At 41.9% G+C, this 121,896-nt stretch overlaps 1 protein-coding gene and 1 pseudogene across 2 annotated transcripts; both read right to left on the reverse strand.

Annotated features, from left to right (window-relative positions):
• Nucleotides 1-17,090: 17,090 nt before the first annotated feature.
• On the reverse strand, nucleotides 17,091-17,365 carry LOC125113127 (U6 snRNA-associated Sm-like protein LSm5; annotated as a pseudogene).
• Nucleotides 17,366-29,858: 12,493 nt separating this feature from the next.
• CASR (calcium sensing receptor) lies at nucleotides 29,859-113,681 on the reverse strand. 2 transcript variants are annotated; one of them, XM_047791018.1, is made up of 7 exons: nucleotides 113,503-113,681; nucleotides 57,613-58,025; nucleotides 54,803-55,109; nucleotides 50,210-51,094; nucleotides 38,462-38,692; nucleotides 33,319-33,442; nucleotides 29,859-31,567 (listed from the first exon to the last, which is right to left on the reverse strand). In XM_047791018.1, exons 2-7 carry the CDS (start codon nucleotides 57,795-57,797, stop codon nucleotides 30,054-30,056), a joined length of 3,246 nt encoding a protein of 1,081 aa, XP_047646974.1. In that variant the 5' UTR covers nucleotides 57,798-58,025; nucleotides 113,503-113,681; the 3' UTR covers nucleotides 29,859-30,053. The 2 variants fall into 2 exon arrangements, with proteins under 2 accessions (XP_047646974.1, XP_047646982.1); XM_047791026.1 differs by lacking the exon at nucleotides 38,462-38,692.
• Nucleotides 113,682-121,896: the final 8,215 nt, after the last annotated feature.

Here is a 121,896-nt window from a genome sequence, read left to right on the forward strand (position 1 = left end):
CTTGACATGACCTAACGGATCATCTAAACCTTTGCTCAGTAGCTTGGTTTCTATGAGTCTGGTTTTTTGTTTTATTTTTGCATTGTGTGCCCTTTGAGGGGACAGGGAAGAGGATTGCAGGGGTTTACACACCCTGGATACTCACCAAGTGACCTGGCAGGATTGGAGTTGGCTCAGTCAATTTTGATGACTAATAATAAATACCAGGGCGGAGTAGTATTATGCAATGGATGTTACTGCACCTCTCCCTAGGGAGAAAATGCTGTCCCCAGCATGATTTCTTATCAGCTTATATTCTGGAAAAATGGACTTAGGCATAAACATAAGGCTGTGCCCGCGAAGATTTCTTGATACATGTTAATTTGTGAGTTTGGCTTGACTTGTGTTGCCAGTTCAACTTGGTAGTGCTTCCGAGCATATGACCTAGGATCATCTACACCAGAATCCCCTGGGTTCCTTGTTCAATGCAGATTCTGAGTCCTATCCTGCATTTATTAAATTATAATCTATAAGTTGAGCCTTAGAATCTATGTTTTATTTATTTATTTATTTATTTATTTATTTATTTATTTATTGTCTTTTTAGGGCCACACCTGCATGGCATATGGAGGTTCCCAGGCTAGGGGTCAGTCGGGAGCTGCAACTGCCAGCCTATACCACAGCCACAGCCACGTGGGATCTGAGCCATGTCTGCAACCTATACCACAGCTCACCGCAATTCAGGATCCTTAACCTGCTGAGCGAGGCCAGGGATTAAACTCGAAACCTCATCGTTACTAGTTGGGTTCGTTAACCACTGAGCCATGACAGGAACTCCCCTAATCTGCATTTCAAAAAGACCCCTCATAGAGTTCCTGTCATGGCTTAGCAGTAATGAACCCAACTAGTATCCACGAGGATGCAGGTTCAATCCCTGGCCTCGCTCAGTGAGTTAAGGATCCAGCATTGCCGTGAGCTGTGGTGTAGGTCGCAGACATGGCTCAGATCCCACGTGGCTGTAGCTGTGGCTGTGGTGTAGGCTGGCAGCTACAGCTCTAATTTGACCCCCTAGCCTGGGCACTTCCATATACAGCAGGTGTGGGCCTAAAAAAAAAAAAAAAAAAAAAAAAAGCTTCCTGGGTGAGTCTTATGAGCATTAAATGCAGAGACCTATTGAATAAGTGTTGGTGTCCTAAGCTTACAGATGCAGTAGGGAAGTGAAAAGTTGGAAATCTGGAAGAAAAGTCTATTGCTACGTGGAAGACATTTTTACAAAGAGAAAACAAAGGGAGTTCCCATCGTGGTGCAGTGGTTAACGAATCCAACTAGGAACCATGAGGTGAGGTTGCGGGTTCAATCCCTGCCCTTGCTCAGTGGGTTAACGATCCGGTGAGTTGTGGTGTAGGTTGCAGACGCGGCCCGGATCCCATGTTGCTGTGGCTCTGGCGTAGGCCGGAGGCTACAGCTCCGATTGGACCCCTAGCCTGGGAACCTCCATATTCCGCAGGAGCAGCCCAAAGAAATAGCAAAAAGACAAAAAAACAAAAACAAAACAAACAAACAAACAAAGAGAAAACAAAGGGTAACAGCCTGAGGAAAGAGAGAAAGTATTGAGTTAGATGCCAAGTTGATTCCGGGTTCAATGCTGTAGAACGTTCTGCTGGAGACATGTAACAGGCTGGTCCTTAACAATATTTGTCCTAGCTCAATAGCCATGGTCCCAGTCCTCTAGCTGAGGAGGTGAGGATTCTGCTCCTGAACAGGGTGGAGCTCTTTAATCAACAGGTGACAGCAGATGGTCATAACCCCGCCACATGATTAATCAAAACCCAAACGGATTACTATTTCTCTACAATCTGTGGAGTCCCTTTGCCTACAGTGTCCTTTCCATTTTAACCTTTCTGGTATTCTTAACCCCAGCACTGCTCCAGCCACCCTGGGAAAAAGGTAAGGCAGAGTTAAACGTGAACTCTTCTCTTCTTTTACATCTATTGATGTTTAGAAATACTGTGTTCTTATAGAGGGTCTTCTAAAGACTGAAACAGCATTAGCAACCTAAACCTACCATTAAACTGGATGAATGAGGTTTGTCATTATATTACTGAGATCCCAGAAACCTCCAACTTAACGGCTCATTGCACGAAGAACCGGGGGCAGTATTGCGAGAATCTACTCAAATACACTGGCAGTTATGGTTTCACAAGGTCTCTCAAATCACCCTTCCTTGCTGACTTCACAGGTACTACTCCATCAAAGCTGTCTTTAGCTCCTTAGTGTGTTATTGCTGACGCTTCCTGGCTGGATCTCGCCCTTCTAGTTCCTGCTGAAAATCAAACTCTTCTCATTCCCCTTAAAAAATGTTGCTTCATAACTTGGGAATTTCCTGTCATCTATCAAATCAGTTCTATTTACTTATTTGTCCACACCTGTGGCATGTGGAAATTTCTTAAGAATAACCCTCAAGTACTCAAGAGCCTTCTGGAGCCAGCCTCTGCTTGCAGAACTGCTCCAGGTGAGGCTTGGTATCTCTCACGTATCTTCCTCATCTCATTTTGGCCCCATGCTCTTGTTCACAGAATTTGCCTTAACAACAATGCTATTCCTCTTTGTCTCCACCAATTTACATTCAGTACTGCTTTCAAAACTTACATCACCTAGAGCCTTCTGGAACCTCTTAGTTTTTGGCTTGCATTATATATTCCTGTTATCGTGATTATTACACTTATATTTTATTTTCTTTGCAATCTGATTGTAATCTCTTCCATGGCAGAGACTGTTGTCCTGGCTGCTAAAGGCTGTATTTCCTAAGTTATCAATCACAGCATCTGCCCAGCAAATGTGTGAGCAAATTCAAAGTTCTCCCCACTTTCTTTTGGGGAGGAGGATCGACTATTCAGTTTAAACTTCTAGATGTCTTGGTCAAGTTCTCTGTTTTCCAGGTGAGGAAACGGAGGATCAGTTGGGGTTCACAGTGCTTGTTAATCATAGGACTTGGGACCAGATTGAACTACCAGTTTATTTTTTATTCTTTTTTTTTTTTTTTTTTGGTCTTTTTAGGGCCACACCTGAGGCATTCCGAGGCTCCCAGGCTAGGGCTCTAATCAGAGCTGTAGCCGCCAGCCTACACCACAGCCACAGCAAAGCAGGACTTCGACCTACACCACAGTTCACGGCAATGCCGGATCCTTAACCCACTGAGCAAGACCAGGGATCGAACCTGCAACCTCATGGTTCCTCGTTCCACGATGGAAACTCCTGAACTACCAGTTTAAATGGCCTTTTCTTAAAAACTCCCAAGAAAGAGAAATTCAGTCAATCACTTTGCCAGCAGGCTGTGACACCTTCTGGTGTCTGTCTACCTATTTGTGTCTCTCTAAAGACAAAACATAGTTTCACACTGCAAGAATGATAAGGGTCACATTCTTTTTCTTTTCTTTCTTTTATTCATCCAGATAAGCTGGAAACCTGTGTTTTCATACAGAAAATGGTTGGGCTCTAGAGAGACCAACAACTTCATGGCAAGAAAAGCAGGATACTCTGGCAACAGTGGGTAGTCAGAGCCTTGGCAAGCTCTGTCTCCGGCAACAACTGAGGATGAGCCAAGAAACAGGTAAGAATTGAGAAACCTGTGGAACAGCTGAAGCAGGTTTTGAGATTGCAAATGGACTCTTGTTTGGCCTTGGTTTTCATGTCTTAATAGCTGGGTGTAAATATAACTCATCTAACCCTAACCACAGCCTTCAATTTTCCACCTTGAATTGATTATCTATTTCACTCTGCAATATTCTAAAGAGGATTTGGATCTGCATGCCTAGGTGCTTAAAACCAGCAACAAGGTAAACATGTACCAGCTGTACCTGAGGACATTGGGAATGGAGGAGGGAAGGAAAATAAGAATAAGAGGAAAAAAACCTGAAGCCGAGGTGAGGTTCTTACACTCATTGCTGGTGTCTCTAAAGTAGGGTTAGCCAAGCTACAGATTTGGCTCTTAAGCTCCTCGGAGCCAGAGCAAAGAAGGAAACAAGATCCTTTTACATGAGTTCATGGAAAGAGAAAATAAGAACAAACTAGTTTTTATGATAAGCACAGCTGTTTCCTGAGAGCAAGGTCTGGTGGACTTTGCTGCCTTGGTCCTAGAAGGAGGAGTTACATAAAGCAGTGAGGGCTTTCAACACATCCCTATGGTAAGTGCAAGTTACATAAGGCATACAAATTCTGTTTCTTTTATACAGACTAAATTCTGTTTATTTTATGCAGAAAAAGTAGCTTTGAGTGGCAAAATAATCAGTGGGAAAAATCCCTTGGGGATGTTCCCATTGTGGCTCAGTGGTTAAAGAATCCAACGTATCCATGAGGATGTGATTTCGATCCCTGGCCTTGATCAGTGGATGAAGGATCCAACTTTGCTGTGAGCTGTGGTGTAGGTCACAGATGCAGCTCGGATCCTGGGTTGCTGCAGTGTAGGCTGACAGCTGAAGCTCCGATTGGACCCCTAGCCTGGGAACCTCCATATACTGGGGGTGTGGCCCCCATACACCTCTCCTCCCAAATCCCTTGAGTTAGCTTAATTCAAAGATAAAATCTAAAGTATCTAGAAAGCTAGTTCCCTTGGGTTTCCCCTGAATAACAGCTATAGCACTGCAACGCCTTCAACCATGCTCCTCTTCAATCCATTCTTCACACGAGAAGCAAGTATTACAAAGCAAACCTGATCACAGTGTGTTAATTAAAACCCTTCAGCGGTGGTCCATTGTCCCTAGGATATGGTTCTCCCTCGTTATTTTATTTTATTTTTATTTATTTAATTTTGTCTTTTTGCCATTTTCTTGGGCCGCTCCCGAGGCATATGGAGGTTCCCAGGCTAGGGGTCTAATTGGAGCTGTAGCCGCCAGCCTACGCCAGAGCCACAGCAATGTGGGATCCGAGCCGCGTCTGCAACCTACACCACAGCTCACGGCAATGCCGGATCCTTAACCCACTGAGCAAGGCCAGGGATCGAACCCGCAGCCTCATGGTTCCTAGTCGGATTCGTTAACCACTGAGCCACGACGGGAACTCCTGGTTCTCCCTCCTTAACATGATTCACAAGCCCTTTCTGATTTGGTTCCTGCTGAATGAGTGCCTTTCTCTCTGTCTCTTTGCTTGTGCTGGAAACCTTTCCCTGTGCTTCCATTTGGCTGGCTGATCCCTCTTCATCCTTCAGGCCTGTTATGGGCTGACCTGTGTCCTCTCCCACCTTCACATGGTGAATTCCTAACCCCCAGTAGTTGTGCATGACTGTATTTGGAGACAGGGTCTTCACAGAGGTAATTAAGAAAAATGTATTTGAAAAACTAACTTAAAAAAAAATCACTGAGCTTATGATTTGTGCACCATGTATATGATATACCTCAATAAAAAGATTTTTGAAAATAGGAGTTCCCGTCATGGTGCAGCGGAAATAAATATGACTAGGAACCATGAGGATTCGAGTTCAATTCCTGGCCTCACTCAGTGGGTTGGGGATCCAGCATTGCCCGTGACCTGTGGTGTAGGTCAAAGATTCGGCTCAGATTCTGTGTTGCTGTGGCTGTGGTATAGGCCGGCAGCTGCAGCTCGGATGTGACCCCAGCCTGCCTGGGAACTTCCATATGCTGCAGGTGTGGCTCTAACAAAGAAAAAGGAAAAGAAAAAGAAAAATGAAGGGCTTATAGGTGAAGTCAGGCCCAGATTCAGTAATGGCAGGTGGGTCGTTGATCCTGCACATTCATAATTCGTCATTAGACACGCCTCAGCCAAGCACCAGCCCACCTTCTGAACAGAGCTGTTTAGCCTCATCTGGTCTGTAAGCTTATGCAAGAGGATGGGGCTGTCACACAGCCAGAGTTGGGGCTCTAAGGGTGGAGCCAGGGGCTAGAACAAGGGTCTTGTCCAGGACAAGTAGTCAGACCAGATTTTCACCCTATAGGATCACAGTGCCTCACTTAACCTTGAACCAGGACATGTACACCCTGTATGACATATTCTGATTACTTCCCAGTTCTACAGTCACCTGTAGGGAGACACTGCAATTGTGGTACAATCTCCTCCTTGGATCAGCCATTAGTGTAAGTAGGATTTGGAAAGCACTTTTATTAAACACGTTAATATATGAGAATTAAAAAAATAAGCACATTTTCCATGTGTCCCAAGAAATGTAATTAGTACCAAAGATTTCTTTGGTGAGCAAGGAAGCTCATTCAGGGCTGAGATCATCTCAGGTGTTTCTTTTCTTTCTTCTTGTTGTTAAAGAGCCCTGCTTTTGTTTATTTTCAATTTTTTTTTTTTTTTTTTTTTTTAGGGCCGCATTCATGGCATTGGAGGTTCTCAGGGTAGAGGTCTAATCACAGCTCTAGCTGCTGGCCTACATCACAGCCACAGCAACTCGGGATCCAAGTGCATCTGTGACCTACACCACAGCTCACTGGCAACACCAGATCCTTGGCCCACTGACCCAGGCCGGGGATCAAACCCGAAGCCTCATGGTTCCTAGTCATATTCGTTTCTGCTGCACGGTGGGAACTCCTATTTTCAAAAATCTTTGTATTGAGGTATATCACATACATGGTGTACAAATCATAAGCTCGGTGATTTTTTTAAGTTAGTTTTTCAAATAACATTTTTCTCTAATTATGAAAATAATCTATGTGCATTTTAGAAACATTTAAAAATGAGAGAAAATAATTATCATTAATTATCCCATTTATAATCCCACCACACAGAGATCCCTTTTAACTTTCCAGCCTTTTGCTATAGGCTCTACTCAAGTACATATTTTATAAAATTGTGATCATACAGTTCATACTGCCTTTATTATTTTTATTGTGACTATTTCCCTGTATTATCACAGAGTCTTCTACAACTTGGTATATAACAGCTGAATAGAATTTTATCATGAGATGTTACTCTATGACACAATTATCCATTATTGAACATTTATGTTTCCATTTTTTTGCAGATATAAATAATGCTGCACATTGTTCAATACAAACTCCTGTGCACATATGTTTATTGATTTGAAGATGTTAATATTTAAATTTCCTTGGTAAAGATGATCAGATACCCTGATTTTTTGTCTCAGATTTATATTTTCAAGGCCCAGAATCCTTGGTCTTATGGGAATACAGAGCTAAACTAGAGAGAATACTCAACTGAGGAAAATGGGGTTGGAAGGAGAAAGTAAACTTTTCAGCTTATTTCAGTAAATGGGATGATGGTGAATACAAAGTTATGCAAGCAAGACGTATAAGAGCCCATGTAAATACTGAGAAATACAAGAATGGCCAGATGGTGTTTTGGATATTTATCTATATTTTTGCTTCCTTATACATCTCCCCTGCCCATTCAAGTTGGTGCTCACCCTATCCTCATCTTAAGAGAGGGATGTTGCATGTGAGAAAGGAAAAGTCTGCTGGACCTTCTGGCTTCTGTGTCTAAGGGGTTACATTCCAGGATAGGGAGAGGTAGGCAAGGTGTTATCTGAAACCAAAGTGATGCTTGAAATTATTGTCCTGGCTAAGGGGAAGGGAAGTAATAAATGCACAGAGATCTTTGGAGCCTGGAGCAAAGGAGAGTGGTAGCAAAACCCTAAAGAGGAAGCAGCTTTATCCAGCAATGGGATGCTAGACAGCCTTGCAAAGATTCCTGGGTCTGAATGGGTGAGGGGCAGAGGGGCAGGTCGACTGGAATGGTGGACATCTCCATTCGAAACTCGGAACCAGACTGTCACCCCACTGCCCCCATCTTTGGCGTCATGTAAGGTTCTGAGCACAACCCAAAGATGTAAGGAGAACTGCCAAAGCATGAAAGCTTTTTCTCTATGAGATGAGAACTCAAACTAGAAATAGAAATTCAGAAAGTCAATTTATATTTCTTTGATATTTGGGCTATGATTTGAAATTTATATCCACTCATTTGTTTTTTTGCTTTCTGTAGAAATCAATAAAAATTTCCAAAATCCTAACAAAAGTACTAATGAGAAGTTGTCATCCTCAGCTACATTGCTTCAAATCCAGGCGTATTTTTTTGTTTGTTTTTGCCATGTCAGGCAGTGGCTTGATGTGGGATCTCAGTTCTCAGATCAGGGATCAAACCCCCGCCACAGTGGTGAAAGTACTAAGTCCTAACACTAGACCACCAGGGAATTCCCAGGCACATAATTTTGTTTCTGTTTTACTTAATTTTTTTTTAAATTTCATAGTAATAACAATTTATTGGGGATTACAGCATATGGAAAAGTGAATGACAAAAAAGAATTAGGAGGAGTTGAGAATATTCAGTTACAAGGCATTATTTCTTTCTTTTCTTTTTAGATTTTAAAACTTTATTTTATTTTTGTGCTTTTTAGGGCTGCACTCTTGGCATATGGAAGTTCCCCGGCTAGGGGTCAAATTGGAACTGGCCGTCGGCCTACACCACAGCCGTGGCAGTGCAGGATCTGAGCCGTGTCTTCAACCTACACCGCAGCTCACAGCAATGCCAGATCCTTAACCCACTGAGCGAGGCCAGTGATTGAACCTGCATCCTCATGGATGCTAGTCAAATTTGTGAACCACTGAGCCACAATGGGAACTCTTAAACCTTTAAAATTAAGGTTTTCAAAGATTTTAGAACTAAAGAAAACATTGTTTATTAAAATTCTGTCATTGTCCAGACCAGGAATTTGAGGCCCAAGGAAGTTAAACAATTTTTCCAAAATTAAAAAGCTCATGAGTGCTGCTGTCAGAATCAGAAACTTGATCTTAGGCACATGTTTTTATGAGGCATAAAGCTTTATGGGGCAGAGTTGTACGACATAATTTATCATGGAGTTATTTAAAAATATCTGACATTCTTTCACACTATTTCAAAGGAGTAGCAATGATTTGGGTATTTTAAGAATTAATTAATCAATTAATTTTTTTTTTGTCTTTTTAGGGCCACACCCATCCTCAGTGGGTTAAGGGTCTGGAGGGTCCCAGGCTAGGAGTCAAATTGGAGCTGTATCTGCTGGCCTAAGCCACAGCCATAGCAAGGCAGGATCCAAGCCAAGTCTGCAGCCTACATCTCAGCTCATGGCAACACCAGATCCTTAACCCACTGAGCGAGGCATCTTCCTGGATACTAGTCAGATTTATTTCTGCTGCACCACAATGGAAACTCCGAGAATTAATTTATAATTAGAAGCTTCAGAATTTGCTTTAGAAGTTTCAAGTATACTTTAGATTTTTATATTACCTTTCAGTGCAGGTTAATGGTATTGCATGCTTTATAATTCAGTAAAGTTGAATAGTGGCTTATGAGGGTCTCTAATGTTCTGACTTGACCTAAGAGTCAAACTTGGAGTATTAAGAGCCTGAGCTCTGCTCTCTCTGGCCTCCTGGAAAATATTTTTATTTTTATTTTTTGTATTTTTGCCTTTTCTAGGGCTGCTCCTGCAGCATATAGAGGTTCCCAGGCTAGGGGTCTAAACGGAGCTGTAGCCACTGGCCTATGCCACAGCCACAGCAACACAGGATCCAAGCCATGTCTTCAACTTACACCACAGCTCATGGCAACGCTGCATCCTTAACCCACTGAGCGAGGCCAGGGATCGAACCTGCCACCTCATGGTTCCTAGTTGGATTCGTTAACCACTGAGCCACGACGGGAACTCCCCTCCCAGCAAATAGAACATTTCCCACAACCAGGTTTGTGATAAGGGTTGGATAGAGAACATTGCAGGTAATATTGTCTGGTAAGTTCCCAGTGGGTAACTTCTCTTTGAAGCCTTTTTAACTGGCTTGATTGGTCAAATTACTCCCAGGGGACTTTAATTATTCAAAATAAATAACCTAATAATTTCCAGGGAGAAGATGTCGAGATGAGATTGATAGGTACATAGATGGACAGATGGATAGATAGATATGATGGAGAGACAGACAAATAGAAGGAATAGATAACTTCTTTTCTAGGCAGGTCTGAATTAGAGTCTTAACTCATCCTTGGTATATATGTGACGGGGGCTATGTAGGTTAAACCTGATTCCTCCTGTGCCCCAAGGGTGCTAATTGTCTGCGTGGACTTCACATGGCGGACAGGCTCATAAGAAAGATGATGTGACCCAAAGCTGCTGGCTCACCATGGACATTCAATGTTCATGCCCCCAGAGCATCTTTTCTGATGAGGTTCCTTAACAGAGAAGGACTTACGGAGACAGGATGTCTTCTAATCCGTACATCATTCCAAGAGAAATTTTAAAGCTGCTTGTCACCAGGTAGGGGTTTAAAAGAAGCTAATTTATTTCTCTCCTTTTCTGCAATTTAAAGACAATTTTTACAATTGATTAATTAATTATTTTTATTTTATACTGGTGTATAGTTGATTTATAATATTGTGTTTCAGTTGTACAGCAAAGTGATATACATTATAAAGATATATATATATATATATATATATAAATACACACACACACACACACATACATATAGCCATTCTTTTTCAGATTCTATTTCCATATAGGTTATTATAGAATATTGAGTAGAGGAGTTTTTGCTGTGGCACAACAGAATCAGTGGCATCTTGGAAGTGCTGGGACACAGGTTTGATCCCCAGTCTAGCACAGTGGGTTAAGGATCCAGCACTGCCAAAGCTGAGGCTTAGGTCAAGACTGCTGCTTGGATCTGATCCATGGCCCAGGAACTCCACATGTCTCAGGGTGACCAAAAAAAAAAAAAAAAAAAGAGAGAGAATATTGAGTAGAGTTCCCTATGCTATACAGTAGGTCCTTGTTATCTATTTCATATATAGTATGAAATAGATAATATTTAAATTTCCTTGGTAAAGATGATCAGATACCCTGATTTTTTGTCTCAGATTTATATTTTCAACTCCTAATTCATCCCTCCCCCACTAAAGACATTTTATACAGTTGGACCATAACTGTAGATTCCCTGTTTTATTCTTATAGCAATTGTAGCCAGCTATGTGGTCATCAGCTGATCAGATCTTGTCTCATGCTCTTAGGCGAACAGGGCAGAAAGGCAGGGACCCTTGTTCCCTCTCACATTGTGGACTCTGACCATGTGGAAGAAAGAAAGGGCTGAGAGGAAGTCAAGTCCAGATCTTACCTGGAACTCGCAGGTCCATGCGGTAAGCTTAAGGGCACCATCCTCATTTATATCTCAGTTCATGGAACAATTGATATTTTCCAGCAGAAAGAAGAAGTGAGGCTTTTGGAGGGCTTTCCCACTGGAAGTTTTCAAGTCTAAGCAACTGTAAGGTGGTGATTATCAAATGCAGGAGGATAAGCTTGGGAACCTCTTTGCAGTGAAGGACGAAGAAGGCCAGGTTAAGTTTGAAAACCCGTATTTGTATATATGCTTGGAGGACCAAAGATAACTACTTTCAAAATTTTGTGAGCTACATATGATGTAGCATCTTTCTAATTCTTATCTAATGGAATATGAGTAAATAAAGCTTGAGAAACTGCTGTAGGCTGTAAAAAAAAAAAAAAAAAGTATAACCCGGAGTTCCTGTTGTGGCAAAGCGTAAACAAATATGACTAGTAACCATAAGGTTGCAGGTTTGATCCCTGGCCTTGCTCAGTGGGTTAAGGATCCAGTGTCGCTGTGAGCTGTGGTGTAGGTCACAGATATGGCTTGTATCCTGCTTTGCCGTGGCTGTGGCTGTGGCTGTGGCTGTGGCTGGCAGCTGTAGCTCTGATTAGACCTCTAGCCTGAGAACCTCCATATACTGAAGGTGCAGCCCTAAAAAGCAAATATATATATATATATATATATATATATATATATATATATATAAATAACCCTAGTGTTAAGTGAATCCATGGCAGTTGAATCAACAGGGACTCAGGGCTGGAAGGGAGCTCAGAGCTCAGAGGCCATCCAGCCCAGGGTCAGCAAACTAGAGTTGAAAAAAACATCAGAAGAAGAATCATATTTCATGACATGAAAATGATGTAAAGTTCAAATTTCAGTGTCCATAAATTTTATCAGAACACAGCCATGCTTATTTTTCAATGTAATGTCTATTGCTGCTTTTGTGCTCATTGAGAGAGTTGAGTGATTGTGACAATGTGTGGCCTTAAACAAAGCTTAAAACATTAATTATCTTACACTTTACAGGAAATGTGTTGACCCCTGATCTAGTCAGGGTTCAGGCAAAGAAACTGAGGCCCTGAGAGGGTAACTGACTCACTCAAGCTCTCATGGTTCAACAGTGAGTAGGCTCTGGATATTATTCATGATGTTGCTTTTCAGTCTATATCTTCTTAGTTTTCGTTACTATGTCAGCAATTCTCTTCTCCTTTTGGAACCTTTTCTAGCTCCAAAGATCTTTCCTAATGGAATTGTCAAGAGTGTATTCCCAACTATTTTTAATAAAGACAGGCTATGTCTTGCTTTGCTTCGAACACCCTTTTAAAGGCTATTCAGGATTTTGCTAACCTTTCCAACTAAAGCATCTTGTGACCTGCATGAAATGTCTTTATAAATTAGTTTCCAAATCCTTTAGTGGGCTGTTCATTGCCCTTTAAGAACTCGACAGACAATTAGGAACTATTGCCACCAAGTGGCCAATGGCTGACTTTAAATTCCAACCTTTTAACAACAATTCATTGGTTAATGAGCTCACAATGCTGTCTAGGCAACTGTTAAAAATTACGTTTTGCTTTGTTTTTAAAAATGTGTATAGTCATCAGTCCTTCCTTAGTCCCTTTATAACCAGATGTAAAGAAATGCAAAAGCACAGATACAATCTGGTGCTATTTTCAAGGCTTCAATTGTCATAAATCATTGATAAAACTGACCCTGTTGTTAGACTAATCACAGCTTTCTAACTAATTATGTTGTTTTTCAATTAAGTACCACTCAGAGGCGCTGAAACACCTGATTTTTTTTTATTATTCAATGAATTTATTACATTTATAGTTGTACAATGATCATCACAATCCAGTTTTATAGGATTTCCATCCCACAACCCCAGCACATCCCCCCACCCCCCAAACTGTCTTCTTTGGAGACCATAAGTTTTTCAGAGTCTGTGAGTCAGTATCTGTTCTGCAAAGAAGTTCATTGTGTCCTTTTTTTCAGATGCCACATGTCAGTGAAAGCATTTGATGTTGGTGTCTCACTGTCTGACTGACTTCACTTAGCATGATAATTTCTAGGTCCATCTATGTTGCTAAAAAAGCTGGTATTTCGTTCCTTTTAATGGCCAAGCAATATGCCATTGTATATATATGTATCACATCTTCTTTATCCACTCCTCTGTGGATGGACATTGAGGTTGCTTCCATGTCTGGGCTATTGCAAATAGTGCTGCAATGAACATCGGAGTACATGCGTCTTTGCGAGTCGTGGTTTCTCTGGATAGATTCCCAGGAGTGGGATTGCTGGCTCAAATGGTAGTTCTATGTTTAGTTTTCTGAGGCATCTCCATACTGTTTTCCACAGTGGTTGCACCAATTTACAATCCCACCCCCAGTGTACTAGGGTTCCTTTCTCTCCACACCCTCTCCAGCACTTATTGTTTGTAGATTTCTTTGATGATGGCCGTTCTGGCTGGTGTAAGGTGGTACTTCGTCATGGTTTTGATTTGCATTTCTCTAGTGATGAGTGATGATGAACATCTTTTCATGTGTTTTTTGGCCATCTGTATGTCTTCTTTGGAGACCTGTCTGTTTAGATGTTCTGCCCATTGTTTGATGGGGTTGTTTGTTTTTTTGGCATGGAGCTGCAGAAGGTGTTTGTAAGTTTTGGAGATGAATCCCTTGTCAGTTGATGCACCGGCAACGATGTTCTCCCATTCTGTGGGTTGTCTTTTAGTGTTGTTGAGGGTTTCCTTTGCTGTGCAGAAACCTTGAAGTTTGATTAGGTCCCATTTGTTTCTTTTTGGTTTTGCTGTCATTACTCTAAGAGGTGGATCTGAGAAGATGCTGCTGTCGTTTATGTCAGAGGGAGTTTGGCCTATGTGTTCCTCTAAGAGTTCTATAGTGTCTGGTCTTATATCTAGATCTTTAATCCATTTTCAGTTTATTTTTGTGTATGGTGTTAGGGAGTGTTCTAATTTCCTTCTTTTCCCTGTGGCTGTCCAGTTTTCCCAGCATCACTTATTGAACAAGCTGTCTTTTCTCCCTTGTATCTTCTTGCCTCCTTTGTCATAGATGAGTTGGCTGTAGGCGCATGGGTTTAATTCTGGGCTTTCTATCCTGTGAAACACCTGATATTTAAAAGCCCTTGCAGCTTTCTGGTTTTTATTTTATTAAAAGTTGGTGGCCTCTATAACTCTGCTTACAAACCATCAGGACAGACTTTTTCTTCTCTCACATTGGGATGCATCATGTGTTCATATCTTTTGCCTATTTTTTTTTAAAGGCTGTTCCCAAAGCATGTGAAAGTTTGAAGGCCAGGGATTGAATCTGAGCCATGGCTGTGGCAATGCTGGATCCTTTAACTCACTGTCAGGTAGAGGGTCAAACCTGTGCCTATGCAGGAATCTGAGCTGCTACTGTTGGGTTCTCCCATTGTGGGAGTTCCCTTTTGCCTATTTTTATATTGGGTTTTGGTCTTTGTTTCCTATGTGTGTTTTCTTTTTTCTTTTTTTTTTTGCCATGCCTGCCCTGCAGCATACAGAAGCTCCCGGGCCAGGGATTGAACCTGTCCAACAGCAGCGACAATGCTGGATCCTTAACTACTGGGCCACCAGAGCTCTCCTTCTATGATTTCTAAAAATAGTTTATATATTAGGATATTGTCCATTATCTGTGATATATGTTGCAAATATTTTCCTCTCAGTTAGTGATTTGTCATTTGACTTTACTTTTGGTATTCTTTTTTTCTGAGTGACAATTTTTTATTTTTATGTAGTCAACTCTATCAGTATTTTCTTTTACTGAATCTGGATTTCAAGTTGTAGATAAAAGCTTTCTCCCACATTCAGGTTATACAGGATGTCACAAAATGTATCTTCTAGTGTTTTTATGATTTTATTTTTTTACATTTAGAACATTGGAGGTTATTCCTATGTATGGTTTGAAGTATGATCCAATTGATTTTTTAAAAATAGTTGTCTTGGGAGTTCCCTGGTGGCACGGTGGGTTAAGGATCCAGTGTTGTCACTGCTGTGGTTCAGATCCCTGCTGTGGTATGGGTTTGATCCCTGGCCCAGGAACTTTCATATGCCATGGGCATGGCCAAAAAAATGGTTGTCTGGTTGTCCTCACATCATGTATTTGCCCCGGGGATTTTTAGTTGCCACCTTTATAACATTCTACATTTCCATATATATTTAGTTTAAATCTGCAGTTTGTATTCTATTATGTAGATTTGTCTATCTACTCATGTGTCAATACCCAACTTTAATGCTGGAAGTTTTATATTTTAATATCTGATATAATATACAGCTCCTTTAACCTTATAGCTCTTCATGTTTTTAAAAAAGATATTCTTGGGTGTTTACTTTTCCATGTGAAATTTAGAATCATTTAATTTACAAATTAACTTGGGAAGTACAGACATCTTTCCAATGCGAGGATATGAAATTATTTCCATTTGTTCAAGTCTATTTTGGGGTGTTTCATAAGTGTTTTAAACTTTTCCTCATGTTGATTTTGCATGTTTTTGTCAAGTTTATTCCTTGGAATTTATATTTTTTGTTGCTATTGTAAATAGGGCTTTTTCCTCTATTATATTTTCTAACTGCTTATTGTTATATACTTAGGTCTTTAAGATTGTTGATTTCTGAGTGTTAGCGTTATATCCTGCTAACTTTATGATTTATTGCATGGTTAGTTTTACCATGGGTTCTCTAAGATTTTGTGGATATATTACATTGTAAGATCCTGGCTTTAGGATTGAGGTGTATATATTTTATTACATTAAGGGACTATCCATTAATTCCTATGCTGATTCTTGAGTGCTTTTTTACATCAGGAATAGGTGTTGATTTTTGTCAAATATCCTTTCCGCCTTTATGGAGGCCACCATGTAATTTTTCTACTTGGACTACTATTGATATGGTGAACTACAGTAATTCATTTTTTAATAATAAAAAATAAAGATATTTTTTATGTATATACCACATCTTCCTAATCTATTCATCTGTTGGTGGACATTTCAGTTGTTTCCACGTCTTGGCTATTGTGAATAGTGCTGCTATGAATACAGGGTGCACGTGTCTTTTTGAATTAAAATTTTTGTCCACATAGTCACCCAGGAGTGAGATTGCTTTTTTTTTAGGGCTGCACCCATGGCATATGGAGGTTTCCAGGCTAGGGGTCGAATCAGACCTACAGCTGCCAGCCTACACCACAGCCACAGCAACGCAGGATCTGAGCCATGTCTACAACCTACACCATTGTAGGTCATGGCAGATGCTGGATTCTTAACCCACTGAGCAAGGCTGGGGATCAAACCTGCATCCTCATGGATACTAGTCAGATCTGTTAACCATTGAGCCAATGGGAACTCCCAGGAGTGAGATTGCTGATTCATATGGTAGTTCTATTTTTAGTTTTCTGAGGAACCTCTATATTGTTTTCCATAGTAGTTGTATCAATTTACATTCCCACCCACAGTGTAGGAGGGCTCCCTTTTCAGAGTCAGAATTTTGATTTTCTAATTAGTTCTTTCTTAACTGACTCACCTCAGGCTTTTCCTGTAATTCAGCTGTTGTCCACTAGGTGGTAGCAAATATCTTGGCTATACCATTCAAAACTACAATTTTCTTAAATTCATTGTAGATTTTAACTGCATATTTTCCAAATAAAATTTAACATTCATTGAGTATTTAAATAAAAACTTTAAATTATTGAGTGTTGCTTTATTAGAAATCAGTATTGACCAATCACATATTATATTTTATTATTTTATTTTAATTTTTTAAACCAAAAACACCTTTATTTTTGTATTCAAAAAACAAACTGTTCTTTTTCCAAGATAATCATGATTAATTTACAAAAACTGACATTAACAATGTCTCTTCAAAGCATTTCCCTTTAACGGGAAACTTGGCTTCACAGAATCCAAATGTTCATTAAAAGGTTTTTAAAAGGTTTTTTCCTATTTTGTTGTCATTATAAGACAAAACAGAATCTAGCATAAGTGAAGGAAATCCATTCATACTTCAGGTCCTTCTCCTCCAGGAATCAGCACTGTTATATTATTCCCATTTAGCAAAATTGGATCTTAGTAATTCTTCTTCTTTCTGGTGTGATTTCAAATTCAGTGACATCTTCTGGTACCATATTGACAAAGTCATCAAATCTGAGAAGCGTGCCAACAATCTCTTTATCACTCTTCATCACAATGTGAATTCTTGATCCTATACACTTGTCTATAAGCTCTAGAGGTAGCAGCTGCAATGGGTTAGTCATAGCGTTAGCTGCCATGGCTATGCCGGAAGTGGCCAGTCTCTGTCGACGTTGGGAAGGCCATTTTATTTTAATTTTATATGCACCTGTGGCATACAGAAACTCCCAGGCTAGGGGTCGAATCAGAGCTGCAGCTGCCGGCCTACACCATAGACACAGCAATGCTCAGCTCCGAGCTGCATCTGCAACCTACATTGCAGCTTGGGGCAATGCTGGATCCTTAAGCCACTGAGTGAGGCTGGGGATCAAACCCACATCCTCATGGATACTAGTCAGGTTCTTAACTCACTGACCACAATGGGAACTCACATACATATATTTTAAAATCTAAAAGGCAAACCACACAAAAGTGTTTTTCATTCTATCATTAGCTAATTCTCTTCTTATCTATGTACTGACTAAAATACCATTAATTCCTTCTGATGCTCTCTTACAGTAATATGTCCATAGGAAACTGTGTAACATATATTTCTTGCAATTTCCTTCTGCAACTGGTTCCAGGATGTAGGGGCTCAGGTAATAATTTTTGTGCCTGCTGCCTTTTACTTGTCCATAAGTTCCATTTCTTATTTTCAGAGTTTCACTTTTATTCCTTCTATTGCCAAAATCAAGAAATGAAAATCTCTGACCTGCTGAAATCAAAAATCCCCATTCCACTAGGTTACTTTCTTCGGTGAGAGAACAGTAACTTTCCACTGATTCATAGAATGACATCACCTTTTTCCCATCAGCTTTCTAACTGGAAACTCATTTAAACTATTTTGCATATGATGGTACTTATCTAACCACATTCTAACCACAAATCTGAGTTGCTACAAATAATTTTAGAAAGAAAGTTCTATGCATAGAGGGCATTTTCTCTAGCTAAAATGTAAATCTTCTGAACAATAGCTCAATAAATATTTTTAAGGTTAAAAAAATAAATTTCTGGAGTTCCCGTCATGGCGCAGTGGTTAACAAATCCGACTAGGAACCATGAGGTTGCAGGTTCGTTCCCTGGCCTTGCTCAGTGGGTTAATGAGCCAGCGTTGCTGTGAGCTGTGGTGTGGGTTGCAGACATGGCTCAGATCCCGCGTTGCTGTGGCTCTGGCGTAGGCCGGTGGCTACAGCTCCGATTAGACCCCTAGCCTGGGAACCTCCATATACCTCGAGAGCGGCCCAAGAAATGGCAAAAAGACAAAAAAAAAAAGAAATGGCAAAAAGTAAATTTCTAAGCTTAATTACAAAATTTCTACACATTCAGATAAATAGCGCAATAAACACCACATACCCAAATTAAATGATTATTAATATTTTGCCATATATTTCAATGTATTTCTATACTTTTGTGAACAATTTAAAAATGAATTGCATATACTGTGATCATTTACCCCTAAATAGTTCAGCCAGCATCTCCTAAAAATAAGGGCATTCTCCTACATAACTATATTACTACCTTTAAGAAAATTAACAACACTTCCTTAATTTTATCTAATAATGAGTCCATATTCTCATTTCCTGAATTTCCATCAAACTCAAGTTTCACACATTACTTTTGGTTGCTATTTAGAATTTTATAATCTAGAAAACACTCTAAATATTATATTAACTTTTTGAAGAGACTGGGACATTTGTCTGACTTTTCCTTGTACTGTCATTTAATTCTAAGAGCATATTGTCAAATTAATTTTATGACAACCAATTCCTGTTACCATGTGAAAGTGTTCAGGAGCTGCAATGGTTTGAAGTCACAAAACCTTTTGGTCTAATGGATTCCTTCATGGCTCCTGAAGACTTGCAACCATAGAATGTTGGAGGTGGAAAGCCCATCCTCCCACTGACATGTTAGAAAAGGTAGGTGTAATAGTTTCCCATTGCAACTGTAATAAGTTACTCTAAGTATAGTGGCTTCAAACAACACAAATTTGTTACTAGTTCTGGAGATCAGAAGTCCAAAAAGAGTTCAAATCAAGGGCTGCATTTCTTTCTGGAGACTCTAAGGGAAACTCCCTGTTCTTGTTTTCCCAGCTTCTAGAAGCTACCTGCATTCCTTGACTTATAATCTCCTCTTCCATCTTCAAAGCCAACAGCATAACATCTTCAAATCTCTCTAAAATATTACACATAGTTTAAAAAAATTGAAGCACAGTTGACTTACAGTATTAGTTTCAGGTGTATAGCATAGTGATTCAAAGATCATAAAGGTATTGAATCATTGAGTTATTACAAAATATTGGCTTCATTCCCTTTGCTGTACAATACATCCTTGCAGCTTATTTTATACATAGTAGTATCTTTAAATCTCTGACTCTGACCCTGACTTTCCTGCTCCCTCTTCCACTTATAAGAACTTTTATGATTACATTGCACCCACCTGAATAATCCAGAGTACTCTCCCTATATCAAGATCAGCGGATGAGCAATTTTAATTGCTCTTACAACCTAATTCTCCCTTGCCATGTAACATAACATATTCCAGGGATTAGGTCATAGACATCACTGGGGAGCATTATTCTGCCTACAACAGAAGTGGCCTGACAAAGATTTATTAGTTACATGAGTCCCACTGCAACTTAGATGTTTGTTTTGCATTGGGATTTAGTAAAAGGTGATCCTCTGCTGAACCCCATTCAAGAGAATTTAATCAAAGAGGCATTATAAGGATTTTATCACAAAATTACATTCTCATAACCAGGTGGAACCACAATTTGATGCTGGAGGGTAATGCTGGTTTGTCTATCTGCTCTATTTGAAGTCAGATAGTTTCACTTGGCTAGTTTTGTTTGATTTTTATAAGAAAGTTTTATTTTTTGGACTATAATTAAGAGAATCCAAATGGTTTAAATCTTATAGTTCACTTCAACTCAGCATCTAAAATTCTTTAAAAATTTTTATTTGTTTTTCATCTTTTTTTTAAGGGCTGCACCCGTGGCATATGGAGGTTCCCAGGCTAGGGGTCAAATCGGAGCTGTAGCTGATGGTCTACACCACAGCCACAGCAATGTGGGATCCAAGCCGTGTCTTCGACCTACACCACAGCTCATGGCAACCCTGGATCCTTAACCCACTGAGCAGGGCCAGGGATTGAACCCACATCCTCATGGATGCTAGTCGGGTTCATTAACTGCTAAGCCTTGATGGGAACAACCAAGCATCTAAATTCTACTTACCTTCTTCTATCACTTCAAGGTAGAGTAAGAGTCCCAAACTGTAAGTGGGGGGTCACGTGGGCCTCCTCCTGTGTTGTCTGTTCAAATCCTGTCTGAGGTGGATCATGTTGTTGACACTCAGACTTGTGTAGAGTCAAGACTTACACTTTACTAAAAGGTGAATTTCTGGAGTCTTGTTCAATTTGATGGTGACTGCTGTGGAAGTCCAGGACAGAGCAGTTTGGTTGCTTCATTAGCATACTGGGGGGGGGGGGAAGTCAAGAGACTTGAGAAGAGACAGTGAGGAATGCTAATAATATTTTGTGTGTTCCATATTTGGTTTAAAGTTTACTTACTACATCTGTAAGTAACAATCTGTAACAAAGTGATTTGAAAAATTATTCTTTGAATGTCTTACCTTGTTTAAGTTCCCTTAATATTGGCCAGAGTATTGGGAAATGGATTAACACTCTCCATAGCCTATCCAATCATGAATTTTGGTGGATTTGGCCAAGTGATTTCTTCTAATCTAAATGATTATGTCTTTTTTTTTTTTTTTTTTTTTGCTACACTGTAGGCATGTGGAAGTTCCCAAGCCCCGTGGCCAGATACTTAATCTGCTGAGCCACATGGGAACTCCATATCTTGGCTTTCTTAGTCCTCAAACATAGTGAAAGTACCTCATGTAAGGCTGTTTGTTCCCTTTTCTTTCCAGACCTCCCTCATTTCAAAGTTATGCAACTTTACAAAAGAAAGAAACAAACAATAAACTATTTTCCTCATCTGTGTAACCTCCTCTTCTTTTCAATGAAACTTCATTCATGTTGGTCTTTGTGGGCATACTGTGCCCTGGCCTCCTCTTTACTTTTTTTTTTTTTTTTTAGGGTTGAAGGTGCAGCATATGGAGGTTCCCAGGCTAGGGGTCGAATTAGAGCTCCAGCTGCTGGCCCACACCACAGCTATGCTAGATCTGAGCCTCGTTTTCGACCTACACCGCAGCTCACGGCAAGGCCAGATCCTTAACCCACTGAGCAAGGCCAGGGATTGAACCCACATCCTCATGGTTACTAATCAGGTTCCTTACGGTTGAGCCACAGTGGGAGTTCCCTGACCTCCCTTTTAGCCTCACTCCTAAGCTTGATTACGTGCTTTGACCTAATGCATGCGCCTGTCATCCTGTTGCATCTGAAGTTCATGGTAACCTCTCCCTCAGTGGGATTGTGGTGGAATTTCCTCAGCCATCCCCCACGTGTAGGGGATCTGGATCCTTTCCTGTCTGCATCTCACAACCTTGCTGCCATGTCTGTGCTCCCCAGCATGCAGGCCTCCCTGCACGTGGCCCTGGCGGGGGCTTGTGTACATGAAACACGCAGGTACTGATTAATTTGCTGCCTGTTGGCTTATTTTCCCTGGGAGTATATTCATAAAAGAAAAATTACTGGCACAAGAGCTAATAGACATCTGTTAACCCTATTGCCCAAGGACAATCCAGAAAACTTGAACCGCTGGTTCACTGAGGATAAGATCATAAAAGATCACTTGAAGATCTAGGAAGCTCCAAGAAGACCTGTCTGATATGCTCCAAAGGATTGGTTTTTGAGCCTTGTTGAAAAGATCTTACATTACATTTTTTTTTTTCTTTTCAACTAAAATTTTAGCTGCTTGGCAGACTTTCAGGTTCTTCTTGTTTGTGTCGTTTGATGAACTGACTTCTCCTGTGACAAATAGGTCTATTCAAATCACTGAAAGCTTTTTTGGGAATTTTTTTTTCTTTTTTTTGACTGGTGAATTCTTTTTTACCTTTGGCTGGCTTTTAACTTGTAATTTTTTTATTATGAAAATTTGGAAAAACTTACCGAAAAATAGAAGGAATAGAAAAACGAAGCCCCAGGAATTCCCGTTGTGGCTCAGCGGCAATGAATCTGACTAGTATCCATGAGGACGCAGGTTAGATCCTTGGCCTTGTCCAGTGGGTTAAGGATCCAATGTTGTTGTGAGCTGTGGTGTAGGTGGAAGATGTGTCTTGGATCTGGCGCAGGCTGGCAGCTGCAGATCCAATTTGACCCCTAGACTGAGAACCTCCATATGCCAGGGGTGCAGCCCTTAAAAAAAAAAAAGAAAAAGAAAAACAAAGCCCCATGTACCCATCACCCAGCTTCAACAAGCATTAACTTTCTGCTGTTCTTTTTTATCTTTCTCCCTATATACTTATTTCCTCCCCCATTAATGGTATTTAAAGCAAACTCCAAGCATCGTTTAATTTCACCCATAAATACTTCAGTGCACATCATGTTTTTTTAAATGACCACGGGGTTTACAACAAAACTCATGGGGTAAAATGCTACTAACAAGTGCATCTGGGTAGAAGGGGTGTACAAGTGTTCTTTGTTCTGTGTATTTTTGCACAATTTCTGTAAGTGAAATGATTGCTAAGTAAAAAGTAAAAAAAAAAAAGCTAACAGAAATATGACTGTGATATCATCAAATTTGATAATCCAAGAAACAGATTTTTCTTGTTTTACTATAAAGCATACTCACATACTCCTGGAAAAAACACAGAAAAGTATTAAAAAGAAAATAAGAATCGCTCATAATTCTAACACACAGACCTAAGCACTGTTAAATGATTAGGTATCTTTCTCTAGGCTATTACACAGACACAGACACACAAATGTTGGCATACCATTTTAAAAGTCCAATAGTGCTGGAGTTCCCATTGTGGCACAGAGGAAACAAATCCAACTAGTAACCATGAGGTTGCAGATTCGATCCCTGGGTTCACTCAGTGGGCTAAGGGTCTGGTGTTGCAGTGAGCTGTGCTGTAGGTCGCAGATACAGCGGGGATCCTGCGTGGTGTGGCTGTGGTGTAGGCCGGCAGCTGTAGCTCCGATTCAACCCCTAGCCTGGGAACCTCCATATGCTGAGGGTGCGGCCCTGAAAAGCAAAAAAAAAAAAAAAAAAAAAAAAAAAGGTCAAATAGTGCTAATGAGCTTATAATCAAATACCCATGCTCCCACCCCTCCAGTCCCACTGCTACAGTGCTTGCCCCTCCCCCTGCTTGCTCTCTTTTATCTGCCAGCAGCCTTTCTCTCCTGGTAAAATAACAGCTATGGTTCTGTCTTTAGCACAGTATCTTTTTGACTTACCACAGCTGTTAGGGTGAAAGGGAATCAGGAGTTCCTGTCCTGGCGCAGCAGAAACGAATCCAATTAGGAACCATGAAGTTTCTGGTTCGATCCCTGGCCTTGCTCAGTGGGTTAAGGATCCAGCGTTGCCATGAGCTGTGGTATAGGTTGCAGACTCGGCTAGGATCTGGTGTTGCTGTGCTGTGGTGTAGGCTGGCAGCTGTAGCTCCAATTGGACCCCTAGCCTGGGAACCTCCATATGTCACAGGTGCAGCCCTAAAAAAAAGACAAAAAAACAAAAACAAACAAAAAGATGAAAGGGAATCAAATTTTGCTTATTTTTTTCCTCAAGAGAGTGTTTTTCATTTTGTGTTTGATCGTAACAGCACAGGAAACGATCCAGTCTCTTGGGACAGAACATGATGGAAGATAACATGAGAAAAGGAATGTATACGTATGTATGACTGGGTCACTTTGCTGGACAGAAGTTGGCACAACATTGTCAATCAACTATAATGGAAAAAAAATAAAAATGTTAATTATATAAACATTCTTTTTTTAAGGGCAGTGGATACTGCAGACTGGCTCATCCATCGCCTGCCTTCCTCCACGCATCTTCCTGTCCTCCAGAGGCTGGACAGCAAAGCCTACTTTTCCAGACTCCTTTGCACATAGAGTTTTGCATGGGACTGATGGGAGACTTGGTAAGTTGATGTCAATGGGGCTACACACTGTGGCAGCGAGCTGCAATTCTCCAGCTGCGATGAAGGGTTTAGTGTCTGATTCCCCATGTCATGGGTGCTGAGTGGAAGGCATGGATGGGAGATAGTAAGGTTTTTGCCAAAACAACCCCATGGAGGAATTAGGTATTTCTTCTGGCTGTATTGTTCCTGATTATGTAGCATCTAAGCTTGGATCATTAGAAGTTTATAAACTTCCTAATACCCTATAACAAATCCCTTTCTGCTTAAACTATCCAGAGTGGATTCTATTGTCTCTAAGTAAGAACTCCATGGTACTTTTATGTTTGTTTTTTTGGCCACAGGTGGAAGTTCCCAGGCTAGGGATCAAGCCTGAGGCACAGCAGTGACAATGCTGGATCTTTAACCACTAGACCACCTGTGGTTAAGGCAGTGGTATCTCTTGAGTACCCAAAAGCAAACCTTCTAAACTTTAGTCAGTTGTGGTTTCCATATCTTTTACATGCTTCTGAAGGCGACTTTACATCTAGTGATCTCTCACCTGTTTTCATTAGACTCTCAAGCATCTGCCATCCATGTGCTGGGAACTCAGTCCTGGAGTTAATTGCTTATTTTCTTTCTAGCCTCCGACTAGATAGTTTTCCAGACAGCCAGAGTCCAAATTTCAGAGGGAGGCAGCCTGTGACGTACTTCTGTTTCTACTCTCTTCCCCCAATCCAGCTCTTGATGTAACAGGTGCCCCTACCTCCCTCCACTCTGGTGCAGGACAGGGGAGGGAGGGAGGTGGTCATTCCAGAAGAAAAGAAAGTGCCCCTTATCCCCCTTGATGCTTGGATCACAGTTGTCCCTCTAGTTCCTGGATGCACTTTCATGCTGCTTCTGCCCAGTCTCCTGCCCCTTCTTTTAGTGGTTCACTTATACCACTGGCTGAGCAGTTCCCATCAAGGCTAAAATCCTCCCTATGCTTGGAATGCACCTTTATGTCTGGGACTGGTCCTATCATGTACGAGTATTTCTGATCCCTACCTCACTTCTTGCATAGCAGAAAAGCATATTCAAAGTTTTCATCCAACCCCTAGTATTTTTTCCATGAACAGGGACAGGAAATATGGGGTCTCCTGGAGACCAGTGACCTCATTATAACAACTTCTTTTCACCTCCCCAATTCCACCCACCTTTGGGTGATGCCTTTGTCTCCAAAAGACTCCTGAAGTGGCCAGTTAGGCTCAAGCCAATGCAGGCCACCTTCTCCAGTGATTAACCAGGACCACTTGCAGATGGTTCCCATGCTGTTCCAGCTCCGATGAGTTCAGATGGAGGCAATGAGCAAAGGAAAGTTCTGGCTCTGGGCAGAGCTGGCTCATAGTTTACATGACTTTAGCCAGGCCAAGAGGAGATATAACATTGCCCTGAAGTACAACTTTTGGAGACATAGGGTAGGGCCCATTTCCCCCAAATTGAAACAAACACAATTAGACCAATTTTAATGATCAGAGGGATGTTCAGGGGTCATGCTCAGCATACAACTTTTCACCTAAGCACCAATGTAAATTATGAGAGTCTTTTAGGAAACTGTTTCATGTGAGTGAAAATACTTCATAACTATATAATTCATTTTTATTTTCAAAAAAATGAGTTTCCTATTGCCAACAGATGCTAAAGAATCTTTCCCCAAACTTCTGACTTATAAAAGAAGTTTTATAAAACAGGAGAAAACCAGACTGCTTTGTTGATGCTACTGTTTTTCAGGTTTCTGCTACTAACAGATAAGAGATTGGGAGAACACAGCTGTTAATTATTTAGAACCAAAGCTCAGACTCCGAACACAGAGTTTATACTTCCCTACACAGATTGGAGAAACAGAACTTTGTTTTGGGAGAAGAGGGAGCTAGTTCCAGGAGAAAGCACTTTAGTGAGAGCAGGTGTTGCTCCTCCGAAAGCCGGTGGCCTGTTGTCCTGATCTGCCAAAACTCAGGGAAGGAGATGGCAGATAAAATGCTGTATATGTTAGTTTCCTACTGCTGCTGTAAAAAAAAAAAAAATGCCACAAACTTAGTGGCTTAAACAACATAAATTTATCATTTTTAAAAATCTATCTATGTTTATTACAGTTTTGGAGGACAGAAGTCCAAAAAAAGTTGTTCCCAGGCTAAAATCAAGGTATTGGCAGGACTGGTTCCTTTGGAAGCTCCAGGGCAGAGTTGGTTTTCTTGCTTTTCCAGCTTCCAGAAGACACATGCATTCTTTGGCCCATGGCTCCCTTCTACATTCAAAGCAATAGTCAGTGGAATCTTTCTCACGCAGCATCACTCTTAACACTGCTTTTTCTGCTTCCCTCTTTCACTTTTAAGGAGATATAGTTACACTGGGCCCACCTGGATAATTCAGAATGCTCTCCCTGTCTCAGTGTCAGCTGATTAGCAACCTTAATTCACCTTGCCATGTAACTTAGCATAATCATAGTTTCCGGAGATTAGAATGAGGGCATCTTGGGGGGGGGGGCATTATTCAGTTTTCTACAAAGGACTACACAGGTTTGGAGAAATGAGCTCTGTCCCTTCTTGGACACCTGGAAGCTTGTTAGCCTCTGAATTCTCCATACTATTATGGGAGGCAGCCGCCAGCCAGACATGGTAGTGGAGAGGCTGGGAGGGAGGGGCTTGAGAGCTGCCTGCTAATTCCCAGGCCCCAGTGCTTCAATGCTTTCTCATGAGAGATCCAGCAGGCCTGGGAGAGGCTTCATGATTGGAACAAAGTCATGCGACTGTGAAATCCCTGTGGATCTCGTGACTGGGGATACATGGGGATGCGATGCCTCAGAGGATGCCAGCATGGAGGCATAACAATTGCTGAGGCCAGATAAGAATGTCCTGAGATGTCAACAGGAGCTACAGATGTTTGGGGGACCCTACCTCCTTAGACAACTAAAAGCTTCCTGAAAGGGGAAGGAAGACACCTCTGAACTGACCCCTAGAAGTCTAAATGGATTCAGAAACCTCTGAAGTTACTGAGAAAACCCCAGTTTGATTAAGGTAAAGTTTCTGTCATTAGGCCGAATGACATTTTTAGATAGAGGCTAGGTTGTTACAGAAAAGTAATGAAGGCTATTTGACACCCCTGATTTTGTGTTGAGAGTTGTGCCTACTATGTATAAATGGGAACAATGATGTTGAATCTCCCTTTCAGACAAGGACTCGGGAGAGAAGACTTTATTTGCAAGCACTTGGTGAAGTGAAGCTCAGTGTAAAGGGTGTGTGTTTGCCCTGATGAGCCTTTTCCTCCAGGTCAGCCATGCTTATCGAAGCATGGTGAGCTGCTTGTCGAAGTTAAACTTGGGAAGGATGAGCGTGTGGCATTTAGCACAGCAAAGTAGCTATTTCTACATAGCTATTTTGACCAATAAAATAAAAACGCAGACATGAAACTTTTAGCCTTTTTTTTTTTTTTAAAGTCCAAGCAACCTGATAAATATGTCTTGCTCAGAAGTATGATCAGCTCAGGAGCGAGAGGTGGGTGGCCTGGGTTCCACGAGCAGATGCCTCACTGGGTTTTCCTGGGTGAGACCGTCTCTGCATCACAGCCATGCTCCCACATGGCGCCCTCCAATGCCTTTGGACAAATCTAAATTGACAAATGTATATCCATAAGTCACTTTAGAAATGGTGGAAAGGTGGCCCTTTGGAGGAGCTATAAACTTGGTGGCCTCACACAGGTTTCATTGCTCTATTTGGTCTTGGATGAAGAGCAGCATTTAGAGCAATCTGAGAAACCACTGCCAGACTGGGCTGGTCTTCCCTGGGTGCTGGAGATCTGGGTGTTGGCACCACAGAGGCAGAGTGTGGGGGTCCTTAGGGGACTGATCTTCTGTCTTCTTCTCCATGAGCTGTGTTGCTCAGGACCCCTTGAACTGGGCCCCAGAGTTCCCGGGGTTATTATGGGAGAAAGTTATTGTGATTAGTGGGCTTATCAGAATCTCAATAGTAAATAAATAAGTGTTTCATATTTTAAACAAGTGAAAAAAATTACAATATCAGTAATAATATTAACTAGTATTTATTGAGTGCTTACTATGTGCTAGGCACTATGCTAAAGTACTATACATTGATGTCGTTTAATCCACATAAGAGCTCTGAGGGAAAAGAATGATTATTACTCCCATTTTAGACACAAAAAAGCTGCAGCTGAGTGACGTCAGCTTGTTAACCCAGCTTGTTAGTGACCAGCCCAGTGCTTGAGCCCAGCGCTTGAAACCAGCTCTGCTCTGGAGCCCGTAACCACCCACGGGCCGACTCTCACTGCTGGAGGGAAGGTAGGTACGGCACTTTCGGGGTGGAGGGCCAGGGTGGTACCCTGTGACAGCTTTCTCGGAGTCATATTTCTTACTCCAGCAACTGATAGGAGGTCAGAGACTGGGAGCTTATTCTCCACAAGGGCAGGCATGAATCTAGCTTCAGGGAGCATTTGGGGCAGGGAAGGGGGAAGCTTCTGGGCCCCTGGTGCCCTGAAAAGGCTCATATAGGTCTTAGCTCATGGGGTGTGAGTAAAGCAGTGGACAAAGAAAACAGAGCTCAAAAATACTGCCTTATATCAAACCAGACCGTGACACTTTTTTTTTTCCAGTTTATATTGTCCATAGACTATGCCAACAGAAGCATCTTCTTAAGGATAAAGCTATTTATCACAATATTAATTGCAGATACAGCTCATTGGAGTTATGCAGTCTCTTCCCAACAATCTGAGGTGATTCTTGTGATCCTGGAATCTAAACAGAGCATCACTGTCACATTCTGGACAAAACTGGATATATTGGTACAGGAGAAATGCTAATCTTCTAGGTGTCACATGATAGCAGCAGCGAGTAGGAAAACAAGTATTTTATGGTTTTCATAAATAGGAGAGGACACAGTCACCTTAACAGTTTTGAGCATTTCAATCTTCTCCCATTGTCAAGGTGTGGGGCAGTACTGGTGACATTCTGTCTTTTTTTTTTTTTTTTGTCTTTTTAGGGCCGAACCCACACAGCATATGGAGGTTCCCAGGACAGGGGAACTGTCCCAATGGGAGCAGAAGCTGCCAGCCTATACCACAGCCACAGCAACGTGGGATCTGAGCCACGTCTGCGACCTGCACCACAGCTCATGGCAATGCCAGATCCCCAACCCACTGAGCAAGGCTAGCGATTGAACCTGAGTCCCCATGGATACTAGTCAGGTTTGTCAACTGCCGAGCCAGGACGGGAACAGCCACATTCTGTCTTTTGGACTCTGAACTCTAGTGGTGGCCAATCTGATGTCCTGTCACTGTGCACCAGGCTGTCTGCAAAGTCTGCAAAGTTCAGGGCAGACATTTCAATATTAAAACCAAAAACCAAAACCAAAAAAAAAAAAAAAAAAGAAAAGAAAAGAAAAATGGAGGGAATAGGTAGGTAGCTTAAAGCCTCGGTTTCATCTCTGGGCTGTTGAGTGGGACAGAACAGAGCAGGAGCACAGAGGGAGGGAGATGAACAGCAAACCTGACTACAGAGATCGCAGCGATCTGACAAACCCACACAGAAGCACACGGCTCTTCTTCTCTTTAATTTTAAAGGGAATATTAAGTTCACTGTCAGTTCACAGGAGCACAACTAAGTTCCAGTTGTTTGGTGTCTATTTCCTCCTTCTTGGAGGGAAGGCGTCTGGGGCAATTCCTATCCTTGTCTAGGAACATGATTCCAGGACAGCTTTCTGGATTCTATCTGGACTGGCCTTTCCTTTTAGGAATGCAGCATGTTCTCTGTAACAGTGCTTCCTCCGCCGCTGATGACAAAGCTCCGTGAATTGGACATTACAAGTGCTGGGGACATCTCCTCGGGGTCCTCCACCTCTGGATGGTGGTCCCCACCCACAGACCCCTGCAGGCCTGTCTCCTGGGTGGTCAGTTCTGCGTCTGCCTCCCCGCACTGCAGCGGCAGTAACGCCTGGTGTCTGGTCAGGGCATCGTTGTTTTTCTGGGCCTCCAGGGAGTTCTGGTGTGTGGAATTCCTGTGAGCCGTGGCACTCTTCTGAGGCTCGTCAAAGCTCAGCGAAAAGGTGACTGTGCCACTGCCGAAGATGACCTTCTGTTTGCACCTGGGTTGCTGCTGCAATTGTGGCTGCTGCTGTGGGGTGGAGGGTGCCTGCGGCTGCGGCTGCGGCACATGTTGTGTCAGGGCCAGAGGCTGCGGCTTCTTCTGCCTCTCTGGCTGCGGGAAGGGGTCCTCGCTGTTGCTCTTGCTGCTGATGGAGGAGGAGGGGGTGGATCCGGTGGAGCCCCCCAGGCTGCTGGAGCGCTGGCGGGAGACGTTACTGCGGCGCAGCGTGGCGCGGGCCGCCACCTTGAACGCGTGGGCTGCGGTGCTGCAGCGCACCTCCTCGATGGTGTTGCGGGATGGCTTGAAGAGGATGATGTAGACCTTGTTGAAGAAGATGCAGGCCAGCAAGCCGAAGCTGGCCGCCAGGATGGCGATCACCTCCACAGCAGAGACAAACTTGCCGTAAGTGCTGGCGTAGGCTGGAATGAAAGAGATCCAGACGATAAAGAAGATGAGCATGCTGAAGGTGATGAACTTGGCTTCGTTGAAGTTCTCCGGCAGCTTCCGGGACTTGAAGGCGAAGAAGAAGCAAATGGCAGCCAGCAGGCAGGTGTAGCCGATCAGGAAGCCCAGGGCCATGAGCGAGCCCTCGTGACAGGTGATGAAGATGATCTCATCCTCCAGCTCATGGTTGCGGTAACTTGAAGGGGGCGCGGTATAGAGCCAGATGGCACAGATGACAATCTGCATGAAGGTGCAGAGGAAGACCAGCAGGAACTGCAGGTTGAGCCCCCACCACTTCCGGTGGAAGCTGGTGGGGATCTTGGCTTCGAACACCAGGAGGACACGGTTGGTTTTCACCAGGATGCACGAGATGCAGAGCACGAAGCTAATGCCAAAGGCCGGCTGGCGCAGGCGGCAGGTCCAGTCCTGGGGCTCCCCGATGAAGAACAGGGAGCTGGAGAAGCAGCAGAGCAGGGAGAAGAGGAGAAGGTAGGAGAGCTCCCGGTTGGTAGCCTTGACGATGGGCGTGTTTCGGAACTTGATGAAGACGCCCAGCACAAAGGCGGTGAGGAAAATGCCCAGCACGGCAAAGAGGGTGAGTGCAATCCCAAAGGGCTCAGTCCAGGACAGAAACTCAATCTCCTTGGCAATACAGGAAGTGTGGTTCTCATTGGACCAGAAGTCATCAGGGCATTTATCACAGGCACTCGCGTCTGTAAAAAGTCCCAGTGAAGGGTTAGACTGTGTGGCATAGACTGAAATTTGTGAGCATGAATGGGGTGGTGAGGTCACTTTATATTTTCTTTATATATGAAATAATTGTGATTTTTACATTACCAAATAAGATATTGAACCCTGATTCATGCTTATACTTAATTTCATTGATCTTTGACAGTTCTGTTATTTTTCCTCCTTGTACATAGTGGGGGCTACTTGTTTCCTTTAATACTACCTATTGATGGCTTGTAGCAGAGAATGACCAGTTTTTCTGGACAGGTGGCTACCCTGAACATTAGGGGTCTGGCACTGTGCATCAACTTTTCACAGTGATTCACACTCAGCCTGACTCCTTCTGGAAACAGGATGGGCTTTTTGGACATGCCAGAGCAGACTTCCTCTTAGATCAAGGCAAAGTATTCCACACATATGGCCTGTGCATTCCTCACTCTCCATCCATGGCTTTCTAGTGAGGTTCTCCTTTGCTCAATGGATGAGCAACTTCTTAAGGAGAGCAATTTATTAAGCGCCAGGCAGTGTGCAGTTTTGGAGAGTGAAAGGAGAAAGGGCTTTGCAGTCAGAGATCTGGACGGGAATTCTGGCCCTGCCATTTATTAGTGAGTGACTTTGTTCAGTCTCCTTAACAAATCTGAGCCTCAGTCCCCTCATCTGTGAAATGGAGGCAGTAATTGTGGTGAGGATGAAATGTGTTAATAACAATGATAAAACAATTATAGTTAATTTATAGAGTGCTTCCAATATGCCAATCGAGGTTTTTATTTAACAAATATTTATCTAGAGTTTACCATGTTCTTTACCAGTGTTAACTCATTTAATCCCCCAATCTCTGTAAGACAGGTTTATTCTTATTCTCACTTTATAGATGAAGAAACTGAGGCACAGGAAAAACATAAGACAATAAGTATGGTGCCAGGCACTCAGCAGGCAATTTATCATGACCTATTAACTCTGGACCCTGGAACAGATAGAACCTTGTCTAGTCAGGGCCACTGAGCTATAAGAAAAAGCAAGGAGGAGTTCCCGTCGTGGCGCAGTGGTTAACGAATCCGACTAGGAGCCATGAGGTTGCGGGTTCGGTCCCTGCCCTTGCTCAGTGGGTTAACGATCCGGCGTTGCCCTGAGCTGTGGTGTAGGTTGCAGACGCGGCTCGGATCCCGCGTTGCTGTGGCTCTGGCGTAGGCCGGTGGCTACAGCTCTGGTTTGACCCCTAGCCTGGGAACCTCCATATGCTGCGGGAGCGGCCCAAGAAATAGCAACAACAACAACAAAAAAAAAAAAAAAAAGAAAGAAAAAGCAAGGAGTTCCCACTGTGGTGCAGTGGGTTAAGGACCTGGTGTAGCTGCAGCTGTGGCAGAGGCTGCAGCTGTGGCAGAGGCTGCAGATGTGGCTTGGATTTGCTCCCTGGCCTGGGAGCTTCCATATTCTGAGGGTGCAGCTGAAAAGGAGGGGAGGAGAGGAAAGCAATACTGGAGACCAATATCAAAGTAAGGGGAAATGTGCAACAGATACGTTTATAAGCTTTTGTGGCTTTACAGAGACATCTAACATTCCTCTTCTACCCCCCTCCCCCAGTCCCCCGCCCAGTGTGATGCTCAGATATACCTTGCTAAATAAGAAACTGTGCCAAACACCATCTCAGCTCAGCCCTTCCAGGGACTTCACTGATCCCAGGGCCCCAAAGTGAACTGAGATCTGCATGGTGTCCATGGGGGGCTGCTCTCTTTACCTGTCTCATCGCTGTACTCCCCATCTGGACACTCCACACACTCAAAGCAGCAGGTGGGCTCCCCCTCAATGATTCCTTTCCTGGTCCCTGCCAGGCAGTCTCGGCTGCAGTTGGAGAAGGGTACCTGCAGGATGGGGAGCACAACAGTGAGGGGCTCCAGCTGTGGGATCTGTCAACACGTATAAGAGGGAGGAGCTGGGCACCGGGACCAGAGCAGCAGGCTTCAAGCCCATTCTAGTCATAGAAAGGTCCAGATGTCCTAGTTCTTGTTGTCTATGAAAGGGAGGGATACCTACAGGCAAGGGCAGGGACACACACACCCACACCCTCAGTGAGATTCTAGAAGATTAATTGTTGGGAGTTTAAATGGTAAGAAAAAATTTTTTTTTGGCTATGTTGGTGGCATGCAAAGATTCCTGGGCCAGGGTTTAAACCTGTACCGCAGTGACAATGCCAGATTCTTAACCCACTAAGCCACTAGGGAACTCCTAAATTTTTCTTAAACAGTCTCCCCTTCCATCCTCTCCAAGTCCCAGAATGAGACTGTGTTTACTTTCTATGGAGGTGAACATTTGAGATAAGTTAAAAGATACAGGGACATGGACCTACACACAGAGGGACAGTCACAAAGGGAGATGCTGAGATAAGGGGTGATTTGTTTGAAAATGAGACGTAGAACTTTGCAGTGAATTGCAACTCCTGCAATTCTATTTTAGGCTTTACAGGGTGATGTCCTAGACCTTTGCAACAGCTCAGTGAGGCAGGCAGGACAGGGATGGAGGAGTGGAAAGCAAATGGATCAGAGGAGTTCCTGTCGTGGCTCACTGGCACTGAACCTGACTAGTATCCACGAAGATGTGGGTTCTATCCCTGGCCTCGCTCAGTAGGTTGAGGATCCGGTGTGGCCATGAGCTGTGGTGTAGATTGCAGATGTGGCTTGGCTCCCACTTTGCTATGGCCGTGGCAGCTCCAATTTGACACCTATCCTGGGAACTTCCATATGCCATGGGTGCAGCCCTAAAAAAAAAACAAACAAAAAAAGAAAGTAAATGGATCAGAAAAATACATGGGGGTTATTGCTAACCAAAAGAAAGTTTCAATAGCTACATTAATTTCAGATAACATAGACTTTATTTAATTTATTTCTTTAGTGGACTTCAGGTGCACAGAATTGGATTAGTCACAATTCTTGCTTCTTTCCATCATTATTTGTTCATGTCTGAACCACTTTTGGTGAGTCATTTTTAATGACTATCACCCAAAACAAAAACAAGACAAGGACAATAGCCTACATCTAACTATACACTCCCCTCTCCACTTACTTCTTCCCCACCACACAGTCAGCTGAGACGACCACCATCCTGGGTTCACCACCGGCAAGTAATGCCCAACTCTCAAGGGACAGATCAATCTATACAAACTCTACCAGAGGTTAGGGGGAAAAAGGAGCACCTCCAACTCATTCTTGTAAGGCTAATATAATACTGACTCCAAAACGAGACAAGGACAGTATGAAAAAGAAAAAACAATTACAAGCCCATCTCACTTATGTTGTCTTCAGAAGCAGAGCTGAATGGAGGATTTGTGTCTGAGTGACTTATAAAGTTTTCCCAAGGAAACCAGGAAGAGAAGGGAGGAAGTAGGACATGGGAGGAAGTAGGACATGGGAGGAAGTAGGACATGGGAGGAAGTAGGACATAGAAGGCAGGAGGACAAGCAAAGGTGTGACTCCAGCAAAGTCCCTGAGAGAGACAATAGCTTCTGCCTGATCCCCCAGGTGAGCTCTGGACTGTAGGTTATGCCTGGAGCTGTTCCAACCTGAGGAAAAGGGCTAGGGTTTTCATACTTCCATTCCCCTCATAGGTTAAGGGAAAAGTAATCTCCTAGGCTCTTCTTTACCTCTCTGAGCCTATGGGAAAAGTGCGTTCCATTAGCCTGCAGGCAGTCTTCTAAAAAGAAAAGTACATTCTGGTTATCGGAAGTAAAAATGTACAGAAGTCCTGGAGGTACATGCTAAGGGCAGGGAATCTGAAAGGATCTGTGAAGAGTTCAACTGCTTTCATCTACCTGAAAATAGATGAAAAATACTAAAACAATTAACAAACTCAAAGGACACGAAAAAGAAAATACACCCTGATCATGCTGAGTTTATGCCAGGAATGCAAACAAGCTTAATATTATAAAATCTGTCATTCACTGCAGTACTAAATTAACACCAAAAACATAATCATCAACAGGCGGAAAAAAAGTATTTGATGAAATTCAACACAAACTAGGGATTAAAAACTTAAAGAGTAGGAAGAAATACCTTTAACTTAGAAAAAAGCCTATAAAAATCCTTAAACATCATTCTATATGACACAATAGTAAAAGCATTTCCTTTAAAACTAGGGTGCCCAGTATCACCACTATTCTTATACGTTGCTTTGGAGTTCCTAGCTAGTGGAATAAGGTAAGAAAAACAGGGCAAACTTATTGAAAAAGGCTAAACAAAACTGTTATTTTGAGTAAAATTGCAGAGGATATGATTGTCCGCGTTAGAAATAACTGGAGAGCAGCCCCAGGCTAAAATGTCACAGACTACCACTGTTCTTAACTGTTTAATTAGTTTTTCTTAAAAAAAAAAAAAAACCCTTTGTCTTTTGTTGTATGATACTGGTTGATTTCTAGGTCCTTAAATGGTTGTTTTTGATAGTTTTGCCCAATTTACCATTGCTTCACTGTTTCTGTGTCTCTCTCATTTTCTGACCATGCTATGTAACTGAGTATCAGGTATTTACTACCCAAGAGTCTATGTGTATCAGAGATAATAAGTATATCATAAGAATGATGTCTATTTTGCAAAAGCATATATTTCTTGAAGGTTGGGAGCAAGTCTTACTTTTGTAACCCCAGTTACAAAGCTTTGAATAATGCTTGATACATGGTGGGGCTCATACTATTTCCAAAATATCTCTTTAATCAAACTAACCCCCTTCCCTCTACTTGCTTGAATTGGAGACATCTTGCAAAGTTAGAAACATGGAAAGCAATAAAATAATTATTAGTGCTTCAGGAAAGAAGGAAATAACTGGCTTGACAAGGAGTTTTAAAGCACTTGAACAGAAGATTATTGGCATTATATTCTAATGAAAGAGGAATAGAAATGGCAATATCAGACTCTCAGAATCCTGGATGAAAGGAAGGGAAAGAAAAGGAAAGGAAGTAGCGAGGTATAGAAAACATTCATAATGTTCAACTACAGTAACAAGATCAGAGATTGAATTTTTCCTGACTTGCCAACCCATTTGATCATCTAATGAAAATGATGAACCCTGTTTCCCAAACACACATAAGAATGCTTCTAAATTTCTCCTATTGAAAAATGATGGTTACTGTATCCTTTATCTCAGCAAGGTAAGGAATGTTTCCCTTCTTTCCTTAGATTTATAGAGTTTTTGTTTTAGTCTAAAAAGGTGCTGGATATTACCAAGTGCTTAATTTGCATCTGTTGATATTGTAGTAGAATTTTCTTTTATTCTGTTAATGTGATAAATTGAATCTATGAATGTTGTAATGTTTGGCTATATTTTTTATATTCCTTTAAATTCACCATCAACTCTACTGGATCATAATAGATTATATATTTAAGCATTGCTGGTCCAGATTTGCTGATATTTTGTTTAGGATGTGAGCGCATCTATGTGTTTAAGTTAGATTGGCCTATAATCATCTTTGTTTGTACTGCTGTTGTCCGGTTTTGGTGTTAAGATTAGGTCAGCCTCATAAAATGAATTTAGTAGCTTTCCCTCTTGGCTTCTGTCAAGCTGTGATTGGCAAAAACCTCAAAGTAACAAAATAACAATAGATCAAGCTACACCAGTCAGAGACAATCAATTATGTACATCGAGGGAGGTAAAATATAACCTGGATGAGTCAACAGCAGGGAACAGGTGATAGCATAGCCAATCAATTTAGATTCCAATCAGTTGAAATTTGTGATAATTTAGACAAAGCTAGGGAGTTCCCTGGTTGTCTAGTGGTTAGGATTCAGCACACTTTGACCATTGCAGCCTGGGTTCAATCCCTGGTTTGGTAACTGAGATCCCATATCAAGCTGCTGCACACACCAGTCAAGAAAAAAAAAAAAAAATTAGACAAGGGTATAATTAGTGCACAGAGGGTATAACTTCTGGAACCTCAAAAGCTCTGTCTGGAAAAGGTCATAACATGTTTACACTTAAGCTAAAAAAGACTTACATTCTGTGGATGAGATTCACTGTCTATAGGGGCCCTTCTCATGGGTACCTTATGCTATATACTGGGAAACAGTGAAATGGTAGCATCAGAAACCCATCAGCCTAGGAAGCATTTGGTAAAAAGATGAAGTTGAATTTTTGGTCATGTTATAAAAAGTGGTCCAAGTAGCTCAAAGCTGATTATAGAAAGGCAAATGCAAGGAGAAATGTAGTGGGTCTCATCCAGGCTTCTTGGGAAAGTTAAAGAGGATGCCTGGTCCAGGGTCTGTTCCTACAGAGGATCTAGGTCCTCAGAAGATACTATATTCTAGGACACAACTGTCATCGAATGTTTATTATTTCAGCATATCATGTATCTTTTTCATAAGTGCATATTCATTGGGTAATGTGCTTCTGGTTATTAATCAGGCCCCTAGATTCAATGATACTTATAGAAGGGGGTCCTGATCCATGGTCACAAACATCCTATTTATTAGATATCTCCCATGGTAGGAGAATAAATTGTCCTTTTGATTTATAGGTCAGTCCCAAGCTATGTGGATGACAGGGAACTACCTCTGTGAATTGTCCATTCCCTGCCTTGAGTGATGTTTACGTTGCTTAAATATGTTGCTTTGGCTGGGGAGAGCTTCAGCCAAGGAAACTATTATTATCAAGGAATCAGATTTGTAAAGAATAAAATTGTTTTAATATAATAAGCATGGGGTTCAGGTTCTGAGCATTCTCCTCTGTACACTCAGTACCCATGGATTTCACAGGGAGCCTTGGCAATGCAGAATTAGTGAGTTGAGGGAAGTAGACTCATGACTCTGGATGTCCAGTGGTGAAGCTCAAGGCCCTCCCAAAGCCCAACACGGTTTTGGTTCTTGGTGGAGGCATCTGGTGTCCTGATGGACAGCACGTACCTCCCTGGAGAATCCACTCCACAGGATTTTCTCCTCATTGATGAAGAGCCTTTCTCCTTTCTTGGCGTAGACATTGTAATATCCAACTTCCTTAAATACTATGGAGCCATCCTCCGGGGAGAGGTGCCAATTGATGATGGAATAGTTCCCTGCCAGGTCACCATATTCATCGAAAGTGACCTGCTCCCCCATATTGCTGGTAAAGTTTAAGTGCCGTAGGTGCTTCAGGACCTAAAGGAGAACAGAGGTGAATATTCTGAACACAAGCCACAGGGCTAACATGAATGGTTTTGTAGGTCGTGCACTGCATAAGGACAGTGAACTATCTTGTTCAAACAAAGTGAAAGAAACACGACTTGAGGAAGATGGGCCTTTTTCTAAGTCACACCAAGGTACTCGCATGTATTAGGGGCAGCCCTGGTAAACCATGGACTTTATTTGGTACTTGAATTGTAACTGGGGTAGAAAACACTTTCTGGAAGTCAGGAAAGGAAAAGGAATACACCTCACCAAGGCCATTGGCCAAGGCAAGGTGTTTGCAAGTGTACCATCACCTGGTAGTGCCCAGGAGGGGGAGGCTTTGTAAGCCAGAGCCACCCCTGGTGTCTTCTGAGATGGGCTTTGGAAAGATTGGAGGCCCTAAGTACTTTTATGCTCTGCACCATCTTTCCTTATGCTACTGCTTCTGTAGAAGTGTCTTGCTGCCAAAAATCACAGAGAAAGGGATAGAAGGAAGAAAGAAACAAGGCTGTGAGATGAGACTTGGCCATCCCTGTAATAATCAGGGCCAATCCCTTATTTTTTTTTACAGGGCTTTATGGGTCACAAAGCCCTTGTTCAAAAAAAGTAACAATAATAATTATTAAACTTTACTAGTCATTTTACTACCTTTGAGGCACAATGCTAAATACATTATATATTTGTTATCTAATCTTTACCACAAATAGTACTATTACCCCCATTTTATTGATGGAGAGTAACCTGAGACATAGAAGACAGAGGTATCTAGTCCAGGGTTGCACAGCAAGCGTTGCCAAGCCTGTGCTCATATGGCTCTGCTCCACTGCAGTGTCCTTAGGCTCCTGCCTCTGTTTCTGTGTGCCCCTGGTTTGAATCAAGAGGAGGCAGTGGGAGTTCCTGTTGTGGCTCAGTGGTTAATGAACCTAACTAGTATCCATGACGATGCAGATTCGATCCCTGGCCCCATTCAGTGGGTTAAGGATCCAGGGTTGCCATGAGGTGTGGTGTAGGTTGCAGACACAGCTCAGATCCAGCGGTGGTGTGGCTGTGGTGTAGGCTGGCAGCTACAGCTCTGATTTGACCCCTAGACTGGAAATCCTCATATGCCGCAGGTAGCCCTAAAAAGACCGAAAAAAAAAAAAAAAGGGAGTGGGGAGGCAGTGGACACTCAGCAGCTTATCTTTCATGTGGGAAAGGCACCATGAGAAGGTGAAACACACAGTTCAGACTTTGAGAGTAGGGTGCTGGCTTTCACTGTACCCACGACTCACGAGTCCTTCTTACTCTCTGGCTCTGAGTGTTTCTTCACCTGTGGAATGAGAAGCTGGGCCGGAGAGGTTGCAGGGTATCTCCAAGTTCTAATACAAACTTCTCTGTTCTGTGGTTTGGTGTCCTCAGGAATACATTTAGATGTATCTCTTCCTTTGAGCATTATTATTATTATTGGCTGTGCCAGGGGCATACAGAACTTCCTGGGCCAGGGACTGAATCCCTGCCATTGTCTGGCAAGTGACAATGCCAGATCCTTAACCCACTAAGCCACTAGGGAACTCCTAGCATTTTTTTTAAGGTACCTAAAAAAATAGCATCAGGAGCTCCCGTCGTGGCTCAATGGTTAACGAATCTGACTAGGAACCATGAGGTTGCAGGTTCAATCCCTGGCCTTGCTCAGAGGGTTAAGGATCCAGTGTTGCAATGAGCTGTGGTGTAGGTCGCAGACGTGGCTTGGATCTCACATTGCTGTGGCTGTGGTGTAGGCTGGCAGCTACAGCTCTGATTAGACCCCTAGGCTGGGAACCTCCATATGCTGCAGGTGCGGCCCTAGAAAATACAAAACGATGACAAAAAAATAAAAAATAAAAAACCACAACATCTAAGCTGACACTGGGGAAAAGTTTGAGCCTAGCATCTACTATCTACATGTATGATGAAGGGAAGACACCTTTTATGTTCCACCTCATTCCAGAGATGACACTGCTTTTTAACAGTTTATACCATATTGACTTTATTTTCTTTTTAGGGCTGCACCTGTAGTGTATGGACATTACCAGCCTAGGGGCCGAATCAGAACTGCAGCTGCTGCTCTAGGCCACATCGTAATGTGGGATCCGAGCCACGTCTGTGACCTACAGCACAGCCACAGCAATGCCAGATCCAAGCCACATCTGCAACCTATACTGCAGCTCACAAAAACACTGGATCCGTAACCCACTGAACAGGGCCAGGTATTGAACCCTCATCCTCATGGATACTAGTCGGGTTCTTAACCCACTGAGCCACAATAGAAACTCCCTTGACTTTAAAATAGATGTTTATTATAACAGAAATTAAATAAAGAAAAGTCGTCCCCTGAATTTGCTCATAAACAGTCCTGAGTTTGGGGACAGAGTCTGTGGCAGCCACATGTGTGCACAGGCACAGGATGGTAATCTGCTGTGTAGTTGGGTTACTCTTTAGGTCCCTCGTCGTTGCCCTGACAGCCCCTGGTTGCCCTGACTTTTGTCCCAGGCCTATGGGGTAAGGACACCCTTCACTTCTTGCTACCTGCTTCTTCTGTTCTGCAACCAGAGCTGCTGAGCTGGCCTCAAAAAAGGTGGAGAATGAATTCTACTAAGGATTCATGCCACCTGTGACTCCTAACCTTTCCTCAGTGATCATCAATCTTACTTTTTTCCCTTCATTTTTGTTGAGCCCTTAAAACAATCCTCAGAGAGGTGGTATTACCTAAACACACTCCTTTCTTAGACTCCAACTCTCCTTCCTTTTCCCTCTTGCTCTTGGGATGATCTGATCTGCTCCTGTACAGCAGGGCACATCCTTTTGTCTCTAACACATCCCTGTCCTGACACATCTCCTTCTCTTAGAGGAATACCTACTCCTTCTGTTCTACAAGAATGACTCCTCTTGTAGCACCCAGAACTTCATTCTTCCCACCTACTCTGGAACTGTTCTAATGTGGCCAATCCACCCTTCTCCATTCCATCATCATGTCCTTCCACCGCCTACAGGGGACCTATTAGGATTCAGATGAAATAGGCTTCCGACTTCTCTGGGTAGCTTCCAAAGCCTTCCACACTTTGATCCCAGGTTATCTACCATTACTTTCAGTGAAAATGTTTTATCCTCATCAGATCCTTTCCATGTGTCATGCTGACTCTGTCTTTGGCCTGATGTAAAAGATGAAGAGAGTGGAGAGGGAGGGCACCACCTCTTATATATACTGCCTACGTGCCAGGTATTGTACTAATGCTTTACACACACTATCTCATCCAATCCTCAAAACACATCAATGGATAGGAACTATTCATATCTTCATTTTTATAGATGAAGAAACCGGGGCATGGAGAGGTCAAGAAACTTGCCAAAGTTGTAAGCTAGTAAGTTCTCCACCTGTGATTTAAACATGTGCTTTTCTGCTACACATCCCTGCCTTCAACACACATTGTTGAGAATGCCCATGGCAAGTATTTGTCAGTAATATTTGTTCATGAAATATATTTTAAAACAGCATCATTCTTGTTTGAAGTCTGCTTTCAAAAGCATATACAGCAGTAAAACCAGTCATTAGCATAAATTTTCTTCCTCCTATCCAGGTATCAATTCCTTGGTTTTTGTTACCCTGGGCAACAGGCTCTCTCTCTCCTTTTCTGAATCTACAGCTTCTCTGCAATGAAACTCTCCAGGCAACAGTGGGTGCATAGGAAGGGGAGCTGGAATAAGATCATTTCCTAATGAAACAGCCATCTTCCACAGTGGTCAGATTGGATAGAAAAGTGACTCAAAGATCATCACTGGCTATAATCTTCTGCATGGCTGTTGGCACAGGCTAGTGATTTCTGCCATATCCTACCTCGAAAGAAAAGGGGAACCAGTCAAAATCATTTTTTAAAAAAGTTTCTATTAAAAAAACCCATTGTAAATACAAGGTTAGATTTGTATACTCTTAGAATCAATCAACAAACTAATATTTATAGGATATCCACTGTGTGTTTTGAACTGGGCTCTGTAGCACGAGATGTAGTAATATAGTCCTCATGGAGTTTACATATGGATTAGAGTGATATGATGTAAGACCTATTGGATGAAATAGCAAACAGTACAAGACAAAGTATAGTTAATGCCTAACTTATAGGGTATTTACTCTAAGTACATAGAAACTCAGAAGAAATGGACATTAAAAAGGGCTGAAATGGGGGTTCTCTTGTGGCATGGTGGGTTAAGGATGCAGTGTTGTCACTGCAGCAGTCTGTGTTGCTACTGTGGTGTGGGTTTGATAGCTGGCCCAGGAAATAACACGTGCCATGGGTACGGCCAAAAAAAAACCCCACCCCAAACAAAAAAAGGGCTGAAATGGTCAATGCAGGCTTGAGGCAGGGTAGGAATTTGGAGTGGTGAAGGACAAAGGGAAGGAAGATGTTAGAAACAGTGGGTACAACAGAGGGAAAAATATCAAGCAAAGAATAACCATGGTATTATGGGGGCAGTAAAGAGACTAACTTTTAAAAATCTGTGTATGTGCTGGGAAACAAGGGGAAATAAAGTTGATAGGTAAAGAGGAGTTAAGGCAAAGAGGCCAGATTTCATATCAAAAGGGATAGGATCAGGTAATAACAGGTGTTGATAAGAATCTAAAGAAATCAGGAGTTTCCATCAAGGCTCAGGGGTTAACAAATCTGACTAGCATCCATGAGGAGGCAGGTTTGCTCCCTGGCCTTGCTCAGTGGGTTGAGGACCCGCATTGCCATGAGCTGAGGTGTAGGTTGCAGACGCAGCTCGGATCCTGTGTGGCTGTGGCAGAGGCAGGTGGCTACAGCTCCAATTTGACCCCTAGCTAGGGAACCTCCATATGCCATGGGTGTGGCCCTAAAAAGCAAAAAATAAAAAAAATAAAAATCTAAGCAAATCAGAGTCATCCATATACTGCTGGTCAGGATGTAAAATGGTGCAGCTACTTTTGAAAAAAGTCTGGCACCTCCTCAAAAAGTTAAACATACCGTTTCCTTTCAACCCAGCAATTGCATTCTTATGTGGATAGCCAAGAAAAATGAAAATGGAAGTCCACACAAAAACTACACGTAGCAGCATCATTCATAATAACCAAAAGGTAGAAACAACTTAAATGCCCATGAATTGGATGAATAGATAAATAAAATGTGTTATACAATGGTATACCATTCAATGATGTATAAAAATGAAGTAATGAGATATGCCAAAACATGGATAAACCTTGAAAACTTACTAAGTGAAAGAATCCAGTCACAAAAGACCACATATTTTGATTCCATTTATATAAAATGTCCAGAAATATCCAAATATATAGATGTAGAAAGTAGATTTGTGGTTATTCAAGAACAAGGGGTGATGAGGAGGTAGGGATCAGCTAAAAGGTATGAGGTTTCTTTTTGATATGGTGAAATGTTCTAAAATCAATTGTGGTTATGGCTGCACAACTCTGAATGTACTAAAAACCATTGAATTGTACAGTTGTTTTTTTTTTTTTTTCTGCACCCATGGCATGTGGAAGTTCCTGGGCTAAGGATTGAACCCATGCCACAGCAGTGACCATACCAGATCCTTAACTGCTAGACCACTAGGGAACATCTATACAGTTTAACAGATGAACTGTATAGTATATGAATTGTATCTCAATAAGGATGTTGCACAAAGAAAAGTATGGAAAAGGGGTTTAAAATATAGAAATGTGACTTTACTGGTGGAGTTGACATTCAGTAGCAGCTCAAGACCTTGATAACAAGATGACTCCAGGCCATAAAGCTGTTAGCTCGAAACTGGGATTTAAATCCAGTTAGTCTGGCTCTAGAGCCCAAACTCTCAACCTTTACACTATATACTCCCTACACAGGTATAGGATTCAGATTAAACAGCCTATCCATTAGGTTGTTAATCTCTAGTTATAATAGGTTGACTAGTATAGAGTGTAGATTGAGAAGATGGACATATTTTAAAAATGGGATGGTAGAGAAATGTCCACTAAAGAATTTTAAGATCAAAGTATGGCTGGAGTTCCCGTTGTGGCTCAGGGGTTAACAAATCTGACTAGGAACTATGAGGTTGTGAGTTTGATCCCTGGCCTCACTCAGTGGGTTAAGGATCCAGTGTTATCGAGTCACAGATGAGGCTCGGATCTGGCGATGCTGTGGCTGTGGTGTAGGCCAGCAGCTGTAGCTCTGATTAGACCCCTAGCCCGAGAACCTCCATATGCCATAGGTGTGGCCCTAGAAAGTAAAAAAAAAAAAAAATTTAAAAAAATTTAAAAAAAATCAAAGTATTGCTCATTATAAGCATAAATGGGAATCACCTTTTGGTACATACTCTAAGAGTCGATTAAATTAAGCCAAAGACTAGAAACCAGAATTTCCAGTGCTTACATAGGGCCTCGATTCTTAGCACAGCGGGAAAATGGGATGGAATGTACAAAGCACCCCCATTCACACAGGTAATGAGAGACAGTTCACACAGATAAAGAGCCTGTTGCTTCTTGGCCACTTCTGGTGCTAAGAATGTAGGGAAGATCCAGGATCATTTCCTTTCTCTACCCTCAGCCAGATTTTCTTATCCCCCCTCCATCTTTTCTGGCTCTCACCTCAATTCATCTCCTTCCCCCAAACCCCAACAGTATCAGCAATTTCTGGAAAGCTCAGTTCCACTGGACTTGTTATCACTATAGTTCCTTCATCACGCATGCCTATTTTTTGTCTAGTGACTGGTTGGTGTAAGGTGGGGGAAAGTAGGAAGCATGCCTTATGCATGATCATCCTGAGAGAAGGAAGCAGGTGGTTCGATGATGTTCTATTCAAATTTGATTGTTGAGCATATGTTTCAGGCTTTTCATATCCTGGGAAGAGTGACTGATTCAGGGCTGGGTTGTTGGGGTGAACAGTTCTTTGCAAAGGACTCTGGGTCATATTGTCAGGTCAAATCCACTAGATTGTTATTCATTCGTTGTACACATAACAGGTGTCAAGTATTCCGGACACCTTGCTGAACAATGCAGGCATACTTGCTGCCCTTATGAAGTTCAGGGTACAGTGGAGGAATCAGAGTGAATGGAGAGCTGAGTAGTGTGAGGAGGACTTGGGGCTCTTTGTGGCGGTCTGGAGGGAAATGTGTCATGTGCTCTTAAGTTACCTGCTAGTGTTACTTTAAGCACAATGACTTGACAAATTTTAGGGGAGAGAAAAGATCAACAACAAAAAAATTATGATTGACCTTATTTAACCATAAGTTTAGTTAATAAACTATTTTGGTCAGCTGAAGAGTTGTGGAAGCTTAAAATGGGTATGCATGGATGGCAAAAATGGGGAAGAAAGAATGGTTAGAAAGTGCGTGTGTGGGAATACGATTTGAAAAGACTTCAAAAAAAAAAAAAAAGACTTCCAGGAGAAAGTGAATTTTGAAAAAGTTAAAATTCCATAGTGAACAATGATAGAGACAAAAATTGATAACTCTTCAGGTGTGGGATATGATCTAAGCAAAGTTCTATGCCTTAAACTAACAAGTGCTTTGTGGGAAGGAGCCAAGCAGACTGGCTTATAAGAGAATTGAGAAAAGGTGGGGGTGGAATTCCAGGAAGAGATACTTGGACTAGACCCTGTAGATTGTACGAATGATAGGTCTCCACGTAGGTCTTAATAATGAGAGTGAATAATTGCTGGTCCATCTCCTGATAGACAGAGATGTGGCCAAGATCTTAGATTCCAGAATGCCCACCCAACTGCCTGGGTTTCTGAGGCTTAAAGACTTACAGCAAGTACAAGGACACTCTGGCCAATGCCCACATGTTACTTCTCCCTAGAGCTCTGACCCCCCCCCTCTTTTTTTTTTTTTTTTGCTTTTTAGGGCTGCACCCACATCATATGGAAGTTCCCAGGCTAGGGGTTGAACTGGAGCTACAGCTGCCAGGCTACGCCACAGCCACTTGGGATCCAAGTGGCATCTGCGACCTACACCACAGCTCACAGCAATGCCAGATCTTTAACCCACCAAGTGAGTCAAGGGATCAAACCTGCATCTTCATGGATGCTAGTCGGGTTCGTTAACCTGCTGAGCCACAAAGGGAACTCCCAGAACCTATTTCCTATCTGTCTTCTCTCCTGGATGAATTGTGCCAGACTGTGTGTGAGCCAGGAGGACACACATTTACCTGTACTAGAGTCAGCTGAGGTGTCTGTGTCGTGGCACCTTTCTTTTTTTTTTGTCTACACACAGCATGCGGAAGTTCCTTTGGCTAGGGATTGAACCTGAGCCACAGCAATGACAAAGCTGGATCCTTAACCCGCTAGATCACCAGGGATTTCTTATGGCTACTTTTAACTTTGGCCACTTTGCTTCTCTTTCCTCTTCCTTTTGGTGATAGCTTTCTGCTTGCCCTTTGGGAACCCACTCCACCTCTTCCTCTTAGTCTAAGTAGTTTGGGAGGACTGCATGCCTAGCTCCAGGGATGGACATGTGGTCTTAGGCTGGCCAATCAGTGTGGTTTCTGGAGCTTTTGCAAGAGATCCTGGGAAGTAAGGAGAGCCCAGCAGTCAGGATTTTATGAGCTTGAAGCTGCCGCAGAGACTAAAAAGTGCTAACCCCAAGGAATAAGGAACGAAGAGGTGAAGATGAGAGCATCTAGTTGTGCCTGGGATATTTCTGAGATTTTCAGTATTATGCACTTTTAATAATGTTATTTCTTTTGTTTAAGTCAGTTTGGTTTGAATTTTCTGTTGCACACAATTGAAAGTCCCACTTTTGACTATAGCCTAATTCTTGGCTTTTTTTTTTTTTCTTTCTTTCTTTCTTTTTTTTTCTTATATGCTCAAGCTTTGGTCTTGTTCATCTGGATCTTACTTCCTTATCCAAGAGAGGCATCACTGAAGAGCAGAACCATCAAACTACCCACTGGAAAGCCTCTTTTCCCTTCAATCCCACACTGGGCTTTTTCTTTACACTTTTCTGTAGGCTTTTACTGTGGTTAATGACTAGGAAAGATACCTATTCTTTGAGTCCTTGTTACTGAAACAGTTTAGTATAAAAACCTGAGATGTCTGCAGTTTCTTCATTTTTACTTTTTTTTTTTTTGGTCTTTTTGCCTTTTCTTGGGTTGCTCCCATGACATATGGAGGTTCCCAGGCTAGGGGTCAAACCAGAGCTGTAGCCACCGGCCTACGCCAGAGCCACAGCAACACAGGATCCAAGCCGCATCTGCAACCTACACCACAGCTCACGGCAATGCCAGATCCTTAACCCACTGAGCAAGGCCAGGGATCGAACCCGCAACCTCATGGTTCCTAGTCGGATTCGTTAACCACTGTGCCACGACAGGAACTCCTCTGTCTCCTTTTAAACCATGAGCACCTTGAAGACAACAGTCTCCACTTCCTTTCCAGAGTACCTTTTACTCCCTAGTGTCTAGTAAAGGTTCCTAGTCAGATTTGTTTCTGCTGCACCACGACAGGAACTCCTATTCATTTTTACCCTTTAAGGCTCAATAGTCAGATGTACATGGAGGCCATTGTCTAATCAACTGTATCTTTAGTGATGGTGATGTTTCATACCTAAATTTTGTAATGAGTTTTCTTTTCTACAAAGACTTGAAATACATATTAAGTTCATGCTGATCTTTTGCTTTGCATTTTAGGTTCAGCGCATGACCCATATGAAGTAAATGTGCCTATCCCTTTGTCCAAAAAAAAAAAAAAAAAGATCCTGTGAGGAGTTCCCGTCTTGGAGCAATGGAAACGAATCCAACTAGGAACCATGAGGTTGTGGGTTCGATACCTGGCCTCGCTCAGTGGGTTAAGGATTGGCGTTGCTGTCAGCTGTGGTGTAGGTCACAGACGTGACTCAGATCTGGTGATGCTGTGGCGGAGGCCAGCAGCTGTAGCTCAGATTAGACCCCTAGCCTGGGAACCTCCATATGCCACAGGTGCGCCCCTAAAAAGACAAAAGACATTAAAAAAAAGAGGGCTAGAAAGGAGAGGGAGACATGGAAGGGAAGAGAGAAAGACACTAGTATTTACTGTCCTTTTATTCCTCTTTCTTAAAACCCGACACCTTAGCATCATGGCTCCTGAAGTCTTTTTAGTCTTTGACCTTCATCGGAGCTTCTCTTTCTTTGCCAGGCAGGATGTGGGGTGCAATGCAAGGAAGGGAACTTTCAGTCCCTCATAGATATTTGAAACTTTAGCCAACAATGATGTCTGGGTGAGACTTTCCACACATAAGAAGGGAGAAGAACTTATAGGTCCTCCTGGCTCATTCTACCAGCCTAGACAAGTACTCCTCATCCCATGAGAATCTTACAATGAATGACATAGTATAAACTTTCTCTGTTTCTTGGCATCTTTTCCCAAGAGTTTGTGGAGGTTGGATTTTGTATACAAAGCTGTTTTCATTATCATTTTTTACCTGCTTGATTAATTGGAGGCATACTGAAATCTTATAATAATCACCCCCTGTTTAGAGTTTGAAAATGTACACATTGCTTTTACATATATCATCTCATTTCCTCTTCAAAAGGAAATTGAATGCAAAGTAAACTAAGGATTAGGGCCACTTTATATGAAGAGTAGTGGCTTGCCTGGGGTGATGTAGCCGGTAAATGGGGAAGCCAAGCTGAAGCTGGAGGCTGAGTCATTGAACACACATTCATGTATTCCATACCATCCCCCCTCCACTATCATGCACTCTCTGATAGGGCAGTCTGGGACTGAGGAAAATACATAAGGACTATTAAAACATGGTCTGATTTAAAAAAAACAAGGTATATAAGCAAGACATGAATGGCTCCATGGGATGTAAGTTGAGCTAGACTTTAATCTTCAGAGTTCTATGAAATAAAAAAAAAAAGATTACGATGTCTCTCCTGTGTATAATTAAAAAGTACAAGCCCAGACTAAAATTCTAAGTATAGGGATTCCACGTAAGTTTTGACTATTCTTATAACTACTTCAATGCTTCTTTTTGAAATATTCACTATCCGTTTAAGGTGTTTTCTGTGCAGTTGATTTGCTTGTGTCCTAAGCTTAGTTGACCTGTTGGGGTATCCAGCACATTATATCATGAGTAATATAATGTCAAAACTGGTGGTTAAACATAGTAACACTAATTTTATGCCCTTTAGCATACAGAATGTAAGAGGTACTTAACAAATACTTGTTACCTACGAGGGAACAGTATCTTTAAATTAAGCACTATAAAAATACTCCATGTAGTACTGAATCTGTTCCAGGATATTTAAAAACATTTAGGGGCCACACTCTAGGTATTTTGAACTATTGGGCTAAAGAATAATTGAGTTCAAGCCTTTAAAAAGACAATCAAGTTAAATTATTATCAATTTTGCAGCAGTTGCTCAGATGTTTGAAAAGGCAGTTTGGATCCAAAGTTGTATCTAGTGACCTCATTTAGATATTGCCCTTTTGAGGTAACCACTTTCTCTCTCTTTCCTGGATCAGGTCAATTCTACTTTATTACAAAGTGAACTGCTATCTAAGGATATACCTGCCAAGCCTCAACCTTCTTGATATCTGCACAGGAACCGTTGGTGAAGAGCCCTCTCCCAGGTATACAGGTGTATATATCTTGCAGGGCATGAGCAATGGAGTAGACGGCTAAGTAGACGTTGTAGGATATCCGTAAATGTGTATAATCCATGTAAGGAGTCTCGACACTGCTGATGTTCTCATCCCCTGTACAGAGAGGTCGGAAGGCAGTGGAGCTATTGCTTATCCTGCCACTACCTTCTTCGTGACCTCTCAGGAAGGTGTCTGTGGTTAAAGGTCCTTTAGCACCTTCTTGGAGGTGGCAGTTAAATGTTTCTTCCCAAAACTCCTTGGCAAAACCATTGTGGACAGACTTGCTGGGATGGACTTTCTGCAAGAATTCCCGGAAACCTGGGATCTGCCCCGCCTTCAAAGCGAATCCAATGGTGCCTCCGACCACATGGAAGTACTCAGGCATAGCAATCAAGGAAGAGCTGGCCCAGGCCTCACTGGCCAGCCAGATCTTGCCCGTGATATTGCGCCGGACGATCTCTTTGATGAGGGGTTCCAGATCTGGGCCACTGGAGAAGACGACAATGACTTTGGCTGTGGAATTCTGGATCACCTCCACCACCTGCTGGATCTCTTCCTCATCAGAGTACTGGGAGATGAGTTCGCTGAAGTCGATGCAGATGTCCCTCTCCTCAGCTTCCTCTCGGAACTTCTCAATTCCTGGCCGGCCATAGTCATCATCAGCCGCAATGGTGCCCACCCAGTTCCAGCGGAAGTACTCAATGATGTCAGCCATGGCGGTGGCCTGGTGCTCATCATTGGGGATGGTACGGAGGAAGGACTTGAACTGATTCTTGTTGCTGAGGAGTCTGCTGGAGGAGGCATAGCTGACCTGGAAAGAACACAGGATGAATGAGTGAGTGAGGTGCCAGGTGAGGCTTGAGAGTGTGTGGAGGAGGGTTTTTTTTGAGCATTCATTGATCTAATATATCAGACATGCTGGTCACTGCAGATGGGATGAAAGGGTGAGGACCGCCAGAATCTGTTCCTTTCCAGTGTTAGCACTCAGGCATCTGTTGAACCTTCTAATTTATGGCAGGCAACTCTTCACAATGCTACCTTCAAAAATAGGTGTGGCCATAAAGTCAACCCAGCAACACTAGGATCTCCCTAGCCTTTCGAGGAAAGTCTTTCTGCACTGTTCCAGTTTCTCCTAACATTCCTCTGTGCTACTTCATTGACTACAACATATCCATGTACACAGCTTCTGCCTGTGGGGTCCAGCTTCGCATTTGAACATTTTAGCTTCCCCTTTTTTCTTCTATAATGAACTTTGTCCATGACTCACTTCTGGGAGGAATCATGTTCCCCTTGAGTTATGAACCTAGGTATCTTTAGAGGAGCCCCAAGGGGTTCCCCTTTCTTATTCTGCCTAGTTTCTCCCTACCAGTCTCCAGCTATTCCTTCTCTCCCCTCCCCTATCTCCCCACCTTCACAGTATGTTAGATAAAAGTACCCTCAATTGCAATCATTTCTAAGAACTGCTTATCATTTAGGCTCAATTAGCCATTTAGGTTCATTAGGCTCAATTCCCCTTCACCACAATAACAATGATGTACATCATTAAATATGGTCAGAAAAACATCCTTTCCTCTCCTGGCTTCTCAGTGACTTCGACCACCACTAAGAGAGCCCTTTCCTTTGTGCAACTTCAGGTGGTGACTGACAGGCTTTTGATGTGGGTCTCTCAAACCTGGAGGGGCTGAAAAGGAACCCTGAGGAAGCTGCTTTGGTGTGTTTCCACTTCCTGGGACATAGCCAGTTCTATATTTGGGCATGAGTATGGGCCAAGGGGAGAAAGCCTTACCTTTGGTGGTAAAAGATTCTTGCCTGAAGAACTATTCAAATATCGTGGAAAGCATTTGTTATGGCAGAGCTTCCCAACTTCTTTTCACATTGTAGCAAACATAGAAGATGAAATGAATGGAGGAGGCTGACCAGCTCTGGTGGGTGTGCTCTGACCACTCTAGACCACAACTGACACCCCAAACCGGGAGAGGATCAGTATCTTAGCCCATGTGCAGCGCTCCTGTATGTTCTGGCTCACAAGTTAGGAAGTTCAGAGTTATTGGACCATTACTTCTGAAGGACAAAGCATTTTTACACTGAATGGGATTTCTTCTTGGTAATGAAGGAATGTTTACTACCTCTCGTCCTCCAATATTCTAGAGAGATTTAAAATTTAAAAAACTTATGTTGAAATTTAGGAAAATGCCTCTTTAATATTTTTCATTGCTTGAAACAATTAGTTTTCAGTGTTTTAAAATGAATTTTTCTACATATTTCTTCTTATCCATAAATACTTTCTACATCAAAAACATAAAAGGCATTGGTATATGAAAGACCTGGGCCAACTCTGTTAAACAAAGAGCAGGCATAATTTTTCTGACAAGAGATTTTGATTTAGGGGGGTTATAATATGAAAGTGATTTTTTTTTCCTTTTATTGAAATAAGCTCCTTCTTGCTCTACTATGAGAGTTCACTGGACAGGTAGTTAGGTTAAGTAATTGTTGAGATGTCATTGTTTTTAGAGAGCTCAATTTGCAGACCCAGGCAACAGGCTCTTAATTGGGTTTCTGCAAATGAAAAATCTCCTCAGGCCTTTGGTAAATTCTTTCATTATTGCTTACTTGATCTTCTTTTGAAAAATGGGCCAAAAAGGGTTTTAAAAATATAAAAATTGCAAACAAATCTATCCCCCATGGATATGTTTCTCTTAAAGAATGCATTTATAATATTTGTCTACTTTTTAAAAACCAAACTAGAAAAATAGGAATAAATATCACTTAATTAACCTCTCCCCCCTAAAAAAAAAAAAAAAGCCCCTTAAAAACACAAAACTTTTTTATTGTAAGAGGGGAGAGTTTCATGAATGATTTAAAAACTTGTAACCACAACTTGCTCTAGCTGGTCTGGCTTGTTCCTCCACTTGGTGGCGTGAGTGGCACAAGAAATACAACTGGGGCCTCTGCTGCCATCCTGCAGGGGAGCGATTCCCAATTCTGCTTCTCATAGGAATCAGCTCAGGAACTTTCAGGACTCCTGACGCATATCAATTCAACCAGAATTTCTAGGGGGTAAGACCCAGGCATTAGTATTTTTAAAGCTCCCCACGTGATTCCAACATGCAGCTATGACAGAGACCCACTGCTATTGTTGATACATGAACACTGGTTTGACTGAAAATCACTATAGTCCTCTCAGCACTTGTTATAATTCAAGTTCAATGTAACATAATCTTTCATCCAAGTCACAACGAATTAAACTCTCCCTTTCATGTTCTCTCTTTACTTGATGGCAATCACATCTTATGTCCGTTGGCCATGACAACTTACTTTGTGTATTTAAAATAATACTGTGCCATATGCCAAATTTAAAAGATGCATATTTGCATCTTGCCCAACACATTTGCTGTTGTGGGCTTTGTCAGATCACTTTGGCACAAAGATTACAGAGTCAGGGCTTCCCCATGGGAAATACCTTTCATTCCCTGAAGTAAGGATTTGGGAAATGATGACAAGACTTTCTCAGTCGCCACGTGTATAAAAAGGAATAATGGCTAACACCAAGAAATAGAGACCTCCCGACATAGCAATGTGAATTTATCAAAGATACTCTCACAAATTTTAAATACTAGATGTTGAAAAAAATAATTTAAAGCATGATTTATAATTTAAAAATCAACACAAGAGATGCAACACAGCTGAGCTGATTCTCCCTTTCATGGACATTTAGGTTGTTTCCAATTTTTCACTATTATAAAATGATGTCATATCTATAAATATTAACATGAAAAAAGGTTTGCTCTATAGTGTTAATGGGGGAAAAAATCAGGTTATAAAATAGCATTTAGAGTTTGCGGTCTTTTTTTTGGTGAAAAATATGCAAATTTTATCAAATGTTTATTAAAGCACTTCCTTCAGTGAATTGTTATTATCTGAAAATGCAGATGTCTATCTCCCTGCCCAGGCTGAGTTCTTGAAGAATGGACACATTCTGCAAGTATGTGTTGAATGAAACTGAGTATTTTCAATTTCTAGACTGTGCAAGATAATGATTAAGTTCCAGTTTTGTGAGAAAATATGCTCTGCTTTCCTCTGAGCTAAACTTTCAACCAGAGTGGAGAGAGGCAAAGACTTTTAAGAGAATAGAATTAGGGGCAGATATTTTGGGTTCAAAGGGTGAGATTTACATCATTTGGTATCCTTCCTTTCAGTAAGAGCAGAAGAATAGCAATTTATTGAAGGAATGGAGTGTAAAATAACTGAACTCTTTGGGGAAAAAAGGACAAAGTTTTATACAAGGTTGTGTTTAAAAGAATTTTGGAAGAATTGTGAAGGACTAGTTGACGTTGTTGACTCTGGGATCTCAGAAGTCCCAAATGGTCATAATACAGACAATTAAAAGAGCTTTGTGCCAAAGTAAAGCCAGAGAAGGGAAAGTAGCAAAGTCCACTGTATGGACACTGGGTGTGGTGGTTCTCTGTGTCTGCCTCTCCTGACCCCTGCCCTGGGACCCCACCTAAGCCGGCTCGGGTACCTGGGGGATGTAGAAGAGCCCCAGCAGGTTTGCCACTGCCGTGGAGATGCCTGAGCCAGTTGCTCCCACCACGGCGATGGTAGAGGGGATGTGCTCTGAGCAGTTGCAGAACTCATCAAGGTTCAAAGAATCAATTTTGTTCTGGGCCACAAAACTTAGGGTGGCTTCCAAGGCTTTAGAAACGGTGTTGCAAGTGTCGAATATCCTGTATCCCAGCGTCATGTTGGGAAGAAGGGCTGGGCTGCTGTTTATTTCCTCTATGGCAAATATCATAGCTTGTAACCAGCGAAATCCACGGAAATTATACCTGGAAGAGAGAAGAAATGGGAGAAAGCAAGAGGCTTTCTGGTCAACTGCTTTAGAGTACAGACTGGGCAGAGCTGGGTTTGTACCTGGCTCTGTTACTCTGGTTTCATGACATTGTTTTTTTGAGACTTCAAGTCCTCTGTGTGAAATGGGGATAATGCTTACCTCAGGGAGTGGGCAAGAACATGAGATCATTATGCAGAAGTCTCAGTATGGTGCCTGACACACAGTCAGGGATCAATAATAACGAGGATTGTGGTTAGTAATAGAATGAGTAATTTGTATCTGCCTCATCTAGCAAAGAATTTGAAGTAGCTGATATGAGGTACTTTAATAATAAAGTAATAGAGTTTTAAAAAGCAAAAAGGACTAGGGAAAATATAAATAGACTAGGATTTTACTATGTAGGAACCTAAGAATAACTTGAGATTTGCAGTCACCAATTTAAACCATGACATTCCTGGAGTTTGAAGGGGAAAGGGAAACAAACAAGCAAACAAACAAACATTCACGAAGGCTGTTCACACGCAGTCGTTACTTCTGGGTGGTAGGATGATGAGTTTTCAGACTGTGTGTTTCGATCTTGTTTATACTTTAAAAAAATGAGCATGCACTGCTTTTCAAAGAACACAATTTTAAATAAAAATCAAGCTGATTAACAAAGAGAAATAGGGTCAGTGACATAGTTTTTACTCTCCCAGGACATAACATGTAGTGAGAGTTTGATTAATGTTCTGAATCAGTGTATCAGTGCCCAGAGAAGATACCTAACCACTCTGCAAATTCTCTCTTTGCATCCTGGGTTTCAGGACTTTCAATGACAGGAGGAGAGAAATACAAGCTGTTATACTTCACTGTATCAGTTAGGTTCCTAAAGGTGCCATTTTCTCTTTGTCATTTTCTTCATGTTTCCTTTATTTATTTATTTGTTTTAAACCCGCAAAGTGGAGTTCCCACTGTGGCACAGCGGAAACGAATCCAACTAGGAACCATGAGGTTGCGTGTTCCATCCCTGGTCTCGCTCAGTGGGTTAAGGATCCGGCGTTGCTCTGAGCTGCGGTGTAGGTCGCAGATGCAGCTTGGATCTGGCCTGCCTCTGGCATAGGCCGGCGGCTACAGCTCTGATTAGACCCCTAGCCTGGGAACTTCCATATGCTGTAGATGCGGCCCTAAAAAATAGACAAAAATAAAAATAATCCCGCAAAGTCTTGAAGACAAATGACAGAATTTTTCATTACATAAAACATCTATACAGCTAAACTGATTTCCCTATCTTTCTTTAATATTACGAAGATAAATATATTATTTCACAGCAAGGCCTTGCTTGATCTCCAGGTATGTACGTGGCACTTGCACAACTCTGTGCAGCAGGGTATCACAGAGGGTATTTGTCCACCTTGGTTATGTGGAGGCTATACACAGCATCAGTGAAGTTCTACCCTTAGCTTTTGCACATTCGTGAAAATGTTATCTGATTTGTGAGCCCTCGTTAGAACCTGAGCAGAAATCTAGTTTTGTCGGAACGATCCTACTTTTCGTTTTCTTTTTCTAGCTATCAGGAGAAGTATTGGCTCCCTTCTGGAAGTTGCAAATCTCAAGAGAAAATGCTCTTTTCACTCAGAAAATGGGTCAGGACTTGGGGTGCAGTATTGGTCTCTGATGTTGAGATTGAGGGAGGTGATATATAGCCCCCTGTATTCTATGGAAGTCAGCTACTATTTGAAAGAATCGTGCCTAGTTTTAGATGCCACATTCTAAAAGTTGTAATAAATTGGGGAACATCGGATTGAGGGCAACCAGAATGGTGAGGCTCTGGAAATAATGTCATGAAATAATTTTTCACAAAACTGAGACTATTTGGCCTGGAAAAGTAATAATTCGAGGGGACATGTTAGCTGTTTTCAAATGGCTGAAGAGAGAGTCCGGTGAGAGAGTTGGCTGGACTCTGTGTTTCTCCATCTCTGTTAGATGGATTCTGTGTTCGCAAGGGGATTTCTGCATTCTATGAGATTTTCTAATGGGAGTGGTTCCAAAATGTCATGGGCTGTGTTTTGAAGATGCCCGGGTCATGCCAACCACTGAGGTTTCTTTCAACTTTAAAATCCTTTAAAAAAAAAAAAAAAAAAGTGAGGCAGCCAGCACTCAGGTATTAATGACTGTTGGAGCACTTAAGGTCAATAGGAAATTTTACTACTCAGGTTTATAAAACCTACAATAAATATCCTTCTAGGTACTTAGTCTTCCATTAAGCAACACTGCCTCCCAGTGAACAATGATGACTCAGTTACCAAGGGACTGAGCAATAGACTCTTTGATGTTTTGGTTTTGGAAAAGTTTCTTTTAGAAAATTGAGGGGGAGAGGAAAAATAAGCTTCAGCAGGATTACCAATCAGCATTTTTTGAACAGAGAGAATGAGTTTTGCAAAAATTATTTGGGGTTTGGTACAGCTTTTCTCCAACCACCTAGAAGAGAAGAGAGTCTCTGCGGTGGTTCCTGCCCTTACCTGATACATTCCACAGACTCCGGCCTTGACTCTAGGTTCTGATCTTTGGCTGCTACTCCAAAATGAATAGGAAAGAGTCCCCCGAGGATAATGTCCCCTTTCTTCTGGGCTCGCTGGTCGGGCCCATATGCAGACGTACACCAAGTCAAAGCCAAGAGGATCCAACAGCAGGTGGAAAATGCCATAGTTCTGCTTTCCCTCCAGGGGGAGGACCAAGAGTGCAGGTGGTCTGGGGGCCCTGAGAACTTCCCCCGTTGCTGTGGCTCACTCCCTGTGGTGGGGGCACATGTCTGCAGAGCAATTAATAGCAGGACGGAACCGTGGTGTGTGAATTTCTATTTCTGCCTTCTCCATTGCAGGCTAGTAAGGTAGGTCGTTCTTGAGTCTTCAGAAGCCACATCATGTAGAGATTTCTTTAAAAAAAAGACAAAAATGAATTCAACTAAGCCTGAATCCAATGTCCTTACGATGACTGCTACAGAAGTGGCTCAGAATTTCTAATTAGAGAGGCTAAGGGGTAGCAGGTGGGGAGGGCATCGCTTAGAGTCTCTCTCTTTTTTTTTTTTTTTTTTTTTTTTTGCTTTTTAGGGCTGTACCTGTGGCATATGAAGATTTCCAGGCTAGGGGTCGAATCAGAGCTACAGCCGCCAGCCTACGCCACAGCCACAGAAACTTGGGATCCAAGCTGCGTCTGCAAACTACCCCACAGCTCACGGCAACGCCGGATCCTTAACCCACTGAGCAAGGCCGGGGATCAAACCCGAGTCCTCGTGGATGCTAGTCAGGTCCGTTAACCACTGGGCCACGATGGGAACTCCTCAGAAAACTTCTTAGTGGAACACCAGCTGAAGGAAGAACCCGAAGTCCTCAAGGATCCTAGCGAGGTTCATTAACCACTGAGCACCACCATGAGGGGAATTCTTGAGTCTCATTTTCATAGTATAAGGCATAGAACTGGCTTAGTGGTAGCAGTTCCTTGTGTTATAATACTATTAATGCTTTTTTATTTAGCGCATATATTTTTATGGAAAGTAGAAAATCAGTCACATTTAAATTTAAATTCTGACTTCAAACAAAAAATGTCAGAAAAGCTACTTATCCACTTACTTTTATTTATTATTGCAGTCCCCCCTTTTGGGGGCCTCCTCATTTCCAGATCTCTGGTTGCAGTTTGTAAAGGATACTCCATAAACCTTTGAGGAAGAGTTCTTATAAAGAATGCAGATGAGTTCCCGTCGTGGCTCAGTGGTTAATGAATCCGACTAGGAACCATGAGGTTGCGGGTTCGATCCCTGGCCTTGCTCAGTGGGTTAAGGATCCACCATTGCCCTGAGCCGTGGTCTAGGTCGCAGACGCGGCTCGGATCCCGAGTTGCTATGGCTGTGGTGTAGGCCGGTGGCTTCAGCTCCGATTCGACCCCTAGCCTGGGAACCTCCATATGCCGCAGGAGCGGCCCAAGAAATAGCAAAAAAGACAAAAAGACAAAAAAAAAAGAATGCAGCTAAATCAAGTGTCAGCTTATGTTCTCCCAGGCTCTCCAGCTGGATCTAGGGAATAGTCTTTCTCCTTTAGCATGCTTATCCTACTAGGAACTCTCTGCTCTTCTCCTTTGATACTCTCTTACCTACTCAGTGGGTCGACTGCCAATTACACGACAATGAAGGCTAACTGTACAGCCTTTCTGGAGGTTCGGGCCCAAGCATTCAACTGTCAACTGGACATCTCCACCTCGATGCCCCATGGTGTTTCCAACTTGACAGACTCTAAACTCACCTCCCTCCCAAACTTGTTCCTCCTTTGCTATTTTCTGTCTCAGTAAATGACATGCCATTGCCAAAGACACAACATGAGGACTCATCCTTGCCTCTTCCCTCTTCTCATCACTGTCATTCAGATTCAAACAACCACCAAGTCATACAGACTTTACTTCCTAAATCTCTTTGGAATCCATCCACTCCCTCTTAAGTCCACCAGCATTTCTTATCTGGATTTATGCAACTATCTCCTTTTCTTTTTTTGCTTTTTAGGGCTGCCCCAGCGGCATATGGAGGTTCCCAGGCTAGGGGTCAAATCAAAGCTACAGCTGCTGGCCTACACCACAGCCACAATAACGTGGGAGCCGAGCTGCGTCCGCGACCTACACCACAGCTCACGGCATTGCCAGATCCTTAACCCACTGAGTGGGGCCAGGGATTGAACCTGCAACCTCACAGTTCCTAGTCAGATTCATTTCCACTGTGCCATGACAGGAACTCCACTTTGCAACTATTTCTTAACTGGCTTCCCTGCTCCTAGTTTTGTCCCTTTGCAATCCATCTTTGTGAATCTTTGGATGCCTTGGAACAAGTGCTTTGGAGCATAGCCTCTGGAGTTAAACCTGGCTTTGAATCACAGTTCCACTATTTCCTAACATATGACTTTGAGAAAGTCACAACCTTTGATCTCAATAAAATAACACATGGAGAGCCATTAGCACAATCTAACTAGTAAAGTCACAGAAAATGCCAGCTGTGATGAGTGCCTTTCCAGCTTCACTCTTGCTAGTCTTCCCTCTGAACTCCACACTCCAGCCACAGTGAACTTATTTTAGATCCTCAAGTACAGGTCTTTTAAAAAACGCCATTCCCCCTCTGTGGTCCCTCTGGCCTAAACCTTGCCTGGAAAACATCTACTTGTCTTTTAGCTTTCCCATGTTTTTAACTGTGGAGACATGTCTTGGTGAACTGTGGGGTCATTGTGTGCATGGGGAAAAGAATTCCTGTGGGCCAGACACAACCCTATAGTAAGGTGTCCAGCTTGGAGAGTGGAGCACAGGTTGGCTTTCTACCCACATTAACTCCTCAGTTGTGCAGTGAGCCACTTAGTGAACTCTATAAGGAGGCCTTCTCTGACTCTCAATTTAAGTAGGCCCACCTGTTATAGTCTTACATCTTGGATCTTGGAATTCCTCTCTTGGAAGATTGATCACACTTTATTATAATTGGATGCATAATTGTTTGATTGCAGATCCCAAGCTCTTAACTATCGTCATATGCTGCCCCTGCCCCTCAGGAACCCATATCCTTCTCCAACAGCTATATCAGCAGATGGTGATGGGCTCCAAATGGAAGGAGCACCCCAGAAGCTGCAGAATTGTATCTAACAATATCTGACCACCCATGACCATCCTAGTTATCTCACTCCAGTCCTGCTCTTAATTTTTTTTTTTCTGGCTTCACCAAGACAAGGAAACAACCTAAATGTCCATCTACAGATAAATGGATTAAGAAGATGTGGTACCTATACAGAATGGAATACTACTCATCCACAAAAAAAGAACAAAATAATGCCATTTGTAGCAACATGGATGGAACTAGACACTCTCACACTGAGTGGAGTAAGTCAGAAAGAGAATGACAAATACCATGATATCGCTTATCATATCTGGAATCTAATATATGGCACAAATGAACCTATTTACAGAGATGAAACAAACTCATGGACATGGAGAACAGACTTGTGGTTGCCAAGGGGGAGGGGGAGGGAGTGGGATGGGCTGGGAGTTTGGGGTTAATAGGTGCAAACTATTGCATTTGGAGCGGATAAGCCATGATATTCTGCTGTATAGCACAGGGAACTATATCTAACCACTTGTGATGGAACATGATGGAGGGTAATGTGAGAAAAAGTGTTATATATATATGTATGATTTGGTTACTTTGCTGTACAGCAGAAACTGACAGAACATTGTAAATAAACTATAGAGAAAAAATAAGTCTTAAAAATTTGTCTTCATTTGTTGATCTTGGTCATGTATTCATTCATACATTTAATAAGTACATATGCTAAGGGTTGGAAATATAAAGGTGCTGCATATGTGCCTATTCCCAGACCTCAGGAGCTCACTATCCAGTGGGCAGCATTTACCCCAACTTTTTTTTTTTTTTTTTGGCATTTCTTGGGCCGCTCCCGTGGCATATGGAGGTTCCCAGGCTAGGGGTCAAATCGGAGCTGTAGCAGCCAGCCTACACCAGGGCCACAGCAACAAGGGATCCGAGCCGTGTCTGCAACCTACACCACAGCTCAGGGCAATGGTGGATCCTTAACCCACTGAGCAAGGCCAGGGATCGAACCCTCAACCTCATGGTTCTTAGTCGGATTCATTAATCACTGCGCCACGACGGGAACTCCACCCCAACATTTAAAAGTGAAAAAATATATAGTAACTTTGTTTCCAATGACTAAATTCAACTTTGCTCCCCAGCACATAGCACAATGTCTGCAATAGTAACTGCTAAGTGAATGTTTGTTGAATGAATGCATAAAAAAGTATTTTGGAAGGAGACTGAAATTGGCATTTACTGAGCCAAGCATCAAGTCCTTTAAGCATCCAAAGTATTTTAAAATTCACAATAGTAAAGAGGACAATACCTACTCCACTTTCTAGATGGGGGAAAGGATTACTCAAGTGAGAAATCCTGGCACTTTATTTAAGAATGCCTCGAGAACTCAGAATGTTAAGGAGTCCCATGCAGTGTACTGCATTAGGAGAGGGGACATTATAACTGGTTAGGGGAAGTCACTAAGACCTGTTAAACTTTTCCTGTGAAAAATTAACTACTTGGAGAAATTGATTAACTTCATTAGTCCATTCAACAGAAAATTCATGGCAAGAAGTAACAGATGAAGGAGAGATTTCGGGTCCATTTGCAGCAGTTAACTCTATGAGTCTAATGTAGTCTCCAAATCACCCTTTTAAGTCCAATTACCAGGGTCTAATTTGCTTTCAAAGCTGAGAATCATTCTAGATCCACCTTCCCCCTTTCCTCTCATATCCAATCACGCTATTCCATTGATTCTACCATCTTTTTCACCACTGCCTTCCCCTTTCCACTCTGGGTGCCACTGCCTTAGCCAGACTCCCATCACCGCCCTGCCCCCCCACTTCCCTGTTGCAAAAGCTTTCTTTTCTTTTTACCTCACTCCTCCTACCCCTTAGATATGGACAGTTACAGAAGTACCAAGCATGATCATAGCACAGTGGATTAATGATTGGATTCATCATTATGACTTTAGCTTACCATAACCAGAGTGCAAAAGTTCTTGAATAATCACTAACATTATGGTTTTAGGACCTGTAGTGGACACTTCTAATGGTAGCCCTTATACTGTACTCCTTTTATGCCACAGTAAAATAGTTTTTAGCTGGACAAGTGGTTTTCCAAAATAAAGCCTACCTTCTCCAACGTCTTTTGTAACTATGTGTGGCCATATGACTATATTTTGGCCAATGGGATGTTGGCTGAAGTGCCCTGTGGAAGCTTCTAGGAAACTGTAAGAGAAAGTTGGTGTTTTTCCTTTGTCTTTTCATTTCTTCTTCCTCTACTCTGCTGCATCAAGGTGGATGTAACAGCTTGAGCCCATCTTGAGCCATGAGCCATGAACCAAGTGCATCATCCCAGGGGATTATGGTACCATGAGCTGAGGGTTTCATGGAGCAGAACCTCAATATCAGACTGTTCCTGGACTCTTACAAGACAGAGAAAAAAAGCTTCTAGCTTGTTTAAGAAACTGTTGTTTTTTCTTTCTTACTGCAGCTATATCAACAGTATCTAAGAACAACAAATAAACTCATTTGTTCTCCTTACTATAAGTTCATTTTAATCATAAGCAATCATGTTTGCCCTCCTGCAAAAAAGTTTCACAAACACAAGCTGAATCTAGTATTTGTTTTTTATCTCAAGTGTAGATATGCTTGGAAGAAGAAATGACCCATGAACCAGCTGGTTTTATATTTAGAAGGTCCTTGAAATTGAGAAGAGTGTTTCAGTACTGACAGGAGATTGATTTCTGAGTTCCCCATCATCCAAGAGAGGTGAGATGGGAGGTCAGGAAAGGCTGGTCTATGGTTCCAGAGGTTTATGAACTTATAAATTCATGCAATTATTTATTCATTCAAAAAGATCCACATTGAGCTCCTTTACTAGACACTAGGGAGTAAAAGGTACTCTGGAAAGGAAGTGGAGACTGTTGTCTTCAAGGTGCTCATGGTTTAAAAGGAAACAGAGGAGTTCCCGTTGTGGCGCAGTGGTTAACGAATCCAACTAGGAACCATGAGGTTGCGGGTTCGATCCCTGGCCTCGCTCAGTGGGTTAAGGATCCGGCGTTGCCATGAGCTGTGGTGTAGGTCGAAGACACTGCTTGGATCCCACATTGCTGTGACTGTGGTGTAGGCTGGCGGATACAGCTCCAATTTGACCCCTAGCCTGGGAACCTCCATATGCTGTGGGAGCGGCCCTAGAAAAGACAAAAATAAAAAAATAAAAACCAAAAAGAATAAAAAAAAATAAAAGGAGACAGGGAGATGCACTATAATTACAGTGAGGCAAATGCTAGGAAGAAGCATGAACTGTGTATTGAGAAAGTACAAAGAGAGGAGTGACATTTTTTCTGGTGTCTTCCAGGAGAGAGAATTAGTTTGAGGTGGGGCCTGGAAGCTTCATGAGGGTAGAACCTTTCTTTTTCTCATGGTAGCCTGGCTCCAAGCATAATGTCTGGTACTTAGCAGAGGATCCACCTATATTTGCTGATTTAATCAATGAATAAATGAATGAAGCATAACCAGTAAAAACTGGGGGCTGGTTGGGCAATTCTAGGACAGAACAGGGAAGGCCTCACCCACAAGACTGAAGGCTCCCAAGGGCAGGAGCTTCATTGTGATCAGTTGTGTCCCCAACATGGAACCTGGTGCTGAATGAATGATCAAAAAATATCTTGCATTTGAACTTGCATTTGTCCAAAAAATTGGATAGCTTCATCCAAGTTCAAAGGTCATGGACAAATTAACACAGAAAGGCAAGGCTAACTTACAGCATCACTTCATTTTCACCAAGGTAAAAACCCTGGGTCTTGACTCTTGGCCTTAACATTTCTGGAAACTGTGTAACTAGACTAATGATTTTGTCAACATTTCAACTAGAGAAAATAGACCTTCTGAATATAAAACCACTTAGTAAATTAGAAGCACAGGATGCTCAGAAGTTACAATTTCTCAATTCCTAGGCTGCGGAAATAAAAATTCTAGGTTGCCTAGAAAAACGGTGGTTATGAAACCAAAATTGATTTGCAGTAGAGATTAGTTATCATTTATCTTCCTAGGGTGAACACACTTATTTGTCTCTGGTTTATTGTACTGTAATCTCTGCCCTCTTTCATCACTGTGATCATAAAGAATACTAACAGTAAGGTGCAAAGCCACCATTGCAGAGGTGAAACATGTACCTTTTAATGAAGGTGAACAGAGAAAAACCTGTGAAAGTCAACCAATAATTACAAAACCCCGTGTACCCGGCTCTGGTTACAGCTTTCTATACCTCTTGCTGAGGACACATCCACATCCACGATGTGGATTTTTTTTTTAGGGCTGCTCCTGCCACATACAGAGATTCCCAGGCTAGGGGTCTAATCAAAGCTACAGTTGCTGGCCTATGCCGCAGCCACAGAAACATGGGATCCCAGCCGCGTCTGTGACCTACACCACAGGTCACAGCCACACCGGATCCTTAACTCACTGAGTGAGGCCAGGGATTGAACCCACAACCTCATGCTTTCGAGCCGGATTCATTTCTTCTGTGCCATGATGGGAACTCACACAATGTGGATTTTTATATGCACCGGGTACACATTTGCCAAAGATTTAGGGACATCTTATCTGTCAGCACCAATGTGACCATCCTCAGTTCTATATCAGATCAGACATAGTTCCTTCTATATTAAAGCAAGGGACATCTTGTTTTACAATGAGGGCCCTTTTTCAGCACCAGGGGAGGACAAACTGCTGGGTCATGGGTCACACTCGGCTGCCTCTCTCAAACCCTGTTTGCTGCCTGCCCGCCAGCTGCACAGGGTCTCACCCGCCATCTCCCTGACAACAGGTGTGACTTTTGGAGAGTCCATGCCTCATTTAGCTCTGGTAATGGCTTAATTGAGTCGGAAAAATGCAAGGACAGGAGCGTGATAAAAACCAGCTGAGCTGGGTTCCTGTTAGTCATTGGAAAAAGCTATCAGGGAAGGGAGGAGAAAGGATGAATAAGGGTGGGGAGGACCAGCACGGGTGCTGAGCAAAGTCAGGGGAAAGAGCTGAGACAAAGCAAATAAAGAAGATAAATTGGAGAGGAAACGAACATCCATTAATTTTGTACTGTGAGCTCCTTGACACGGGGCCCGGTCTGTCCTTTTCATGGCTTGGGACATGGAGGGGCTAACTCTGTAAATGACTGAATGACTACCTGTGTGGAGTGCCCATGGCACGAAAATTGTCTTAGACATTTATGAAGCTATTGCAAGAAGAAAGGACAGAGAAAGAAAGAAGGAAATAGGAGTTGAGGGGGGTGAAAATTCAGGTTTAGAAAAATAACAAGAAATGCTCATTTCTCTAATCCAGAATCTTGAAACTTGAAAGTAGATGCTGGCTTTGGGCTCTGACTGAGTTCCTGGGGACATGGGCCATGGGCGACGAAATTCCTTGTTCTGAAACATTTCCCTTAAGTAAGCTCTGCTGATGGATGTGTGGACAGCCACAGACTTAATGAAATGGTTCAGGTGAAAATTAAAGACATGCAAGTCATGTTCTTATAAAGAAAAATGCCAGAGTTTCAAGTTCGGCATGAAAGAACTATTTCTATGGAATAACATCTCAGCATTACCTTTCAAAATTGCAGGGAACCCTGACTATCCAGGGTGGCATTTTTTCCAACCTGGTGCCAGCACAAAGTGTCCTGCAGTAAAAACAAGTTTGGAAATTGATGTGTACTCTGTGCCACAAGGGCACACTCACTTCCCAAAGGCTCTGATAAGTCCTGCAGTAAAGAAAATGGCTCAACTTTAACCCATTCATTTTCAAATTCATTTTGGCCTGGAACACTTTTCCCCCCTGTAGGACACTTGTTACAATGCTATGAAATACAGGCTTGGGAAGAGCTGACCTAGTGAAAAGCATAAAACCCCTCACCTGAGCCTCTCCCAGTCTCTCTGGATGCATTTTTTTTTTTTTTTTTGGTCTTTTTGCCTTTTCTAGGGCCACTCCCAAGGCATATGGAGGTTCCCAGGCTAGGAGTCTAATTGGAGCTGTAGCCGCTGGCCTACACCACAGCCACGGCACATCCAAGCCGCGTCTGTGACCTACACCACAGCTCATGGCAACGCCGGATCTTTAACCCGTTGAGAGAGGCCAGGGATTGAACCTGCAACCTTATGGTTCCCAGTCAGATTCATTAACCACTGAGACACGATGGGAACTCCTGGATGAATTTTTTGAATGGTGAGATGTCTGTGTCTCATTGGACCTAGCATTTTTTGTAACTCCAGCTGTGAAATTCCAAAAGATAGAACTGGAAAGCAGGAAGGACTGGGGCAGGGGGAAGGGGATGGTGAGTGCTGATGCAGACTGCACTCGTGCTCTGGTCCTGAACATATATGCTTTCCCTTTTCCAGAGGGAGTTTCTGCTGTACTAAACAAGCCTGAACACCAAGCCTTCTCTCTCCTACTTGCTCCTCTGGCGTGTACCCCTACAAGGACCACCAAAACATGCAGTGGTGTGTTGACAAGCCGGGTCTCCAAAGGCAAAAAGAAAAAACCAACAAACAAACAAAAACAAACCTGATTTGTAGTGTTTGCTAAATATTCCCACCTTGGCTGATTTCGAGCTACCAATGATCTAACAACCAACTTGCAAAAATCCTTAATATTTAACCATCGGCTCTTGTGAACTGGTAAAATCTACTGCAGACTACCCTTGGGACACATCTCTGAGCAAATGAAATCACTTGTCTTTCGGAAATTGCCCAAATTACTTTATAGGCATTATGAATCTTTTATCTCCACCTGTTTCCCTCTGTGCTCCAACTGTTAGGAAGCTGTAAGCCAAATTTGTGGCCCAGCTCTAGCTAAGATAGACACCAAAGCATGCATTTTTGTGTTCTAATGTTACTTATGATATTCCTTTTTTCTTCCTGCTCTTATTTCACCCCAATTTCCTCACCATACTAAATCTTTCATTTTTATAACAATGATAGGGATATAAACACACAAGCAAATGCATAAATCTGGAGTTTTGCTTCAGGCACTAACTGTCCCAGGTGAAAGTCTCTGTGTAATCAGAAGGAAGGGGCCTGGGAAATTTTTAATTTTTGCCTCATTAACTGAGTGGGTAGATTCAGGCAGATTGTTTGGGACACCAGGTCATTGGTCTAAAATACAGAATTCTACAAGCAGAGGAGACCTGGGAGGTGTATCCAGTTCACACTGGAACTTCTAACACATCGATGGTGGTGGCCATTTTTACCATGTGCAGAAGTTGGAATTCAGAACTTACTGAAAAAATCTGCAGTTTAGTGATGAAAAGGAAGGGAAGCCATTTTTTTTCTTTTTTTTTTCTGACTTGTCAGTACATTGTAACGTGTCTTAAAATTATTTCAGCTCTTTGGAAAACTAAACTTACTTTTAACTGTAGCCTAAAATCTATTATGGGAATTATCATAGTTTTAATTGGACCTCAGGTGCACGAAATTGGATTAATCATAATCCTTAGGTGGTGACAATTCCTAATCCTTGATCCATGCCTGATCTCCTTTTATTATTTTATCATTATTTTTGCTGTTCATATATTTTTCCAATTTTTTTTTCATCAGAGTTTTGGTCCTTTTCCCCTCAAATTTTAAGAGTTCTTTGGATATAATGCATTAGCTCTTTATCTGTGATATATGCTGCAAATAGCTTCTTCCAATTTGGTAGCTCTTCTTTGACTTTACCATGCAATTTTAAAAAACACTTTTATATAGTCAAATTTATGAATTACTTCTTTTACTGCCATTGGATTTTGAGTAAGTGTTAGAAAGCTTTTCCTTATACTGAGTTTATTGAGGAATTCACCATGTTTTTTCTAGTTTACTGAATTATTTTCTGTCTAATTTTTTTTTTACACTGAATTTCCTGATCAGAGTGTTTATTTTTGTGTACAGTGTGAGATCTAATTTTATCTTTTTTTTCCAAGTGGCTGCCTCTTTGTGCCAGTGACCTTTATTAAAAAGCCCACCTTTGATTTCATGATTTAAGATGCCATATTTATTATTTCCATATTTACTCAGATCTAGTTCAGGACTTTCTATTCCGTCCTACTGGTCTACTCATCTATGCTTGTGGCAGTCACGCCCTGTCATCATTGTGGAAATTTATAGTTTGGTTTAATACCTGGTACGACTAGGAACATTTGTAGCTTTTATTTCTTAGTGTGTTCCCCACTATTCCTGCATGCTTGTTTTTCCTTATGAACTTTAGCACCAACTTGTCTAGCTCCATAAAAAAAAAAAAAAAAAGATTGTAGACATTTTTGCTGGGGTTGTGTTACATCTTTATGATGATGAATTATCCTAGGAACAGAAATGCCTTTCCTTTTGTTCAAGTTTAATGTTGTGTCTTTCAAGAGTGTTTCATCTTTTAGGTTTTGCACATTTTTGTCAAGTTTATTCCTAAGTATTTAATCACCTTCGCTATTAGTAAATGGGACTTTCTTTACTATTATATCCTCTAGCTGGTTACTGTTTGTATCTATGAAAGCTATTTGATTTTCATATGTTAATTATATATCCTGATATCTTCCTGAGTTCTTTTATTATATAAGTTAGCATTATCGTTCATTGATTCTCTAGTATTTTCTAGAAATATTTCTTTTTTTATTGAGCTATAATTGACATATAACATTATATTAGTTTCAGGTGCAGCATAATGATTTGACATTTGTATACATTGCAAGATGATCACCACAATAAGTTTAGATAACATTCATCACCATACCTAGTCAAGTTTTTTTCCTGTGATGAAAATTTTTAAGGTTTACTTTCTTAGCAAGTTTCAAATCTACAATATAGTATCACTAACTATAGTCACCATGCTGTACATTACATCCCCATGACTTATTTAGTTTCTAACTGGAAGATTGTACATTTTGACCAACTTTACCCACCTTTATTTATTTCTAAATTTTAATAATGAATAAGCACCTGTGAATCTACCATCCAAAACAAAGAACATCAGCAGTATCTTATGTTCCCCTCTTCCATCCTATTGTCCTGCCTCTCTCCCACCAAAAAAACCATCATCCTAAACCACATGTCCATCATTTCCTTGCTTTCTTCCCCACCCTCCAGAACACCTGCATTAAATCAATTTTTCTTTTTTATTATTTATTTCCCCAATACATTATTTTTTTCCCCTACTGTACAGCACAGTGACCCAGTTACACATACATGTATACGTTCTTTTTTTCTCACATTATCATGATAATGTGAGAAAACAATTTTTTTGTCTTTTTAGGGCTGAACCAGCAGGGAGGTTCCCAGGCTAGGTGTCGGGGAATCAGAGCTGTTGCCGCTAGCCTACGCCACAGCTGCACTGGATCCAAGCCGAGTCTTCGACCTACACCATAGCTCACAGCAACGCTGGATCCCTGACCCACTGAGCAAGGCCAGGGATCGAACCTGCATCCTTATGGATACTAGTCAGATTCATTTCCGCTGAGCCACAATGGGAACTCCGCTTAAAACAATTTTACATCGTAGTAAAGGGAGGAGGATACAAAACAAAATGTTAAAAGAGTGACTAGATCTCAGTGGTGGGATTATGTATTTCTTCCTTGTTTTGGAAAAAAAAAAGTATTACTTTTTGAATCCAATAAGTTATTATAAAGTGTTATTTAAGAGGATGACAATATAAATAAACACTAAATAAGAAGGAAAAACACTGCAAAGAGGTTTTACTAAAATTTTACTGTCTAGTCACACTGAATATACTTTGAAATATGTTTTAAAAATATGTTTATGGATACTTCTTACTTCTTCATATTCTCCATCCTTTTTTTTTTCTTATTTTCACCTAACTTCTTTTCTCTCTCTTCTCCCTCTCTATTTATTTATTTATTTATTTATTATTTTCTTTTTAGGGCTGTACCTGTAGCATACGGGGGTTCCCAGGTTAGGGGTTGAATCGGAGCTGCAGTGGATGGGCTAAACCACAGCCACAGCCACAGCCACGTCTGATCTGAGCCTCATCTGCTACCTGCACCACAGCTCATGGCAACACTGCATCCTTAACCCACTGACTGGGGCCAGGGATCAAACCCATATCCTCATGGATACCAGTTGGGTTCATTACCGCTGAGCCACAACGGGAACTCTTCTCACTCTCTTAAAATAAACTTTTACTTAATAAAACATCAGACATGTGCACAAATCATAAGAGAATTTTCTTTCTTTCTTTCTTTCTTTTTTTGTCTTTTTTGCCTTTTCTATGGCCGCTCCCAAGGCATACGGAGATTCCCAGGCTAGGGGTCTAATCGGAGCTGTAGTCGCTGGCCTACACCACAGCCACAGCAGTGTGGGATCCAAGCAGCATCTGCAGCCTACACCAGAGCTTATCACAATGCCAGATCCTTAATCCACTGAGAGAGGCCAGGGATCGAACCCGCAACCTCATGGTTCCTAGTCAGATTCATTAACCACTGAGCCACGATGGGAACTCCGAGAATTTTCATAAAGTAATAACATCCATGCAAGCAGCACCCAGATCAAACAAAGAACCAGAAACCCTAAGGCCCCAGTCATGACTTTTCCCAGTCACCACTCTTGACCCAAGGTAACCAACAGCCTAACCTCTACCATTACAAATCAGTTGTCCACATTTTTGAACTTTGCATAAATGGAATTATGTAATATACACTCTTTTGTCTGCCTTCTTTTGTCCAACATGATGTGCAAGATTCATCTATATAGTTGTATGTCACCACAGTATGTTTCTTCTCACTGTTACACAGTATTTTTATATATCACACATTATTCATTTACCCATTAATACATAATTTGAGGTTTTAATGAATAGTGCTTCTACATTCTTGAAGATGTCTTTTGGTGAAAAACCTACATGTCTGTTGAGTGCATATCTAGAAATAGAACTACTGTGTCATAGTTTGTGTATGTGTAGCTCCAGTAGATACTACCAAAAAGTTTTTCAAATGGTTGTAATCAATTTATCTTCCCATAAGCATTATATAAGAATTTCCATTGATCCATACTCTCATCTACCCATGGTACTGTCAGACTTTTTTTTTTTTTTTTTTTTTTGGTCTTTTCACCACCCATGGCATATGGAAGTTCCCAAGTTAGGGGTCAAATTGAAGCTATAGCTGCTGGCCACAGCCACAGCCACAGCAATGCCAGATCAAGCCACGTCTGTGACCTACATCACAGCTCACAGCCAAGCTGGATCCTTAACCCACTGAGGGAGGCCAGGGATGGAACCCACACATGGATCCTAGTTGGGTTTGTTACTGCTGAGCCATGAGAACTGCTGTCAGTCTTTTATATTGTAGTCATCTCTTGCTTTCCTTGTATGTGGTTATATCTACTTGTATTCCTAGAAAGTATTTTTTTATGTTGTCTTAATCTTTATAAAAGTATATCATACTGCATATAATTTTCAGAGACTTACTTTTATCACTTAATATTATGAGGCACCTATGTTATTGTTTTACTGTAGTTCATCATTTTGAATGCTGTATAATAGTCCACTGTATGAATAGATCACATTTATTCAGGTACCTTCCCACTGATGGGCATTTGGACTGTTTCAATAACATGACAATTTTTTTCCGTCGAGTTTTCTCCAGGACCGCAGAAATCATGCGAGAGCTCTATGAAATTTTAAAGGCACTTAAAATGGTTAACTGGAGTTCCTGTTGTGGCTCAGTGGTTAGAGAACCTGACTGGCATCCATGAGGACTCGGGTTTGATCCCTGCCTCCGCCAGTGGGTTAAGGATCCGGTGTTGCCATGAGCGGTGGTGTAGGTCGAAGACACGGCTCAGATCCTGTGTTGCTGTGGCTGTGGCTCAGGCTGGCAGCTGAAGCTTCCATTTGTGAGAACCTCCATATGCCGCTGGTGTGGCCCTAAAAAGACAAAAGACAATCAATCAATCAATCAATCAATGGATAACTGTTACTAGCTTCTTGCAAATCTGCAAGGCCAACATGACATAACCCCAAGGTTTTTTCATCCTGTTGTAAAGAAGATATTTTTCCTCAAAGTTAACTAAAATCACACGTTTTTTAAAAGTAGGGCCACTTCCTCTTGCTTACTTTACTACTAAAATGAAAGACCAGAGGCAGAAAACTCTCACCCATTTAAGGGTAGAAGAGAATGGCCTTCATTTTTTTTTTCCATGCCTAACAACTGAAATTTCTTTCAAATCTTTCTGCTTGGGGCTATTTCATATTTTCTAGAAATATACACTAATATTCCATGGACTTTTTCTAACTCCTTTACATCATTTTTTAGAGTATGCTAACAAAAATTGGTACCATGCTTGAGACTGACCTGAGGTTGGGAGGCATTGTGTCCCAGCCCTTCCATGACAGATCTCAGGACGCATTTGTTGCCTTTTTGTCCATAACACCATAATTTGGCTGATTCACATCCACATTCTGGCCATCTAGGTCCTCCTCATTTTTCTAATATACATTTGCTTGAGCAGTCCTATCTGAATTTACATTGGTATTTTTTAAAATCCCCAAATACATCACATTGCGATTGTCCAAGCTGAATTTTACTTCATATGAAGAATTACGGCCCCCTGTTAAATTCATTTTGGATTTTGTACCCATTTTTGCAGAACTGTATATCCCTGTCAGGAAATGTCAATAAATTTTTATGGATTTATTAACTGCCTTCTCCAACTTTGCACAGGAGAATCATAAAGCATCATTTAAAAAATAAATCCTGGAACACGCCACCTTCCATTGCCCCTGTGAGAAGACTCTCCATTGCTAATGACATCTGCAGTGATCTGGAGGAAGCCTGTCTCAAAGTAATAAACCTTCTCCAAATAAATCACATGTAAGTTTCTATAAGCCTGTCTTTGAAGCTGGATTATCCAATATACCCTCACACATGGTAGAAACCCGTTCAATTGATTTCCTATAATGCAGCACCCCTCAGGCAGAACTGTGACTGTAGAAAGAGCCTTGTATCTGTCAGGCTGGTTGCAAGACAAGTGAGGTTGCTGGACCAGCAGCAGTAGCATCACCTGGGAACTTGTTAGAAATGCAAGTCCTTGGTCCCACCCCAACCTACTGAATTAGAAATTCTGGGGGTGGGATATAAGCAACCTGGTTTTTTTGTTGTTTTTTTTTTTTTTTTAACAAGCCCTCTGGGTGAATCTAACATACACTCAAGTTTGAGAACCACTGCATCAGTTCACCTTAGTAGTCTGTTCCTGACCCTGAAATCTGTTTCCTAAGAATGGTTTTCAAAATGAACTGTTTTTCCCCAACACTATAACTCCCCCACCCCCAGCAAAAGCTACCAAAACAAATACGCACAGGAATACAAGTTTCCTGTTAATGTCACAGTTCATTCTTCAGTTTCTCTGAAATCTTTCTCATGCAATAATTGCTAACATTTTATGACACTAGTATTCCAGGAAACACAGTAGAGAAGTCATTGCTCTATAGGTGACTTTCTGAATCTATAATCAGTATGATGGTATGGGAACTAGAGAAAATGGCCATTTACCGTAGAACAGTGACTTCTTGCCTTTTCTCCCAGCCAAATGGAGGGGATTTACCTACCTAGTTACCTTGTCCTCTACCTTTCCTTGGCGGAATCTTGGGAGATTTTCTTTTCAACCTAAATCTTTCATTATTAACCATTTTCAAACTTGCAAAGTTTGAGGTACATATTCCTCACAACCAGTGCATCAGACCCAGAAGCCCGGGGAAGTCCAGCACCCTGTCTACAAGGGGCCATCAGAAGTCACCTTTATAAATGCCCTCTGTCCAAGACCACTAGTCTCTTCTGCTGCCTCTGAGACTCCTTCCAGGAACTCAGAAAGGCCTCTTCCTAGGAACTGAAATAGTCTGGGCATTCTGCAATCCCTTGCCATCCACTGCCTTCTCCTTTCTTCTCTGCCTGCCCCTGAGCAGTGAGGGGCTCCTGAAGAGATGGGCAGGGCAAGCAGCAGCCCCAAGAGGCCTTACAAAGAGCTCTCCCCATTTCAGTTCCCCATTTCCTTTTTTGAAATCAAATCCTATTCTCTTATTTTTGCTTTTTTCTCTCTTCTCTTTTTTTTTCTTTGCCTTCTGGAAGTTTCCAAACTTAAAAAAAACCTCTTCTTCCTATCTTTGTGATGAAAAACAAAGCTCTTTTAAAAGTTATGGGAAAGAGTACTCCTATTTTTTTTTTTTTAAGCTGTTCCCATGTGTTGATTACATTTGACCAGGGGTCAGTAAACCACAGTCTGTGGGCCGAATCTAGCCCACCTGTTTTTGTAGATAATGTTTGACTGAAGCACAAACATGCCTGTTCAGTTGCATACTATCAATGGTTGCTTTTGGCCTAAAGGGCGGATCTGAAGAGTGATGACAGAGACTGGTTGGCCCCAAAGCCTAAAATGTTTACTATTTGATCCTTTACAGAGAAAGTTTGTATTGAGCCCTGTATTAAACGGAACACAGAGAAAACTTTACTTTTGCCATGACTGTACACTGCCAGCTTGGGAAACCATTACTTGCCTGGTGCAAGCAGTGGTTTCGGCAAAGAGAAGGAGTGGCCTCCACTAGCTTTCTCAGAGGTATGAGTCCAATGATCTGCTTGGAAGCCAGAGAAACAAGTCACTTCTGCCCCCTGGTTGCCATCTGACTCAGAAGGTATTAGGGGTGGTGATTGTTTACCATGTGGTCACACGAACAGAACAGAGTGGGCTGTGTAGTGGGACTCTCCCCGACCCTGACCCAGTGAAAATACTTTAGCTAAGGGTGGGAAGTCCAAGCTGAGAAGCTGAATCACCACCAGCCACATTTTCTGCCCCCTTTAATACTGCCAGATGAGTCAGTTCTCTGGGAGCGAGTTACCTTCCTGTGAAGATGACTTTAAGGGAGGGTATGATTGGTGTTGTTGGGTTGGGAAACAGAACTATCACTACCTGGCAAGTAGCCTGGGCATGATCTGGATGGGGTGTAGGCCCAAAGAGAGGGAGCCCAGGGCTTCGAGTGAAGGAAGAAATGTTCACTCTGGAAATAGTCTTAATCCTGCTCCTTCACCATTGGATGGGAGAAAATTCCCTTGAGAAGTTGTCCTCCTACAAGTCCCTTCCTCATTCTCCTCTCCTTGACTTCAAGGCTCCACTCCCTAATGCCTTGAGGCCCAGAGCTGGGAGCCTGGTGAGATAAGAGAATGTCAGAAGTGGAAGAGGCTGATGTAATGCCCTTCAGTCAAAGACCACCAGGACCCGGCTGGAACTAGGGTGAGGAAGGAGAGGCAGTGAAGATGCAAAATGTCAGAGGCACTGCTTGCTAGGGTGGCTCCAGTCCCTACTCCCTGTGGTTGGACACAGTGGGTCTGTTACTCACTGTTAGAAAGGACTTATGGGGTTGGGACTTGTGCCGATTCTGGGGAGTGTTTAAGGAAGCAGAGCTTTGCGTGCCCTCAGGAAGCAGGGCTCACTCTACGTTTGGATTGGGTATCTTAGTAAATCTTGTCAAGAAGGAAGGAAGACTTAGAGTTCCCATTGTGGCTCAGTGGTTAACAATCCGGCTAGGAACCATGAGCTTGCGGGTTTGATCCCTGGCCTTGCTGTGAGCTATGGTGTAGGTTGCAGATGCGGCTCAGATCCCGCATTGCTGTGGCTGTGGTGTAGGCCGGTGGCTACAGCTCCAATTAGACCCCGAGCCTGGGAACCTCCATATGCCGTGGGAGTGGCCCTAGAAAAGACAAAAAAAAAAAAAAAAAGAAGGAAGGAAGACTAGAGTGAGGCTAATGCTGTAATTGGTAAAGAAGCAGCATTATCTGAGCGAGGACAGGGGGATGTTTGGTCATTTTTGAGGTTTGGACAATGTTAATTTTTTTATTTCTCCGTGTTTGGATGTGATTGTGGAGTGGCCTTACTTTTGTCTTTATCCTCACAGTCACAGAGTGGCTATATTTGATGGTGATGTTCTATGAAATTGCTTATGTTCCTAGGAGCACACCAGGGCCTTGCTCATACTACCGCCCAGCTCCCTGCTACCAGGGTCCATTTTTCTCTTTTTCACTGACCACTGTTTTTTCCAAAGCCACAAATCACAGGCTGGTTGAATCAGAGAGGACTTTTGAATTCACCCAGTTCACAGTTCCCATGTTTAAATCCAGGAAATGAAAGGTCAGAGATGTTATCTGCTTTGCCAATGTCACACAGCCAGTTAGTGTCACAACCAGTACTGGGACCCATTTTTTTTTGTTTTTTGTTTTGACTCTGGAAGCCCCGCATACACTGGCCATACCTCCTTCTTCATCAGCCTCATCCAGAGGTGTAAGGAGTCTACACTGCTTTCCCTCTTTCCATGTTCCTGTCTGCCCATCCTTCCAGTTCCTCCAAGGGGCCAGGGTCTTTACTGTCTTAGCCCCTTCCCACAAGCTGTTTCCTATGCTTGGAGTGCTCTCCTACCCTTGTGATCTGCACCTCTTGCTTAATCCATTCCTCCTCACCATTAGGGATTGGCTCAAACACCACTTTTCAAGCAGTCCCCTCCTAACTCCACAGGCCTCACTCCCCTGCACCCTGAGCACTTTTCCAGCACGTCACTACCAGAGCCCCCTCTGAGTTTTCATGCATCAGGGTTCTGTCTAGTTCGCTGCCGTATGCTCAGGACACAGCAGATGCTCACTAATGAATGGATGCATTACCCCAAGAATCCATTTTATAGTACAGTAAAAAGAAAAAAAAAAAGATTCTGAACTCTTCCCTTAGGGCCTGTATATAAATGTAGAGTATGGCTGCAAGTAAAGAATACAACAGGCTAAAGTAAAAATGCTGAGGCATTGCAAGGAGGTGGAGGATGAATTTGATGATCCCATTCCAATGTCGTCTTTCCTGAGATCGCTATCTGACATGCGGGTGTGATTGAAAGGCCAGTGTGCAGCCAGGAGCCCTTCACATTCCTGAACCAGAGAAAGGTTCTGGAGTTTGAAGCTGCTACTGTGTCATTACCTAATGTTACAAGAGAGCCTTGGCATGCAAAAGGCTACAAAGCTGAGATAGTCCAGAGAATTCTGATACAAATATATGATTTGGGGGGAGAGGCAGAGAGGGTGGGTGGATCTAGCTGAGATTCAGCTGATGAAAAACAACAGCTGCTTTTCTCAGAAAAATGCACATCTGCACATAATTCTATCTGTCTCAGAGGTTTCATGTACCTGAAAAACAAGGGTAGGTGATGTGCCCACAGAGGCAGGACCAGAATGGAGGCCAAGTTTCCTCATTCCTCATGCAGCATCCTTTCCCTTGCTCCAAAATGCTTATTCCATCACGAGAGGCAACAGGGCATCACCTTTGAAGGCACTGGCTCTGGATGAACTCAGTGTTCAAATCTCTGCTTTGACCACTAATAGCTGATGAGTTGGGGCAAGTTGTTTAATCCCGTGACTTTGCTTCTTCATATGTATAACAATACAGGAATACAGTAGCAGGATTGCTATAATGATTATAGTAAAAAAATATAAATATATACTCCTGAGTTCTTGGCACAGAGCCTAGCACACAGTAAATGCTCAAGAAACCTTGGTTCTTAGTATCATGAGGATAGTGATTCCCTGCCCTCAACTTGAATTGAACAGAACTGTCAATCTGCCATCTCCCTCTGGTCCTAGAAAACACCTGGTTTAGTTCACCTTCAGCATGGCTACCTTCAAATAGCAAGTGTATGATGATGAGACAGTACTGCTTGAGAAAGCCAGGTAAGCCACCCAATAGCTAGATTAGAGAAATGGAACCTTCCCAAATGCAGTTAGCATCCTGTCCACAGGGTGGATGATGTTAGCTGTGTGACAAACTCCTACAATGGGAGCATGATCAAAACATCTGCCAACACGTCTAAGGTGACACAGGCCAGACGGTGACACTGAGAAAGATGCAAAAAGTCTGAACTGATGGCAAGCAGAACAAGCACGAAAGGTCTGCTGTAAATTCCATAGGGAGTGATGGGTTTCAGATTTCCAATGGGCTAAATTTCTCATCCTTTCTGTATAATCTGATTGGTCAATGCAACAACTTGGAAACCTGCTAGTGAAGAAACCAAGAGAAAGCCCTTCTGCTGAAGAAACCTGGTGGGGGAGACGTGGAAGAGAAAGGTCTGGAGTTTGTGGTTCTAGTCTTGGCTCTGCCACTGACCCCTGGGACCAGTTGCTGCTCTTCTCTGGGCGTCTGTCCCTTCAGCTGTAAGATGGCTGAGTTTGGCAGTGTGGGTCTGGGGAGTCCTGCGAGGCCCCTTTTAAGCTGGTGAAGGCCTCCGTAGAGGGCTGGGCTTGGAAGTGGCCACTTTCCCTATCCCCTCCCCTCGTCTCCTTCGGGTGAGAGGGTCTCCCTCCTCCCTCTCAATTACCGCCCACCTCTTGGGGACAGCCACCATCCTTTGGCCAGGGGTGGCGCAGGGAAAAGACGCCCCTCGGAACGCGGGCTCCTTTCTCCTCTGTCAGCAGCCCACCCCCACCACTGAGGCGCCGCCCTCGGCCTTTCCGCCCGCGCGTTCTCGAGCCCGCATCCGCCTCAGAGCCGGCTGTGCTGGAGCAGAAAGATCGCAGATCGATTTTCAGCCCCAGCCTGGTCATGGCGTCAGCAGGGGAAAGAGGTTGTTTTGACTTGTGATGCTTGAGGCTAAAGGAGAGGCCCTCTGGTCTTGGGAGTCGGTCCCATGGCAAGGGGACGCTGCCTTTGCGCCTTCCTGGCCCAGGACTCCTCTGAAGGGCTGTCCCTGTGCCACTCTGCTGGGCTTGGAGGATGCGTCCCAGGGTTCTAGCCCCTCCGTGGGTTATTGATAAATTAAGACAAGCGACATACTCTAATTGGAATCCAGTAATGCCTGAGCCAGAGGTTTAAATCTCCCATTTAAAAAAGGGAAAACTGAGGCTCAGAGAGGGGAAGCAGCTTGCCAAGGTCACACGGCCAGACTCTAGCAGAACTAGGAGCAGGATGTGCATGCTGTCTCACTTCATAGAGCTTACTTAGATTAGGAACTGAAGGTTTTTGAAAATTTTTTAGCATGCAAACTTTTTACAAGAGTAAGTAAAACAATGGACACGATGAAATAATTCACAGTTTAAGACAGGACAAAAAAAATGTAAACATAAAGTTTTTCTCTATCCATCTGGCCTCCTCTCTCTAGTGTGCATTTTGCCTTAACCAGACCTCTTCAATGGCAGAAATACCTCCTTAACTATAAAGACCAAGTTTCTTCTTCTGGAGCTAGCCATCTAACTCCTCAGAAGATAACATTCCTTTCTCAATCCCATAAAGATGACCTTAGAGGTCACAGTGTAAACTCACAATGACCTACGACTTGCCTTGGATGTGCAGACATCTTTGGTGAATTTTATGTACAAGTGCCAATATATATTATTTCCCTTAAAGATTCTGATTGGTATGACTGGGTTTCTGACCTGGGGAGATACTGGACCATCCCTATTGGAAGTTCTTGGCTAAATACTTATGTACCACCTTATTAATGTTACTGGCTGTGTTACTTGTATTCTGCTTATAAGCTTATTGTTTCTAGCATTAGCAAATGCATGATTCATAAAATTAATGATTAGGCAACTTGAAACAACACATCAAATATACAGTCTTATAAGATCAATGATTGTAATAGTATAACTCTAGCTAATGGGAGGAAGCAACAAGAGGGAACCATTTCCTGGACCACAACGGACTAGTAAGACAGGTGATGTGGAAGCTTTTGGCTGCTGTTAACAGGGCCTAGTCTGGTAATAGCACACTGAGTGGCCTGTCAATAAAATCCTTGCCTGACCTAGGGATGAGCATTCCTGACACTGTGGGACAAACTGGTCACAAAATGCTTCCCAAACCTTGGTCGAAATTTTTTTTAATCCTTTTAATTTTTTCAATTACTGAATGAATTTTATTACACTTATAGTTGTACAATGATCATCACAACCCACTTTCATAGCATTTCCATCCCAACCCCCTTGGTTGAAATTAAGACTGAAAGGGAAGGGACTGTGACATAAAGAATGTTGTCCATGCTCCAGTTCAATAATCAAGTCATTAGCCACTGTAGTCGCTGACCTACCATTCACCCTAAAAGAAATTCAGGGTAAAAGATCAGAATGAGGCAATCTGCTCTGGGGAAACTGACAGAACTGGCCCTCAGATACATACTTTGTCAGGAGAAATTTTTTACGAACCTGGATTCTTGCATCTTCCCCTACTTAGAAAAGCACCAAAACTGTTAACTAAGACGTCTGTTCCTCATGACTAGCAGTGACCTTCTACCAAGACGTGTGCTTCACTGCATGTACCCCGCTTTACCAAAACCACATACGTGCTGACTTCCCCCCTTACCTCTTCCAAACATTTCTCAGAGCTCTCTGAGGGACTGTCTCCCAAGTTATAATCCTCAGTCTGGCTCGAATAAAATTTTCTATTTCTGGAGTTCCCGTCGTGGCGCAGTGGTTAACGAATCCGACTAGGAACCATGAGGTTGCGGGTTCAATCCCTGCCCTTGCTCAGTGGGTTAACGATCCGGCATTGCCGTGAGCTGTGGTGTAGGTTGCAGACGCAGCTCGGATCCCGAGTTGCTGTGGCTCTGGCATAGGCTGGCAGCTACAGCTCCGAATAGACCCCTAGCCTGGGAACCTCCATATGCCGCGGGAGCGGCCCAAGAAATAGCAAAAAGACAAAAAAAAAATTTTCTATTTCTTTCTTAGATTGGCTATCCATTATTTTGCTGTTGTTGACAGAAATATCCATCCCACTGGAATGTTTACATATTATGTCCAAATGATACAGAATTTTTATTTTTTAATTTTTTATAATGATTTTTTCCCCATTATATCTGGTATACATGAGACAAATTTTTAATTTGGAAAGGATATTAGAGGTCTTCTAGCTCATGGTCTCATTTCAGTTATGGACTGCTTAGTGGCTGAGAAGAGGACATGCCTCTGCCACAGCTGTTATGAAATAAACAAAGAAACTCACTTTAACAGAAATACAAATAAAACTCATACACACACACACTCCAGCAGGAAACAAGAACATTTTGCTTCCAGTGTGTATCCCAATTTTGAGGGTGGGGTAGGAGGGAAAAGTATAGAGGTTGGCACAAAGTGTTAGGCAGACGTAAAAAATATATTTTTAAAATTTAAGACTGGTTACAATAAAACATACACTTAGTATAGAGTAGCTTTATGGTGTTGCGGGATTATTAAATGTTAAGCTCAAAGAGTTTGTCTATGCTGTAGGGACTTTATGGCCCACAGGCAAGACTGTAAATCAACTGTGGTACCCCTAAGAATCTGAGAGTTAGATCATTTATAATAAAGTGCTAAATATATGACTGAGAATTGCAGAAAGGATAAATCAGTGGATATCTGAAAGATGTATTGGAAAGGAGAGGGGCGTTGGGTGTGGGAGGTTTGGCCAGGCAAGGGGGAGGGAGGGGAGGATGGGTAGTGGGGAGGGGACGAGTAGGTGAAGGCACAGGAGTGGGTGGCACAGTGGTGGCTCTGTTCTTAGTCAGGAGTAACCCGCACCTCAAAAGGTTGTGGTTCTAACACACATAAAGAGTCGGGCATGTCAGCCCTCAATAAACAGACACAGCTCTGGCTCTGTTCTACTCAGCCCCCTCCTCCCTTCTACACCCCTAGTCCTTCAGTCCCTCGTTTTCAGGGTCTCAATTCCAGCCAGAGATAGGAGGGTTTATATAAGTGGAGCACAAGAGGTGTGATCTCGATCTGAAGAGCCAGATTCTTTCCTTTTCTCTGCATCTGGCAATGCTCTTTCTAAAAGCAAATGGAACTCCACGCCCAACAAGTGAGGACTGGCATGCAAAGATGGTACAGTCTCACAACGGAAGCCTGTAGTTCCCCAAAGCACACCATCAAACTACCTAATGACATGAGACTACACTCATGATATGCTGCTAAGTAAATTTAAAAAACAAAATTACAGAACAGGATGTACAGTGAAGCCAATTAGTTCTCAAAATATGAATAGACAAAGAGAGCAAAGGTGGAGAATTAACATCCCTGTGAGCTCAACTGGGAAGAGTTTACTAGTGTTAGTCCCGCGATGCTGAAAACAAACTGATAACAGCAAAAACAAAATTACTTGAGGCTCGTGGGGATTAAGTGACATACTTGCTGATATAACTGGCAACTGACAAAGCCTTAGCTGGAACCAGATATCACATTCCTGATTCAACGTTCTTCCATGATTCAATGAAAATCCACTCCTTCCTCAGATTGTTGCTGTCCCTCAGCCATAGATACATTTCAGGGAGGACATGTTACCACAGAGTCATTTAGATATCTTTATAAATATAGGATTTTTTGTTTTGTTTTGTTTTGGAGGGTTTTTTTTTCCCCCTTTATGAAATGATGCTCACCAGACATCCTCCATGCTTCCTGAATTCCTCACAGGCAAGTGGTATGGGCAAGCTGCCAGGCACTTAGGCACACACCCTGAGTACCTAGGCTATTAGAGCTGGTGGGGACCTTGGAAACTACTTCGCAAATAAGTAAACCAAGGGTCAAGACAAAGGGAATTGTCTTTAACCCCAGCTGGGAAGGGACACTCCTGAGGGCTCCTTCCAGTCCCATTATCTCACTTTGTAGAATCTACTCTGAAATAATGCTGTTGCCTTTTACAGGCTTTCCCAGAAAAGGACCAACCTCCACCTCAAATCTGAAAGAAAGGGGCCAGGCAGTTCTTTTCTGGTAGATTTCTCAGTTGATGTTCCTGGGTCAGAAAGTAGGGGTTTAAATAGATGTGGATTCAGGTATTTTGCGTGGAGAAAGTGCTAGCTTAATGGGTCACAAAGGAAGTGAGAAAATATAAATTAAATGGTAAAATATGAGAGAGGTGGAGTTCCCATCATGGCTCAGTGGTTAACGAATCCGACTAAGAACTATGAGGTTGCGGGTTCGATCCCTGGCCTTGCTCAGTGGGCTAAGGATCTGGCATGCCGTGAGCTGTGGTGTAGGTTGCAGATGTGGCTTGGATCCCTCTTTGCACAGGCCGGCGGCTACAGCTCTGATTAGACCCCTAGCCTGGGAACTTCCATATGCCTTGGGTGCGGTCCTAGAAAAGGCAAAAAGACAAAAAAAAAATAATTAAAAATAATTAAAAAAAAAAGAGAGGTGAGTTAAAGGTAATAGGTATTTGCCATAGTTGTTCATTAAATCCTCCCAACAATCTCCACAGATGGTTTCCCTACTCACAGGATGAACTTTGTGAGACTCACAGAGGTGAAGCAATTTGGCCAAGTCACACTGCAAGAAATGATGGAGAAGGAATTTAAACTTAGGGTAGATTGTTCCCAGAAGACTTCATTGGTATACTAAAGATTTTTGTTGTTGTTTTTATTATTATAGCCTTTCTAGCTGTAATAGATCAGTAAAGACTGCATCTTTCATAAAAGAACTAAGTTCAATTCTCAAGGTGGCTTAATAAAAATGGCAGAAATAAAGCCTCTTCCATACCATTAGGTTCATTTTTCATTTTGCTGAATGAAAGATTAATAAATTCAGAGCTTTCTCCAAACCTCTGTAGACCCTACTATGTCCCATGGTGGACCATCTAGTGAAGATTTGCTATGGGCAGGGAAAGGCTGGGGCTGGGGCTGAGACACGAAAGGCAGCCGAAATGGTGAGGATTCATGATTCTCTAAGGAAGACAGTAGGGGGAAAAGAAGATGAATGATAGCCTGAAAGTAGAATTTCCCCAAGTTTTCTTGGTAAAATATATGTGGAAACACTGTATATAAAACTAAACATGTCTTTTTAATCTCAGAACTTATCAGAGTCTTTCATAGTCTAATGTGCACTGTAGAATCTCCAAGGAAAGGACACAGTAGAGTTGAAGGTTAAGACCCCTCAAAAGTTATTTCTGTTAATTTTCTTGTTCTTATTTTTTTCTCTTCTCCTGGATCTCAAGTTCAAAGTGCTGTAAGACCTTGGTGTTCTGTGATTTATTTAATTCAACTGTGGTTAACTGTGATTCTGTGATGATGACTAACAGAGATGCTGCTCTGTATTTCTCAAGAAATTTTCAGTCTGTGTCACACTAAATTCCCAAGAGTTGTAAATAATCTGTACTATCTGATACTTCACTGGCTCCAGGGTTATTACCATAAGTTGTCAGCCTTTCTATGTGGTGTTTGGTGTTTAGCATTGGTTGGGAATGAGACTGGGAGAAGAGCAGGAAGGAGTAGTCAGATGCAGACAAGCTCTGGGAGGAGGCAAGCTGCTGCCGCTTGTGATTGACAGCAGAATGGACCATCCTTCTTTGTCTTGTCTGCCTTGGAATCAGGTGTCACTTTTCTTCCTGTTTTTTATAAAAGCATTTCTGTTGAAGTATAACTGACATATAACGAAGTTCACAAATCATAAAAGTATAACTCAATGAATTTTAACACATGTACAACATCCAGGAAAGCACCATTCAGATCAAGACATAGAACAGTCCCAGCCGCCCAGAAGACTTCCTCACTGCCCGCCCCCCTCCACCCCCACCCTGAGTCAATTACACCTCCAACTATTATTCTGATTTCTATTACTTGAGATCAGTTTTGCTTATCTTTAACTTCATTTGTAACTCAGGTCAGGGTGATTTTGTTGCCCTGCAGGTTAATGCCCCTTGATGTAGCTATTACTCACATCCCAGCTGCCACACGTGCTCATCATGGTTGACACAACATGTGTTTACACATATGTGCATGCAGATTTGACAGCATGGCAGCATCGGTCTGAAACTTGTCACAGAATTCTGAATGTTTTACCTTTTGTGCAAAATGCTATAGAAATGGCAGAGAAACAGAATGGGATCAGGAAGGCAAGTAATCCTAGCAAGAGTAACAGAAGGCCTCAGGCTTCATCAAATCAAGTTTGGGTTTATTTCTGGGTTCTCTATTCTGTTCCATTGGTCTGTATGTCTGTTTTGGTACCAGTACCACACCATCTTGATGACTGTGGCTTTGTAATATTGCCTGAAGTCTGGGAGAGTTATGCCTCCTGCTTGGTTTTTGTTCCTCAGGATTGCTTTGTCAATTCTGGGTCTTTTGTGGTTCCACATAAATTTCTGGATTGTTTGTTCTAGTTCTGTGAAAAATGTCATGGGTGATTTGACAGGGATTGCATCAAATCTGTAGATTGCTTTGGGTAGTATGGCCATTTTTACAATATTAATTTTTCTAACCCAGGAACATGGAAATCTTTCCATTTCTTTACACCTTCTTTAATTTCCTTGATTAATGTTTTATAGTTCTTAGCATATAAGTCTTTCGCCTTTTTGGTCAGGTGTATTTGATTTTTTGGGGTGCAATTTTAAAAGGTATGGTATTTTTGTATTCCTTTTCTAATATTTTATTGTTAGTATACAGAAATGTGACTGATTTCTGAATGCTAATCTTATATCCTGCCACTTTGCTGAATTTGTTGATCAGTTTGAGTAGTTTTTGGGTTGAGTCCTTAGGGTTTTCTATATATAGCATCATGGAACTAGAGACTCTCATACTAAGTGAAGTAAGTCAGAAAGAGAAAGACAAATACCATATGCTATCACTTATATCTGGAATCTAATGTATGGTACAAATGAACCTTTCCACAGAAAAGAAAATCATGGACATGGAGAACAGACTTGTGGTTGCCAAGGGGGAAGGGGAGGGAGTGGGATGGATTGGCATTGCTGTACAGTAGAAAACTGACAGAACACGGTAAACCAGCGATAATGGAAAAAATAAAAATCATTATAAAATTAAAAAAATAAAATAAATATTTTAAAAATATCAAGTCTGGGAGGCAGAAATGCCTCCTGTTTAAGTCACAAAGACATAAAGAACACTGAGCTCATACTATTTGCTATTCTACAATAGATTTCAATGTCTGAATCATCCTCCAAGTATCTCATCAAATTGGTATCACAGGTGGCCTTATCTCCATCCTTCTAACCTTTAATTGGCAGCTCTGCCATTCTAACCTCCATGGCTGGCCCAGCCCTAACCCAGGTTTTGAACCAGTTCCTACCTTTGGTTCCAGGAAGGCAGCTCTTCCTGTTAAGACCTAGACCTATTGAGACTGTCCCTTCACTACCGGCTGCTGTGACTTTGGTAACCCTCATCTTGGTGAACTCTGATCCCAGTTACCCTAGACCCAGGTTTGGGTCTCTGATTCTTGAACCATCCAGGCTGGGTCTCCCCAACAATCTACTCTTCTGGAACTTGGAAAACTTCAGCCCTATTCTTTCCGGAACTCAGGAAATGAGTCCTATATTCTGTTTCTATAGGTAGATTTCACCAGGCTGTCAACCTCTGCAAATGAATTATGTCGCCACTGCTTTAAGGGCCACTGGATCTTTTTTTTTTTTTTTTTTTTTTTTTTGCTGTAGCATGCAGCAGTTTGGTGTGGGATCTCTAGACCAGGAATTGAACGTGGGCCATAGTGGTGAAAGTGACAAATCCCAACTACTAAACCATCAAAAGAATTCCCAAGGTGCTATCTGGATCATAAATGAAGCCAGTTAGGTTTATGTATGAAATCCATCTGTCCACCTTAAATCTGTCTACATCTTCTTGATTCAGTGACACCCCACCTAGTCCAAGCCATCATCTTCTATCACCTGGATGACAAGTTCTTAACTGGTCTCTGCTTTCATGCTTGCTCTAAAATGATCCATTCCCATGGAGTTCCTGTTGTGGCTCAGGGGGGTTAAGAATCCAACTAGTATCCATGAGAATGTGGGTTCAATTGCCGGCCTTGCTCAGTGGGTTAAGGATCTGGTGCTATTACTTTACTATAATCATCATAGCAACCCTGCTACTGTATTCCTGTATTGTTATATAGGAATATAACAACATTTGAGGAAACAAAGTCACAGAAATTAAACAACTTTCCCCAACTCACCAACTAGTAGTTGTCAAAGCAGAAATTTGAACACTGAGTTCATCCAGAGCCAGTGCCTTCAAAGGTGATGCCCTGTTGCTTCTCGTGATGGAATAAGCATTTTGGAGCAAGGGAAAGGATGCTGCATGAGGAATGAGGAAACTTGGCCTCCATTCTGGTTCTGCCTCTGTGGGCACATCACCTACCCTTGTTTTTCAGGTACATGAAACCTCTGAGACAGATAGAATTATGTGCAGATGTGCATTTTTCTGGGAAGAGCAGCCATCATTTTTCATCAGCTGAATCTCAGTTAGATCCACCCACTCTCTCTGCCTCTCCCCCCAGAACATATATTTGTATCAGAACTCTCTGGACATCTCTGCTGTATAGACTTTTTGCACACCAGTCTACTCTAAAGTCTTTTCTAACATTAGGTAATGACACAGTAGCAGCTTCAAACTCCAGAACCTTTCTCTGGTTCAGGGATGTGAAGGGCTCCTCCCTGCTGGGTAGGTCGTAGATGCGTCTCAGATCCTGAGTGGCTGTGGCTGTGGCTGTGGCTGTGGCTGGCAGCTACAGCTCTGATTTGACCACTAGCCTGGGAACCTCCATATGCTGTGGGTGAGGCTGTAATAAGAAAAAAATAATATAATAAAATAATCTATTTCCCACCCTACCTCCACTTTTCACACAGTTAAAGTAATCTTTTAAACACTGACAAATGATTTGCCTCTCCAGCCCCTTGTTGTACAAGTCTCCCTTTGCTCACTATATCCAGCCACCCTAGTTTCTTACCTGTTCCTGGGACTCACCAAGCTCTTTGGCCTTGCTGTTACCTCTACCTGGAATGCTCTTCTCCTGGCTGCCTCCTTCTCATATTTCAGGTCTGACCTCAAATGTCTTTTCTGACTACTGTATCTAAAGCTGCTTCACCCAGTCCTCAAACATCCCTGCATATTTTTAATTTGTAGCACTTATCTGTAGTCACACATTTTTTAACATGTAATTGTAATTTGCAAAGGCAAACATGTAATTGTTTATCTGCTTACTTATTTTCTGTCAATTCTCTAGCTCCAAACTTCGATTGTAACCCATTGAGGGCAGGGATCTGCCTGTCTTGTTCATAGCTGAATCTTCAGTACTTAGTATACGTCTGGAATTTAGTAGGAGCTCAATAATATTTGCTGAATGAATAGATTACTCACCCCTCCCCTTTCCTACCATCCAGTTCATCACATGATCTGAGCGATTGTTCCCTCTTAAATAACTCTTGATTCTTTGCACTTCTTTCTAGCTCCACTACTCCCATTGAGGTCCAGCTACTGTCAACCCTCACATGGCCAGCTGTGATGGCCTCTGACATTGTCTCCTGGCATTCACTGGGGCTCCCCTCCAATCCATGCTTCACTTTGTACTGGAACTGATCTTTGAAAACAGGAATTTGGTCATTTCATATTCTTGCTTAAATCACTTCAATGACTTCCTTTGCTGTGAGGGTCAAGGTCACAATTGTTATGGTCGATAAGGCCCTGCCTGTTTCAGTCCCTGCCAGCTCCCAACCTCGTGTCTGCTCCACAATCCATCACTCTTCCTACTCCAGATGTGACCATGTCCTGCTCCTTCCTGCCTCTGGGCCTTTGTAGCTGTCATTCCATCCCCTGGAAACCTGCTTCTCCTCACTCTTTGCTATATTTGTCCTGCTGGTTATTTGGATTTCAGCACACACATCATTTACTTAAGGAAACTTTCTCTAAATACTCCCTACCCACAGCCCATTCATCCACACACCATTAGGTCCACTCAGCTACATGACCTCATAGAATTATACTTTCCCATTATTGTACTTAAGTTCTAATAGATTCATCTCTGTAATTCTTTGTTTACAGCTAGTCTTCATCACACAGTACGCTCCACAGGGATGAGGGTTATGTCTGTTTGGTTCCTGTTGTTTCTCCAGTGGATGCACAATGCCTTAGATAGAGTAAACACTCAATAAATACATGATGACTGAATACAAATAAAAAGCAGACATCCCAAATGGTGAAGATATGCTATACATTATGTATGGGTGACAGTAGCTCATTATTGCTGAGGTTGTCTTTCATGTGGAAAAAGTCACTGATAACAAACACACTGACATCTTTCCAACCCATAGTCAACAACTTCCAATCTTTGTGTTAATACTAATACCAAAAATAATAGCTAACATTTATCGAGCACTTATGTGCCAGACTGCATTAGTTCCTGGAATTTAGCCCACTCAACCACCTATTGGATAGTACAGTTATTAGTCTCATTTTTATATAGGACATAACCAAAGTTTTGAATCTTTCTTCCCTTTTTAAATGTATCATGGGAACTCAAGTTCCCTTGTTCTGTGAAAAATGATGTGTTTCAAATGTCAAAAGAACTTTCAGGTAAATAGTATACTGACCATATCTTTTTAAAAGTCCAAGACAGACACCCAGGCTGATCTCATTCACACCTACCCACATATACCTCCCGAGGCTGCTGAAAGCTAGAAATGCCTGTGGTAATGATTCAACCTATGTCCCACCAGCCTTCTCTGATTTCCCCTGCCTACACTTGGGTATTGGAAAAATCAGGTTCAGTGATCATAAGGTCAAGGGCAAAGAGGCCTTGAAGGGATAATAACAGCTTGAGGAGAGCAGATGAGAAGAGAATGGTCTTACCCACCAATGCTTTAATGATGTGGCCGTGGTGTGACTGTGTTTGGGGGAGGTGCACCCATCAAGAAACAAGATTAATTTGACAAACATACTTAAATAATAGTGCCTTACATTTGTATAGGGCTTGACAGTTTGCCGAAGAGCTTTCACGTCCGTGACCTAATTTGATTCTCATAACAGTTCATGAAAAGTGGACATTATGAACATCCCATTAAAGATGAGCAAACAGAGGCTCTGCAAGGGTAAGGACCCAAGCGAGTCCACAGTCCTCAAAGGGCACAAGCCTGGCTCAGTTTCGGAGTTTATGGTTTCCTAGGCTTCTGCCATTCCATGCTCATGTCCTCTGGAGACAGCCCCTTGATGCTCAGAACACTCTGGATATGGTTGCCCTTCTTACATTTCAGAGCTGTCCAAGAAAACCAATTACACCTGACTTGGCAACAAAATCTTGTTACTCAGCTTAATCATTACCTTACCAGACCTAGCCAGCTCCTGGCAACTTGAACCTATCCCCAAATCAAATCCCCCTTCAAAGGTGGAAACTTTGACCAAACCATTGATATTCAAAAGAATGGGAAATACAGAGAAATGCCTGAAATAATGTTCACCAAGTTTTAATGATGAACTCCTAGGTGTTGATAAAAAGCCATTTAATTTTTTTTCTTTTCTACATTAATTGAAATCTCTATAATAAACCACATTTCATTTTAATCTCATTTTAATGAGAAACAACAGAGGTTTCTTTTTCTTTTCTTTTCTATTTTTGTTTTTTGGGGCCACAGATGTGGCATATGGAGGTTCCCAGGCTAGGGGTTGAATTGGAGCTGCAGCTATCAGCCTACACCATAGCCACAACAATGCAGGGATCTGAGCCATGTCTGAACTACACCACAGCTCATGGCAACACCAGATCCTTCACCCACTGAGTGAGGCCAGGGATTGAACCTGCATCCTCATGGGTACTAGTTGGATTCGTTTCTGCTGTGCCACAACAGGAACTCCCAGATATATCCTAAATAAAGAAAAATGTTGGAAGCAATTATGCCAAATTATTATTATTAGTAGTAGTCTTTTTAGGGCCACACCCATGGCACATGGAAGTTCCCAGGCTAGAGGATGAATAGGAGCTACAGCTGCAGGCCTATGCCACAGTCACAGCAACATGAGATCCGAGCTGAGTCTGTGACCTGCACTACAGTTCATGGCAACACTGGATCCTTAATCTACTTACTGAGGCCAGGGATCGAACCCACATCTTCATGGATACTAGTCGGGTTTGTTACCACTGAGCCACAACAGGAACTCCTCAAATTACTAATATTAGCTAATTCTGAGTTGTAGATATAGATTGTCTTTGTGTGCATATATATATATTTTTTTCCACTCAATTCCCCAACAAGCTTTTGAGCAACAGAAGCATCATAGAATCAGTGGAAAGCCTTGCAAAAGTTCACACTCATTTGGGGGTGACCATACCAGTGTGTTGGTTGAAAATAAATCAGGAAGTTATTTTATGCTTCATTTGCAGCCCAACTGTCCAGGTGTGCCCCTGGTTCACTCCTGGAGACAGATGGCTATGATCATTGTATGGCTCAGCTTACTCATATGAGCAGGCAAAGACTGTCTCCATCTGTTAGATGGTGAGGCATCCTTATTTGAGAAAGTAGCAAATGCAAGGATAAATCTACTTCCTCCCTTTCTCTACCCTCCCCCTTACACGTCCAGAACACTCTGGTTTGTGTCCTTTCAGTGGCATAGGTTAGTCTCTTGGTGATGCATTCCACACTCCTGAGGTTAATAAATGACTCTGAAGAAAAGCGAGGCATTTATCATGAGCTTTTATGTGACCCTCAATCAAGTCAATGAAAAAATATTGTGCTATGGGCATTTTCAAATAAGGACATCCATTGCCACGTTTCCAGTTAGGGTCTTTTCTTGGTCACTCTCATTACAAGGACTCCTTAGCAGCCAAGAAAGATTTTATTTGGCTAAATTTTAGCTATTAGAGTCTAGACTGTAAAGTGTTCCTATACATTCCAAGTACAACATGAATGACAACTGAGCTTACCTGAAAGCTCAGTACACCTTTTCCTGTTGGTTCTGAGCTCGGACTCAGATGTGTTCAGTATGTGGCATTAGAGGATCTGGATGTTCCCAGCCCGGCACCCCCACCTCCCACCCAGCCCCACTATCTCCCAGAGGCTTATGAACTTTCTGAACTAAGAACAGTCAAGTTACGTCTCCCTCCTATTGTTTGAGACACACAAGAGAGAAACTGGAAAACTGGGTTTTCTTCTAGCTCTGAAACTACTTTTCCACCCACACCCATCCCATTAAGACACCATAAAACTACCATGGTGTATTTTTGAGAAATTCTGAAGAAAGCTTTCTTTCTTTTTTTTTCTTTCTTTTTTCTTTTTTTAGAAGATAGCACAGATCAAGGACTTTAATGGGCAAAATGGATGTTCTCCACTAAAGCACCTTCAAAGAATCTTCAAATGGATACAGTAGATAGAAAAAAACCCAGAATCATAAAGAAGACTTAACAAACCTAAAAGAAAAAAATGACATCATCTGGCATAGAGATCAGACGGACAAAGGGGTAGGCAAAGAGTATACAGAACAACAAAAATACAAAAATAGGCACTTCCAAAGGTCACCTTGGAATTTTCCAGAAGAGGGGATAACACAGGGTCATTTGCTGAGAAGTTAAGTAGACCCTGCACAAGAGGCAGAACCTGGTCAAGAGGAACAGCCACATAGAAGACACGAGAAAGACATCTTCAAGTGGAGGGCTTGCACCTCTTAGACACCACAGTTGAAACAGTCAACTAGGATGACTTGCTCAAGGTGGTTGAAGGAGCAACCTTGAACAAGTCATCCTAGATTATCCTTGACCTTTTCGTGCATGGTCATCAAAATGGCACCTAGAGAATAAGTGATTTCAGTAATTCAGAAAGGTGGGTTTTCTTGTGTGTGTGCTTTTGTTTTTTTGTTTGCTTGTTTGTTTGTTTTTAATGGTTGCACCAGCAGAATATGGAAGTTCCCAGGCCAGGGACTGAATTGAGCTGTGCTGTGACCTATGCTGCAGCTGCAGCAATGTGTATACTTTAACCCACTGCATCAGGCCTAGGATTGAACATGTACCTCTTCCTAGACCCAAGCCACTCCGGTCAGATTCTTAACCCACTGCACCCCAGTGGAAACTCCCAAATAGGTGTTTTTGATACTGGCTTAGTAACTGAACATAAATAGTTAGGAAAAAAGATAGAAGACAATAAATGAGCCTCAGGGTCAGGTGATTACTCAAGAAATGGGTTGTTAGCAAGGATCGGGGGACTAAGAACCCTATCAATCTCAGCCTAGATTCCTATATGGTCTGGGGTCCAGGTATGTGCTTCAATCTTAGAGAAGGCGACCCAGACAAGCTGGTCTATGTTCAGAGAAGACAAACAGGACAATGAAAGCTTGGAAATAAAGCCATGGGGAGGAAACGACTGTGGGAATTAACCCTAAGAGTTTTCCTGGAGAAAATAAATCTTTAGTTGGGACATGATTGGGACCTTCAGGGTGCTAAGAGAGATCTTAGGTTTTTTTTCTAGGTGGATGCAGAGAATAGGACTGGACAGACAAGCAGAAATTCCAGGGAGACCGATTTCAGAGATATAAGGAAGAATTTTCCAACTATCAGAACCGAACAATAATGCCCTCGGTTTCCAACACAGCACAAGAAGAATTTCCCATTACAACAAGTAGGACTAGGCAGCAACGGAAATAATGCCTCCCAAAGTGAATGCATAAAAGCTTTCAGAAAGAGGCTAGATGATCAGGTGTGAGGGAAGCAGAGGGGGTATCTGGTGCTGGGTGAGAGTGGATGTGAGACATGCATGACCAACTAGCAGAACCTGCAATTCTAAGAACTAGCTGGAATTTACGTTGCACCTTTCTTTCCTGGAACTTAAAGTGCTTTTACCTCTAGTCTCACAAGATTTAGTGAAACACAGAGCAATGAAGCAACTTGCATAAAAATTGTTCGCAGTTGATCTGAGATCAAAACCCTGCCTAGGAATACAATTCTCAGTGGTCTCTATGCACTTACACATATGAAGCTGCTTGAATTTGCCCAGAGACAAGATACTACAAAAATCCAAGGCAAGCTTTTCAGTTTTATAGAGTAAATATGGGGATACTGATTTATATGTTTTAATGTCAAGCAGTCCTAATGACAAATTTGTAAAATAAAGTAAATGAAGGCAGTTAGTCTGGTTGACCTTTGGCAAGTCACTCCTGCTGTCTGGACCAGTGCTCTGCTGAAACAGTGAGGATCACCTTTTCAGGACAGCCTCTGGCTACACCATCAAAGTCAGAGGTGGCTCTAAGACATACTGTCCCAGAGAGCCAGCTAGCCCTTGCCAGAGAGGTGGCTGGCAGCAGGTATGGAGGGGGAATGGAGAACTCATGCCCTTATTCATATTGTTGTTGAGTAAAAACCCAGATTCAAGCATCATATGATCCCAGTCCTATGTGTGGAGTTACTCTTTGGCTCTCTCTCTCTGGCACCTCTGATATTGCTTTCCACCCAGGAGGGCAATGCCCCAACCTCCTCTTCCTCCGGTGACTCTCCCTGTCCCACCCTTGCCACCTTGCTGGCCTTGAGTCCAAATCAAAGTGTCTCTGGCAGGCATTGCTGCTCCTAAAGTGATGAACATGACTTTAAGCCTTGTCTGCTTGCAGTACTTCCCCTTTTCCTTCCCACTTTAAGAATAAATCCAGTTTATCAGCTTAAAAGGAAAAGCATGAGGTCTGTGTCACTTCCTGGGGCTTGGGTTTCTAGTTCATCCAGCATTTACTGTCTTACCAGGCAGACACTCATCTCTGTGGAACAGATCATCACAAGGAACTGTGGCTTAGGTGGCCATCTTGCTACTTTCCTTCCCAAAGCTACAGAGGTCTCACTGTTATCCTTCTCCTCAATGTTCTTTGTGTGAGGCAAGCTGAACAATCAGCCCCACCTGGTGTATTTGTTTTTCGTGGTCTCCCCTCATACGCTCCCATGAGTTCCTTCCATTGTTCTGTCCCAAATCTCCCATTTCCTCCAGCATTTCCCTCTCCTTTCTTTCTCTCATATTTGCAGGTGGCCATCTGTCTTCCTCCAGGGGTGGTACTCATGGTAGCTGCTGTCACTCTGCAGTTTTCCTCCTTCCTTCTCAGGCACTTCAATAATTTTTTTCCTTGTCTCTGTTCTGCCCACTGTTGGGATGTTTTAAAGAGGCAGTATTAGGACAGTGATTTTCAAAGTGTGATTCCAGAACCAGCAGCATCAACATTTCTGGGGAATTTCTTAGAAATGCAAATTCTCAGCCCCCAACTTATACCTGCAGAGTCATAAACTCTGGGGTGGGACCTGATAGTGTGTGATTCTGATACCCACCCACTGCATTAGGAGGTGGTATGGCTGGGGACTCAGAACTTCTCAAATCTTGCCCTTAAGGTTTCAGAGGAAAATCCAGGTACAGAAAATATTAGTTGGGCTTTGGCCTCTAACCCTAATGTCAAACCCTACTGACTGGGGGTGAACCACATGGAAGAACTTCTTTCTCTACTGTGTTAGCCTGGGTGATCGTGCTCCACAGCAGGCAATCTTGCCTCTTTCTCCAAGGCTAAACTCGAGAAAAGTATCTCCAAAACATACAGCAACTTGGTGCTAGAGGTGCTGAACACAACATATTCAAAGCCTTCCCTTCAAAATCAGGAACGAGACAAGGATGCCCCATCTTCACTTTGTAACATTTTCCCAGAGGTTTTAGCCAGTTTAGTCACATAACAAAAAGATAGCAACAGGGTAAGATTTGGGAAAAAATGAAATTATCATTAATTACAGACAACATGATAATCTTAGACTCTATACACAAATAATTAGAATTATGTAAAAGAATGAAATTAGAACATTTCCTAACACCATACACACAAATAAACTCAAAATGGATTAAAGACCTAGATATAAGACCAGACACTATAAAACTCTTAGAGGAAAACATAGGCCAAACACTCTCTGACATAAATGGCAGCAGCATCTTCTCAGATCCACCTCTTAGAGTAATGTCAATAAAAACAAAAATAAACAAATGGGATTTAATTAAAGTTTCTGCACAGCAAAGGAAACCCTAAACAAAACAAAAAGACAACCCATAGAATGGGAGAAAATCTTTGCAAATGAAGCAACCGACAAGGGATTAATCTCCAAAATGTGTAAACACTTTCTGCAGTTCAATACCAAAAAAACCAAACAACCCCATCAAAAAATTGGCAGAAGATCTAAACGGACAATTCTCCAAAGAAGACACATGGATGGCCAAAAAACACATGAAAAGATGTTCTACATCACTCATTATTAGAGAAATGCAAATCAAAACCACGATGAGGTACCACCTTACACCAGCCAGAATGGCCACCATCCAAAAGCCTACAAAAAATAAGTGCTGGAAAGGATGTAGAGAAAAAGGAACTCTATTACACTGTTGGTGGGAATGTAAACTGGTGCAGCCATGTGGAAAACAGTATGGAGATTCCTCAGAAAACTAAAAATAGAAGTACCATTTGATCCAGCAATCCCACTCCTGGGCATCTATCCAGAGAAAACTATGACTTGCAAAGACACAGGTACTCCGATGTTCATTGCAGCACTATTTTCAATAGCCAAGACATGGAAACGACCTAAATGTCCATTGACAGAGGAGTGGATCAAGAAGATGTGTTACATATACACAATGGAATATTACTCAGCCATTAAAAGGTAAGAAATAACAGCATTTCTAGCAACATGGATGGACCTAGAAATTATCACGCCAAGTGAAGTCAGACGTGAGACACCAACATCAAATGCTATCACCTACAGGTGGAACCTAAAAAAAGGACACAATGAACTTCTTTGAAGAACAGATACTGACTTGCAGACTTTGAAAAACTTATGGTTTCTATATGAGACAGGTTGGGGTGTGGGGGGATGCACTGTGGGTTTGGGATGGAAATGCTATAAAATTTGGTTGTGATGATTGTTGGACAACTATAAATGTAATAAAATTCATTGAGTAATTAAAAAAAGAAAAAATTGAAATGATCATTAATTACAGACATGATAATCTTAGAATTTACATACAATTAGAGTTAATAAGAGAAATTAGCAAAGTTACTATACAGTATAAAAATATCAATTGCATTTCTATTAATCATCAATAACGGAATATTTACTTTGTAAAGAGACAGTATTCTAACACAAAAAAGTAATTTTCTCAAAAATAGAATGAACTAAAGGTGTACAAGAACTTTAATTTCAAATGTTATTGAAAGACTTTGAAAAAATTGAAATAGATAGAGGTCTCCACTGTGTTCATGGATAGGAAGACTCAATATTGTCATGATGTCAATTCTCCCCAAATTGATCTATAAATTCCTGCAATTCTAATAAAAATCTCAACGTGTGTGTGTGTGTGTGTGTGTGTGTGTGTGTAGTTGACAGCAGGTATGTGTATTACCTGTGCACAACTTGACAAGTTACTTCTAAAAATTATATGGATAAGCAATAGTCAATACTGAAGAAGAAGAACATGGAAGGAAGGCTCCCTCTACCAGCTGTCAAACAGTATTATGCTGGAATAATCGAGACACAATAATGACAGGGAAGACAAATATTATAGGACAGGGAGCCCAGGAGCAGATTCATGCATAAGTGGAACCTTGATAATTGACAGATGGCATTGAATATTGGTGGGAAAAAGGGTGGACTATGCAATAACAGTACTAGGACAACTGGTTAACCATGTGGGAAAAAAGGATTGGACCTGTACTCAGATCACACACAAAAATCAACTGCAAATGGCTTGAAGACTTAAATGAGATATACAATTTTTTTAAAAAAAATTTGGAGAAAGGAGCTCCCATCGTGGTGCAGTGGTTAACGAATCTGACTAGGAACCATGAGGTTGCCGGTTCGATCCCTGGCCTTGCTCAGTGGGTTAAGGATCCGGCGTTGCCGTGAGCTGTGGTGTAGGTTGCAGACGCGGCTGGGATCCTGAGTCGCTGTGGCTCTGGCGTAGGCCGGCGGCTACAGCTGATTCTACCCCCTAGCCTGGGAACCTCCATATGCCGTGGGAGTGGCCCTAGAAAAGGCAAAAAGACAAAAAAAAATTGGATAAAATGCGGAATGTCTTTATAACCTCAAATATGGAAAGATTTCTTAAACAAGTAAAAAACCCACAAACAAGAAAAGATGATAAATTCAACTATATTTTTTAAACTAAGAACTACCATTCATAAAAAGATCCCAGAAAGTGAAGCTATAAGGCCATAAATGGGAAGAGGAGAATCACAGCAATGTAACTGAAAAAGGAGTGTTATCTAGAATACACGGCATTCCTATTTTTAAAAAATTAAACTGTTTTTTTTTTTTGCTTTTTAGGGCGGCACATCCCCTAAAGTTCCCATATGGAGTCGAATTGGAGCTGCAGCAGCCGGTCTATGCCACAGCCACAGCAACTCAGGATCCGAGCTGCATCTGTGACCTACACTGCAGTTCACAGCAACACGGGATCCTTAACCCACTGAGTGAGGCCAGGGATCAAACCTGCATCCTCATGGATACTAGTCGGGTTCGTTACTCCCGAGCCACAATGGGAACTCCCCACAGCATTCCTATTGAAAGAAAAATAGAAATCTCCCAATGGAAAAACAATGGGCAAAAGACATCATCAGGCATTTTGTAGAGAAAAAAATGAGTAGATAAGGGGAGAAACATATATGTATTTGTAATCAAATTAACACAACAATCTGGCAACAACTCAACCTGCTGGCAATGATGTGAATAAACGAGAAGTCTGATACACTAACAGTACAAGTTTGAATTGATAAAAGTCATATTGCAAATCCATTTCAATTTACCTAGTAAACAGGAAGATGTACATACCCTAAGCCCAGCACTTCTACCCCTGGAGAGAATGCACTACAAGTTTTTTTTTTTTTTTTTTTTTTAGGGCCGCACCTGCAGCATTTGGAAGTTCCCAGGCTAGAGGATGGTTGAATTGGAGCTGTAGCCACCGGACCACGCCACAGCAATGCAGGATCCAAGAATGCACTACAAATTTTTGCACATATGCCAAGAAATCATGTGCAAAAATGTTTATAACAGTTTTATAACATTTTTTAATAACAGCAGAAAACTGCAAATACTAGTTGCTGATCAATAGGAGAATAGATAAATTTTAGTGCACTCACACAATAAAATTCTATTCGGCAGTGAAAATAAGTGAACCACAGCTATAGTCGTTAACATGGAATATGCTCACAAATATAATATTTTAATAAAGTGCACTGAAGAAGATGCAAAGAACATGGCTGTTTGTACAAAATTCAAAACAGTGCAAATTAAACAGTATTGTTTATGGATACAGATGTTTCTGCTATAAAGAGATATATGTATTTTTTAAGAAAACTACCCTCTCCTCCTACAAAACAATGGATTAAAAGAGAAATTATGAACTGTTTTCCTATGGGAAAAACAGAAAAAAAACCCTTATATCACTTGTAAAGAGAATATTAGACAAATAAAAATCCTCATAAAAATTAGCATAATAACAAGGTACATTACATTCTTTTTTCCTTTTTCTTTCTTTTTTTTTTTTTTTTTTTTTTGCTTTTTAGGGCCACACCTGCAGCATATGGAGGTTCCCAGGCTAGGGGTCAAATTGGAGCTACAGCTGCCAGCTTACACCACAGCCACAGCAACACCAGGTCCGAGCTGTGTCTGCAACCTACACCACAGCTCACAGCAACACTAGATTTTTAACCCACTGAGCGAGGTCAGGGATTGAACCTGCAACCTCCTGGTTCCTAGTAGAATTAGTTTCCGCTGCACCATGGCGGGAACTCCAATACATTACATTCTTAACATGTAACTACTACTGCAAATATGAGAAAAGAGGAATATAGCTGCTTAGGAGAAGGTTTAAGAAAGGTTGAGAAAGCTGCCTTAGGACAAAATGCCAAAAGATCAGGAAGGACTGTGTACCAAGCACTTCCTACACAGGGTATGAGGCCAAAGTAAGCCAAGAGAAGAACTTGGAGTGGATGGGCCTCTTGAACAGAAATTCACAGTTTGCCTCATCCAGCTGTGTTAGGGTACTCTGCAGTCAGCTGCTGCTCCTTGGTGATACAGAATATTTATATATAGGGAAAATATTGTATAAACAATGTTACTTCAGTATATACTGACACAATTCCCTTATTTACTGATTGCATATGAACGGATGTGCATCATGGTAACATCAAGTTGTGGCATAATGAACTGAACATATGTATCTCATAAAACTATAAGGGAATGTGAAATACAAATCCAGGAGTGGTCACCTCTTTGGAAAAAGGAGAAAGACTTATTAGAGGCACATAGGGGTCCCCAAAAATTAATTTTCTTAGGCTGGATTGTAGGTATGTAGATATCCATTTTATTATTATTCTTTAAACTATACATATAAATTACATATCATCTCTAGTATAAATGATAAGTTTCATGGTAAGAAGTCAGGTAAAGGATGTTCTCATAATAAATATTAGGAAAATATAAAATGAACAGTCAAAAATTAAGTCATGTAATTTACTAAGAAAATAAACTAAGATTTTTTTGTTTAAAAACAAAATTTTTCTAACTGTAAAATATGCAAGAAATATAGAAAAGTATAAAGAAGAAATTAAAAGAAAGAAAAATTAAAAATCATCTAAACAGTTCATCATCAAGAGATTTCCTTTTGGTGACTCTTGAGACATATATGCATAATTTTACAGAAATGGGATCATCTTGGAGTTCCGGTCATGGCACAGTGGTTAACAAATCTGACTAGGAACCATGAGGTTGCTGGTTTGATCCCTGGCCTTGCTCAGTGGGTTAAGGATCCAGCATTGCCGTGAGCTGTGTGTAGGTTGCAAATGCAGCTCGGATCCTGTGTTGCTGTGGCTCTGGCGTAGGCCGGTGGCTCCAGCTCCAATTCGACCCCTAGCCTGGGAACCTCCATATGCCTATGCCACAGGTGTGGCCCTAGAAAAGGCAAAAAGACAAAAAAAAAAAAAGAAAAAAGAAGTGGGATCATCTTATACATTCTGGCCTGCAACCTAGTTTATTTATTGCTTTAAATACATAATACTCATATTCAATGATTTTATAGTGGTTCATGGTATATATGAGTCAAAATTTACCTTGCCAATCATCTATTGCTGGACATTTAGAATTTTTTTTTTTTTTTTTTACTATTACAAACAAAACATTTAAAATAACCTAGCTTCAAATACTTCTTTGTTTTTGTTTTTTGGCCACGCCTGTGGCATGCAGAAGTTCTAAGGCCAGGGATTGAACATATGCCACAGCAGCACCCTGAATTACAGCAGTGACAATGCTGTATCCTTCACCTACTCAGACACGAACTCCTCAAATATGTCTTTTAATATTTGCCAGATTATCTCCTCGGGATTCATTCACAGAGGTAGAGATGCCATGTCACAATTTTTTTTTGGTTAGTTAGGGATAATATATATATAATGGAGTGAATGCCAATTAATGTTTTGTTTTAGTACTTTATTTTTCTGAGGTTAAACTGTTTCTTTGACAACTGATTAGGCCCTAAAGAAAAAGGCATGTGTCAGAAGACTCCTCCCTGCTCTCAGGAGAGTGTGTGGTGAAATTTGCTTTTAAAAGACCGAAACAACACTTCAGGGAAGGCCCACATCAAAGGATAAAATGATCAGACCACGGATTACCAGTTAAATGGAGAATATAAATAGATGAAAGACAGATAGATGAGCCCCACAGAAACAGAAAAAGGGAATGCAAAGGGGTTGATGAAGGAAGCAGCAGAGAGATGATGAGGGTGGTGGGAACAGAAAGAAAATCCAAGCCAAGAATGAAGATGTTTTCAAAGAGGCCTTGAGGCCTGAAAGGAGGGGAGGCAGTGGGATAAGTGTGGGAGACCAATATGAGTCAAGGGCACAGGTGGTTGGGAGGCAACCTGGTCAGGACACCAGGGCACACTGGGCCAATGAGGAAAAAAAAAAAGAAAAAGAAAAAGAAAAGAAAACTTGCATGAGAGAAAAGAAGGAAGGAAGTAAGTTAGATAGCTTGGTTTTAACCTTGCTAAACCTCAGTTTCCCCATTGCATTGGGATAATACCTAACTAAAGTTTTGGGTGAGATTAAACAAAAAAAGGTATAAAAATGCTTAACACCATGCCTGATACGCTGTAAACAATAGTCCTCAGAATCACCTTTTTCCTAAGGTTTCACTCTGAAAGCTTCCAAGATAGCACATGAAATGAGGCAGCAAGGAACTGAGGCCCCAGGAGACCCTGCAGGAGAGCAGTGGGATCACCACAAAGCTGGCTTGTAAATGGGGTCACAAAAAGCCTCTGCATGAGAAAACTGAATCTAAAATTATGACTAGTGCTGGGGTCAGTTTAGCAGTGTAGCTACAGGAGACTGTAACCCAGACACAACCAGCACTTTCTTACTAAAGGATGAGGGGGAAATGAAAGCATCTCGAAAGTCTTACCCTTTTCCTAAGAGGCCCAGCTGCTCTGCAGACACCTTACAAGTTCTGGGAAAACTACAAAAGGAAGATACACGCTCTGAGGTATGTAAGCTGCCAGGGGGTAGCTAATTCCACCCAAGCAATATCAGGAATAATGACCTCAAGAAGAAAGAAGAAGGGAGAAATGGAGGGAGGGAGGAAGAGAGAGAGGTAGAGCAGAGGCAAGGGGAGAAAAGAACCAAAGGGTACAGACCAGATGAATGTGTCCCATCCCAGTGGCCCTAGTAGGTCTCATTCCAGGTGTAATGGCTCTAAAGACATTCAAGTTGGGAGTGGGCCGGTGAGAACTCTTGACATACACTTGAATGAAGACAAGGACGCAGAGTGAAACTGGGAAGTAAAACAGTGGAAATGGAATTTGAGTAAAAATGAAAGGAGGGGAGGGGTGTCTGGAAACCCTCAAGAAGAGCCAAAGGCATTGCAGATACTGCAGGGCATTGCAGATATTCTCTGCCCAGTAACTTGTGGAAATATTCCTTCTCGTGATTCTGTGGAACGAGAGGGCAGACACTAGCAAACCACCCACAAGTGCAATGCAGGGAAGGGGATTAGCAAGGGTTTCGCTAGTCTGTTTTTTGCCTTCTTGTTGGTGTAGCAAATTAAGAAGGAACAAGGTGAGGATTGGGGGATATAGGAAGAGCAGCAAGGAGCATGAGTCAGGCAATCAGTCCCACCATGGCTCTTTCAAGGGGGACCCAGAGGTAAAAGATATGGGCCCTGCCTTCCAGGGGTTCCAAGTCCAGTCAGGAAGACAAAATCCCTTGGTACAAAAATGCAAACACATATGATCAATGGCCAGGTAAGAACAAAAGATGCAGAGGGGTGTGGGTTGTGGGAGGACATAGCTTGGCAAGCTTCCTGGTGTAGAAGGCCTGGGTGGGATCTGGAAAGGTGATGAGGAGAGGGGGCTTCCACACTCGGGGGCTAAGAAGCTGGGGCAGAACTGAGAAGGCGTGTCACTGGAGACCTGGTGATGTGTGCTATTGTGTGAAAGGGATAGAGTAGTAAAATGTAAAATGAACTGTTCCTCCCACTTACTGGGAGTCCTAGCACCACAGTTTTCTCACCTCTAAAATGAGGATAACAATGCCCTCCTTTCAGGGTTGTAGAAAAGATGAAAAAATAATATGAACAAAGCATACAGTTACTGGCACATGATGAGTGCTTACAAAGTGACAGATAAGTTTATTATGTTACTACTCCTGGACATAAAAGCATATCCTAGAAATAAGAGGATAGGAGAATGGTAATATGAAAAAACACACTGAAGCTTTCCAGAAATGAAAATGTTCACATAAAAAAGGTACAATGTAAAGGGGTTAAAATTAAGGTACAGAGTTCCCGCTGTGGCGCAGTGGAAAGGAATCTGACTAGTAACCATGAGGTTGTGGGTTCGATCCCTGGCCTCCGTGAGTTAAAGATCTGGTGTTTAGGTCACAGATATGGCTTGGATCCTGTGTTGCTGTGGCTGTGTCCAGCAGCTGTAGCTCTGATTCAACCCCTAGCCTGGGAACCTCATATGCCGAGGGTGCGGTCCTAAAAAAATAAATAAATAAAAATTAAGACATGGATTACAGCCTACCTAACATGTGGTCTGGGGATCAGCATCACTAGCATGACCTTGTGAGTTGTAAGAATGGCAGAATTTATCTCCACCCCAGATCTACTTAATCAGAATTTCTGAGGGTGGAGCTTAGCAGTCTACATGTTAATAATATCCCCCACCTTAAAGTATGAAAGCCCTGGACTGCAGGATTTGGAAGAGTTTCTCGGCCTAGAGATTAGCTCAAAGTAGATTACCCGATTCCAGTTAGCTTTGCCCTCAAAATGAATCTTTTCACATGTGCATGAGGCTACTGATTTATAAAGAGAACCTTGGAGATTCTACAAGGAAAGTAAAACTATGGAAAAGAAATGATTGACCATAATAGCAGAAAATAGTCACAGTAAGTGGGATAAGGTTATGCTAGTTTATGTTATTCAATCATGTTTTCCTTATAAAAAAAAGTTCTAAAAAAATCTTTACATCTTTAGAGCTTTGAGGATTCTGAAATTGTAAACCTATATCAATTAAGTCACAAAACCACCTTATTGTGGTAGGTACTCATGTCATCCTTAGCATATAGATGAGAAAAATGAGACAGGGCAAGTTTCCAAGGTTAAAGGGCTAATAATTGACAGAGTCAGGATTCAAACCCAGGTGGTGAGACTAGCCTGTGTTGCTTCACCTCCACTATAATTTACTTAACTGGTCCCTAACTGTTGGACATATAGGCTGTTTCTAATATTTCACTTTCATTAATTTCACTTTCTAATATTTCACTTTCATTACTGTGAAGAATAAATTTGGGCATAAGTTTTTAACCATATTTATGATGATTTCTTTAGGATAGAGTTCCAAAAATTAAAATCTTTGGTCAAGGGTGAAAGCAATTTTAAGGCAATTGTTTTCCAGACAGTCTGTTATGAAGGGAGCCATTTCATCACTTTACCAGCACTATCTTTTAAGTTTTAACATTCCTCTTTTTTTTTTTTTAATTTAAATTCACACATGCAGCATGTGCAAGTTCCCAGGCCAGGGGTTGAACTGGAGCTGCAGCTGGGCCTGCCACAGCCATTGCAACACCAGATCCAAGCCACATCTGTGACCTATGGTAGCTTGTAGCAATACCGGATCCCTAACCCACTGAGTGAGGCCAGGAATCAAACCCACATCCTCACAGAGACAACGTAGGATCCTTAACCCACTGAGCCACAACAGGAACCTCAAGTCAGCATTCTTTTTTTGTCTTTTTAGGGCCACACATATGGAAGTTCCCAGGCTGGAGGTCAAATTGGAGCTGTAGCTGTCGGCCTACACCACAGCCACAGCAACTCAGGAACTGAGCTATATTTGTGGCCTATACCACAGCTCACGGCAACACCGGATCCTTAAGCCACTGAGCAAGGCCAGGGATCAAACCTAAGTCCTCATGGAAACTACTGGGGTTTCTTACCACCTAGCCATGACGGAAACTCCCAAGTCTTAGCATTCTTGATCTACAAACTGGTATATCATTAAAAAAAATTCTTATTTCTTTTATTAAGTTAAAACATTTTTTCCTTGTTCACCAACCACATGCTTTTCCTCCTATGAGAAGTGATACATCTTTAACCCACTTTTTTGAAACCAAGGTTTTAAATTCTATGAGCTCTTCAGATATTGAAACTTTTTTTAAACTTTTTTAAACATGTGGTATACTTGTTGCAATATATTTTCTATAATATTTTACCTTATTACTTTTTTCTTTCCTTTTTAAAATGATAGTTGATTTACAATGTTATGCCAATTTCTGCTGTACAGCAAAGTGACCCAGTCATAATACATATACATTCTTTTTCTCATATCATCTTCCATCATATTCTGTCCCAAGAGATTGGATATAGTTCTCTGTGCTGTACAGTAGGACCTCATTGCTTATCCATTCTAAATGTAATAGTTTGCACCTACTAACCCCAAACTCCCCATCCATCCTACCCCACTCCTTGGCAACAAGAAGTCTGTTCTCCATGTCTGTGAGTCTGTTTCTGTTCTGCAGATAGGTTCATTTGTGCCCTATTTTAGATTCCACATATAAGTGATATCATATGGTATTTGTCTTTCTCTTTTTGACTTTTACTTCACTTAATATGAGAATTTCTAGTTGCACCCATGCTGCTGCAAATGGCATTATTTCATTTTTTTTATGGCTTGGTAGTATTCCATCGTATATATGTGCCACGTCTTCCTAATTCATTCATCTGTTGATGGACATTTAGGTTGTTTCCACATCTTGGCTATTGTGAATTGTGCTGCAATGAACATGTGGGTGTATGTGGTACTTGCTGCAATATTTTAATTTTTTTCTTTTTATTTAATTATGACTTTTTATATATAAATATTTTATACATTAAACTTGTGTATTTTATACATAAGTATTTGTTTTAAATGTTTACTTAATAAAATCTGTCAGAATTTTCCTTCACAATTCTGTCACTTCTGCACTTTGAAAGAACTTCCTCATTCCCATAAAATACCCTCTGCTTTCCTCCACAACCCCCAAAGCAGAAACTTTCCAAACTTCAAGTTTTAACTTGAAGTTACAATTTGAGTATATTTACAGTAAAAGTTCATTTTCCAGAAAGATAAACAAGCTCTGTCTGTTCTTTTTTTCAGACAAATATCCTTTAAGTTCCATGAAACCTGCAGAGGACTGAAAGACAGCCAGACAGTGGGAAGAGCACAGGGCTAGAAACAGGGTCAGGAGCATTAATCAGGTCTGTCATTTATAGTCAAGCTTTCTCTGGCAAGTCACTCTTCCTTTCAGTGCTCTGGTTTCCTCATCTGTAACATGGAGATGCTGACATCTATCCTGCCCACTCCCCTTATTTCTCTTGTGACATGTTCTGAGGATCAAAAGAGGTAATGGCAAAAGAACGCTTTGTCAATCATTGACTGTTATACCAGCCTACGTATTAGACTTGTTCGTTCGGTCAGCTCCTCCATTGTACCAGGCACTATGCTTCATTCTGGGATTCCAGTGTTAAATAAGACATACTGTCTGTGCTCAATGACCTTGAACAAAGTATATTAGTTCATTTAAATCCCTTAACTATCAATTAAGTAGGTAATATTAATAATCACAGCTTATAGATGAGGAAACCGGGCACAGAGAGATCGAACAACTTGTCCAAGGTCACACAACGAGGAAGCTGTAGAGCTAGGACACAAGCCTAGGCAGTCCAGCTACAGAGCTCAGACTCTGAATCAACACTGTATTGCCTCGCCTAAGACAAGACTAAAAACTGGCTGACAACTTCACAGAGCCAAAGTTTATTTGTAAAATTTCCATTTTTAAGAGTGCAGAAAGAGAAGGCCACTTGGTCTCCTCACTACCTTCGTCTCATGATCTCTCAGTAGGGCCACTGTGGGTCAGGGGCAAGCAGACCCGGATCCCCTCCTGAGGGTGCTCGTGATCTGGTCAACATGTGGTCTAAAGTTGTGGAAGAGAACCTCTGTCTGAGGGTTCCCCTCTCACTAGCTCTCTCAGCTCAGCTGGCATCCCCTCCTCTCCCTGGCCACCTTCTTCTGCAAGGGCTACCAAACTGGAGATCTGGGTACCAGGGCTGATGTCTCCAAGTGAACAGTGCCACGTTCATGCCTACCATGCAGTTGGAGATCAGCTGATGCTTGCTGAACTAAACTGAAGGCTTATGTCAAATTACAGAATATTTAGAGCAACTCTGGAGGATATCATCATTCTCTCAACCATCAGCTTCTATTACAAGGAAAAAAAAAACCTTTTTTTTTTTTATCTAAGGACACACAGCTCACAATTATTAGGGGGAACAATTACAAGTTCTTTGACCCTGCATCTTTCTTTCTACATGAAAAACAGTTTAAACAAGAAACATGCATGTTAGGAATTTCATCAACAAAAAAGCGTGGGTGAAAGAAGTCAAATAACTCCACTTTTCTATTTGCTAGTAATTTTGCTTGTGTGTATGTGAACGATTTGTTGAAAGACAAATATCTAAAATTAGCTTCCTCTCTGTAAGCATCATATTACCTTTGCCCTCATCATCACTGATAAGCATTCCCTGAGGGTGGAGGAAAACAAGTTTCCACCCCCGTTCCTGGGGGTGGGGGTGGAGATCAATTTTAGATGAGAAATACATAAAAGCCAATTAATTCAGGTTACTTAACCTAAGAAATCTTCATTCTTCCTGCTTTTTTTTTTTAGGGATAAACCTCATAAATGAACTGGGGCAAAGGATACCAGCCGGGTAATCAGCTGCAATATGCCAAGTATTGTGTTAAGCACTGTCCATATACAGTTCATTTAAAGCTCACAATCACCCTTTGGAGGAAACATTACCTCAGTTTTATAGATATCAGAGGAATATCCACCAGTAAAAACTGAAGTTCACAGAGTTTAGTTCTGATTTCCAAGGTCACAAAGATGGAAAGTCCACTTTTAGCCAAACTCTAGACTGTCTGTGGCAGAGGCAGACAGTCCCCTCAATTCCACATTTTGCCACCTCATTCATTGGCCATGCCTAATTATAATGTCTGTTCATTTCTGTGGCTTCAAATAATTAGTTGTTCAAGCAACTGAACCCAACAGAACCACAATTAAATCAGCATTTTACACGATCCAAGTTTGGGGGAACAGGCATAAAGCTCCCAGCAATTTTTCAGCAAATGTTATCATACATGTCTGGATTTTTTTCTCTTATGAATGGATGATATGGCTACCAAGACTACACTATATTATTTAGGGACCACCTAAATCCTCCAATTCTTAGTGGTTTTAATACAGGCACCTCAGCCAGTGGTTTTTGGGTTGTAGGAGGACACTTGAAAAAAAAAGAAGGAAAAATTCGGTTATGCTACTATCAAGCAAGAGTCAACCAAAAGTACTAGGCATGAGTGAGGGCTCTATGTGCCACTTTACGACGATGGCAAATGGACGAAGTATAATGTCATCCACCTTGAACAAAAAACCTCCCAAAAATGAGATACACCACCCCCCTACACACACACACACAGAGACAGAGAATGAATGAATGAACAAAATCTGCTATGGATGAACTAGACTGTCCTGATCCTATTTAATGTTATGAGATGGAAATTGTCAAGGGGTCTTCTGAATTAGAAAGACAGGTTTTTTGGTGCCAAACATTAAGTTTTCAGCATACAAGCACTTCCTAGACATCTCTTCCCCAATCCTCCTTGATAACTGGCTTCCTTTTGTTTAACCTAAGAACAATTAGATGATATTACCAAAGGATGACAGACCAGAATCCCACTGCCCACAACTAATGGATAATTGAGTTCTGTGGCATTTACCTTGCAAACATCTCAAGCGCTTGTCTCCTTTTGTCCACAGCCATGGCCACTGTGGTTCAGGCCATCATCACGATTATCTGAATGGTTATAATCTCTTTAAAAGATTGCTTCACTCCAAACTTACCCCCAACCCCTTTAACCGGGCATCCATGTGCAGCCGGTATGACTGGTCTCTAAACAAAAATGCTCAGGAAGTCACTTCTCTATGTAAAACCCTCCAGTGGCTCCTTTTGCCCTGGGATAAAAAAAAATGAAAATAATAGCTAACAAGTGGGTGCACAATCTGTGCCAGGTACGGCATGACAGCTCAGTCCTTGCAGCAACCTTGTGAGGGAGGTACGACCATCACTACCATTACTTAGTGAGACTAAGTGACTTGACCAAGGCCCCACAGCTAGAAAGGGGCAGAACCATGACTCATATCTGGGTCTGTTACCTCAGAGCACACACGTTAACCACCAAACTATGGGTGTAATGGCATGCAGGTTCTCTGTGACCTGCCTGCTAGCGACGTCAGCCCCATCTCTTAATGAGCCCCTCTTTCCTCCTTTATGCTCCAGCTTTGAGCCACTTGCATGTCGTGGACCTTGACAGGCTGTTTCATGCCTGGTTTTGCTTGTTCTGGCACACGAATCCCTCTTCTAGAGTGCCCTCTCACCTTTGTCTGTCTTTCAAGATTCAGCTCAAGTGATAACTCCTCCATGAGCCTTTTCTGGACTCCCCATGTCCTTTTCTGGTAGAAGTGACCATGCCCCTCCCTTTGTATCACTGTTCTCTCTTTATGCTTCCATCGTAGAAACCACAATCCTTTCCTACCCTTACATAGATAAATATGGCTCCTCTTAGATGTCTATGAATCCTTAAATCCTGGGACTTCATCTTTCTAATCCACTTTATCCCAATTCCTAACAGATTGCTGGGCATGTTAAATGGGTACTGTCAATATTGTTGAATGAATAAAAACATTTGTTTGCACATAAAATATGGTGCTTGGTCAAAGCTCACCATGCCATTATGCTGTGAGACATATTACTTTTATTTTACAGCATCAATGCAATTAGTAAGTTTTTTTTTCTTTATTTAAGGACTATATATTGAAACTTTGAAGAGGTATATGCAGCTTTAGGGTAACTAAATTGAGAGCAGTGGATAGGAGTGGAGAGAAGACCCTGTAGCCCACCTGTTACAACTGTTTTCACCTGGGAAAGTATTTAGTAACAATGAGATATCACCATACAAACCAAATTTGGTATAGGAATTATACACATATCTAGCCTTAGCTTGGTGGATATAGATGATTTACATTTGAAACACAATGCATACATTTTGTTGTGCACAAGAATAAAATCAATCTGAACATTTAATTTAAAAGCAAAAATAACAGCAGTGGAAAACCATGATCAACTTAGGGCAAAACAAATGATGCTGTGATAAAGCATCCTTCCCCAAAATTCCAGAAATGCCAACTTTACATCTGTACATATGTAGCCTGGCAAACACTACATAGTAGCCTGGTTTCTTCATTACTGGCCACCAAATGGTATTCCGAATTGATACATTCTGGTCACACCTTAAAGCCATATATATCTCTAACATTCCCACCTACCCATAAATCTCAGTTCAAGGGAAACATCCTCGAGAAAGCCTTCCCTGATCTCACAGTACAATCTATCTATCTACCTATCTGTCTATATCCTTTAAGATCTTTATTTCTTTCCTTTAGGAAGCTTACCTTAGTTTGTAATTACATAGTCAATTCTCCGTTATTTTGCTAATGGTCAATTCCCCAAAGCATCTGCAAACCCAAGAGATCAGAGACCTAGCCTGATTTTATCATTTTTTCCCCCCAGTGACTGATACATAGCCAAGATTTCTATAAATATTTTGAAGGAATGATGAATGATTCCTTCACCTCTTACTCACGCATTGTCCTATTCTAAGAATTATACATGATTCCTCATGAGACTCAAGCTGATACCCAATCCAGTCCTCTTCATTGTTCCCCTTCATTAGAAAACAGGCTGAGTCCTTATTTTCTAATCCTTTTCCCTCCCATACGTCCATTCAAAAAGGTTCTTAGAAGTGGCCACTTCTAACCAACCTGAACTTCCTGACCTGTGTGGGATCCAGGTCAAGATCATGCAACATGAAATAATGAATTCAGCAAAGGAAAACATTTAGTGACTGAAGGAGCTATTGGGTTATTTTAAAGCCTACACAACTCCTAAAAAACCTATTAATTCAGTAAAAATAATTTAAATCACTTTTTTTTTTCATCATACAGACAAAAGTGGGTTTATTTGCTGATTTTTTCCACTTCTCAGTATATTTTGGCTTTGCTTAGAGAAAGTCTTGGAAAGTAGTTGAATTGTGCTGATTGTTGGCAAGAAGTAAGCCAGCCACATGTGCGGCTCCTAGCCAAATTATCTGGGGGTTGTTCTTAAATAACAGGGCCATGGCTCCATGATTCTTCCCCTCTCAAGGGTCTTGGCCTGCTCCTCCTTCCTAATCTCTTGATCCCCTCCAGCGTCCTACATCTTCCCCTCCCTTCTTGTCTATCACCAAGCTTCTTCACAAATATAAAACATTCACCCTCTGAGGTTCTTATGGATAAAAAAAAAAAAATCCTATGTGTCTTACTCTGCTGGTCCTGGGTGGAGGCAGCAAAGAGATTGGGAGGTGTGATCGTCAAAGATCTGCTTTCAGGAATAGGGACTAGTGAAAGGTTAATTTCTGGAAATCTAGAGCATTTGAGGACAATTCCTTCATTAATTTTCCTCAGTACCAGACTCTAATTAAATTGCCTTTGGAAAGTCCAGTTTAAGAGAAAGAACAAGTAGTATAGAACTCGCCAGGGACTTTCCCCCAGGGCTGCTCCTTTCTTTGAATCTCTGGGACATTAAGGCAAGAAAAAGAGATGTCCCGTCTGGAGTGGCCTTCCTACCCCAAGGGCCAGCCCGGAGAAGGACTTTTGAAGACAGTAGGGGTGGTGCCCGCAAGGAACTCTGGAGATTAAGGGATGCGGATGCGGGCAGTAGCGGTGACGTCATTTTCTTTTGGTTCATTAAGCAGGAGGTGGGATAAAGAATCAAAAGGAGAGGACAGAAGAAGCAGGGTAGAAAAAGATATAGGTTTAAAAAAAAAAAAAAAGGAGGTATAAATAGACAAACGCTATTACAGCAATTCCCTAGAGGATAAACTTGGATTATTTGACTTAAATCTATTGAAACTAATTTTAAAAACAATAAAAGACTCCATCAAATTGGTACTTCTTTTTTTCTCCCCAAAGAATACTGCAGCTGGTGACCAGATCTGAGAACTGACACCCTAGATTTGGGGTCACCGAGGCAAGGTCCCCAAGGCAGCTGGAGGGGACTCATGGCCCAAGAGTTTGGGTCCCTTCCACATGCATACACGCTAGAAAGGTCCCCGTTTCCAAGGAAAAGGAGTTCTTTCCGTCCGTGTCATGCCAGAAACACGGTGGAGGCACCAGACGCTATCCACAGCTGCGTCTTGTTGAGCACTCCCGTTCATCCGCGAGGGCAATCTGCTGCCCCTTGTGAGGGCTGGTAAGCCCGGGTCCTGTAAGTTCGGCTCCAACTTTGCCCTCGCTCCGCGCCCAGGGTTCCCAGGACCGAGCTGCTCTGGCGTGAGCCCTCGGCTTAGCCCCCAGCTCGCGGCCCCCAGCCCCGCCACTGCCCCTCCCCCACCTGGGCGCTTTTTGCCCGCCCTCCTCGCCGCCCTTCATCATACCTGGCGCCCCAGCCCGGGCTCCCTCACCGGGGGCAGCGCCGGCCCCTCAGCCGTGGGTCTTCACGAGACGTGCTTAAGACAGCGCGCAGGGCCCGCTGCCTACGCCAAGGTCACGATCTTGGAGCGGCTGGGGCCCTAGGGTCCGGCCACTGCAGCCCCCGCAGACCCTCTGCGCCGCAGCCGCCGCCCGGCCTGGGAGCCCCGCCCCCGTCACGCCCGCCCGCCCCCTCGGGGTCTCAGACTGCTGGGCCCAGCTCCCCTCTGAGCCGGCTCTCGGGCTGCTCTCTAACATCCACCCCCGGCAGCTCGGTCCCCTCACTGACTTCCCAGGATGAGGTGAGCTGATTTCCCTGGAGCCGGAGGCGGAGAGCCACGCGTCGGGTCTGGTTCCCCGGGCGGCGGGCCCCGCACTTGGGTCCTCTCCTGTTCTTCTGGGGCCGCGCCGGGCTTTCCTGGACCCCAGATCCTGCTTCTGAGGTCGAAGAGACCCCCTCCCCACCGCCCTTCCCTCCTCTTCCTTGAAGGTGGAAAGAGGCTTAAGAGGTTGGGGGCTTACGACTCCGCCAACAGTCTCTGTGCCAGGAGTGGGAAGCTTCTTTTCTGATAAAAGACCAGAGAGTCAAGGTAAAATAAATACAAATCGCTTATCAAAGTTCTTACTCATTCTGCAAGACTCAGGTCAAGCGCTGCCTACACCGCCAGACCTCCTTGTGCTTGCAAACGGCTCCCTTCTTCCACCTTCCTGTGCGAAAGGGCGCTTTGGTTCTTTCTGGTCAGAGGCAGACACCTGTTGCGTGTCATTTCCTCTGCCCAACCCGACTATGTGTTCCTTGAAGACCGCGACCCGGCCTGCCTGGCTCATTCTTGTCCCCAGCCTCTGGCATGGCACCTGCCACCTATCAAGGGCTCGAATATTTTAGGAATAAGTGGAAAATTAATTTCTTTTGTAGAAAGCCAGTTATTTCCTTTTAGCCTCAAATAACACCTACTCCTTTGGGTGAGCAATTTGCTGTCTATAAAGAGCTACAAAAGTTATTATCCTCTTTGATGCATTAATTCCATTCTTGGGGAAATTTCCAGAACAAAATAATACTCATGTGCAGATATTCGTAGCAGGATATTTTATTACAGAAAATAATAATTTAAAAAACAACAGAAAGCAAAGAAACAAAACCAGACTGTCAACAATAGGAAATTGGTAAAAACAAATTATGGTAGGGTAACTTAATGAGATATTATACAATCATTATAATGATAATCATCAAGGCAGGAGGGCCTCAAAATGTTTTTACAACAAGGGGGGGGGGTATCTATTTACTTATAAAGCAAAAAAAAAAAAGATATAAAGCAACATGATGAAGTGTTTACAAAATAATATTAAGCCAAAAGAGTTAAAAAATTCATAGTTACCATGCTTAACAACATCAAATAAAAATGCAGATTTCTTCTCTGTAAAATGGAGGTAGCACCTACCTTCAGGAGTTCTTGGAGCATGAAATGAGATATTGGAGAAAGTGTCTGATACATAGTAGATACTCAGCAAAAGTTCCCATTTTCTTGCTCCAGAGAAACACATACTCACATCTAGAGTCTCACATACATCCTCATCCTAGCCCAGTTTTGCTGGTTTAAACTCCTTGCCTTCAAGCACCAGGTTAAAGTGAAGAGAATCTAGATAATAAGAATAAATGCCAAGTCCTCTCTCAGGCCTAAAGGATTTCAAGTTCGTAGTGGGGGATTCGCATATAAAAACATCGTAGAGATTTTACTTGGCAACCAGCACAGCCTGGTCAGTGCCCAAAGGCAATTCAGCAATTAATTCAAATTCAGCCCCCAAACTGAATGATATTTCAATCTTAGTCTGAATTTATACTCTTTAATCATCAACTTACAACTGGAGCAAAATGTTCAAATGTCTTTAAGGAAACATCATGCTAAAGAGCTATTGTTACTTCCATCTTAAAGATGAAGAAACCGAGGCTTACAGAGGTTAAGGTGCATAGGGTTGGGCAGCTAGACTGTGGCAGAACCGTACTTGAATCTGATCAGCTTGACCATAGCTAAGGTGCTTGATTACTTTGCCAGTGGGTCCCAGTGTGCATCTCCCACTAGAGGTATAGGCTGTGCTTTTGAGTGGTGCACAGACAGTGAAGTTAAATAACAGTGGATCACATGGTGAAGAAAGTTATGCTCTCTTCAGTTCTCTTGAACCTGTGAATGTCAAGAAAGAAGTATCATTTTTTGTGATACTTTGATTTTACCTCTCTCTACACTTGGTAATCTCCTGTTGTAACAAAGAGAGAGCCTACATTAGGATCAGCATCTTTGCCAGGCAACTGCTCCTAAGTGGAATTTAACATCATCCCTTTCTCTTCCTTTTGACATTATTCCTTATACTATTAATTTCTGATTGGTCTAGATTTTTCTAATTGGTGTAGGTTTTTCACTAATTGATGATGTAGTTTCCATTTAAGATAAAATGATTTGGCCAGGAAAACTGGGTAATTTGAAAGGAAGATATTAAGGAACTACTAGGACCAGTGATATTTAGGTATGGGGGAAAAGGGGGAAATGTGGAGATGGTACACCGATGCCTGACATTTGGGAGATACTGCTGTATAGTCTGTAATGATCAGTGGATGCAAGGTATGATGAGGCGAGTTTCAGTTCAAAATGAATGAGAACTTTCTGGCAACCAAAGCTGTCTAGGAAGATGTGAAAGGGCTGTCCTGGGGGTGTTAACCACATTCCCCTCATGCTAGGGGTTGAAGAGGAGGTTAGATGCCTGTTTGTCATGGATGATGCCATGGGAAGTCAAACAGCAGATGGGCTAGAATCGTTATAGTTTCTGCCAACCAGCAGAACCTGCGATTTTTAAAAGCAGAGCTTCCCAGGGAACTGGCCACTGAAGAATCTGGATATTGGAGTAAGTTACATTAACTCCCCTTGATGATAAAATCTGAAGAAGCGTTCCAAGTGAGCTTTGAGCAATAGCAGCACCACTTTGACAATCATGTGATTTATGGAGCACTTGAGAATGTTAGGGTGTTTGTTTACAATTTATTCATTTACTCTCTAATTACATTTTCTTCTTAACAACCTCTATTCAAAACCCTTGCCAAGGGCTACAAGGACGGGGCTGCTCCTTTCTTCCACACATCAGCATCTCCCAGCCCCAGGCTTTTGTGGTGTCTGCTCACCCCAAAGCAGCTGCTCCTGCTCTTCATTTAAACCCATTTTGACCAGTATATAAAAACATAGGTGGTGGAAAAGGTAAACAGCAATTTCAAAAGTTATTTCCATGTAGGAAGTTTGCTTTGCAACCACTTAGCCTAAAATTTATGATGTACAGAACCATGTTCTGACTTCGTTAAAGTTCTAGAATATGTGGCACATGTGATATCTTAGAGGTCACCTGGGTCCATTGCCTCAAAGGGTAGAAATCCTTTGAGGAGCTTATTTGACAACTAAGCTGGAGGGAGAAGAGCATCCAGATGGTCCCATGAAGGAGTAACTGCCTTCACTCAGATAACTGCATCAAGGGAAGGCTCATTCAATTGTCATGCAGCTCTTTGGGTTAGAAAGTTCTTTCCTGAGGTTTTCGAGATGCATGTTTCCCTCACACTCCTGTCCAATCCATCTGCAAGTCTTGCTTGCTCTTATTTCTAAATATACCCAGAATCAACTTCTTTTTCCACCTCCACCAACACTGGTTCATCTAAGCCGGCATTATCTTACTCTTAGAAAACCTCCTAACTTGTCCTATGTCACCCTTGCCAAGATCACTATAGTCTATTCACACAGCAACTGGTCTGATCCATTTAAAACAACTTGGATATGTCATTTCTCTGCCCAGAACCCTGTCTGTAAGAGCTTCCTATCTCAGAGTAAAACCTAGTAATATCCTTGGCCCATGGAGGCCAGCATTATCTGACCCCTGGCTATTTTTCTTATATCTTCTCCTATAATCTTTCTTTGGCTCCACACACTGATTCCCTTGGGGTCCCTTGCTGTTTTGTTTTTGTTTGGTTGTTTTTTTTTTTTTCTTTTCAGGCTGTACCCATGGCATATGGAAGTTCCCAAGCTAGGGGTTGAATTGGAGCTGCAGCTGCCAGCCTCCACCACAGCCACAGCAATGCAGGATCCAAGCCACATCTACGACCCACACCATAGCTCACAGCAGTGCTGGATCCTTAACCCATTGAGCGGGGCCAGGGATGGAACCTGCATCCTCATGGATACTGGTCAGGTTCGTAGCCCCACCGAGCCACAACTCCTTGTTGCTGGTTTTTGAATGTGCCCAGCATATCCTGCCTTGGAGTCTTTGTGATTACTTTTCTCAGTCTGGAACACTCTTGTGCCTCACTTCTTTTGCTGTTTATTCTAAGTGTTAGCTTTTCAGAGAGGCCTTCTTTTGGGATTCCTATCCTCTAATAGCATAGCCTCTCTTTCACCCCTCCCATCATTCTTTCTTTATCCTGCTTTAGTGTTTTTTAAGTGTATTATCAATTTTCTGGTGGGTTGAGAGCAGTAAATTTGGGGTGGGTGTGATGGGGTCACAGAGAGATTTGAGCAAATCACAGCACAGAAAACACTAAACATGAATATTAAATACTCTGTTCTTTACAAACACTTCAGGATTCTAGCTACTGTGAGTTTCTTGTTGGCTGTCTTTCCTCCTGGGTCCCTATGCTCCTGTTTCATTACTGTGAGGTTTTCTCATGCTGTCACATGTAGCTCAAGTCCCTTTTTTTACTCTGACCCCTCTCACGATACTCTTAAAAATAGGGTCTTTTTAGTTCATTTTTGTTTTAATTAACTAATTTTATTGGAGTGTAACATGTTTAGAAAAAAGTGCAATTTGACCAGCACTCATACCCTTTTCCATTCCATAAAATCCCTAGAGAGTAACCACTATCCTGACTTTTAACGCCATGGATTTTTTAATATTTATGTTAATGGAACCATTCAGTAAATACAATTTTATGCCTAGCTTCTTTCTCCCAAAAATTTGTGAGACTCAGCCATACTGTGCAATAGTTCGTTGCTATTCATTGTTATTATTCCATTGTGTGACCATGCCACAATTTATTGATTGCTTTTATTACTATTGATGGGCATTTGAATTGCTTCCAGTTTTGAGCCATTATGAATAATGCTGCCATGAACATTCCTGTGTATGTTTCTTGGTGTACATGTGCTTGCATTTCTGTTAGGCAATATATAGGAGTAGCATTACTTGGTTAAAAGTTATGCATATGTATAGCCCTAGAAGATATTGCCAAAGAATTTTCCATAGTGGTCATACCAGTATAAATGAAAGTTCTTATTTATCTCCTGTGTGTTTAAAGTGATATCTTATTGCAGTTTTTTTTTTGCATTTCCCTAATGACCAGTGAAGTTGAGTATTTTTTCATATGTTTATAGACTATTTAGATACTCTCTTTAATGAAGTGTCTGTCTGTCTCCCTTCCCTTTCTCACTTTAAAAATTGGACTATTGCTCTTTTTCCTTAGCAATATATTTTTTTTCTAATATTTTGAGCTTATATTATATTGTAGGCTTGTTGACAATTATTGGTGTTGACAATCTTTTCCCAATACTGTGGTTTGCCTTTTTAGTTGTTTTTAAATTGATGTGTAGGCGATTTACAATATTATGTTAGTTTCAGGTGTACAGCCTCTTCACTCTCTTAATAGTGCCTTTTCATCAAGAGAAGGTCTTATTTTTATTTATTTATTTATTTTTTAAGGCCGCACTTGCGGCATATGGAAGTTCCCAGGCTAGGGGTCCAATAGGAGCTACAGCTACTGGCCTGTGCAACAGCCACAGCAACGCAAGATCTGAACTGAGTCTGCAACCTACACCACAGCTCATGCCAACACCAGATCCTTAACCCACTGAGTGAGGCCAGGGAGTTCCCATTGTGGCTCAGTGGTAAGAAACTCAACTAGTATCCATTTTTTTCCCCAAAGAATGTCCAGTTGGCTTGGAACAATTTATTGAAAAGATCAACTTTCCCATACTGTTCTGTGTGTCACTATTGCATTCAAATACCCACATATGTGTGGGTCTGTTTATGAATTCAGTTGTCTCTGATTGCCTATTATCTATTCTTTTGCCAAAATACTACACTATGTTATTTATAGTAAACTGTGAAATCTGGTACAGTACATTCTCCAACTTAATGGCTACTCTTGAACCTTTGCATTTCCATGTGTATTTTTATTTTTAAAATTTTATTTATTGTTTATTTATTATTAAAGTTGATTTACAATGTTTTGCAATTTCTGTTGTACAGCACAGTGACGCAGTTATATTTGAACCTTTTCTTGTTTCCTGCAGTAGGCTTGTATTACTATAAACTTCCTCTTAGAATTGCTTTTGCTGCATCCCATAGATTTTGGAGTGTCATATATTTGTTGTCATTTGCTTCTAAGTATTTTTTAATTTCCTCTTTGGTTTCTTCAGTGATCCATTGGTTGTTTAACAGCATGTTGTTCAGTCTCCACATGTTTGTGTTTTTTTTGCAGTTTTTTTCTTGTTGTTGATTTCCAGTTGTATAGTGCTGTGGTCGGAAAAGATGCTTGATATTTCAATTTTCCTAAAGTTACTGAGGCTTGCTTTGTGGCCAGAATGTGATCAATCCTAGAGAATGTTCCATGTACACTTGAGAAGAATGTGTATTCTTCTGCTTTTGGATGGAATGTCCTATAAATATCTATTGAGTCCATCTGGTCTAATGCTTCATTTAGGGCCTGTGTTTCCTTGTTGATTTTGTGTCTGGATGATCTGTCCATTGCTGTCAGTGGGGTGTTAAAGTCCCCCAATATTATTGTGTTATTGTTAATTTCTCCTTTTAAGGTTATTAGCAGTTGCTATATTGAGGGGATCCTATGTTGGGTGCAAATACACTTACAATTGTTATATCTTCTTCTTGGATTGATCCTTTGATCATTATGTAATGTCCTTCCTTCTCTCTTATATTCTTTAATTTCTATTTTGTCTGATATGAGTATTTCTACTCCAGCTTTCTTGTTTGCATGGAATATTTTCTTCCATCCTCTCACCTTCAATGTGTATGTGTCCCTAGAAGTGAAGTGGGTCTCTTGAAGACAGCATATATGTGGATCTTGTTTTCATATCCGTTCAGCCAGTCTATGTCTTTTGGTTGGGGCATTTAGTCCATTTACATTTAAGGTAATTATCAATATGTATGTTCTTATTGCCATTTTATTAGCTGTTTTGGATTTTTTTTTTGTCTTTTTGCCTTTTCTAGGGCCACTCCAGTGGCATATGGAGGTTCCCAGCCTAGGAGTTGAATCAGAGCTGTAACCACCGGCCTACACCAGAGCCACAGTAATGTGGAATCCAAGCTGCATCTGTGACCTACACCACAGCTCATGGCAATGCCAGATCCTTAACCCACTGAGCAAGACTAGGGATCAAACCCACAACCTCATGTTTCCTACTCTGATTTGTTAACCACTGAGCCACGACGGGAACTCCTGTAAAGCTTTTGATTTCTCCTTCAACTCTGAGTGAGAGCCTTGCTGAGTAAAGTAATTTTGGTTGGGGTTTTCTCCTTTCATCATGTTAAGTATATTGTGCCACCCCCTTCTGGCCTGCAGAGTTTCTGCTGAAAAATCTGCCAGTAACCTTGTCAGGGTTCCCTTGTATGTTATTTGTTTCTTTACCCTAGCTGCTTTCACTATTTTCTCTTTGTCTTTAGTTTTGGTCAATTTAATTAATATGTGTCTCGGGGTATTCCTCCAGTGGGTTTATTTTACATGGTACTCATTGTGCTTCCTGGATTTGAGTGAGTGGTTTTCCTTCCCCATGTTAGGGAAGTTTTCGGCTATTATCTCTTTGAGTATTTTTTCTGTTCCTTTTCTCTCTTCTCCCTCTGGCACCCATATAATATGGATGTTGGTACATTTAACATTCTCCCAGAGTTCTCTGAGACTGTTGTCATTTCTTTTCAATCTTTTTTCTCTTTTCTGTTCTGCATCAGTGATTTCCACTAGTCTGTCCACCTTGCTTATTCATTCTTCTGCATCTTGTATTCTGCTGCTGGTTGCTTCTAATGAATTTTTTATTTCAGTTACTGTATTTTGCGTCTTTGCTTGCTTAAGTTTTAAATCTTGTATTTCTTTGCTCAGTGTTTGCTGTAAGTTATCAATCTTTGCCTCCAGTTTATTTCCAGTGTCTTGCATCATCTTCGGCATCATCAATCTAAAGTCTTTTTCCTGGAGGCTGAGAATCTCCAGATCACTTAGCTGTTTTTCTGGGTTTTTTTCTTGCTCCCTTATCTGAGTTATAGTTCTTTGCCTTTTCATTTTTATAGGTTTTGGTGTGGTCTCCTTTTTACAGACAATAGAGTTATAGCCTCTC

This window comes from Phacochoerus africanus, chromosome 1 (assembly GCF_016906955.1).
Source record: "Phacochoerus africanus isolate WHEZ1 chromosome 1, ROS_Pafr_v1, whole genome shotgun sequence".
NCBI classification, from domain to species: domain Eukaryota; kingdom Metazoa; phylum Chordata; class Mammalia; order Artiodactyla; family Suidae; genus Phacochoerus; species Phacochoerus africanus.

What these genes read in the sequence shown, in the direction of transcription:
- CASR (XM_047791018.1), bottom strand. Translation starts at nt 57,797, where the DNA reads ATGGCATTTTCCACCTGCTGTTGGATCCTCTTGGCTTTGACTTGGTGT. An exon ending in GAGTCTGTGGAATGTATCAG is followed by an intron (nt 55,110 to 57,612) that starts GTAAGGGCAGGA and finishes TCTCTCTTCCAG; the next exon opens with GTATAATTTCCGTGGATTTC. An exon ending in GGAGTACAGCGATGAGACAG is followed by an intron (nt 31,568 to 33,318) that starts GTAAAGAGAGCA and finishes GACTTTTTACAG; the next exon opens with ACGCGAGTGCCTGTGATAAA.